Source organism: Amphiura filiformis, chromosome 1 (assembly GCF_039555335.1).
Source record: "Amphiura filiformis chromosome 1, Afil_fr2py, whole genome shotgun sequence".
Classification (NCBI taxonomy): domain Eukaryota; kingdom Metazoa; phylum Echinodermata; class Ophiuroidea; order Amphilepidida; family Amphiuridae; genus Amphiura; species Amphiura filiformis.
Window position 1 is genome coordinate 9,672,326 of NC_092628.1, and position 144,179 is coordinate 9,816,504.

The 144,179-nt window shown below is 36.6% G+C and overlaps 4 protein-coding genes and 3 long non-coding RNA genes across 9 annotated transcripts in view; 5 read left to right on the forward strand and 2 right to left on the reverse strand.

The window, feature by feature from the left end:
• LOC140148666 (spastin-like) overlaps positions 1–39,506 on the forward strand; it is an 80,445-nt gene extending 40,939 nt beyond the window's left edge. For both annotated transcript variants that reach the window (XM_072170738.1, XM_072170813.1), the window contains 9 exons: positions 7,648–7,835; positions 18,082–18,265; positions 19,715–19,854; positions 24,524–24,671; positions 25,071–25,162; positions 27,196–27,318; positions 32,182–32,332; positions 33,618–33,658; positions 35,451–39,506. In XM_072170738.1, coding sequence (XP_072026839.1) covers positions 7,648–7,835; positions 18,082–18,265; positions 19,715–19,854; positions 24,524–24,671; positions 25,071–25,162; positions 27,196–27,318; positions 32,182–32,332; positions 33,618–33,658; positions 35,451–35,576 — 1,193 coding nt within the window. In that variant the 3' untranslated portion in view covers positions 35,577–39,506. The remainder of the gene's footprint in view (positions 1–7,647; positions 7,836–18,081; positions 18,266–19,714; positions 19,855–24,523; positions 24,672–25,070; positions 25,163–27,195; positions 27,319–32,181; positions 32,333–33,617; positions 33,659–35,450) is intronic.
• A 6,532-nt stretch (positions 39,507–46,038) lies between these two features.
• Positions 46,039–107,952, forward strand: LOC140148874 (tyrosine-protein kinase receptor Tie-1-like). 2 transcript variants are annotated; one of them, XM_072171077.1, is made up of 15 exons: positions 46,039–46,153; positions 48,584–48,913; positions 49,653–49,967; positions 50,141–50,246; positions 50,456–50,654; positions 51,221–51,360; positions 52,604–52,829; positions 53,342–53,452; positions 55,703–55,893; positions 56,215–56,337; positions 56,608–56,678; positions 56,861–56,901; positions 105,730–105,832; positions 106,086–106,185; positions 107,325–107,952. In XM_072171077.1, the coding sequence occupies exons 5-15, from the start codon at positions 50,540–50,542 to the stop codon at positions 107,394–107,396; spliced, it is 1,293 nt and encodes a 430-aa protein (XP_072027178.1). In that variant the 5' UTR covers positions 46,039–46,153; positions 48,584–48,913; positions 49,653–49,967; positions 50,141–50,246; positions 50,456–50,539; the 3' UTR covers positions 107,397–107,952. The 2 variants fall into 2 exon arrangements, with proteins under 2 accessions (XP_072027178.1, XP_072027105.1); XM_072171004.1 differs by lacking the exons at positions 105,730–105,832; positions 106,086–106,185; positions 107,325–107,952 and adding exons at positions 57,737–57,839; positions 58,339–58,438; positions 58,831–59,744.
• Positions 69,453–81,438, forward strand: LOC140165502 (uncharacterized). The gene is made up of 3 exons (XR_011860736.1): positions 69,453–69,587; positions 80,302–80,486; positions 81,109–81,438. It is a non-coding gene; the product is annotated as an uncharacterized lncRNA (long non-coding RNA).
• Positions 71,899–75,592, forward strand: LOC140148816 (uncharacterized). The gene is made up of 3 exons (XR_011858530.1): positions 71,899–72,271; positions 74,880–75,040; positions 75,542–75,592. It is a non-coding gene; the product is annotated as an uncharacterized lncRNA (long non-coding RNA).
• Positions 93,285–98,244, reverse strand: LOC140167880 (uncharacterized). Its single transcript, XM_072191170.1, has 2 exons — positions 93,634–98,244; positions 93,285–93,578 (listed from the first exon to the last, which is right to left on the reverse strand). Exons 1-2 carry the CDS (start codon positions 98,242–98,244, stop codon positions 93,285–93,287), a joined length of 4,905 nt encoding a protein of 1,634 aa, XP_072047271.1.
• Positions 107,953–116,980: 9,028 nt separating the features above from the next.
• Positions 116,981–136,611, forward strand: LOC140149020 (uncharacterized). The gene is made up of 13 exons (XM_072171198.1): positions 116,981–117,183; positions 118,918–119,295; positions 119,658–120,137; positions 123,034–123,137; positions 127,509–127,725; positions 128,769–128,879; positions 129,123–129,304; positions 129,448–129,570; positions 129,813–129,883; positions 130,001–130,041; positions 130,498–130,600; positions 132,531–132,630; positions 136,057–136,611. Exons 1-13 carry the CDS (start codon positions 117,114–117,116, stop codon positions 136,126–136,128), a joined length of 2,052 nt encoding a protein of 683 aa, XP_072027299.1. The 5' UTR covers positions 116,981–117,113; the 3' UTR covers positions 136,129–136,611.
• A 5,518-nt stretch (positions 136,612–142,129) lies between these two features.
• LOC140165509 (uncharacterized) overlaps positions 142,130–144,179 on the reverse strand; it is a 15,783-nt gene continuing 13,733 nt past the window's right edge. Inside the window, exon 3 of the long non-coding RNA XR_011860737.1 lies at positions 142,130–142,544. This is a non-coding gene — a long non-coding RNA (uncharacterized lncRNA). The remainder of the gene's footprint in view (positions 142,545–144,179) is intronic.

Below are 144,179 nucleotides of genomic sequence, written 5' to 3' on the forward strand. Positions count from 1 at the left end.
GCATCATATCTAGTGTATGAACTGCAACAGACATAGCTAACCATGTCACCTCTTTAGATTCTTCTGTAGCTTTCTCAATTGTTTCAAAATAACTGAAAATGTTACTAGCAACACAGGTGTTGAAATCACAGTGAGCAAAGTAAGGTATACTACACTTAATTTAAACAGTAAATTTAACCTCAATAATACAAAAGTGAGTTTTCTGGCAATACTGTTGTTGACATGTTAATAATAGCAGTCCAGGACCCGCTATACTTCACGATTTGAAAAATTGTGTATACTATGTATACCAGTGCTGTTAAAACCTCCTTTTCTGTAAGTTTGTCAGTAAGAGTGTCATTATCCTGTAAACTGACTTGAATAGACAATGTTACTAGCAACACTGGTTTCGCTGTTTCTTTATAACAGCACCTGAAAAGGCAAAGCTACTGGCAACACTGGTGTTGAAACCAATGCAAATCATGTCACACCATGCACTTAATCCAAATCACAATACTGGAGTGTTGCATAAAATTAACAAGAGAGTTGTCTGTTAAAGTCAGTATTTTCCATCATCAATATAATTTCAAACGTCAAGAAAGTGAGGTTTCTGGCAACACTTAGGCAGAACTACTTGATACTCATGCACTACAGTTTTTAATGTCTTCATACTAATATCATAAAAATGCATCATCATCCCCTAGGTGGATAAAAGCCTTATTTTTCATAATATATTAAATAAAAAACCTGAAAATTGTGCAATTTTCCTGGCAACACTGCTCCCACGTATGAAAATTACTTTATAACAGCACCTGAAAAGGCAACGCTACTGGCAACACTGGTGTTGAAACCAATGCAAATCATGTCACACCATGCACTTAATCCAAATAACAATACTAGAGTGTTGCATAAAATTAACAAGAGAGTTGTCTGTTAAAATCAGCATTTTCCATTGTAAATACAATCTCAAACGTCAAATAAGTGAGGTTTCTGGCAACACTTAGGCAGAAATACTTGTACTCATGCACTACAGTTGGTGATGTCTTCATACTAATATCATAAAAATGCATCATCATCCCCTAGGTGGATAAAAGCCCTTATTTTTCATAATATATTAAATTAAAAAACTGAAAATTGTGCAATTTTCCTGGCAACACTGCTCCCACGTATGAAATTTACCAAAACTTTTTTTTCATGATATTACTAGACCAACATCTTATCAACCTACCCTGAACAGATAATTGTGAGAAAAGTGTTACTTTGGGGGTTACATCAATTTTCCCAACACAAGTTTTGTCATTGCGAAAATAATGAAAAACACCCTATTTTACATAATAGTTTCACCCATTTCTGAAAAAGATTTGTTTGTGTTTACATGATTTTTATAGAGAGGAAGGATGTCTTATTCACTGTATAAAAGAAGGGTACTGAACATGATTTCCTTCATCCTCAAATCTGACCTGATATTTCTACATTTTGCTACATGGGAAAATGCTAAAAATGCTGAAAATTGGGCAAATTGACATTTTCGCTGTTGCCATGGCAACCAAGGGTTTAGAGGCGATATGACTGTCACTCCTGTAGACTCTGACCCAAGGTGCATCCACACACAAAGTATTAAGAAAAATCATTTTTTGAAGTCTGCCAACATTTTTTGAAAATATCTGATTTTTACTGCATAGTGTTCTTAATGATTTGCCATAAAATGTGTATTTATGAATTTCAAAAACCAAAATTATTTGATATCAGAATGACATTCTTCAGTATTCAGAATGCAATTCGATATGTCTGATGTGCTCTAATGTCCCAAAATAAATACTGTCCAAGCGTTCATACCCCAGCCCTTAAGCTCGCATAAACTTAAAGAAAAATCTAAAAAATCCAAAATTTTGGACTAAAAATTGGCCAAGGTTACTGCTGTCCCATTCAAAAGCACAGGAAGACCACCCACAGCGTTGAGGTCACCTTTTTAGACATTCTGTCTACAGGCATTAATGGATGCCACCAGTGCTGGAATCAATGAATTGTTTAAAACAAATTAATAAATTCGGTATTATATACTGTTAGGGTTTACTGTGTGAGACACTGGGCGCTCTACTACTGTGCGAGATACTGGGTGCTCTACACAGGCACTCAATCCACACCCAGTGTCTACTTCTTAGATCTGTAGTGAGGACTATTTGTGAATCACTTTATGTATGACTGTGCAGCCGCGGATCCAGAGGATGGTCGTAATAAATGGCATATGCTGATTATGCGCATGATTGTTGTAACATTTGAAAAACAATAGCAGCACATAAGTGTATGTCATGCAGCACATATCACAGTATCGCAAGCACACTTTAAGCATGAAAGCCATTTGGATCAGTTGCGTAGCGTCATAGGGGCACGGGGGGGGGCAACTGCCCTCCAATCGATTGCTAATTTAGAAAATCCCATAGGAAAATTGACAAAAATGGCTTGTGCCCCCCCAATCAGACCCGGTTCCCCCCAATCATGGTCGGTGCCCCCTACGCCACTGGTTTGGATAGCGTTTTTATGTTCTCAACATGCAGTATAGGTCCGAGATATGCTTGTTATACACTAAGTCAAATCACATCTCGGTTTGTTTTTATCAGCTGTTTATGTGGACGACTTCTTCCTTGTGAATGCAATAATTAAAATCAATAATAATTTTATAGTAATAAACGAATCACTGCAATACTAAATGTACACTTCTGTAAAAATTTGAAGCAAGCTAAATCCATATAAAACTGATGAATTCCTCAGCATCATCCCGTAAAGACATAGATGGATTTTCATTTAGCCTACAGCTAATACAATATACATAAATTACTAGCGGGCTAGAAAGGTGAGCCTCAGTTATTACTCCGGCTTCCTTTTTCAGAATTCTTGAGTTTATATTAAATTATTGGTAGGGAATTGTGTGGAAATCTCTGCTAGCTACAGGGAGCGCTTTCAATTTTGGAATGAATTGATTGGAGCTCAAGATGAGTAGACTTAGGGCATTTATCAGGATGAGGAGAATTGTGGACTGATAGCAGGCAAAGTGCATTTGAAACGAAAAAATGTAACAGAGAAAGATATGACATAAGCAGTTTGAACTAGGAATGGTCCACCTCATATGTTACTGGTAACATTGGTACTGGTAACATTGTTACTAGTAAAAGTGGTATTAGAGACATTTTATTACCATTTTCCATTTTTCTTTAAGGGCGATGGGCAGGTCCGTAGCCAGGATTGAATGCAGGATGGAGATGGAAAATGAACACAACCATCATAAAAATATTGGGCTAATTTAAAAGGCTTGACATGAAAAAGTGGTCCCTTTGTTATTTTATTTTGTCTTTTTATTGTGAACTTTCTTGTGTTCATTTAAAAAAATTTCACCTGAAGAGTGAATTGGTCAATTTTGTGGATTGGGTATAAACATGTTTTGGAATTGTATTAAATAACAGCAATATATTTTAGTCTATTTAGGTGAAAAGTGTTATAAATTCCCAGGTTGAAGATAAAAGGACCAGATTTTCTTTTAAAATATATCAACCCTATCAAGCAATGATCTACACAAACGCAGACCTGGTCAACCTATTCATAGATAATTTGTTTGGCATATTTGTTGGAATCAAACTCAGGGAATTTTATCTTGGAAGAAAGTTTGTGAGGGAAGCGTGATTCAGTTTGCATTAGGTGTATTTGTATTGCCTTTTAATTTACACCATGGTTTTAATAGTTCACAAAACACCAAAAAAGACAGAATAAAAAATCTATTACCTCATTGCTTCATATTTTTTTACCAACTTAGACATGTTAGACGAAAAAAGAAGAAAACTTTCCAAATTATCCATAACATATTACACACTCATTCCTTTAAAAATGATAAATTTTACTCTCTGTTATTTGGTTTACAAATTTGTCAATTCCAGTGAGTGTTTCGGTAATAGAATAAAGAGCAAGTAAACAAGCCTACTACCATGACTACCTGCTTGCACTGGTGCCAAATTTGTCTCATAATCTAATCAAGTGCTCCTCTTGCAGAATACAAAACAGTGTGTTAGCAGATTGTTTTCTACCTGATTTATCAATCCTGTGCTTGAATTCGTGAAATTTAATTGAATGAAGAAGATATCACTTTCATGTTTGCGGGTGAGAGTATGTTTCCCTAAGAACAGTTTTTGTTCCTGTTCTGTCTCAGTTGTTTTCAACCAAATGTTGTGTTATTAATAGCATAATGAGGAGATATTAACTACAAATGAAATGCTATAACACTTTTTTATTGAAGCTTGAAAACAATATGTTACTTTTAACTAGTGGATTAAATTTTAGTACTTGCCATGCCTGATGTACCAAAGTTACCAATCATATCATATCATACATACTAGTATATACATCAGGTTCTCATTAGGCAGCCCACAGACCAGATCCGGTTGGCCCTTGAATAGCTCTGAAATGTACCAGGTTAACCCTAACTGAACTGAAACTCACTAAAGCTCACTATGGAAAGTGCTGCACATGCATGGATTCCATGTGATGTGATGACGCAATCAGCCTAAGCCATATCTACCCATATCACTGGCCGTTCCATCGAAACCTGTGTGGCTACGTCCAGGTCGGTGATCTTCTGCGTGGCATGCAAGGGTTCAAGGGTCAAATTCTGGGGGCACCAAGTGACTTTGTTCATCTTTTTCTTTCCCTTCCAATAGCAAAATAACAGTGGGTTTGGTTCGGTTAGGGTTAGCATAGCAAAAACAGTGCATTTGGCTCTCAAACATAATAATAATAATAATAAAGACAGATTTAATATAGCGCCTAATGCAAATGCCTCTAGGCGCTTTACACAACCAGAAACATATTAAATATCTTAAGCTACAAACAAAAGAAAATTTAAGGGCCTAACAAATACAATTTTTTTTTCATTTTAAATAATAAACAAAATTTTAAACACAACAATATAAACAAAAAGAAAAGTCATAATCCACGCCGCTCCCCATGAGCCAAAAAAAAAGCAAGGAGGCACGACAAAAGGCACATATGAAGCGACGAGGAGAATGACTTTAGAACATATTTCATAATATCAATAAGCACATAATAAGCAAATAAAAATGTAAATATACACAGAGTTTAAAATAGAATTGCACTACAACCCAAAAACAGCATTTCGAGCACACCACCGCATAAAAACAATCAAAAAGCTGTGACCGGCACAGACGAAAAAAAAAAAAACATGGTAAAAGCCCTGGAGAGGAGAGGTTGCCAGCACATCACTCTCAGCAATATTTCAAATGTCTTGCTCCCTAAATAGAAATAACAAATGGGCAGGGTTTGACTAAATATACACAGAGCAATTATTATCACAAAATACAACATAGCAATATAAATTAAATATACAGATAATTATAACAATCAGAATAATACAATCAATCAAACAGCGTATCGAGCATATCACACCTTTCGCGAAAACCCGCACAGGAGAGAAAATGCGACAAAATTGAGAAAGCCCAGGAGAGGAGAGGTTGCCAGCACATCACTCTCGACGAGATAAATATCACGCCCCATAAACATAAAAATTGGCTGGGTAAAAATTGGTATTGCACGGAACATAGTACAATAGAACTAACATGATTATATACGAAGCAACATATTTAAAACAGTGGATGGAACATCAAACCGTGGCATGGCTGGCACAGCAATGGCATAAATAAACCCTGGAGAGGAGAGGTTACCAGCACATCACTCTCAGCAAGAATAATATCTTGCTCCCTAGATGGCAAAATTAATGGGCAGGGTTACTCGGAATAAACACACATGAAGAATAAATTATTGCGCACACAATAATTGATGAAAAATGAAATTACGATGCATCACCATTGAAGTACTGTCTAAAGAGATGTGTCTTCAGTCGAGACTGGAAAATGCCGAGAGTAGTAGCGTGGCGAATTTCACTGGGAAGATCGTTCCATAATTTCGAGGCTGCGAAGGCAAATGACCTGTCACCATAGAACTTTGTAGATGACTTAATGACTTTCAGTCGACATTCAGCAGATGATCTCAGCGATCTTGTTGGTACATAGACGTGAATGATGTCAGATATAAAAACTGGTGACATGCCATGAAGAGCTTTATATGTAACAAGCATGATCTTATATGCCACTCTTTGTTTTATTGGCAGCCAGTGAAGCTCTTCCAGAGCGGGTGTGATATGCTCATGTCGCGAGATACGCAGAACAAGCCTTGCGGCCACGTTCTGAACTTTCTGAACTTTTGCGATCTCGCGATCCGGCAATCCATACAACAGCGAATTACATGTATCAAGTTTAGATGTTACGAAGGCATGAACCAACTTAGTGGTTGATTCGCGAGTCAGATACTGCCGAATGCGTCCAATCTTCCTGATGCCGAGAAGAGCACTCTTGCACAGATTGTCGACGTGACTACTCATGCTGAGGTCTTTGAAATGAATTTAGCCCTCTTTGGCCCACGAGCAAATATATTGAGAACTTCTGTTATACATGTAAAATATCAGGTATACAGGAATTCTTAAAATCTGTAATTATAAAACAAGTGTTGACATGACAACATATTTTTTTGATATCAACTATTTATCTCTTTATCTTATCCATGTGCACTCTCTCTCCATCTTTGCAATGGTTATGTTGGCTAATGTGTATTTCATATTCTGTTAATTGCATTTGGATGAATACAATTATTCTATGAAATATATTTGTGTTATTAGATAACTGAAACCATTAGTCATATTATCTGTTGTATCAGATGCAGTTAACGAGATTGTCCTGGTAAATTCAAGTACATTTTATTTGATGCAATAATAACATTTTGTAAAATTTCATAGAGGTGATAAAAACTTAACTGGGATCATTCCTAAAATAAAAACATGTGCCAAGATTAATGCATACTACTTGTATGAAATACATTCATTTCATTTATCAAATTATTGCAAATGTTTCAATCCTCATTTGTGTTATGCTTGATGCTTATTTAATGCAATTTCATGCAATCAATAGCACTTTGTAGCACCCAGGGTCTAGAGATACTGCATAAATAAAACTATGATATTAGAACAAAGTGAATTGAATTATTTAAATCGACCCACTGCACAGACTTGCAGTGTAAACAGTGAATTATGTTTGGGGAACAATTTAGAATTTAGAATTACCAAGAGCTGCCTGGTACTTATTCAAGTTTATCACAGATTTTCATCTATTTTCAATGTATTGTAAAGTTCTCTGTGTTGACAATACGCTTAAACATGTATGCTCATCTTTTGCTGGCTGTGTGGACTTTAGTTTTTTAAATACAAATTACATCGGATTTTCTCATTTTGATATTGTTTGCTAAAATTGTTTAAAAGAATTATTTGATGATGCCACAATAATTATCTTTGATTGGAGAGAGCGAGAAGGGCAGACATACTAGTGAGTGAAAGAAAGACGAAGAAACAGACATGCGGAGGAAGAGAAAGAAGCAGACAGACAGAGAGGAAGAATACATTTTTGTTCTCTCTCTTTAAGTCATCCTTCAATTCTGACATCTATTATTTAGGATACTGTGTAAAAATAACAAAAAACATTATGAGTACGCATGTACATAATCCCTAATATTTTTTCTTTTGTTTTGCTTCAAATTCATTGCTATAATTGTTTAATACAGGGGCTGCTAAGATGATGACATCCTCTCCCAAACTCATCCACAAGAGTCACAGTTTACCACGCTCCAGAGGCACATGCAGAAGCCGTAGTCCTGTCACACCAAGAAGTCACAGTCCTGCAACACCTGAAAGAAGACCTTCAACAAGACCTCTCTCCAGAAATAACTCGGAAACAAACTTAAATGCTAGGGTAAGTTAAAGCACAGTAAAATAGTGCAAGCTTTCACAGGATTGTTCATACATAGAAGCTAAAAGCTGACACCAGAAATTATGCACAGGCTATAACATCAGCTAACCTCTGCGAGAAGGCTTTTCAGGGCAACAACCTGGTCATATTTAGAGTTAACCACTATTTCAAATTCCAGGGCAGTTGTAGAAGTTGAAGTCCAGCTGATACCATATTTTACCCTGATATGGCAGTGACGTCAGTGCACATTTCCTTGAGTGCAGCGTCAAATAGTTAAAGAGTTCACTCAAAGCACTGGCGTTTGCATGCATAGATGCGCCGTGCAAACAGCTCCCTCAACGCGTTGACTTTACTGCCATGTCAGGTTGAAAAATGGTATAGTAATACTCTCATGTTAACAGATTAATACACAGGTACATTAGAATAGCTTGTTTCACAAGAAAGGCATGTTATTCAACCTGAGTTGACAGATATTCTCTATCATACACTACATACTTTTTTGTAGCCAATGTAGCGATATATTGAGATCTCTGTCAAAAGGCCATACTTACTGTCATGCTGCTGGTAAAATCAACTGTAGTTATGAGCCAAATTGACTTATAATCTTTAAAGTACTTCTGGAATTACAACTCTATTTCAACCTCCAATTCCAGTCGATAGGATTCCCAGTTGAACCACCAATTTAGGCTCATGCATTATGAAATAGACTCATTTAATATTGAATACTTAAGCGTGAGTCAGAGCCTCCCACTTAGTCGCACAAAATTGGACCAAAATGACAAAATTAAAAAACATACACATAGTATATTGTGGGTTTTCAATTTTGTCTTTTTCCAATGGGACCCAAGCCAGCTTGGCTGCATAGAATTTAAACCCATTTATATTTTATGTGGATTTCATCAGAGTTCATGGAACTTTTATACCTGGTGTCAAATGATTTTGGAACCACCTCTTTTTTGATAGGTATAGCAGCAGAGATAGCTTAAATTTCTATATTACCAAATTGCTTTCACACCTGCCTGTATTCTCTGTATGATTATCAGAATACATGACATCACATAGCTTTACTTCTCAGAGAATTTAGTAGGAGTGTGGTTCCATGGAATTGTAAAACCAGTCAAATCTTATGCGAATTCATAAAACTTGAATTACATCATAATCCCATGGAACGTATAAAGTGCCATTTTACACCATGTGGAAATTTAAGACGTTCTCTTATAAAAGGAACACACACAACATAGAAAATGCCATTATGTTTAAATTTATTTCATCCAGTTAGGCTTATGGAAATTTTAAAGTCACTCTTGAGCATTTATTGTGACAAGAGTTTTTACCTTATTTTGTATTTTCATGCTTTTAGTCTGAAAAGCTAATTTTGTGACGGTTATATCAAAATTTGTGCTTTCATTGAAGGGGATATTTATTATTGGTATGTTTTCTTCGGTGTGAAATGCTAATTATATATTGTGACAGTGCTTTGATTTTGTTCATTATTTATTTGTTGTCATGTTTTCTTCAGTTGCTTATAGTAGGTATGTCACAGTGGCTGCACAATAATTCTGTCATACTGTGCACGCATACATAACAGTGAATCAAAAAGCGCGCGGATCAAAGTTGGCCAATTTTTGAAAACTACATGTCAAAAAACGATTTCCTCGTTATGTTTCATTGATCACAATAATTTGTCTTTTTAATATATGGTAGGTGAAACATTTCCTAAATCACTATCAACTCCGCCGAAATTAAACACTGCCTAGTTTAAGAGTTAAGACCTGTTTTATGAATTTTTTAGATCGTCCATAAATCAATAAATATAGGTCTCTCGAAATAGAGGACCTAGTACCACCGGTCTGAAATACCAGTGTTTGTTATCATGTATTTTATTTCCTTGGACAATGAGTGAAACACTTCCCTATACCAATTGAAAACTCGGTGCACTTAGGCAATTAACTGCAGTTTCTTTATTCAACATCACTGCAGGTTCATATTTGACAAAATCATGCTGTATGAATAAAACATAAATAAAACATTGAAAGAAGTAAAAATTACATATGCCTAATTAACATAAGAATGGCATAAATATATAATTAGATGTAATTAGCTAATTTGCATAATTAATGACTTTTTGTGTATTTTTTGTTACCAAATGAAAGAACTTTGGGTACTTATGTGTGCAAAAAAAACCGCATCCTCATATCATGTACGGTTCTCTGTTGGCATTATTTTTTGCATATTAATTAGCTGGACTTAGTCATTTTTTAAGCTTTTATTTGTCTGCAGATTGGTCAAAATGGCTAAAATTGTATTTTTGGTGGATTTATTACATTTATTCGAGGAGAGATTTTTAATTTTGTTTTCTTTTAACGAAGTCCGGAAAGATATGCAATTAATCTGTGATACTTAAATCAATGCTACCTTTTCAAGTAAGTGTCCGAATAAGCATTACAGATCCCAAAAATTACCATTTTGCCATTTATAGCAATTTGTGGCAGGTTTTCACCCGATTTCCGGGTATCTTCAAGTTGACGTTACATCACTTTGCATTATCCGATTTCAATTCTGTTTTTTTGTTTTTTGAAGCATTCATAACGATGATTCAATTAAAAGCGTCAAATAACATGTTTCTGCTGCGCTTATTTTTGGGGTGATATACCTACTTATAGGGACAGAGTTTTGATTAAGTTTTATTATTTATTTATTGTCATGATGAATGCTTTCTTCAGTCCGACATGCTAATTTTGTGCCAGTTATTATCAATATTTGAAGGAGATATTTATTTTTGTCATCTTTTCTTCAGTCTGAAATGCTAATACAGGAGATTTTATTTTATTTATTATTTATTTGTTGTCATGTTTTTTCGTCAGTCTGAAATACTTAAATTGTGAAAGACATACCAAAATATGTGCTTTGATTGCAGGGAATTTGTAATACTTATACTGCAGGGAAGCTACTATGCCATATAGTAAGCATCTGATCAATGACACTTTCCACAATTAGAAGCGCATATTTTGATCTATGCTGGATCATATCATGTATTAGTAGTGATTTCACTGCACGTAGGTAAAAACAAACCAGTTTAGTAGAGGCTCAGTGGACTGGACCATAGGGATATCTATCTATATTGATGGTTACAGTGGACGTGATCTGAATTACAATTGTAGTGAGGGCAGGTGGAATGACAGGAACTGGTGTGCAGGTGGGAGAGGTGGATTTAATTGTGATTTGAAGACTAGAAATTAATAGATATGCTGAATTTGCATGGTAACCTTCACCTTATATTATGAACAAATCTAGCAGTTCATATTTGGCTTGCATTTAAACAGGTATAATATTAATATGATCTTTTTTTGTGTGTTATGTAATTGATTGGATAAGCAATAATATTATTTGTCAGTTTGATGAATCATTGGGCTATTCCAATTAAAAGTCACACTACCCCTGTGGAAGTTTTTTTAATATCTTCCACAGTGGGTTGAAGACATTAGCAGCTCCATTTTAATTTCATACACCCTCTGAGAAAGAGTCATAATGAATATTTAACAGGGGGAGTGTGTTTTTCAAATGGAGCTGCAAATGTGTTCATTCCATCTGAAATTCATACTCCCCCTGTGGAAGATATTTAAAAAATCTTCCACAGGGGTAGTGTGTCTTTTAAATTTAAAAGCCCATTGCCCCTGTCAGGTAGATAACAAAATTGGTATTATATTGATAAATTATATTTTCATACATGTGATGCACCAACAATGATTAGAACAAGGTGACAAACAAAAAAACCTTGTTCAGTCATTTTTGCCCTAAAAACATCTCAGGAAGCTAATATTTTGAATTTTTTTGAAAATACCCACAATTGATCTGGTCCATAGAACAGGTTTTTTTTACCACCTCAGCAAAATTTGTATTTTTGAAACAATTAGTGGAGTTCCGTGAATTCAAATATGACTTGTGTTCTGGTCGTGATCCAAGCTAGATCTGTAACATTGACACAAACATGTGTATGTACATATTTTGTTTTCAAATAGAAAACCCCTTTAGGAAATATATTATAGTTGAAACATGATCAGCATTGCATGAGTTCCATGCAGACATAATCATCTCTCCTCATACATAATCGGAGAGATTTGTTCAATACATGTGCAGATTTGCATACCTGCACGGTTAGATGAATTGAGAGTGCACAGGGTTCTCTGCACTTATCTCAGGGTACCAATATTTAGAGAAAAAATGATGGGAATTTTTGATTTTACTCTCCGCTACTGTGTGATAGATGACAGGTAGGTCCAATAGTTTGAATAGTGGATGTTGGCGCAAGTGTGTGCGAGTATCACTCACTAGGTCTACACATGCAACGCATTACATACGCACGCCTCTACAAGCATGTTGCGTGTTATCAATACTTGTGATGAGGTGGGTCATCTACGGCCTTAATAGATGACCCCCAAAATTGTGCAATTGTCCCACTTCCACTGAATAAGAATATAATTATTATTATATGCAGGACATTTAAAACATCCTACATTGCATACAAACACAAACATTTAAAACAAGCTCTTCAGAATATGAAATATATATTGCTTGCTGTATTGCTTTTTCTATTTAGTTCAACACCAAAATCCAATATTAAGAAATTAATTGTCCTCATTTTATAACACTACGTATGAATCTACAATTCTATAGAATTAATTAGTTGAAATATTGATGAATTCTGTTGTTTAAAGCTTTCTAATCAAAGTACCTTTCCCATGCAGGTGCAAAGGCCTTCCTGCCTGTCTTAACTTACTCACATTATCTGGTAATTTCCTTCTCATTTGCATTAATTAGTTGATCCCTTTGATTATTAGTTTATTATTCTATTTAATAACATAATTGATCCTGTAATTTTGATTTATTTGGTTGTCACATGACGTTGTTGACAACAACTCATCATGTGACACTCATCAAGATCAATAACATCAGTTTCAAAAAGGCTTAGCGACCGCATAAATCCATCAATATGGTTGTTTATTATTAGGCGTCTTCTTGTTTATCCCTCTCATTCTTACCATAATGACTGGTTGATTCAAGTAGGAAGGGGAAGCAATAAAGAAACCATACTTGTTTGTGAAACACAAACATTGACCATTGAAACTTGTTTGAGTCATATTTCAGGTGTTTTTTTATTACATAATTGTATATAGAAGGCATTTTATTGCAGTTTTATTGTACTAAATAAAATAAACTCTAATATCTTGAGTTCATAAATAGTGCAAAGATTATCAGACATCAGTATAACACATTTCATTTTATTTTCAATGCTTAAAATATGTGTTTGATGGCTGTCTTTGCCTTCATTTTTCTAAAGTCAATGAAAATCATTTTAAAGAAAGCAACATAATATTTTTTTGAGTTCATAAATAACACACATTTTTTTGAGTTCATAAATAATGCAAAGCTATTAAAATAAGAGTATTAGACATCAGTATAACACATTTCATATTATTTTCAATGCTTATAATACATGTTTGATGGCTGTCTTTGCCTTCATATTTCTAAAGTCAATGAAAATCATTTTAAAGAAAGCAAAATAATGTTTTTTTTAATACTGTGCACCAAAATTCCTCAGGTTTATTCCTAATGCAGAATCATTCAATTGGCTTCCTGGTGAAGCTTTTGGGAAACAAAATATAATCTCACTACTCTACTCAAGAATAAAGACATCATACACCATCACAGCATCTTCATCTTTCATCCTCTTTCCTCCCACCTGAGCATGGCTTTCAGTCCAGGTGGGCAATGCCCTGATAAGATTGTGCATATATTAAGTGATGCTCTGAGGTGATGATACTTGGGTCTTTTATACTTACAGACTTGGCTGTGATTAGTGAGTTGAACATAATATATGTGATGCGATCAAACAAAATCAGTCGGAACTCGGAAATATTAAATTTTCCAATTTCTTATAGGGTAGTAAAAAGTATTTACAAAGCTGCATTTTGCCAAAACCTCATTGAAATTGAACAACCAGTTCCAAAGATATGAACAATTAAAGAGTTTCCAAAACAACAGGAAACAAAAGAAAATATTTCCGAGTTCCAACTGATTTTGCTTAATCGCATCACATATTGCACACAAAAAGTATCTGTACACAAAACAGTGATTTCTTTAAAAAGACACTAAAACAAAATTACAAGATTGCGAATTTATTTACCCAACTTATACCAATAAAAAAAATGAATGAAAAAAGAGAACATTTTAAATAAAATTTACATATAGATTTTTCCTTCAAAAGGTGCAAATTATCAACTTATGACCACAAGGTACACATGGAGTGTTAATCTGTTGTGCTGTAATGAGCTTGTTACAGTGAAGGTGGCAGAAATTACCCAGAAATAGGAAATATTCCAATTTGTAAGTTTTGTACATTCAGTTCTGATACAAAATGGGAAAGTATTTTTCCCCAGTTTGCATTTTTCTCCCCAGTTGTCCCCATGTAAGAACAAAAAATCACTGCAAATTCAATTATTTAGGACAAAAATGGCAGAATTGTGGATAAATCTGCAGATACATGTATTTGCCCCTCCAGATAGTAACTTTTCCCTCTAATGCCCCCCAAAAAAGAGACACGGCGCAACTACTGACCATATAAAATTGTGCCAAACCTAAGATTACTTTCTATTCATAAGATACTTTGCAGATTGATTTTGAATTGAAAAACCTCATTCATTGATAAATTTATTGTGAGAATCTTAAATTCCATTTTTACACGCTTACCTGGACATTTTCATCTTGACTTAATCATATGTTCATAATAAATGCATCCTGGGAAATGCATGCCCTCGGTTCTTGTGTTAACAACACTGAGGAGTTCAAAGAAAACAGGCTGAAGTAAGACAAATTTGCTCAATATTATGAACTAGGCTATAATATTACCATTTTGACACTGTATGTGCAGGCATACGCATATGATTGACGTAAGAATAATGCTACTGTATCATTTATATGCATGCGTTGCCATGGTATTCCCAAAAGGTTTTTGCAAATTTTAACTCAAATTATAGAAGGTGAGATTTATCACTTTGTGTACCGCGCAGGGCTGCGTATTTGTGCCATATTGGGCACATGGTATATAAAATTGAGAACAGGTACGCTTATTTACTGTTTAATAAATTACATCTTTTTTTCTTGTCAAATAATGACACATCTAGTGATCGCACCTAGAATTTTTGGCTTGGGGGGCATGGCGGCGGGGAAGTGATTATTTTGGAGGAGGGCAAAATCAACAAAATGGAAATTTGATTTAAAAATCATTATTTTACTCTTTTCAACTCTAAAAAGTCACATGGCTCAAGACGGCTTAGTAAATTGATGGACAATAATGAATTACGATGATGCGCAAATGCGAAATATTGTGATTTCGCATGTCCAACACAGTCAAGTGGCATTTGGTGTTGTTAACGCCAGCAAATGTGTGTAAACAAAACAAAGATTTGCAGTCAAAATCATACACATTATGCAATATGCTGCGACAACTAACTGTGGTCAGTATTTGAATGCACAATAAGAGTACGCATCTCTAAAAGGCAATAATTGATGCAACCTATTGCAGAGTGCACACCGTTGCAAACTGAGGATGGTGCTTGTTTGCATTTTGGTCCACAGTTTAAATTTGATTAAGTTATGTGTGTGTCCTTGTTTGCAGGCAAATACCCCTATCCACACATATTTTTGCTGGCCACAAGCTGTGGACATTAGGCATACACCCTTCGACCGAGGACTGCCACAGTCTGAGTGCAGAGTCCTGCGGATACACCTTATCAAACTGAAGCTTACCCTTGATGTTTTATATTACCCATCTAATGCATCTCTATATTATTATCATCCACCCTTGCAGCTATAAAAATGATTGGCCCCCAATATAGGGAGGAGGGAATATCCTCATTTGCTACTGAACTGTGTGTTCCCCTCTGCATGTACACAGCCAACTCCCCCCACCTCCACTCACACAAATGTTTGATAAATTGAGACAATGGCGATGAGTCAATCTGGGACCTCTGCATTTTGTGTCCTTAGAAGCACTGACATCTATTTAAACATGATTTGTCATGTTTTTTCCCCTTTTTACCAGTGAGCAACCTAATTTTAGCATAAAACACTTGGTCAGATGTCTTACTGTCATGAGGTTTATCACTGTCAGAGGATTACATAATATTAGGCCTAGTCATCATGTCTAGTGGTCATGTGTATGATGGTCAATAAGTACATATCGATTATCTTTTTTTAACAATAGCTTTCAAAGTATTGGGTTAACTTTTCTAAATCAAAACAGAAACACTAACTTAAGAAACAGTAATTGATGACTTACAGTACACCTTTCAAGAACTTTTGGATATGAGCTATGGATGTGATGAAAAATCATGAAATTGCTTTGAAACTTGGAAAAGGTAATTGTCATATCCATTAATTATGCTAGACGTTCAAGGAAAATTAAAACAAATGTGTGAGTATTTGTTTCTTGCTTCATGTTTTATTTCAATATTATACAAATATTGACTGCTATGAGGGGCATGGTTAAAATTATAGGCCCAAGGTGATCTCAAAACCATGACTATGCCCGAGGCGTAACCACGCCCGAATAAAAAGCAGTCAATTTTGTTTTATATACCAAATCTTAAGATTCTTGTCATCTGTTTGGTTAAAAGCATCGATTTTGGGAAGAGAAATTAATAGTTTCAATGCGAACGGCACACAGATTACAATCTGCGATGTCTGCGTAATTATAGCGTGAAAACATTAACGCGTGCGTAATATCATTTTACACTGGGAAAAGCGCGCAGTTTGATCGTGACGCACGGGACCGGTCCATAGCTCATTTCCATGGACCGGTCCATAGTTCATTTTGCGGGCATAGTTAATTCAATGACTGCACTTTCAACCAATCAGATGACAGGAATCTATATATGAGGTATATAAAATCAAATAATGTGAGTATGTGACATATAACATTATCATTTTACTCAGCCTCACATGCACATTGTGATATTCCAATTTTATTTAGCAAATTATAGCTCAAATGAAAAAAAAATTATTTAGCCAATCATTCGTAATGAATTTCAATATTAATATTACAAATTGGGGAAGAAATCTCTCACAACTGCCATTGTATGGTATCATCTTTGACAAATTAGGTTAAATTTAGGAAATTGGTTTTGAAATAGTGTAAGCTAAATTGATTATAAGTGCTCTAAATTCAGTACTCTGTCACAGTAGTTGGGAAGGAATCATATTTTGAATTTCAGTAAAGTCAATATTGTAAGATGAAAAAGTATGTCATATATTTGACTTGAAGATTGATGAATAAATGAACAGATAAATAAATGAAAGAATGAAATGAAAAGAAACGTAGCTCACCATTCAGTTTAAATTTTATGCCAAATATTCTCTACTACATGTATAGTGGTGAGTTTGATGGAAATATGGCATAGAATTTGTGGAAGATGAAGATGTGCCAGTATGCGTAGATATATTTTAGTGTCGCCAAGTTGCCCCAAGCAATATCAGATTTCACACCTGCGTAATTGTCCATAAATGCCCTAACTGATACATGGTGGATTCATTGAATAATGTAAAATGTCTGCATTAAGTTGTTTTATCAGACATATTTTGTAGATCAGTGAACATAATATAAAAGCAGATTGTTTCAAAATGTTAAAATCAGTTACTCATCAGTTATGACAGTCAGTGTTGTATTCATTTATTTTGTAAAATTTTTCATCTAAATTTCTTTTATAAGGCCATCTTAATTTAATAGTTTGTCTCAAAGCCCCAGGCGTATTAGTAAAATTGCCCATTTTTGGCGCGTTATTTCAATTGGATTTAGTAAATTTCAATTTTTTCGGCTCTTTTATTTTTTTATCAAATCCACCACACAAAAATCTCACATCCGTCAGATGTCAAAATAGCCTGAATCTTAAATCTCAATAAAATTCTTCATCTTGACCACAGTGAAACCTCATTAGGAGAATGAAAGGTGGTCTTGTCAAAAAGCTCGTCTCACAGATAAAAATAATAATAAAGTAAAAAAACCCTTAAAAATCGCATTTGGCATTAGGTTTTTAAATTTGAAAGGGCTTTAAATTAAGATAGCCTATTAATTTGTTGGTAAGTCAGATATGCCAAGAAGAATGGAATGAACATCAAATAAGAGAAAGAAAGGCAAATAAAAAGTAATGTATTGTATCATATATTTTGACTGTCTTTATTTTTTCTGTTGCAGGGGAGGGGCACATCACGGAAGAACAGCAATGGCAATATAAGCAGTACCAATACAAACACCGCAGAAAAAGTGACTACTTTAAAGAAGAAAGTATCCCGGTTAAAGAATGTGGACAGTAAATTAGCCAACAAGATATTGGATGAAATAGTTGATAGTGGGCCACCTGTTACATTTGATGACATAGGTAAGGATTAAGTTTCAGAATAAAAATACCATCTTCATTTAACACTAACCCTATGCCCAAACCCTAACCTTAATCGTAAACCCTAAACCTCTAAACACTGACCCTAATAGTATTCTGTAATTATGCTGAAGTTTCTTTTTACATTGTTTACAATGTTCATTATGATATGACCAACACTGAGCCTCTTTTCACCTTTGTAAGGAATCACCAGCAGAGATTCACAAGGTACATCCTTTGTCTGCCTGAGGAAGAGCATGCAAGAAGGTGTGCCCTCTACATACCATGGCAAAAGGTGACCTTGATGCCTACGCACCTCCTAATTAACCTCATTCAACATGGTGCGATGAAGGCATGATTCAAGCAGAACTGATATCCGCACTTGCCAAAGATTGCTGCCCCCTGTCCTTACTACCCCTTAGGCTATGCCACTGTGTCTTAAACAATATTTTTACTGCAATCCCCCCCCAGCATGTTTAAAATCGGAGCCTTCCCATATTCTTGTCCCATCTTCCTATTGTCTCATTTCTCGTCGTTATGTGTCATTCACAGCACCTTGAGATGGATGATAAGTTGCATGTTATAAATCTCACTATTTAAAATTAAGCTTCCTTGGCTGAATGTCCCATATTTCTTCAGTCTAGTTGACATCATATAGGTTGGTCTCATGCCAAGTTGTTGACAAGCCATTTCATACAAAAATAGCACTATCACTTACATCTGCCTCAGGATGCAGGTCTACAACACACTTTGTAGTCTACAAAGGATAAATTATTTTTATACAAATGCCTGAATATGTTTAAACACAGTGGTTTCAATATTAATAGTACCCCAAAAGATGCCGAGTAGTATGATTTTGTGACCCAAGCTCCCTGAATGCAACATTTAGAGAATAAGCGATAGGAATTTTTATTTTGCCTATCCTCTACCGTGTGATAGAGCGACAGGCAGGTCCAATATTTTGAGTAGTGGATGCCGGCGCAGCCAGTATCCACTACAATAAAAATATTGGACCTGCCTGTCGTCTATCATAGGTAGAGGATAGGCAAAATAAAAATTCCTATTGTTTATTCTCATTCTTAGTCAGTTAAATATTATTTTAATAACTGTAAACAATTTTTAAAGCAAAAACTAAGTTACCGTCATAAAAACTCCCTCATTATAAAATGAACGAAACTTGTTTACAACTTCACGTATTCTGTTGCGCGTACTGCTAAGCGGAGTCGCGTATTCCGCACTAGTCTCACATTACAGCGCAATACATACGCGCACCTCTACAAGCGTGTAAGGCATTATCAAGACGCATGATGACGTGGGGTCGTCTACGGCCTGATAAACGGCACCGAAATCTTGCGATTGTCCAATCAAAAATGTGTCTACGAACTAGACCACTCCCACTGACTAAGAATGCAACATAACCATACAACAACTAATATTTTGTCATTGATACAGCTGGTCAATGCACTGCCAAACAAGCCTTAGAAGAAATAGTCATCCTACCAGCACTAAGACCAGAATTATTCACAGGGCTCAGGGCTCCTGCAAGGGGACTGCTACTGTTTGGACCTCCTGGCAATGGTAAAACTATGCTGGTAAGTTACTTGGCTATAGTACTTCACATTGGTGCAGAAGTAACTAAAAATGTAGGTATCCAGTGGTGTCATGGGCAAAATTTCCCAGAATGCTCTCAAAATGACTTGACAGGGACAAATGCATGGGAAGCATGCAACCATTTGTAGTTTGCTGATATGGTCAGAATAAGTCATGCCAAGATGAAGATACACATCACACATTTTTGGTCAATTTTGTCTTTAGTATGGGTGAGAACTAGTAATGGTCAGTTTTGTCCTAGTATGCAAGTCAGGGTGAGAGAACTAGTAATAGTAACTACAGCAACGAAGGTGCATCAAGACTGACTCTGTTCTACAAGATTCATAACCAGGAAGTCTCTGTCCAAATACCATGTCACTACATACCACAAGACACACCCTCCATCAAAACCAGAAGGACGCATGAGGAGCAGTACAACATCATCAGAGCAAGAACAGAAGTATACAAGAACAGCTACTTCCCAGCAACCATACCAGTATGGAACAAACTCCCTGCTTCTATAGTGAATTCAACATCAAGCCAAAGGTTCAAAACCAAGATCCAGCAGCTGGTTTCCAGTGATAAATCTGAGCTGTACATGGGCTCAGTTGTTCCAGCAGCTGCGTCACTCAACTAGTCCTGCACCAAGTCTTCACTGTATATAATTTTGCACCCTTCGTCGTGAGTTTTGTGATTTTTATCATCGTCATCGGTGGTGGGAGTGCTTTTTTGATTTTGTCTGTTCTGCACCGGATGTGAAGTTGCACCGCTGGGCGTGATACCATGTATGGTCTACCCAGAATTCACATAGAAGTAGATTGGTCACTGATAGCATTTCCAATATACCTGTATCTTTTCTGTAAGAGTTTTGCAAAGATAAAAACTATTCAATATTTTATAATTTGGCAATTACCGTCACATGTCGGTATGTAATACCCTAAATCAACCAAATACATTGCAGAAGTTATAAATATTGACATACGCAAGGGTATCCTGTGATTTTCAACCTACCACTGCCATGACTAATTTCAATGGTAGTTTACCCTTCTTCCCCTCCAAGAATATACATTGTAATGTGATCGACATATTGCACTAAACACAACAATAGAAAGGTGTATACTATACCTATAATTTTAACAATATTCTTCCTTCAAAATCCATGTTCTCAAAAGTGTTTGTTTCATAACATAAGATCAAAATTTGATAATAAGAAAATTGAGATTCAAAATAAAGTGTCATTGTCATTGAAAATAACTGGATTAAAAATGCATTTGCTTCATCAATTCATGGAGACAACTTGTCAGATGTATTTAAGTCACCAATCACCTAATTATTTGTATACCATGAGGAAAAAATGAAATCCATCAGCAGAGAAGAACATGATATATTATGATATATTTTGATGACATATCCTCTTGCCTATCAATTGGGGTTTGAAATTGAGTATCAGTTCATAGAAACATGAATTTACCCTTTTTAGTTGTGGCTGTGGTTTAGCTTGGAAGCGCTGAATGTCATTGGTTCCTGCATGTCATCTATCACACGGTAGACGGCAGCGGTAGCGTCGTAGCGAAACACACTTGTCAAGGCGCGCATACGTTGCAAGTTGTAGAGCGTAATATATGAACAAGATTGCAAAATGTGCAACTAAAGCAGTAAATAGTGTTTAGTTATTAAGATAATATTTAACCATCTAAGAATGAGAATAAACAATATAATTGTTTGATTTTATTATCCTCTACTGTGTGATAGACGGCATATGCAGGTCCAATGTGTTATCATAGTTGATATACGGGTGCGCAATATGATAAAAGGTTTTCTCAATTTGTAACAGACCGGAAAGTCAAGTCTATATGATATTTGCAGTCATCTTGCAAGTTTGTTGACTGAACCAGCTGATGATACTCAACTTACATGTCTTGCTCAAAACATCAGATATTTACTTTACAAACATTTGAAATAAGATACAGCACTTACACACTTCCAATAATTGTACCAACCTTACATAGCACAATATTATGATGCGCAGTGTGCTATTGCAGTTGAAATTCACATAGCCCGTTTGAAGAGGACCTGAATCTTCTACACAGTATGAATTTCAAATAGGTCTACCTGAATGGGTGACTCCTTTTGAATTGTTTTCCATAGGGGGTGTATGGATTTCAACTGGAATAGCCGAAATGGTGCTCATTGTTGTAAGCGACTTAGGTGTAGTTGAAATCCATACACCCCCTATGGAAGACATGACCTTAATCTCCCACATAGGGAGTGTGAATTTCAAATGGTGCTACCTGAATGGGTGACTCCATTTGAAATTTACACTGCCTGTGTGAAAGATTAAGGTCATGTCTTCCATAGGGATGTATGGATTTCAAATTGAATAGTCCATTATTGTAAGACTTTGTTGGATGTTAGAGTTATAAAGATTGTACGCTCATGTAGTGTCAATTGCAGATTTTTTATGCAAAACATACCCCAGTAATAATAATTATGTTACTACATGCATATCACTTAAAATGATGTGAAATCTAGTATGCATGTTATTTACAGGCACATTTTGAAAGACTTAGTTGACTGAATGTGATCAAGACCTGTTGCGTCTACTCCATTTGAAATTTTCTGCTTTTGACTCAAATATTGTAAGGCAGGTAGAACTGTCACTGCAAATCAATTACTGTAAAAATGGTTATTTTCGCATGTGTAAAAATGTTTGCGCTTTGCTGATTTTTAACCATTTCACTTGTTTTTAAATTTGCGATTTTGAGTTTTCTTACATAGACCTATACATAAAAGAACATATTCATGTGTTTTTATTTTCGCGGTAGCTGCATTGAGCATTGAAATTTAATATTGTACCGTGAAAATGTCCACTTTTACATTATATAAGTATCATAATAATTCTCTCTATACACCAAGGCAATAAATAGCTATACTCAGACACATGAGCCCATTTTAGGAGGTAGTAAAGAAAAAATAAAATGGTAGAGAAATAAGAAAAGGAATAAGAAGATGAAATCCCTTTTGGCCTCATCATTTTCAAAATCCTGTATACAGCCCTGCAAATAATACGCTGTAGGAATGTTGACTAAACATGACCAATATGGCTAACTGTACTACATTTACCTGTCTAAATGTTCACACTATTTGTTGTATATAACTCACTCAATGTGGGGGTCGACTGCAGACGACAAGTTTCATTTTGTTTTTAATTCAAAAATTTCCAAATTGTAAATTTTCATGACCATATTTAGAATCAGCATGAAAAATGCATTAAAATGAGTACAAACAAGTCTACTATTTGTTGGATATATAACTCTCTTCACATGGGTGTTGAAGTTTCAATTATTTTTTTTATTTTAAATTCCAAAAATTTCAGAATTATAAATTTTCATGATCATATTTGGAATCAGCATGAAAAATGCATTAAGATAAGTACAATCAAGCCTAGTATTGGTCAGTGGTTCTTGAGAAAGCTCTTGATATTTTGAGAAAATATCTCAAAACTTAGGACTTTTTATATTGAAGCCTAGTCCTTGCACAAACACTGTCATGGATTAGGTTTGTGAATGACTAATGATGGTGTGATGAATGTTGATTTGCTCATCATGATAGTGCTGGCAGAGATACATTTATGTGACATTCCCTACATATAGTCAGTATTTTGTGTATTACGGTGGCACTGACTTCTTGTTTTGTCAAAATAGTTGCTTCATGTCAATTTTAGTGCAGCTGTAAAAAAAAAATTTGAATAAAATTTATTATCAGACAAAGTCATTAGTGCACTGCACTTATTGAATGTAGTGGTTCTTGAGATAGAGACTTATAGGACAAACATAGTGGAATCCTTTATGCACATGTATAATAGTTAATTCCATATAATTTTTATTTGTAACTTTTCGGCAGAGGACACTGCATTTCACAATCAGCATTTAGCAGGGTCTACATCCGTCATCTCGTCTATCGTATGTTATTTTCTCATGTAGACTTTTAACTGAGTACTTTTCATATCTGTTAATTATTTATTACATGTATTGCATATTAGTGTCATTGTATTTTATGATGATTGGATCAAACATAACTGAGCTGAACTTAATCATTTTTTACCTCAGCTCCGTAACTAATGCCCTGATGCACTATTGAGTATCATTTTTATGTGAAGGGAAAATCTTAATTTCATAGAATAATATCATAAAACTAATTTGAGATCAAAAGAGCGGAGAAGCCAGGTTTGCCTTAGTACTATAAATCATTGAATTATCGAGAATCATATAGAGGAAAGGTATCTGTACTTACTCATAATGGGTTCAATGTGATTCTCAAATGCTACATAGATAACAATTTATATATAAAATGAGCTTGTTAATTGTTATGGGATTCTATGATAATATTATGAGTACAGCTAGCAATTTGCTCCATAAATTTGCAGTAATTTTTTCAATTTGTTTTAATGCGTTTTAAATAATATGTTTTATCTTTCATCAAGGGAAAAAGGGAAACATAGCCAACAGACCATGGGCATTTTGTTTGACCATGATATTTTACATATATCATTTATTTTAATATTTCAAATAAAAAAGTGACCGATTATTTCTTCATGTTCTTGGATTTTCAATGTGATATAAAATGTAACATTAATGTATGTATTCCCCTTATATTTTTACATTTGTACAGGCCAAGGCAGTAGCTAATGAGTCCAGTGCAACATTTTTCAACATCAGTGCTGCCGCTCTTACATCAAAATATGTTGGTGAAGGAGAGAAATTAGTGAGGGCACTATTTGCTGTTGCTAGGGAACACCAACCTGCAGTTATATTTATAGGTAAGAAAAAAAAAAAAAAAATGTAACATTCCAGTGTACAATGTTAAGGTCATTATTTGCAGAATTGTTTTGTTTTTTTTAATTTATTTCTTGTTTTGATTTCATAACATGATAGCCAAAGTCAACTGTTTGCTTGAGGTGAGAGTCTTTGTCAAAATTAATTAAATTATGCTGAAAAAACGACCTGCTTTTGCTATGTTGTGGCAACCTCAAAGTCTCTCAGTATAAAAGACTGGAACTTGTTTTTACTGGACTAAACGATACCATGACTGTATTATGTCACATGAAAATGGACCATATTAACATTTCACAAACTGTGTATTTCAGAAATGCTTTAATTTATGCCATGAACAGATATTACTAATCGCACCATTCCCATTCCACTCTTGTTCATTACAGATGAAATCGACTCCTTATTGACAGAAAGAAGGGAGGGTGAGCATGAAGCGAGTAGGAGATTGAAGACAGAATTCCTGGTGGAATTTGATGGGGTAAGTTTACTTTGTGTCAAAAAGTCTACTGTATAGTTGGATATTTTCACTGATCTAATTTTTCATGATTTTATCAATTATGGACAGTTTAGTATAGTAGATGTTTAATTTGTGTTTCAAATATATTCACATTAAATAGGCCTACTACTTGTAATAAATATTTTTGTGGGGTTAAAAATTAGTGGATGCCTGTTCGACCATGAAAATCAAACCCCTGTGAAAACTTCTCGCTATACAGTAACTATCAGTAGAAACAAAAATGAAATTTTTCAAAAACAAATTTTTAGGAGTGGGGTCTAGCTGTCCTTTTTCAAAATACTGTATTTAACTTTAATAGAAGAAGTAACAATAAAGAAGCTGTGAATTGAAGTGTTTGACTATTGTGTCATTTCAGTCATATTTTAAAACCGTTTTCAAGTGTGAAATACACTTTTAGCAAACTTGTTATCATAATTCTGAAAATAAAAACCTTTTCTGGAATTTCACAAATTAGTGGTCTAAATCCTATTCTGCATAAAAACTAGAGCGATAACCGCACCATAGCTGAACCATGTGGCTTTGGCAGTATATTGTGGTAGGCCCATACCATTGTCACCCGGAGTCTGTAATGGACATAATCTCGAAATGCTACGAAGGTATGACCACCCGAGTGGTGTTAATGAAAGAGGAAAAGTAAGAATATAAAATAAACTAGAGCAACTGTGCCCTTTGCAAGGGCACGAGGTGTTAGGCGGATGACTGTGATGATCTGATCAAGCAGCAATACTGTGCAGGATAGTATTAATTTTAATAAGACTGTTTCATTAATTGCCATTTTATACCTTGATTGTGAGAAGCTGGCATTCTGAAAACTTGATTTTTGACCTCTGTATGACCCCCTTAATGACCTTAAATGAATTTTAAAAAAACATGTTAAGAATGTCATAAGGATCATTGCATTTAAATTTCAGGTCAATTGAAGCATTTTGAAAACTTGACCTTTGACCCCTTTATTTCCCCTTAATGACCTTAAATGAATTTTAAAATATTTTCAACATGTTTAGAATGTCATAAGGATCATTGCGTTTAAATTTCAGCTCAATCGGAGCATTTTGGAAAACTTGACCTTTGACCCCTTTATGACCCCTTAATGACCTTAAATGAATCTTAAAATATTTTTTAAATGTTTAGAATGTCATAAGGATCATTGCATTTAAATTTCAGCTCAATTGGAGCATTTTGAGAACCTCGACCTTTGACCCCTTTATGACCCCTTAATGACCTTAAATAAATTTTTAAATGTTTAAAACATGTTTAGAATGTCACAAGGATCATTGCATTTCAATTTAAGCTCAATCGGAGCATTTTCAGTTAAAATGACCTTTTTTGACCCCTGTGACCCCTGAATGACCTCCGGCGTTTGGAAATATTTTTATTATATTCTTTATGTTTTACTCTTTCATATGACACCACTCATGGGATCATACCTTCGTGGCATTTAGAGATATGTCCATTTCAGACCAAATGGTTAGTCAGTTAGTAAGCTAGTAACTTAGTAAGTAAGCTAGTAAGTAAGCTAGTAACATTCACTCGTATAGGCTGATACCATTTCATGGTTCAGCAAAAATAATCATCCCATTTTTGAAAAAGTGATGCATTATTATTTACTGTTGACAAAGCATTTTGCAAAAATGTTTGCCCAAAATATTTTACAATAACGTTTCAAAATGATTCATGATCTTTATATAACCCGACATTTAAATGTTGTTGAAACATTTTGAATAAATATTTTAAGAACATTTTTGTATTTGCTGGGTATAACCTATTGGTGGTGTTAGCATAGTACCAAGCAGAAGCTGTGTGCGATTCAAAACCAGTGAAAATGTTGATAGCAAATATGAAGTCTATAACTTTCCAAATAATTGTTTTAAGTGTCAATGGTGAATGAAGATTTTTTCTGGAATTAATGTACTTATACTCTGTTGCTAATCTATTTTCACCTGTTTATATTGTACTGATTGAAATGTGTAATCATTTGTATTTTCCCTCTTCAGGTTACAGGAGACAGTGGCGATAGAGTGCTCATCATGGGAGCAACTAACAGACCTCAGGAACTTGATGAAGCTGTACTCAGGAGATTTGTGAAGAGAGTGTATGTCACTATGCCAGATGCAGAGGTAAGAGTCAGACAGACCCGTGACGTAAGAGCATGTCCCAGCACTAGAGAGCACTTAATATCATGCCTGGTACAAATGTGTAATCTGCTAAGCTCCAATTTTGAGATATGTTGCAATTTTGTGGGAAATTTGACTTATCTTCCCAGGAAATGTACATTGGAAGAGTTCAGATGCGGAAACAAATAAATGCCTGTGTCAAAATTTTGTGTTAAGGCCACCAACATCTGCCCTATAATAATGCTACTTTGGCCTGAGTAACATCTAATTTGAATAGAAACACAAAGGATTGAGAATAAAGGTATTGATATTAGCGTCTGCCAATCATTTGTTGTCTCATACACTGTTATGTTTTGCATAGAAAATTCAACTTTTAGCCTCTTTTTATATAAAATACTGATAGCGCTTGTAATGTATGAGACAAAATGTGACTGGACACTACGAATCAGCCATTTTATTTCGTGTTTAGAAAATATATATCATAAGCTTTAAAATGGTATGTCATGGACTTCAAATGATATCCAGAAGCGGGGTTATGGTTTGTTGAACTCTGCTCCTTCAACTTTTTTCGGTTCTACATGTGTCTGTTTTTCCACATTGCTGGTAATAAAGTCATTTCAAATCATCCCCAAGTTAGCGAGGTTCAGGAATGTCCTCTCATTGTTAATTGTTGGTTATACATACACCTAGACAAAATACAATGCAATTGTAACCCACCAGTTGAACAGGATTTAGTCAAAGCAAACAAAGACTAGAGCTATTTAATGATTCTATAGAAATAGGTAGAAGATTATTATCCTCTTCAACAATAGGATTATTGATTGGTTTAAACACTATCAAATGAGAAATATGTCGTGCTTAATTGAGGTACCTATGAATACAACCTTCACGCACATTTTACACAGGGTTGCCAAACCCGCGATTTGGGCGCCCAATTGGGCGATTTTCAACTTCCGTCCGCGACAAAGAAAGTGCTCCTTGATTTCGCAACATTTGGGCTACTTTGAAAATCTCACCCGCGAAATGTATTAAATGTTGGGCGATTTGTGACAAAGCCGACTTCAAAACTTATTTTTTGATCATGATTGCCAATTCTTTCAATGGTCATTCAACAAAAGCACCAAACAAGTAATTCAATAAGCAACTACAATGCTGGCCATAAATGTTGGGACGGTTTGATAGGGTAATGTAAATAAGCCCCCCACTCCCCGATCAATGTTGAATCCGACTTTTTTTTGGTCACACGCGCTTTGTGGCACCCAACATTGATTGGTGGGGAAGGGGAGGGTTGGGGTGTTAGGAAAGGGTTTAGGCTTGACACCAAAGAAACCTCCATTTTATCACGTTAATAATAACGGAAATAAGGCCATAATATAGTGTACGTTTTCCATTAGTGTCCCAACACATTTTGGCCATGGTTGTATTTGAAAAGTTGAAAAAAAATCATCTAATTTCAGTTTTTTGCTTATAACTCAAAAAGTAAATATGATATTGACACCAAATATGGAGCAGTTAGAGATCTTATCATTTGGCTAGTTACCCAACATTTTTTTGGATGGCTACATTTTAAATTTAGGGACTGGTCACTTAAAATGTCTTAAAGCGATATTTTGGCCCTGTCTAAGTTCACTATTCGTCACTTTAACTGTCAAAAACTTAGGTTTTAAAATGGAAAAATTATTGTTTCCACCAATTAAAATCTTACATTACAGCTATAGAAGAAAATAAAAGTTATCACAACATCTCGTGATCAAAAAAGAAATAAAGGAATCGAACCCATGCACACTTGTTTTCCCAATTTACAGCAGTCTACCACAAATGAAGCAACGGAGTAAATCAACTTGTTAGCATTAATTTCGATTACATACAATGATGGATGAAAAAGTACTGTGTGTTAGCTCAGTTACACTAGTGGAAGTTTTGGATGAGAAAACGGACATTTTGATGAGAAACGGCCAAAATGGTCAGAATTTAATTTTCTCATTCTTTTGGATGAGAAAATAATAATGTTTATTTCAGGGATTAGCAATTCTCACCAGTTTTAATAAGACAATAATGATTGACAGACACACCAGGAAGTTTCTCATCCAAAAGAATGAGAAAATTAAATTCTCACCATTTTGGCCGAATCTCATCAAAATGTCCGTTTTCTCATCCAAAACTTCCACTAGTGTTACTGGTTTGAAAAAAAAAAATGAAAAACTTGCTGTAATTTTTTACTTTTGCCTGGAATAAATTGTTCAGGGGTAAGAAACCAGGAAACCCACACACACAAAAAAATGCACAAAACTCTCTTCGAGATTCGAACACGGCCCTACCGATATAAAGACCTGTTCTAAACCACAAGACCACAACACACGTTATTAAAACGATTACAAAATACGTATACATACGTATGAAACTCGGGCTTCTATCATAATAAGAAATTAAAACAAAGATTTGAGATAGCCCTTATGATAAATACTGTAATTTACCACGGTCTCCTATTATTATATTGAGCTAAATGTATATATTGAACCATTTGAAGCGGTCTTCCACAGTCATCCACGGGATATGAATAAAGAGTATACCAATCAAGACTTTATACAGTTTTCATGGCAGATCGTCACACTCAATAGGGGCTGTGGTGAATTGTGGAAGATCGATAAACAATAACTGTTATTGTGTGTATTGTTTCAATTGAATTACATGTCTTCCTCGGTAGCTTAGTGGTTAGCATCAGACGCTGTCAATACGAGATCCCGGGTTCAATTCCTGATAGCAGCATTTATTTATTTTTTATTTTTTTCTTCGATAGGTCTAGGGTAAGATTTTTTTATAATGAAAATAAACTTTTATTATTATTTCAGATGAGCAAAAAGGATAATTTATTTTATTGTTTTATGTTATTAATTAGTTTTAATATGTTTTTGTAGGTGATCTGACCTTATATAAAAGGCTAATGGTATACGCGAGTTATAAATATGTTTAATAAGGAAATAAATATAATTATTAGGTCTTGATGATGCTGAAGCTGATGATGATGATGATGAAGATAATGATGATGATGATGATGATGATGATCATCATCATCATCATCATCATCATCATCATCATAATCATCATCATTGGATCCAAAAGGTGTGCCTATGCCTGTAATAGACTAGTCGAATTTCTTGGAAAGGGGCATAAGCCATCAAGGTGCATTTTTTGTTTAAAGTGGTATCTATGACTTTTAAGTCAATTTGCGTATGCTGAGTTCATGAATCACGGATACCAAAAATAATTTATATGCGTTGCCATGCTAATTTGCATCAAACAAAATGACTACCAAAGTTATCAGAGTTTTAAATACTAATTTTACGATTTTGGCGGTTATTTTGTTTTTATGCAAATTAGAATCCGACTTTTTTGGTCACACGCGCCTTGTGGCACCCAACATTGATTGGTGGGGAAGGGGGAGGGTTGGGGTGTTAGGAAAGGGTTTAGGCTTGACACCAAAGAAACCTCCATTTTATCACGTTAATAATAACGGAAATAAGGCCATAATATAGTGTACGTTTTCCATTAGTGTCCCAACACATTTTGGCCATGGTTGTAGTTACAAAACACTCTGTGGTCAGTGTGCTTCCCATGACAATCTGATGACAATGGCACGCACAGGGAGGGGGCTGGTTAATCGCATCACATGTTGTTGCTAAAGACCACTTGAGCTGGAGGATTATCCTTAGAATATTCCCATCTAAATACTCACAAGTGGTTTAAGACGACTTAAGTTGCTTCTTAGTGTCAGCGGGGTGCCAAGTTTCTACTTCAACATAAGTTTTTTTCCGTTGGCGGTTCTTTTGAAATAAAATGTGTAAACACCTAGTACCGATACCGCACATTTTCTTTTGAAACGGCATGATGATCAAAAGTACCAGCCGTTTTGAATTTGATTAAAAATAGTAGGCCCCTACATGCACATGTTGTTATCACTCAGCTGAAGGGAAATTTTGTAGGCCTATCCCCCCCCCCCCCTATATTGCAATGAATGGCATGTCTATTAATAAATGTGTTCGCTTTTCCTGGTATTTTTTAAAATAATTTTTGTTCGTTTGTTTATAATTTGTTTCAGCATTTCCCCAAAATTAAAAAGATAGTGCAGAACCCCGTCAAAAATCAACATTTTATTTTCCTTGCAGTTTATTTTTTTCTTAAATTTTTGAAAATGTTTGTTAATTTTTCATTATTTCAATTTGCAGTTTAAACATTTTTTTTCTTCAATTTTGTTACTTTTTTGTAATTTATTTCAATAATTATTTCCACAAAAATTCACAAATAAATTTTCATTACAGTAGGCCTAAGCCTATAACAAAAAATCAGTTTTTGTTATAATTTTTATAATTTATTTCAGCATTAAAAAATAGAAAGAAAGGGTGTAGAACCCCCCGAGCCGTCTTTTAATTTTTTTTCTTTTCTTTTTTTAACTTTTTCAGTTTTTGTTGTTTTTTAGAATTTATTTCAGTATTTTCCAAAATTTCAATAAAACGGGGTGTAGAACCCCCTAAATCGACTTTTTAAAATTTTGGGCGATTTTTTGGCTATTTGGGCGACATTTCACGGCTAATACCCGCGACTTGGGCTGAAAAGTTTTGGCAACCCTGATTTTACACTGTATCTCAGAATATAATTTGCCGACTTTACAGGTCATTCATAGTGTACACTCACAAATATGAGCGATAGAGGCTAGAAACAATACCTATATTCACTAACTACACTCAAGTTCAAAATAATTGTATTCATTGGGAAAAGAGCTAATCAATTGTGATACATTAGAAGATTGAACTGATACTAACATGTAATCATTCTTAGTTATATTTGTTATTTTCTTTCATATTATTGTAGACAAGAAGACACCTGTTAAATAGACTTCTAGCTAAACATCATAACCCCCTTACAGAAGCGGAACTTGATAGACTAGCAGACTTGACATCAGGGTACTCAGGAAGTGATCTAACTGCCCTGGCTAAAGATGCTGCATTGGGTCCCATCAGAGGTGAGTGTATTAGATGGCTGTTCTTGTCAACATAATTTCACACATATGCAACCAAAATAAACAATTTAGAGTTGGAGTAAGTAGTTATGATAACTAAGAAAAATTGTGTGACAAAAATCAACCTATGAGATTAGACTTATGCTGGTTTCGTAGTGTGATGCAGCTTTGTGTCAAACGCTTTGTGATTGCTGCTTGCAAAAAAATGCAAGTGCCAGTCACCAAGTGGTACGCCGCATGGTGGCAGCGGCCCAACTCTGAAAAATAGCGCGCGGTGCCACATGTTACAAGCGGCACAGCTCCCAAGTTAACTTCTTGCGAATTGTTGCTGTGGTGATCGAATGATCAGCAAGACGCTGCTTGCCGCTTGGTCACCACTAGCGTTCCTAGTAGAAAAGCGGGATGACACTATGCAACCATATTGGTTTGTCACAATGGAGGCCAAAGTAGAAATGAAGGATAATTTCTATCTTAAGCTTAAAAGTGTTACTAAGGATTGCAAACAAAAGCACACTTTAAATTAAAGTTTGCTGGGTATGTGATGACTTTTTCCTCCATGAGCGGAATCTGGATTCCGAGTTTATTCTCTCAAGAATCAACACTAAACTTGGATATCAAATCAACACAACTTAAATATGTTATAGGTTTTAATGTGCAAGCTGCTGATCATGTGTTAATCTCATGTCATGTGACTTATGAGCTAAACTGCCTTTGTATCATCTGGACAGAATGTTGTGTGTACTCCACTCTTCCAGTATAACCAGTGTTCGAAATTTTGGTTATCCGTTCGCCCGGGACAACCAAAACATGCACCGGACAACCAAAAATAATGCTTTAGTTGTCCAGCGGACAACCAAAGATCTACAGCCAAAAGTCAAGGATGTTAGTTTGCTCAAACCTGACACAACTGATGAATTATTAAATATTTAAGAGTAATTGTTCACTACACTAACTCCACTTTAGTGGTCACATGTAGTTGTTACAGATTGTGGCAGCTTACGGACAAACAAAAACTTTGGTGGACAACCAGAAATTACAACCGTGTTGTCCGTGGGACAACCCCTTTTATTTTCTTAATTCGGACACTGAGTATAACTAAAAGACCTTCCAGTAAGGTGCTTATTGCTTTTTGTGTTTTATAGTTTAGACCTCTGCTCATGTGTATGAGCTCTGCTCAAGTGTATGCACGATTCTTATAATATAAGTCAATTGTCATCATAACTGGACATGTATTCCAGCAGTGTTATCGTTTTAAATTTTTTTTTGTATTTGCTTGTTCTTTCAACAGAACTTGGACCAGCACTTCTGAAATCAGCTGCTGCCAATGAGGTTAGTGTGAGTTGTTGCCTTTCACTGTCTGTGCTTTATAGTGTACATACTATATGCATTCCTGATTACAGAAAAATACAGCACTAATTATTTTGCATTAAAAAAAAATCTTATTTTGGCAAATGAAGCAGATAAATCATGATCTTTTAAGGCCAGAGTAATGGAAGACACATTCGTTCACGCCCGAATTTGAGATTTCTTGATATTTATCAACACTAAGATGTATTCTTTCACTTGAAACTGATAAAATACAACTTGCTAATATTTACTCGTATTTTTGCTTGATTTGTTTCACTCTTTTAACTCTAAAAAGTCACATGGCTCAAGACAGCTTAGTAAATTGGCGGAAATAATGAGTCAGAAATGCTTTGAATGCTAAATATTTTGATTACGTGAGCGATTCGCTTAGCGTGACGTGGCTAACTCTGCGCATATGTCCAACGCAGTTTAGGCGCATTCGGTTTGTTGTTCACGCCCGTAAATGTGGGTAAAAAAAACAAAAATTTGCAGTCAAAATGCCACTTAGATTTTTTAATTATTTTGAATTTTTGGGCACTGAAAGCAGACATTATAGATTTATTGGTGCAAAAAGATGCATATTTAGACCATGCACCAGATACAGCTTTTACAAGCGTGAAAGTCTTACCGTTTTAAAATATAAGGACGCTTTTGTGCATAATTTTGACATTTTTTACTAAAACGTCGATTTCTCAGAGTTCACTTTTGACAATATTGCACGATTTTTGTGACAAGATAACTCGAAAAATATTTAAGCAAAAGGTAAACTTTTTGCACTATTGTTTAGAGTACATCAAAGCCTATAGGGAAGGTTTTCTCATTTTTTCAAAATATTTGTTTTAAACAAAAATATACACCTTTCTGTGCCATTTTTAGCTTAATAGAGTGACAAAATTGCTTTTTTCACATGTTTTTTTCAATATTTCGAAAAAAGAGACGAATTTCAAAAAAACAAAAAAACCTTCCCTAAGTTCATGTCTCATTTTTATGAAAAGCTAACAGAATTTTTTTTACTCCAAACGGATTTTTTTCTAAGTTGTCACAAAAAAATTGGGGTAAAAAAGTGAATTTTTGTGATTTTTTCAAAAACTCGAGATTTTTGAACAAATCTGACGTCACCATGGGATTCCTTGACTCATTTCCTTTCCAAAAATGTATAGTTGTATATACTTTTGACATACAATTCAGAAATAATGATGCTCGAAAAGGACCATGTTCTCTCCCATTACACTGGCCTTAAGTTAATACTAACTGGATCAACAATGGGCCAAAAGCATTAAATTTTGTTTCTTTTCTTACAATTCAAAATCTTGAGCATAGGCCAAAAGTTTACTCATAATTTTAATATTTTGTGTTGAATTTTATAATATTATTGGTTATAGAAGATAATTAGAAAATGCCTTTTCCAAAAATTAGAATGCATAACCCGAAATTAGTCATTGGAGTGAACATACAAAAACACCCTATAAAAAATAATGCACATTTTTGGCTGTTGTGTCCAAAAAAAGGATTATGATATAGCTATATTTGGCCGCACAGGATTTTTTTTTTTATAATCTGGAGTAGTCGCATTTCAGGCATTTCAAATTTACATAATTGTTTTTTCTTCTGGAAAGACCACTAAGATGTAGGGAATGTGTATTTAAATGAAAAAAGTGAATTAGATTCTGTTTCTAGGAGCACAATGGTGAATGAATGCTGAAGATGTTACTTAAACCATTGGGAAACTTCTTTATTTGGTACGACTAGATTTGACCTATTTTGTTTTGTCCAGGTACGTAACATCATGCTGATAGATTTTGAAGATTCCATCAAGAGAATACGCCGTAGTGTGCCTGCTACCTCACTGCAAACTTATGTCAGATGGAACAATGAATTTGGTGATGTGGCTTCAGTGTAAATTTGAACAGAGCAGTAAGATCTCCTTCTTCTCTTCAAGCTTATGTTAGACTGAACATAATTTAACGATGAGGATACAGTGTATACCTATGTAGATGGACATACTCACTTTTTGCTATTATGGTATACGATATTTTCCTTGTGGCATTAAGTAGAAATGCCAACAATGACGAAATCTTTAATCTTTCCCCAGAGCAGCCAGCGCACATAAACATTGAAAAAACAAAAAACGGTGCATCTGGCCGGATTCTCGAACCTTTGTAAATACTAGCATGACACCCTAGCCAACTGAGAAACAGAGGCATGTTGGAGAAGAGCCTATTTTGTATTGGTATTGTTTCGAATGTGCACTGGCTGGTCTGGGGAAAGATTAAAAAATTCTTCATCCTATATAACAACCCAGAGAACTAAGTGAAATAACTCTCAAATGCCAACATTGTATTCTGAAATGAGTTCTGATTGTTATCAGCACAAAAGGTATCAACAGAATATCCATATGTTTATACCTGCTGCTGTATTAATATAGATATAGAGCAGTGCGTACAGACAAAATTAAAATGCTTGTGTAATATGGGTGGGCAAATGGGTTACAAGCTGGTGATAATTCAAGTTTCAACAACTCTTCCTATACCTTTGTACAGGAGCCAACCGTTGTTTATCCGTGATGAATCCACAGTCCAGTAGCGTAAATGCGAACGCAAGGTTACGCGTAAAAAAAGTGAGCACGTAAAATTCGTCATGCTTGGAACGTAAACACTCTCTTATGTCGGTGGTAGTAGCTAAACATTACCGCTATAGTTTATATCAACAGAGAAATCACCGACCTTGGTGTAAGGTTGAGTGGCAATGACGAACGGATATTCCGAATGAAAAACATCATGTGAATTAAAAGATCTTACATCATCTTTAGCTTGTTTTCGTTGTTGAAAGGGATTCAATCATGTTTCACTGTTATTCATCTCCGATTAACAACTCGCGTCCGGCGCGTCTGCGTGGTTTACTTCGCTCGTGTGGTTTACTTCGCTCGGAACTTCGCTCGCGAAGTAAACCGCGCAGACGACGCGGCACATCGTTGTTAATCGGTCATGAACAACGGTGAAACATGATTGAATCCCTAAATTATGCATATGACAAAGAACTGATCAAAATGTTAATAATTAACATGTTGCACAGTTGCATTTAAGATTCAATATTAAGTATACAAAATCTCCCAAAATTAGTTTATACAACATGCCCCTGAGCCAATAGTGAAAACTTGTTGTTTCTTCCAAAATCCAATGAAATTGGAAACATTTTTTACAAGTGTGTGCTTTAAGTCCCCTTTTTTTACACTTAAAAACTCAAAGAAACCCTTAATTGAGATATCATAAATATGTAATGTGACACGATCAAGGGAAATGAGTCGGATGTCGCTAATATTGCTTTTGAGATTTTGGCAAAGAAAGTGTTAAAATTGTTTTGTTTTATATTGTTTTTGGCAATTGATAAATTGACGTAACTTCACACAGGAAAGTCGTATCAACATCAGTTTCTGAAAGCTCTAAATGTCCTCTTAGAAACATACGTAAAACTCATTTTCGACCAGGGTCGACATGTGACTTATTCCCCTTGTTCATGTCACATATTGTGTCAATTTTATTAAACTAAGACACAATTATGTTTGCTTGTTTATCACATCAGCATTGCTGTGAAAAAAAACGTATAAAAAGGAGCAAATGTAATTTTGTATATAAGTGTCAAATACAACTAGTATTGTAAATAATTTTGTACAGATTATATATTAAAAACACTGGAAAAAATGTGTGAAATACTTGATAAATAATGTTGAGGCCGTGTAATTTGTATTATATTTTGTAAATTCAGTGAAAACTACAAGATGTAATTTATATCAGGGAAAATTTGCTTTTCAGAACATTCAGGAAGGTCATTAAGTTTGCAAAATTATGGTATAATTTCTGCAATGATTTGTATATTTTAAGATACTGAAACCAGAAAATTTTCTTTGTAAGTGGGTAACAATTTTTGACATAACGGAACTAGACCATGTTCTAAGAATGTTTTCTGCATAACCTTTCATGTACTGTATTGTAGGATATTTTAAATGTTCTAAACAGTTTGCAGTGGGTGCAGCGGTCCAATAATTCAACTCATAATCGCTTTCATCATGAGAGACAAAATATTTCTGATCCAATTTTGGAGATGAATCCGATTCTTTACTGATATCAAAGAAAAATTTTATGATAAAAAAGAGAAAGATGAAAAAACATGGAAACAGATTACAATAATTGGAATCAATCATACAGCTGCTGGCAATGATTATGCTGCTCTTCCCAAAGCATGCTGCTTTCTTTCAAATTCACCTTTCACATTACAAGAACACACTGGTACACCACAAGATTCCTATTGCGGCCGCCCTGCACAGGTGCACCATCACCAAGGTACTTGGCTGTTACTGTGCAGTATACCAACGGAGTACCAGTGAATTATCTGTGCAGAACTGGTGGGTCATGTGCAGTAGCAGCACGGAGTAGGAACTCTTGTGTGACTGAAGAGGTTCATCAGGTCTGATTAAACAGCTAATAAAAGTTCTTTGTCAAGAACAAAGGAAAAACTTACGTTTTTTCTGCAGACAGTTTCGCAAGAAACCTTCTGGCTTTCTCAAAGTAATTGATGTTGTTATTGATCCATCTGCTTGGAGCGGGAATCCAGGCCGGATGTTATTGTTTTACCGGAAGTACTCCTGTCTCCAACGTTGGTCTTGAGCAGAGGATCAAAGATGTGGCTTAGAAAAAATGTCCCCTCATCAAGAGACAAGTGTTTCTGTCAAATAAGGTGAAATTGCCCCAGCATTTACCACTGATCTCAGTCTGTATTACAGTAGGTCATTGCAGTGGGCTATTGCAGTTGAAATCCATACACCCCCTATGAAAAACATGACCTTAACCTTCCACACAGTGTTCGAAATAAACGCCAGCCATTGGCCTGTAACTTTTTGGCAGGGCCTGTAACTTTCCTGACTAGCAGTCTAGTTGCCAGCCAGGCTGACCAGTAACTTTTTGAAGCTCAAAGTAACTTTTTAAATATTCATGGATGCATTGTCATTCTGTCATTTTTTATTAAATCACTTACAAAGCATGGTATAACATAAGTTTTGATCAGAAAAGAATCCTTATCTTGCAAGAAATAATTCAACGGTTCAACTGCCGCTTTGACCAGCCTAAGTTCTATTCTGTGCATTATATTTAGTACCAGTAACGAGATACCCATTTTCATCATGCTTTTGTCAATTGTTCTCTGTAACTCAAGACCATGTAGAAGAGTAGCAAGACAAGTCATGATATGAACTCTTTCGTGATCACGCTGTAGAAAAATAAAAAGCACCACATCTTGCAGTATACTATTTCATTATTTTAATCCCTATAATTAAAGACAGAGATAAAAAGAATTTATCGCGTCTGACGTCATCTGTCAATCAAATTCGAGCACGGTTTGTTTACAAGTGTCGTGATGATGACTTCCTGAACGCGGCGGTATAACCGGGCGCCTTATTGTTAATTTTGCACTTTCAAACATGCAAACCATCTCAAAAGTTAGGTCTTTATAGTAGGAAAGTTTCTTTGGCGAAGGCACCATGTCAACAATGCCTAGAAAGGCTGCTTTTTGCCTTGTAAAAGTACGTAATTTTTCGCCATTTGCTGCTGTTCCTTTTCTCCGATCAGCACCAGATAGATCGGTCTTCCTGACATCAGATGCGATAAATTCTTTTTATCTCTGTCTTTAATTATAATCATACTCCCGGCTTAATTTCCCTTTTAAAAGTTCTAAAAAGTTTGGGCCGGTACCTTTTCACCCGGGCCTTTTCAGGATTTTGATTTTTCAGGGCTTTTTGAGGCATATTTCTAACACTGCTTACACACAGGGAATGTGAATTTCAAATTTGAAATATACACCCCCTGTGCTTAGATGCTTAGATGCCATAAAGCTGCCCGAGCGAAGTAAACCACGCAGACTATAGGGATGTATGGATTTTAACTGGGATAGCCCATTTTGGATTATTTTCTGAAGAAGTTTTGATGTGTTCTAGACTAGCATGTGTTTTGATGGTATAAGATTTTAGTGTCAAATATTTTGTACTGAATTGCCATATTTTGATAATTAAAAAAGAAGCATACTGTTGCTGCCCAATAATTTAATGCAAAAAATCCCTGCCATAAAGCTATGCATATTTTGTATTGTATGTGATTGAAATTGAAGGTTTAAAGTAATGTATTAAAAGGAAAAAAAAAAATTCCCAAGACTTAAAAGGAAAAAGAAAAAAAAAATTCCCAAGACAAAAAATGTAAACATTTATCTCAAGTTGACCTATTCTTCCAACATTTTGAGATAATTGTTTTTATTGTTTTGAGGTACCATATTTGTTCCATTAACCGCCCAGGGCGCTTAACAAAATCATGTTGGGTGGGCGCTTATCTTTCACATTGTTTAGGTCAACAAGACGTAAAAAACGTAAAAAACGCCCAAAACATTCATCTATCATCATCAGTATGTCATATCGTCAGCCTGCTACGCTAATTGCCTAAGTCATTTTTTTTGTAATTTTGAGAACAACAAACAAAATGTGGTTCAAGTATGCATCAGTTACGTAATCACCCTAATTATTTCGGATTATTCTCTTTCATTCGTATCATTATCATTTGTTTTCATGAAAAGATTGGTGAATAAATATGTTTAAATTGATGCTTGAACCATTTTTTTGTACTTTGTTCTAAAAATTACAAAAAATGACTTGGGCAAAAAGCGTAGCAGGCTGACGATATGCTTCAAACCATGATTCAGATTTGCATGGGCAAATAATATAATATCATTTTCCTTGTTGTAAAGTCACTGGGTGGGCATTTATAGGGGCATGGCCGATTAATGGAACAAATACGGTAGTATCAGACTGATAGTTACCAAAATGTTGGTTACTTTTTTTCTTGACAGAGGGTGATCTCATTGTATTACCTTGTGTTGCTTCAAGTTTGGTAGTGACGTCAAACCTTGGAGCTATCGGCCATTTCACAATGTATAGTGAAATGGCTGCTAGCTCCAAGGTTCCCTCCAGGATCCAAATGAGGAAAGCACTAAATCCAAGATAGTCCAAGTGATGTCAAAATGCATCTCACCCCTGGGCCTCATGGAATAACAGAGGATACCTTAAACACCCACTGAAATGAGTAACCCAGGCAAATGAAGAAATAAAACAAAACAATACAAAACTCTGAATGAGGGAGAGCTTAACGTGTCAACTTAACATGCAAGCGTATTATGCTGTGATTCCAAGAACAGCACACATGTTTATGGCTACGCAACATAAGACATATAGTGACATCACTACCAAACTCAAAGTGACACAATGTATACTAGTGGTTGTTCAAGGTGTATCAAAATGATTGGTAGCCATCAGTTTTCATTGATAATAGATGAGTTTGACACATCACAATTCAACCTACAGTCCAAATAATTTGTAGGTAAGTTATATAACAAGTCATAAATTATACATTCTGAAAATTACAAGAGAATCTGTAGTTCCATTTGGAAGAGGCAGGTTTTTCAATTAACACCAAAATTGATGGGTACCAGTCATTTTGATACAGCCTGTATTTATCCAGACATGTTGCTGGTGCTTAATAGTGCTTTTGTAATTTTTTTAATAGAATATAATCTCCCTGTAAAATTGGTGCATTATTATTATAAAAATCAAAGGCTTCCAGTTTTTAAGCATTAATGAATCAAATTGTCCTGCATTTGTATACCAGTCCCAATATGGTAGAATCCTTTCCATCATGTTTATGTTTCATTAAATTTGTTAAGTGTAAATCCTTCATAGTTAAAAATGGTACATTTGAAGTTTCTAATATTATTCAATGACACCAAACTATACACTACAAGATTCCTATTATGGCTGCCTGCACAGGTATACCGTCGCCAAGGTACCGGACTGTTACATACAGAGTACCTACACAGTACCAATGCTGCTATTGCACAGGATCCACCAGCAGTGGTACTGCACTGGTACTCCCCTGGCACTGCACAGTACCAGCCAACTTAGCGACGGTGTACCTGTGCAGGCAGCCCCAATAGGAATCTTGTATTGTGCATCTTGGCTACAAGAGTGCACATAGCAATTATGGGGTTCCACGCATGTACATTGAAAAGAGCTATCTTTGTATCCACTAGGCAAGATCATGTCACATTTTAAAGTATCTGGTGGGGAACCATTGTAGTGAGAGTAACCCATATATTGGATGGTTTTAAAATTACCTTCCCATGTGGATTGTATCATAAAAAGTCAAGGTTTCTAACACTTTTCTGAGCAAAGTTAGTTGAAAATGTGTAATATGTAAAAATCTGATTATTTCTGTAGATTATGACCGATTTATGTGTGTAGATTTATGTACAAAATACTGTCACTATAGAGTTCTGTAAATGTGTATGAGGTATTCTTAAAGAGCTTTTATCATTGTCTGCCATGTTGTATTGCAGTGCATTACTTCAAAGGCTGTTTTATGTAGTGGCACATGTAAAAATCAAAATGGAGTTGTTAAAATTCAATAACACATAAAAATGGTAAGCCGATACAAGAATGAGAATGAAAGTATTGTTTTAAACCGTACTGTTTCTCAATAATCTGGTATCAAATGGCAAGCTATTCATTACCTGTGTATGAGAAAGCACCTGTAGTTGGGCTCATTAATGGTTGACACGTAAGCAGGCAAGTCTGTGTGAAACAATATGTTTATTTCTGACCAAGATGATTTATATCATTTAAATCCCATTATATGTATGTTGCATTGTTTACATATTTGAATATTAAAATTTTGAAAATGATCTCTGATATGGTGAATATGGTCTTTGTTATGAGAATATAGGGATGCGAAGGACAGATTTTGTTGTTGTTGTTTTGTGGGTTTTTGTTTCGTTTTTTGACCCAATTGTTTGAGTTGTGGCTCTTATTATACTATGACTTTTTTTTTTTTGCAAGGTGAACAATAGCCCAATAGAGGCCAGCATGAAATTATCGATTGGCTCCAAACATAGGATTTGAGCCGGTATCCTTCACCGTAGTTATGGCGGAGTGCAGTCCATTCAATCAAATGTTGTCATCAACCTATTTGATCATAGTGCAGGGTTATGTGTGTGAGACGAACTGTCACGGTAGATTGCAATCATGCTTTTGTTGAATGCATTTGAGTACTCCGCCATATTTACGGGATGATACGTCACATGCAAGGCCTCTATAGGAATGACCATGTCAAGCACTTATATAGCCAACAGGGCACTGTATTAGTAAACCTTATGGGCTAATCAATGGTTCACAGCAGCTTAGGAGAGTGACAAGAACCCTCTGCTAAATCATAATCCCAAAAGATGTTGATGTACATGGCTCTTGAAGGATTGAGCTCCATAATCAGTGATCTCTCCAACTACACAGTCCGGGATTTAATTCCAAACATGTACTGCAACATGGACGAAAGTTCTGCCGGTTGACAAGGTTCTTGATACTGGCTCAGTCAGTGCATGACTTGGCATTGAGAGACTGGTGCGAGTGGCTCGTCTAATCACATAAGGCTTGGGCAGCAATGCTTTCAAATCTGGCGGGCACAAGCTGGTATGCATCTTGTAGAGCACAGATGCAGCAGCCACCTGTCGTCTGTGAGTCTATATGACTGAGGCAAGTGTGATAGTAGGAGCCATATTGTCCAGTTTTAGCCATTTAACTAAAAAATCTGCAGTGTAATATTAAGACATTGACCTTAAGTGAGTCAAGAAAACCAATAATGGCATTTATATTTGCATAGGTCTTGCAAGTTTTGAGTTAAGGTCAATAATATATCAAAATAAAAGTTGGGACATTTTCTCCGTCCAAGGAAACATGCACATTGGGTGAAAATCACATCACTTACATCAAGTTTTGATTTCCTTTGCAGAACCCATACCATTCCTTTTGTGTGTCAGCTTTATTTTTTATGTACATTAAAATACAAGCTGCTTGCTAAAGACCAGCTTGTCAGCTTGAATATCCCTTCAGTCTGGACCCTTTTCCCCATTCCCCACATGTGTCTATGGCTAAGGTCTTCACTGTCAGTGGTGAAATGAAGACCGTAGCGGATTTTGAACAGTTTAACGTGATTGGTAATTCTCCCGGTAATTCTCTCTTTCTAATTTGAACCTTTTTGGGTATTTCAACATTTCACCCTTGAAAAGCGGACATTTTTGTTGGGAGGGTGTTGCATCTCTATGAGCCTGCGTGGCAGAAGCATTCGAATTTAAGGAGAAGCACCATTTTGGTCGCTGTTTACTGAGACAATTCTCAACTAAAGTATTTATATTGGGATGTGTTTCATTTGGTAAAACAGGATAATATGTTTTTAATCCCGAGAATTGTGCTCTATTTTGCTGGAATGAAAGCGCGCTGGCATGCTGACGTGACGGGAAGTGTCATTTTAAAGAGGGAAATGTAAAACATTGTCTTGTATTGTATTTCTTAAAGTAATGATGATAAGTACATAAAAGTAAAGGAAATGATGCAAGGAATCCAACTTGCACAACAGATTCCTCAAAATGAGTTTTTGAGAAAAGGACCAATTTTGATTTTCCATAGTAATTTTGTTTTTTCGTCCACCATGCATAATTTATTCTAAATTCCAAATATGACATTAAAGAAAATATGTGTAAAAAAGGATCAAAATTTAGCTTATTTTAAATTCTGACCAAAATGTTGGATATTTTAAAGTATAAAAAATAATTTAAAAAATTTGAGAAAACAGTAACATAAATGTATTTTTCATCGATTTGGAAATTTAAGGTAAGTTTACGTTTTATGGTGGACAAAAAAATTGGCATGGAAAATCAAATTTGGCACTTTTTTTCAAAAACTGCTCATTTTATAAGGAATCTGCTGTGGTAATTGGATTCCTTGCACCATTTTCACTCTGAAAATGTATAATTTATGTACTTCTCATTATTACTTTTCAAAATTCAATTCAAAACTGTCTAAATGACCCTTCCTTTGAATTCCAGAAAAATACAGCACTAATTTTTGGAATAAAACATTATTGAGGCGGAGGCGCAGTGTTTAGAGTTACTTTTGGATATTTAATTATTTTCTTTATTTTCCACCCGGCTAAAAATAAATAAAATAATTAAATATCCAAACCTAACACTAAATACGGCGCCTAATGCAATAATCCTGTCTAATCCTTTCGTTGGACCTAACTGGCAATAAAAGTGCAATTTTGATATTTGGCATCTTTTTGGGAAAATTCTCACAATTACAAAATTCAAAGACTTGGTACAAGTCTAAGCATTCACAATCTTGCCATTTTATTTTAATTGTTTTTGCTTAAAATTAAGAGTACATGACTGATATGGGACAAGTCTTTAGGTTTGATTGTCACAAAATACAAAAACACCCTAAAAATGCACGTTTTAGGTCCAAAAATTTACAAATAGGCCTATTAAAATTTGACTTTTATTGCCCCTGTTAGGTCCAACTAAAGGACCCGCTAAAGAATTGGGATTGAACTATTTTTCATTTGGGAAAACCCCGTCGGAACCGCTGCGGCAGGCACCACTTTATTCAGCCTTAAAAAATAAAAAATGAAAAATTTGACACAAACAAAATCCGATTTTAATGTCATAGTTTTGCAGTTCTATTAATTTGCCGTTAAAATTGTACCTTCGTTTTCAAACGTGCTCGGGCTTTAAGTGCGCTTCAACCCAACCCCCATGAGGGGCTCAGCCCATTCAAACCCTGCTGGGGGTTCCACCACCAGAACCCCACTTTCGGCCGCACCACTTTCAAATTCGTTCCGACGAGCCTGGGCAATCTTATAGTATACGCATATGGTGGTGTACTTCCATCAAAAAGCAAAAACTTGAGTAACGCAGTTATACCACTTCCCGCGATGACAATTTATAAGAATCCCATTTCGAATCATATGCTACGAATGTAACGTTTTTCTTTGGTTATGTTGCTCATATTGGGCTATTCCATTTGAAATCCACACTACATCTGTGGAAGATTTTGGAAATATGTTCCATAGAGGGGATGTTATTCAAATGTAGGCCTATTGGTCAGGTTTAATCATTTTGAAACTCATACTCCCCATGTATTATATCTTTACCTTTATTTTCCACGTCCAACTGGAGTGAGTATTTCCAATGGAAGCTTCCACTCCCTCCGTGGAAGACTTTAGCTAATTCTTCCACAGGGGTAGTGTGGATTTTAAATGGAATAGCCCATTGACATCAGCCTGGCATGTTTTCATGATTGTGCAGATTACTGCAAACATTTGTGACGGAACTTGACACTGATAATAGTACGTATTTAAAAGGCTCGGTCAAGCATGTCAATTAAGCGTGAACTTGAATTCAAGCTATTTATATCCTTATTGTATCACCCCAAATAAATACTCTAGTAAATATACAAGTTTCATTAATATGACGAGTGCAGTGTGACGATGGCGGACAAGGTATTTAGCAACTACTTCCTCGTCGGAATATTGTTGTTAATTTGTGTAATTTTTTCAGCAGGTAAGATAGGCCTATATATGTTTTTTTGTCTTTTGATAAAAAAAATAGTGTTATAACTATTATTAATGACTCCGTGATTTTCTTTCAGAAGCAATAATGCCTGAATTATGCGAATATAGTAGACCTGCTTAGCACAATCTGTCTTGACTAAATTTGGCAAACTGAATAGTGATACAGGGTGAGCCAAAAAAGTGCAATAGAGCAAAGAATCCCATTATTGAAAGATTCTATAAATGCCACACTCAATAGTCACCTTCTGTGAAAATATTAAGTAAATTACGACTACCGTTTAATTTTTATGAGTCCTTTTGCTGCGATACCAAATTTCGGTATTTGTCCTCGAGGTGCCATGTATTTTGAATGAGAGCACGGTAAAGACACCAGCTCTGAAACTGACTTTAACTTAAATAAGGTTGATTTTTGCGTTATTTCAATTTCTTTTTTTCTGTTCAAACAAACTTTCTAACATTAAGTCCTTCATACCTCACGCGACTATAACTCCGAATTTTTAATCCCAATATGTCCAACTTACTGGATATTTTGTAATTCATTCCACTTCAATTTGTGCGCATTTCATTTTGATATTTGAAAACCCCGCCTACGAATTTGCATGTTTTTGATAGAGAATAAACATCTTTAAAGTAAAGGTAAAATGAAAATAACAACAAATAATGTTTCTTCTCCTTAAACAAGACCAAGGGCAATAACACTTTGGGTGTTCCATTTTATTTCAATGCCAATGAGTTTAAGAAAATGGCAGTTGTTCCAAATCTACCCTACACAGAGTGGGCTGAAATTCAAATTTTAGATGTATCTTGGACAAACATTAAAATTGGGTATCGCTATAAAATGTGTCATAAAAACAAAACGGTAAATGCTAATTCCTTGATTTTTTCACACAAGCTCACTGATGGATATATCATATATAAAATGTTTTAAAACCTAAATGGTTCAACACGGTTCTTAAACAAAAATTGATTCTTTTCTCTATTGCACTTTTTTTTACTCACCCTGTATATCCTCACAATACGAGCCAAACGCATTGCTAAAATACAATACCGGTAACTGTTTCCGCGTTCTACATTCGCATAATTATGCTGTTCATGATTGTATAGCAACATGTTCTTTATCATAGGTAAATGATAATAGGAAATGGGTGTAATTTTCATTGATATAATAATAGTTACTATTATTATCCATATACAATGATTGCTATATATTTGCTGATCAAACGCTCGGTATCCCAGATTTTTGTGTCGCATTTTAATATGGTAATAGGCCTAATACTTTGAACGTATGTACATGCGCGTATTTTTTTTGGGGGGACGGGGGTGTCATATGCAGGGGCGGCAAAGGGCGGCGGAAGAAGAAGAGGCGTCTATAACAATTATTAAAGAAAAAGAGCAGGTTTTTACATTCTTGACGAGCTCCCTGTAAAAATATTAGTGTCAACCTTTTCGGGCTGTTGATGAAGGGGCGGCAAAATTTACCTCTTCTGCAGCCCTCCGGGTAGGAGCGGCCACGGTACGCCACTGTATGCATGACTTACCGTTATATTTCTCCGATATTTTATTCACTTGATAATAATTATATCCCTTACTTGAATTCCTCCTCATGCGCCATCATAATTGTGCCATATTTGTTACCCTTCTTTATAACAAACCATAACTTTAACTGATGCTGTCACCCGCCTCACAACAACATATCTTAAATGTTTAGTTGTTTACACAAAGCAAAAACGATAGTAACGTACATTTTCCATTTTTTGCCATTCCGTTGTAGATAATTCGTCTCCAATAAGCCAAATCGGCATTAGAAGTTTGCAATGCATTGTGGAACAGGTTTTGCAATTTGGGGACACTAAAAACCAATTTTTTTTTTTTTGGTTTCTGTGGGTACAAAATATGATCTCAAATGTTTTACAAGAATGAAAACAAACCCAAAAAACATTATTATAGAATAAATTAATTAGTTAAATATATTTAATGATAACATTATGACAATAATAGATTAATTGATAATAATTACGGTAATTTCCCCGATATGTCAGAGGTCAACCGTCAAAGTGTCCCAAAACTGCTCTCAAAAACCGGAAGTTACAATGGCGATTGGGCTTATTATAACAGATCAGTAACTCTCAAGTTCTATATATTGCTTCTCTCATGAATAAGTATGAGAATAATTTTGGAATACCCCGCGAACTATAACCCTAACCCTAAACCTATAAGTATGTCTATTTGTGTAACATCAAACAATATAAATAGATATAAGATAATGGACTGTTATTGGTAATGACATAAAGAACGTTTTCACCCTTTGAATGGGGATTGTACATGTCATAGTTAAGCACGTCTCCAAACATCACACTGCTAGCTCCTCATTGATTAAAGGCAATTGATATTGTATATTTTAAATGTTTTAACTTTATAGGTCAACAAGCATGTTTCGAAGATCCAACAGTCACATATTATAGAGACCCATCAACTTCATTCCGCATTGCTTGGAAATGGGATTCTATAGCACCACCAGATTGTAACATTTATGCTGACGCAGTGATAGTACGATATGCTTTAACAAATAGGGATCATTGTGAAAACATATCGCCCCAGCAATTAATCACAGCTTTCGACGAGGATGGTAGTGTAAGAGCAACTTCAATAGAAGGATTGCAGCCTTATTCTACATATACTATTTACATTGGTTACCGGTTTGCGGGAGTCGAGCGTCAGTTTACTCAGACTGTGAATCAGACGGCAGAAGGTAAATATTGGTATTACGTGCTTTATCTTTCTTAGTAGAGAGGTTGCGATTTACAAACGTCGTATCGTACGCACGTATATCTATTCAACGTCACTCCCCTGTGACGAGATTTTGAATAGATATACGGGCGTACGATACGTACGTTTGGAAATCGAATCCTCTGATCTTGCTTGCTTTTCCTCCACACGATAAAGCTGCAAATATACATGCTTTAGTTGACCTACGATCATGACGATATTCATCTGTGGATTCAAAAGAATATGGTCCTGATGATATGAAAAACGTAGTAAGTAAACGTCCCGGAGGGTACTCACATGTAAATGTGGTATGGGTATGTGCGGCTGTCAATGGTCCCTTTTTCAGGCTCTCCAGCAGTTCCTCAAGACCCACATTTGGATCATGCTCCAGTTCTTTGAGCCTCAAACTGTAGCTCTTTAGCTGAAATGGAAAAGATTTGAAATTTGTTAGCTCCAAAGCCTATAATTTGGCCCAATTTCAGTTCACTTTTAGTTCACAAGACCCATCAAAAATGTTGAAATTTCAGTTCATCTAGCTTGTCTAGCCCCTATTTCGCCCAAAATCAGTTCTTAGTCCCCAAAGTTCGGCCGCACACCCATCTGTAATCGTGCGATCATCCATAAAAAAACAAAAAAAATGCATAAACATAAACAGTGCAGATATTCACTTGACATTTATAAATTGACGTCAATGTTAATTTCGTGTTATTTATTTAATAAAGCTAAACCTGGAGCTCCACGAAATGTCCTCGCCACTTTCAAAAGCACGACAAACCTAGTGTTCCAGTGGGATGGTCCGCCATGTGGCCAACGAGGAGCTAATATTATGACTTACATACTCATATTAAGTACACTTGACAGACCAGACTTACCTTTTCACACAAGAACTCCGGCAGATAATCGAACTTACAACTTTCTAAGTCTATCACCCGATACAGAATACATATTTACTGTACTTTCACAAGCAACTATACCAAGTGATCCTGTTGAAGTTATCGTGAGAACATTAAAATCAGAGGACGGAGATAGCGAACTAGGTATGGTGTTATTAAAAAATGAAACACAGTATAGTAAGACTCGGCCATAAATTTTAATTAATGGACATTACATGTACTTCTCAGTCATTTATTTTGTATTGGTGTAAAGAGGGAGATATAGTCGATAGAGTATTATGATTAACAAAGTTCTTTTCGACACCTTTGCTTCTCAGTATCCAGCGAGCGCGCAATTTGACAGTTACTCAAGTTACTTCGAATAGTGTAACCTTAGAGTGGACTAGACCTCTTAACCCAAACGGTGTTATACAGTACTACGAGGTATGTCATTTAATTCTTCGCTGCTGCTGTGTGAGTGGTGGTGTTGGTGATGGGGATTGATTGGTATGTGTAGTGTAGAGAGTAGGTCTTAGCTTTGTTGTTGCTATTGATAATGTTTTTGTTTTGTTTGTCAATTTTAAAGTTTGGTTACAAAAACCGTTCACAAGACTCACAATAACCACAGAAATATAATTTGATTTGAACTACAGATTGTTTACACTGAACAAAGCGATGATGACGATGACGATTCGACACAAACAACATCGATAAACCATAACGACATCGATAATTTGATGATCACTTTGAAAAACTTGGAACCAGCTACCACATATCAAATTACCATTAGGGCTAATAAGGAATCAGATGAATTAAATGGAATGCAGGCGACAATTTCCGTAACTACAAAAGGTGTGCATTTTTCTGATTCTTAATACGACCAAGAATCCCTCAGCCCGGTCCCTCACAAAAATGACATTTTTAAGCTTTTCATATTACTGTTGAGATACTCAAGAACTTAAGAATGTAAGATTTAAAAGCCAACAAAAAATGTAACATCTTTATGTCCAGTTCGTCCAGTAGCATTACTTTTATGAGGATAGATAGTGACATTCACCAGGTATATACAAGGGTTTTATTGCACCATCCATGCAAATTGATTCAGGTGACTTTCAGCTGTAGGTAATGTTTGGCTCACTGATAACATAAACAGTTACTGATATACGATATCTACAAAAACACTTGAAATTGATTCAATGTTCTCCAAAAAACACCCCATTTTTGGTAATGGTTTATCAGCATGAAAATTTACTAACGTGTTAAAAACTTATCTTAGAATATGAACAGATCAAACAAAAAGAAAACACGGGGACGATAACCGAATTATATACGTCCTTAATATAGTAATCCCGATCAAATTCATCTGTTTGTCAAATCCCTATCATGCATTGCTAGCTTTATTTTATTCCATAATACAGGTAGTTCTAGTTCAACACCTATCTGGGCCGGGACAGTAGGAGGAGTCGTTGCTCTCATTATTATCATAGTTCTTGTCATTATTTTATGCAAAGTCACAAGACAACGCAGTGAAACACCAAACAGCCCAATATTTTATGTGGTAAGTAAACCCGGGGGTACTCAGTACAAATCACCATATAATGCATACATGTGGTAATCTTCCACGACACTAACACAAATATCTACCACGACAGCAATCCATCCAACATTTAAATAACAAACATGCCATATATTCATATCTACGCATCTACGACCACACAAGGTTCTGTACAGAAACTGGTAGAAACAAGCAACACCTGGCAACGAATAGGGTTCTAACCAAAACCATAAGCATTATGAAGTTGGCCGGAGATGGGAGATTGGACATTCGTTATTTAGGGGAATTTAGACCTGAAAACTTTTTTGCATCGATCTCATAATTTTTGGACGTTCAAAGATTTTGGTCAAAAATTGTTAACTTTTTGGACCATCGTTATTAGGTCGAATTTCGCAGTGTTTCTGCATCGGTGTGTTCTGGAGTAATTTGAAACCATTTTTGGACATTCAAACATTTTCGGGTCAAAATTGTCCAACAATGTCCAACAATGGTGTCAAATTACTCCAGAACACGTGAACTGATCTGAAAAGAAACGAAATTCGTCGGGCGAAATTCGTCGGATAATGAAGGTTAAAAAATATTTTGACAACATTTTTAAATGTCCAAAAATTGTATCAAATGACTATATTTCATGAGATTGATGCAGAAAATAATTTTAGAATGAAATTCCCTAAATAACGAATGTCAATCTCAATCTCGATTAACTTCACAATGCTAAACCACACTGTCTCTCAACCGCAGCCTCCTTGCCATTTTTTAATAATGTTTAATAATTATTTTTAATAATTACCAATCATGTCGCCCACACCGAGCTGTATACCCAAACCACTTTCTTATTTCATTGACCCTGCAAACATGGCAAACGCACCCTACCAATTCCATAACTGTTATTCACAAACAGTGTATGCCGAGAACCGTGTTTGTTTTGTATTTGAAGAACTTGGTTTCACCCAACCCCCTTTTTGTGCAATCCACTCTCGGTCAAAATGAAATACCCATCTTCCTGATCCCCATACTTGATTGATTTTTGAAACGTGCATGTTTTTAAGTAGTGTAATGCAACTCTTCTTTATAATGCTTAGAATGCAAAATTATTTGAAATTCACCAAATAATCAGTTAATTGAATTAGAAAATGGGTATATTTAATTTTGATCGAGAGTGGATGTAATGGTTTTGAAACCAAGCTCTTTATTTGTTCTTGTGTTCTTGTTCTTCCATATTACACTTTATGCTTTGATATTTTAGAACAAAACCGAGGAATGCTCACCGTCAAATACTATTGACACATTACCACCTGGTGAATACGAAAACCTACGCGATGGAGCAACAGACCCATTAGCTTGGGAGATCCAACGGGAAAACATTCAAATTCTTGACAAGATTCTGGGGGAAGGGAGCTTTGGGGTTGTTCAAGAAGGCGAAGTCAGGATAGGGAATAGTTGGATCACTGTCGCAGTTAAAAGTCTCCCTGGTAAGTTGTTTTAAATACATGCAATCGTATTTTGGTAAAGGTTAACTTTATATAAATGGCGGATGAAAATAATTGGGACATAAAATTAAAAAACCGCACTTTTAGCAGATTACAGCCGCCATTATAAGAAATAAAAGACCCAAGTGTATCTCCATACAATTAAGTGCAACAAATAAACAAAAAGAGTAGGTAATGATGAATTGTTGTTGTTTGACACCTTGAAATTATCATTTTTGGCTATCGAACTTGACTTGTTAATATATCTTTATACATTTGATTTGTTTTGTTTTTGTTGTTCCCCTTTGCATTTAGTCATCACAATCTAGTCTATAAGCTTCTGTAATGTTCTAATTTCCCCAATCAAGTTGTATATACCTTGCTCTTTTTCTTTTCAGTTGGTTCTTAAACTTTTTCTTAAAACTTATGTAAATGACTGTATTTGGGACTTTGCGACAGTGAGATTGTTTCAGAGTTAACTTTGTTTTCTTTTTTGTTTGTATTTTCTACATCAGACGGCGCTGGGGAGAGAGAGGTTAAGAATTTTGAAAACGAATTGGCAATCATGAAGAAAATTGGACGTCACATAAACATTGTATCTCTAGTGGGAGCATGTAGATTGGGAGGTAGGACATTCAGTTTTAACTGGCCAATCATAAAAAGCACGATTGTTTAGTTAATTCCCTCCGTCTACGTCTGCCAGTGGCGGTCAACTTTCTGTCAGTGGCGGTTAACTTTTCCCTTCCTTTCCCTTCTCTTTCTTTCCCTTCCCTTCCCTTCCCTTCTCTTCCCTTCCCTTCCCTTCTCTTCTCTTCTCACCTCTTCTCTTCTCTTCTCTTCTCTTCTCTTCTCTTCTCTTCTCTTCTCTTCTCTTCTCTTCTCTTCTCTTCTCTTCTCCTCTCTTCTCCTCTCTTCTCCTCTCTTCTCCGCTCTTCTCCGCTCTTCTCCTCTCTTCTCCTCTCTTCTCCCTTCTCCTCTCTTCTCTTCTCTTCTCTTCTCTTCTCTTCTCTTCTCTTCTCTTCTCTTCTCTTCTCTTCTCTTCTCTTCTCTTCTCTTCTCTTCTCTTCTCTTCTCTTCTCTTCTCTTCTCTTCTCTTCTCTTCTCTTCTCTTCTCTTCTCTTCTCTTCTCTTTCTCTTCTCTTTTTTTCTCTTCTCTTCTCTCTTCTCTTTCTCTTCTCTTTCTCTTCTCTTTCTCTTCTCTTTCTCTTCTCTTTCCCTTCTCTTTCCCTTCTCTTTCCCTTCTCCTCTCTTCTCCTCTCTTCTCCTCTCTTCTCCTCTCTTCTCCGCTCTTCTCCTCTCTTCTCCTCTCTTCTCCTCTCTTCTCCTCTCCTCTCCTCTCTCCTCTCCTCTCTTCTCCTCTCTTCTCCTCTCTTCTCCTCTCTTCTCCTCTCTTCTCCTCTCTTCTCCTCTCTCTCTCTCCTCTCTCTTCTCTTCTCTTCTCTTCTCTTCTCTTCTCTTCTCTTCTCTTCTCTTCTCTTCTCTTCTCTTCTCTTCTCTTCTCTTCTCTTCTCTTCTCTTCTCTTCTCTTTTTCTCTTCTCTTTCTCTTCTCTTTCTCTTCTCTTTCTCTTCTCTTTCTCTTCTCTTTCTCTTCTCTTTCTCTTCTCTTCTCTTCTCTTCTCTTCTCTTCTCTTCTCTTCTCTTCTCTTCTCTTCTCTTCTCTTCTCTTCTCTTCTCTTCTCTTCTCTTCTCTTCTCTTCTCTTTCTCTTCTCTTTCTCTTCTCTTTCTCTTCTCTTCTCTTCTCTTCTCTTCTCTTCTCTTCTCTTCTCCTCTCTTCTCCTCTCTTCTCCTCTCTTCTCCTCTCTTCTCCGCTCTTCTCCGCTCTTCTCCTCTCTTCTCCTCTCTTCTCCTCTCTTCTCCTCTCCTCTCTTCTCTTCTCTTCTCTTCTCTTCTCTTCTCTTCTCTTCTCTTCTCTTCTCTTCTCTTCTCTTCTCTTCTCTTCTCTTCTCTTCTCTTCTCTTCTCTTCTCTTCTCTTCTCTTTCTCTTCTCTTTCTCTTCTCTTTCTCTTCTCTTTCTCTTCTCTTTCTCTTCTCTTTCTCTTCTCTTTCCCTTCTCTTTCCCTTCTCTTTCTCTTCTCCTCTCTTCTCCTCTCTTCTCCTCTCTTCTCCGCTCTTCTCCTCTCTTCTCCTCTCTTCTCCTCTCTTCTCCTCTCCTCTCTTCTCCTCTCTTCTCTTCTCTTCTCCTCTCTTCTCCTCTCTTCTCCTCTCTTCTCCTCTCTTCTCCTCTCTTCTCCTCTCTTCTCCTCTCTTCTCCTCTCTTCTCTTCTCTTCTCTTCTCTTCTCTTCTCTTCTCTTCTCTTCTCTTCTCCTCTCCTTCTCTTCTCTCCTCTCCTCTCCTCTCCTCTCCTCTCTCCTCTCCTCTCCTCCTCTCCTCTCCTCTCCTCTCCTCTCCTCTCTTCTCCTCTCTTCTCCTCTCTTCTCCTCTCTTCTCCTCTCTTCTCTTCTCCTCTCTTCTCTTCTCTTCTCTTCTCTTCTCTTCTCGTCTCGTCTCTTCTCTTCTCTTCTCTTCTCTTCTCTTCTCTTCTCTTCTCTCTCTTCTCTTCTCTTCTCTTCTCTTCTCTTCTCTCTCTTCTCTTCTCTTCTCTTCTCTTTCTCTTCTCTTTCTCTTCTCTTTCTCTTCTCTTTCTCTTCTCTTTCTCTTCTCTTTCTCTTCTCTTTCTCTTCTCTTTCTCTTCTCTTTCTTCTCTTCTCTTTCCCTTCTCTTTCTCTTCTCTTTCTCTTCTCTTCTCATATCTCATTCCTTTGTCCTTCTTCCTCTCCGTCTCCTTTCATTTTTTACAAACATCCCCTCCTTTTCCTTTCATACTTTTCACATTCAATATTTCTTCACCTCGGTTGTTGTCTGACGAATTCCATTCATATTTGTATTCTTATTAGATATGCTGTACGTAGCCTTAGAACATGTCAGTCTGGGAAATTTAAAGAACTTTCTAAAGGAGAGCCGGACAAGCATTAGTAGTGATTATGCTGATGAGGCTGTGAACATGTTGACTAATTTATCGCATGCTCAACTTATCAGCTTGGCTTTAGATGTGGCAAAAGGCATGCAACATCTAGCGGATCGAGGGGTAAGCAATTCCATACTATCACGTCGAACTATGTGGATGATTTCTTTGAAAGGGATATTCGAACATTTTGTCAGAAGTTCAACTGGATCCTCACAACATGTTATGTCTATTCCATAAAATATTGCAAATAATTCATTCGAAACTGTAAATTGCTTTCCATGGCTTGATCATTAGTTTTCCTACCACTCATTCCTGAAAAAGATGCTCAGAACTCAGACCTTTATTTAATATAAATTCGGTTGGAATATTTACTGTACTACATGTATCAAATGCACTCGTAATGATATTAACCAATATTTGTATAAAATTGTACTTTTCCAGATAATACATCGAGATTTAGCAGCTCGCAACATTCTGGTCGGACAAAGCTTCGATGGTCTCGTTGCTAAGGTGTGTGACTTTGGGATGTCACGTGGTGATAGTATCTACAGACAATCCTCAAATGTAAGCTTCCACGTACCTCTACATAAACTTGACGGTATAATAAAAAATAATGATAATATTAATAATATTAATAATAATAATAATAATAATAATAATAATAATAATAATAATAATAATAATAATAAATAATAATAAACAAAATAATAATAGTAATATTATTTATCTTTATTGTTGGTACTTTTTATTTTGATCTTTTAAATCCATGAAACCCATTTTATCAAATCAATTGCATTGTAAACATTTAATCATAATATCTTACATTTCTTTCAGGCACGAGTTCCTGTCAAGTGGACTGCGATAGAGGCATTAACCAGACAAATATTTACTACCAAAAGTGATGTGTACGTATAGTTGCTTTTATTAACCCTTTGATAATTATGTAAAAACGTTTAAGATTGGCCTCTTATCTCCATTTGGTTCATCAATCGAAATGTATCTGTTATTTTTATTTGGTTTATGTTTCATGTATTGATTAATATTATTGAATTCGAGTTAAAATGTTACAATATGTTTTTAATCGTAGGTGGTCGTTTGGTATTTTATTATGGGAAATCGTCACCCTAGGTGAGTGTCATTGTCTTATTCATTCTTCCTTAGAGCATATTTCCTTTAGATACTAAGGCAATTTATACAACAGACGGAAGGCTTAGACAGGCTTAGTCTAAACAAAGTCACACTCAAAACTACCGTCCTTTTTGCTCTTATATCACCGTATGCAATTCCAAGAAATGGCCAGGTTTGAGTGATTCCGATAAATCCCACTTGAAGTACTGATTGATCGATATCGCCTTATTCACCCAAGCCGGTAGAGGTACCTCTTGTAGAAAATTCTATAGAATTTTCCCATCATGCTGATCACTAGCACCTCATATTAGGGTCTTTGAAAAGAGCGGTATCGTAGGCAATCTATCATTGCACACATGCCTGGGTGATGAGTGCATCCTGCTTGTAGTGCGGGGCAAAACATTCAAATATAGTTTAAACCCGTTACTATGGTAATTGATCCTGTTAATGTTATATCACTACTTCTACGGCCAATTGGATCTATGCCGATTTAATGATTCTTAATGTTTTGCTCCTCATGCGGAAGTTTGCTTGCATCAGTATTATACTTAAGGATTGCGATGACAGTTTCGTTTATAACTCATACTAAAGAATTTCAACACTCATCCTCAAGATAAAGATTAAAATCATTGCGTCTGCTCCGTATCTGAAGGGGAATTGTACCAGTCATGTAACAACAAAAAGTGCAAAAGTACAAAAAGTGCTGAATGCAAATTGCTAACCATGGCTATGGCCTCGGTCTCCCATCTTTTCAACATAATTATAACAATAACGGACAGTTGATATTCCTTAATTCAAAGCGGTGTTCCAACTTATTGTGTCTTTCTTTATTCAGGGGGAACTCCATACACCAATCCCAAGATTGAAAATAGAGATCTACCTTTGTATCTACAGAATAGTTACCGTCTAGATAAACCACAGAATTGCGACGAAACAATGTAAGATAATAGACGTATTACAATAATATTTAAAACAACGTTCTAAAATGTAACTGTATACATACTACTTTGAAGTAAATTTACTACTACTTTAAGATAAATTTATTTCCTATAAACTAATTGTTCTATATATTGTAGTTGTAAGAACAGCTTCTCCAATTGTACAATGCTAAGGCTCAAGAAATGAAGAACCGGAAGTCGGCGATGCCATGCTCATGATGCACGTCTAATTATAGTGTTCTTATGCAATGCTGCTACTCGCGCTGCGCTGTCCATTTAATATATCTATTTATTTATTTATTTATTTATTTATTTATTTATTTATTTATTTATTTATTTATTTATTTATTTATTTATTTATTTATTTATTTATTTATTTATTTATTTATTTATTTATTTATTTATTTATTCATTTTCCTATTTATTTTCCTCTTAATTGAATCACATTTAACATTAAAAAGCAATATCTAGCAGGCTCTATAATAATTATTATTTCTAGGTATAACTTGATGTTTCGATGCTGGGCAGGAAGGCCAGCAGATCGACCAACATTCCCTCAACTTGTTAGAGAATTGACGTATATATTGGATGATGAAAGCGTAAGTCTGATATAATCACTTTCTGTAAGCCCTACATTATCCTTTAGGCATCCTAAAATATGAAAGACGGGCTATGTCGTATTGAAAATGATGATGGAGTTTGCCCCAATAATATGATTTTTTTTTAGAATAACAAAATTCTAATTCACAGAAATGGTGAAATTATTTCAAGGTGTTTATATGAAAAGTTGTTAACATTCATCCAAATCAAGTAAAATATTTCCGCCTTCATATGGATGAGAAAAAATCAATCTACAGAAATCCTCCAGTAATATTTTGCTAATATTAAAAAAACACAAATTGATAAATGTATTGTTAAAGTAAAACTTTATGATGAGAAGGCGTCCAATTATGTATTATTTTATTGTTTCTTATGCGTTGTTTTCTTATAGGTGTATGTTATTACCTCAATAGATGAATCTGACAACTTCCGGTTTGTGATGATCGAACCAGACGACGATTAGGAGTACTCAAAGTATGGGTTGAACTGAATTGTACTCAGACAGAGTATTACTCAGAGTAAGCCCACTGAGTTGAACTGAGTTGTACTCAGAGTATTACTTAGAGTAGGATTACTGAGTTGTACTCATACAGAGTACTGATTAGAGGGTATACGAGGTCACTCATGACAGTCAGCCCTATAAAATTATGGCCTTCGTAAGGCTGAGTTCACATAGAAGTATACGGTATACGGTATTCGCTATACGAAATACGCTCATTCGATCAGGCTGAGTTCATATAGGAGTATACTATGTGAACTCAGCCTGATCGAATGAGCGTATTTCGTATAGCGATTAGCGAGACTAGGTATGATAGGTCAGTTTACCAATTTTCTTCGTCTAATCAAATGCTTGTAAGTTTACTTCTTGAGGTCACATTGCATTCAATGAGGTGTCATAATGTGCAGAATTAGATAGTGCATCTATTTAAAAAAAAATGAATTTACCCACATATGGTTTAGTTTTAAAATTGGGACGGTATACGCTGCACTAAAATCGAACACGCACGATTCCCACTTATTCCCACTATACTACTTTACGCAGGTATACGGCCTTTTCGAATAGTGCCCTCTTATGTGACCCGGTATTATGAAATTACCGTGCTCGGTTTAAGCTATACGCGTACACCTGCAAAACGTGCACCGTATACCCGAATAGTATACTTCTATGTGATCGTAGCCTTATGTGACCCGGTACTATGAAATTGTCTTGCTCGATTTCAACTATACGCGTGCACCTGCAAAACGTGCACCGTATACCCAAATAGTATATACTTCTATGTGAACGCAGCCTAAGGTACCACGGGGCAATTCATACTGCAGTTACTGTCCGTTTTCCTATACACAATACACAGTGCTCTTTCCCATTGACACGTGACCTCTACAAATAGCCCTACGTTAAAAGTATGGGGATATGACTAGTTAACGTCGCTGTGTGAAAATAACCGGCCAATATTAAAAGTACTCTTCTAAAGTTTTAGAAAATATAGTTTTTTAACATGTCCTAAATTTTTAGCTAATTTAGATGTTTGGAAATATTCGTACTTTGGTGTTTTAGTTAATGTTATAGGTAATGGTACATTGCCTAGTTAACGTCGCTGTGTGAAAAATAACCGGCCAATATTCAATGTCCTAAATTTTTAGCTAATTTAGGTGTTTGGAGAGGGTCGCACTTTTGTGTTTTAGGAAGGATATGTAAACGACAGATATATGAAGAAATTATTTCCAAACCGTGTTAAGTCAACAATCATTATGTTGCTCATTTTCAAGAAAGCTGGTTTACAAAAAGCAGGCCATTGTCTCATTTCGTGAACAAAGGTACACATACCATTTTTTCCTTTCGTTTCCTTTATAATCGGTTACCCAACTGAAGCTATAATACCAGCTTTATTGCGATATCCCACATGAAAACAGACACATGTGCACAACCAGAGAAGATCCGATTTAATCAGTTGAGCTGTTTCAATGAGTGTTATCTTGGTTTAATAGCTTTTAATGGGGTTAAGTCCTGCAAAGGTCGAGATGAATTCTACTGTAGACATGACTGCATCATGTCGCATGATAAAACAATAAAACAGGTGATGGATGGTTATGGAATCGAAGTAAGGACCTGTCCCTCTGTCATCTCTGTCCCCCATCATGGCTGCCATTTCAATTGTTATATCGCTCCGGTTGGTTTATTGCATACAATCTATACTGAGTTGAAATATTTTGTTTGCAGCAGTACTCAGTGTTTATAAATGCATATAAAATACTCTGAATTGTAGTTTGGTGGTTCCGCCTGCACATTACTGGTGGACACACGATAATTCACCAATAAAGACTTAAGGGGTACTACACCCTGTCCAATTTATGCCTATTTTTGCATTTTTCTCAAAATTATAGCGCATTGGTGATAAATAAGATATGTATATTATAGGGGCAAGGACTACAACTACTGTACTTATAATTTTATTTCAGCACAGACAACAGTTGTGGAGTTACAGTCCAAAATGTGGGAAAACCAGTATTTGATCAATAAATCAAGAACTACTTGCCTTGAGTTGCTGAATTTTCAGTACAGTAGTTGTAGTCCTTGCCCCTATAATATACATATCTTACTTGTCACCTATGTGCTAAAGTTTTGAGAAAAATGCAAAAATAGGCATAAAATTGGCCAGGGGTGTAGTACCCCCTTAAATAAAGACAACCAATTATTTTGCTGTCCATTCACCTATATAATAATAGCAATCAGATTTTGGGATGGATGTACAGTAGCATAGCCAGCAGGGGGGGCAGGGGGGGGCAGAGTGCCCTCTGACAAAAAAAAAAGGGAAAAACAGGAGGGCAAAGGAAAAGAAAAGGGGCAAGGAGCCCTTTTCTACCGAAATTCAGCCCGAAAAAACACAATTTTTCCGCGCTACGCGCGCATATTGCAAAGATTAAGCCCTTTCCATCCTGATAATGGGCAAAATAGTGTAAAATACAATTTGTTTGCGCGCTACGCGCGCACACCGTCCCAATAAAGCCCTTTGTCTCTATGCATTGTATGATGCAACTGTAATTTTTTTCGTCTGTGCCCCAAACATTTTATTTTGCCCCCCCCCCCCCCGACCAAAAAAAGCTGGCTACGCCCCTGTGGATGTATACTAGGGTGATTCACAAAAAATGAAATTGGTATTTTTCAACGGGACACCCCCTCATTTTGTTCATTTTGGTAATAAAATTATACCTGCAAAATATGAAAAAAATTCAAAAAGTTGAGGGGTGCTACCGGTCAATGAACTTTTGTACACAAAGTCAATGGGATTTTTTGTCAAAATTTCAAGCGCTTATTTCAGGGCCTAAAAAGTCTACCAGGCTTGCAAAACTGAAGTAAATGTTCAATGATATACCTAACTTTGTGAAAACATGGGTTTTACCAAATTAAAGTTCATAGTTGACTGTAATAATAAAAATGTTTCAAAAGTGACAGAGGGAGTGTAGCTCAAGAAAAGAATACCCTGGGATATCCCCTGGAATCCCACCAGGCACCCCAAATTTATACCTTATTGAACTGAACTGTTGAAAAAAAAAAAAGATTACAATTCTTCACATATTAGTTTACCCCAATGGTGATACCAGCTTTTGAAATCTTATGTAATAGTAACTATCAAAATCCATACATCTGTATCAGGGGTGGTCATTATGGCCATACCTGATGAAGATTTGTATTGTTTGAATTGAATGACCACAGGAAGGATTAGATTCACCATGGTTGAAAAGAAATGTATATAAATTGGGGTCACAACATTGGATAGTGGCCAGTTCAAAACTACACCTTGTGCAAGGTACTTGTGACAAGAGCTAAAGTGGCTAAGACACATTTACTACTGGATTACACATTAAACATTACACTACACTTACATAAAATTACAAAAACAAAACAAAACAACACATAATCATGATCAAGTCAAAACAAAACAAAGCAAAAACAAACAAAGAAACAACAAAAAAAAAAAATTAAAAAAAAAAAAGAAAGAACTAGAGCCCCATAAACACAACTTTATATTAGCCAAGTACCATAATATTTTGGCTGTTCCAGCAACTGCCTTGCCCCAAATGTAACAGTTTTCACAAAAATGCAATTTTCTGGAAAGCGGGTTAACATTTTTACAATTTTCTTTAGCATTTATTTTAAGGACGTTACTCACACTATGATCAAATATTTTTGGCACAATCAGGGAAAATTAACATGGCTTTTTTTTGTGTTGTAAAGAAAATGGCTCATAAATCCCATTGACTTTGTGTACAAAAGTTCATTGACCGGTAGCACCCCCTAAACTTTTTTGAATTTTTTTCATATTTTGCAGGAATGATTTTATTACCAAAATGAACAAAATGAGGGGGTGGCCCGTTGAAAAATACCAATTTCATTTTTTGTGAATCACCCTAATGTATACACAGTGATTTGGAGAAGCTATGTAAATAATCAAAAATACATGGCTACAAATTGACAAGGACAACTCCTTTTGTCAACAATATTGATTATACAATGTACTCCATGGGCCTCCTCAATAGAATAGCTTCTGGTATTTATTTATCTTCTTAACTCCTCAACAATGGTCACCTTAGTCATGGAATAATTGATAGGAAGAGGCACTCCCTAATTAGCATGAGGCCGCATTCTTATTTAAATTAGCCATTGTGTTATAAATTCATATTCATGTTTACCGGTAGCACTTTACACCACCGCGTAGGGTAAGTCATGAAAAATTAAGTGGTCTAAAGTCAAATAAGCTTCATTCTTTCCAGTTTCCAGTCTTGAACAAAATAGTAGGCAGAGGCGGGAATCGATCTCGGTACCTCTCGGTTGAAAGGCACAGCGTACGACCGCTAAGCCAAGTAACTACCTGATGTGAGACGTGTGATTTTAATCCTTGATATTGCTCAAGGGAATAAATCGTGAAATTAAATCAATAATAAAAGAAGCATAGTTTTATTTAGGGCTCAAATTGGAGAAAGCTCTACTAGAGAAAAGGGAAAATATTTGTCTTTGCTCTAAAGAAAATATTTAAGTTAGAAAATAATCAAATAAATTTAAATAAATATTTTGAAACAGAATGTTACGCCTCTATTGGAAAAAAAATATATTACAATAACTTGTCTATACTATAATTTATTATTTATTTATTTATTTATTTATTTATTTATTTATTTATTTATTTATTTATTTATTTATTTATTTTATTTATTTATTTATTTATTTATTTATTTATTTATTTATTTATTTATTTATTTATTATTTTATTTATTATTTAATCACTAACATTTATACTCACTTCATCACTCGCTCACTTAAAATTAATCTCATTCTGATGACAAAACAACCCAATTAATTATATCATGAACAATATTATTTAAATTATTTCAATTTTGTAAATTTGACCAAATAGTTTATAAATGTCCCAGATAGATCAATTTGATTGTAGGTGCATGCAGTAGAAAATAGTCTAAAGACAATATATGCAAAGTTTAAGGCCTATTATGGTGGGTATACTTTTGGAGGCTACATTTTATCTCAGGTCGAAATATGGTAAAAAATGAAATGTGTAAAAACGCGTTTGAAAATTTTAAAAAACGTTGTTTTAAATCTTTTTATCCGATATGCATAACTTTTAAAATTTTGTTTAATGTATTATCAAAAGTGCATTATGTTAATGTGTCTAATAATGAAACACACATTGATATAATGATGATTTTTTGATTTCTCTTGACACCTGTCTCACTTTAACTTCAAAATGGCAATTTATTGCTAGCATTTATTTCAGAAAAATTAATTCACCCACCAATGCCAAGAAATCTACCGTCAGTCCGTCACCACTGTCTATTTTACCATAATGACAGATTCAGTGATCATCCATCTTACAAAATAATATTGTGTGAAATAATATGTGGTCAGTAAATCAATCAACCACTCAATTCCCTTCTCTTAATGTTTTTGTTTTGTTTTCATAAAATTGTTGTAGGCCTATTTCTCTTTTGAAATCATTAGGGCTGTGCAATAATTATAGGGTAAAATTGGGGGGCAAGAATTTTTGGCGAGCCACAAGGGGGGCAAGCAATTTTGGCCACCTGAGAGGGGGGCGCGATTTTGGCACACATCCTTGGGGTGCGTTTTAAATAAAACGCTCTAAAAGGCTTCGGAAAACAGTACGGAAACGCTTTAATATGCAAAGTTTCTTGCTCGCTGCGCTCGCAACACAACAAGCCATACCGCATGATACCGGTATAATGTTTGCAAATGGATCCCAAAAATTTGGCATGTGCAAGGGGGTCGCTAAGAATTTTGGCGGACCGAGAGGGGGTGCAAGCGATTTTGGCAGGCTGAGGGGAGCGATTTTTGGCGGGCCGTTCGGAAATTTTACCCCCGGGGGCTCATTATGGGTCCCCGGTGATAAAATTTCCAAACGGCGTGTCAAAAAATGCCCCCCCCCCCCCCACCGGCCTGCCAAAAATCGCTTATCTGCAAATAAAATTGTGACACCCCCATCCCTCCTTGTACATCCAAATTATTGGGATCCCGCAAACCTTAAATTAAATAGATTCATGAGATTGGTGGATAGGCCCTCCTATGAAGAAATATATTATTTTGAACAAACTTGACCGATTATTGACCATAGGCCTATTAAACAGGCGAAGAATTTGGTTTTGTTCAAAAGACAATTTGCATATTTAAGCGTTTCCGGACGCGTACTGTTATCCTAAGCCTTTTCGGAGCGTTTTTAATAGGCGTAGGCCTACCATAAATGTGTGCAAAAAAATCCCCCTTCTCCTCCCCCCCGGCTCAGAATTATTACATGCAGCCCTTGATAAACTCCAAAATCATTCAATCATTCTTTTGATAGACCTAAATTCTTCTAGTAGGCCTATACACGTAATTCAGCAAGTGACATATCAGTGCAATGTAGCCTACAAGTGCTATAAACGCCGTGCATCAGTGTGTCACTTCATTAATATTACTAACCGGCTCACACGCGGTAGTGTATAAATCAAAATTAAAACACTCGGGTGATTATATAATCAGTGGCCTCAGCTCAGTTGAGGGCGTTTCAATTTATTACGTGATTTGGGAAATGCACAAGATCAAATAGAATGGCGAGTAATGATTATTTACTTGTTTTTAAAAACAAACTGCTTAGGGCGGTAATAAACAACGTGTACGTCCGATAACTATAGATTGAATGATATTTATCATCACACGAAAAAAAAAAACAAACGAGGTCAGGGAGGTCAGTGGTCTCAGCTCTCATAGAGGACGCACTTTCAAGCTTGGTACTCGCATTGAACAGACAAAGTTCGCAAAACTGAATGGCGGTTTTTTTTGTCAACCGTAATTAACATGATCAAGGGGTCGAACATAATATATTCATAACCGATCGATAACTGGACTCATTTTCTACCAAGCAAACCAGCGGGATTTGTCATAGGTTTGCGTGCTTGATAGAATAACCGTGAATTTAGTGTCACCCCCGTGCCTTAGTCCAATGGACTAAATCTACAGAACCTATCCATGGCAAATCATGGCAAACTCTTTTGAGCTGTGTGAAGGATCAAACATAAGTTATTGTTGGGCCAACTATCGATTGACTACCGAGTAATGAATATCATATTTTTCTAGTGACAGAAAAAGTATGCAACTCCATACAAAATGCGCATTGTAAATTAAGCTTTCAAAAGTTAACTATATATCAATTCCGTTGGATCTAGTGGACAAAGTTTGTGCGAGGATAGGAATGCGGAACTTCCATTCGACTAGTATACACGATCGCCAGTGTTGTTTCACTCGAAGATCTTCCACGTGTCGAATACTGTCATACGTGTAGGACTCTGGCCTGTCGTTGCGCCGGAAAACTAAATCGTCTTGCTTCGGTTAGTGGAAATAATGTTCTTTGGCATATCATTAAAGTTACACCTCATATGATAAATCTAGAAGTGGTTTCATTTTGCTAATCTTATCTATGGCACCTGTGCTTCCCAACTTAAAATGTGTTCTACCGTATGCCTTGTCTCCCGTCAGTGGCGTTCACAAAGGTGGCCCCCACTTTAGTTGGTCATTCGGGGGAAATCAGTCATTCGGGGGGAATTGGAAGGTCCCGTGGAAGGAAAAATCTCTGAGAAATTCAGGAAACGTCAAATTTGCCCCCTCAAAATAGGATCCATTGGCCTTTTAAAACGCTAAAACCCCAGAGCTTCCAGGGGCGCTGCCCCATGGACCCCACCATGTGCCCTAAGGCGGGCCCCTGGACCCCATCCGTGAGGGGCTTCGCGGCAAGCCACTCGAAGAGCGGGCTACGCCCGTACCTTACACTCCTAATCAGACTCCCTTCGGGGGAACTGGACAACCTGCCCCCCCCACTTTCATTGTGCTGCGCACTCCACTGTCTCCCGTATTGAATATGACAAACAATATTGTAATGCGCAAATGGACAAAGTGGACTATAAGCGCCAATAAATCCAAGGACCCAAGCCCAACCCATTTCTAGCGGTACCACACTTCTAGTACCCGTACCAGTACCAATACCAGTACCAGTACCCGTACTAATACCCGTACAAGTACCCATACTAGTACCCGTACCAGTACAATACCTGATCTTCGGAGGTTTTGACCCATAAAATGGTAGAAGCAAGCAAATGTTGGTATCATTAGTAACGGTTTCATGGCAGAATGTATCCACTCAAATCAGCCTTGGGAAAACACATTTATTAGGGCTCATAATGGTATTGGATGATACACAAACAGGCAGGTCTGTGTGAAACAATACTTTTATTTCTAACCAAGATTATATTATTTAACACTATTTATACATGTATGTATGTTTGATCGTTTACATTATTTGAATATTAAAATTTTGAAAATGAGCTCTGATATGGTGAATGTATTCTTTGTTATGATTGGAGAATAATACTTAATAGCGATGGGAAGGACAAAGTTTTTTTAAATTTTTTTTTATTGATTTGTTTGTTTTGTTTTTTGACATTACAAGAAGACCCAATTGTTGGCGTTGTTGCTCTTATTATACTATGACTTGTAAAACAAGTTCAACTGGAGACTAAAGGCGTGTGGGATGGCAGGAACCGTATTTTTCCAGTTTAACCATTTGACCAAATAGAACTATAGTGTAGTATTAATACATTGATCTTAAATGAGTCAAGAAAGCAAATAGCATTCTATATTTCCATATATCGTGCAATTATTGAGTTATACCAGTGTCTATCCCTTGTAATGATGAAAACGTGATTTAAGATAAATAGCGCCATCATTGTTCACCTTTTCTTTAACATGACGTAGTTTTCATGGTTTTACATGCCATCAAACAACCGTGTTTTTTGACATTGCAAGACCCAATTTTGTTGGAGTTGTTATATTATACTATCGTGAAACAAGTTAAACTGTACACTACAAGCGTTTGGGATTGCAGGAACCCTTTAAACGAATGATATTCAAACGGATTCTAACAATAATAAACGTACAAAAATAATGTAAAGCTATACCCAACGCACCAACATTTCTCTCACTGGGATATCTAATTGCTGAGAAATCCTGGTTTTAGAGAACAAGTTTATACGTCTTGTGTACGTTTCTTGTAATAACCTTCATGTTTTCTCCAATTTTAGATTTTTCTTTTCGTTTTAAAAATATGGGTCAAAAAGGATCAAGATTAAGCTTATTTGAAATTTTAAGCAAAGTTTTTGATATTTAAAGACATGAAAATAGTATACGGTCCTAATTCTAAAAAAATGAGAAAACGGCAACTAGTTTTATGTCTTTAGAACATAAAGTATATGCGTATATTCATCGATTTCGAAATACAAAAAATATAATAAGGTAAATTGTGTGTTGTGGTGGACGAAAATAAATTGGCATAGAAAATCAAATTTGGCGCTTTTCTTAAAAATTGTTCATTTGGTAAGGAATCGGGTATGCTAGTTGGAATACCTGCATCAGTTTTACTCTGAAAATATATAATTTTATTTACCTGCATCATTAACTCTGAAAATACAATGCAAAATAATGTCTAAATTTTTCCACTTAAAGTGACCCTCTAAGTGTCAATTATAAACGTCATAAACCGTTATATTTGCTACCAATTTAAAGCTATGGGTCTCCTCTATCCAGTGATACCAAAATAAGTATAAACATATAATGTAGCTATGACGTCATAGTATGAGGGCGCCCATGTAGATTTGGGAAATTCTGGCTAGGTACAAAAGTATAGGCAAAATTGATTTTCCGAGCAAAAAGAACAAAAATTCTACGAAAAAAAGTTTTTTCTGAATATAAAAAGAAATGACTATTTCAACTGATTAATAAGTAAAAAGTCAATAGCTCTTGGAGTAATTTTACAAGAGCGAAATGAAAATCATTGCCTAGAAAGCAATGGTGCCGGCTTCACCAACCACTCCCCTCTATGGTCATTTTTGATGGCCGGTCCTACCCCCGGGTAAGGTGCTGTGGTAAACATTTTATCACTCAAATGAACGCAAGGGATGGATCTATGATTAGTTTAAGTCGTTTGGGCGTAAACGCGCGCGTTTTTGTTTTTATGACGGATAAAATATCTTAGTGCGGTTGAGGGTTGAAGTATTTAGGCTTGATTGACACAACGTACGTACGGAGCCATTGGTCTTTGTTTGGAAAAACAGGATAATATTTTGTTTTTGATTTTAACTACACATACAAACAGTACAGAAACAGGCAATCTTATATGCATATGACGGTGTAACAAAAAACAAAAACTTGGGTAACACAGTTTTACTACTTCTCACGATTCCAATGTGCAAGAACTCACTTTTGAATCATTCGATATGATAGGACAATTTATAACAGGATCCTTAATGTTGCTCAGTATAATGACAGCCAGTTTGCGTTCATGATTGTGCAGATTTTGATGCAGAAATTGTGCTGGAACTTGGCACTGATATATAGTATGTATAATAGGCTCGGTCAAGCATGTTAATTAAGCGCGAACTTGAGTCAAGCTATTTATATGCTTATTGTATCACACCAAATAAATACTCAAACAAGTTTCATAGATATAACATGACGAATGCAGCGTGATAATGGTGGCCCATTTGGTAACTACTTCCTCGTCGGAATATTGTTGTTAATTTGTGTTATTCTTTCAGCAGGTAAGATATGTCTTTAAAGCCATAATGTACGATTTTTGTCCAATTTTGATTTTGTTATTCCTTACCCAAAATGCTGAAATAATATTAGTAATACCCACCAGGAATGATTTCTGTCAATTTTGAGCTGAAATAGCAAAGTACAGTGAAAGAAACCTCACTGGCTATTTTGACCATTTAACAAATTTGCCTGATTCCATTTAGGGATTTAGACATGTGTAAGCGTTACAGATATGTCAAAAAATCAGGCTTAAAAAAAAACCCACTAGTTTCATAAGATCATACATTATGGATTTAAAGACGTAGTGTCTGATTAATATACTTAGTGTTACACTTAAGGGGCCGGTCACACACCTTTGCCGAGTATTCTTTGTGGGGCCTGAGAACACAAACCAAATCGCATTCTGAATACGAGGAATGTCAATCTGATAGCAAATAATGTTTTGAAATTTGCGATATAATTATGGCAAATTACTCAAAATTGAGATTTTTTTATATTTTATATATTTAACAGTCCTCGAAGTAAACTTTATAAATATAATGATATGTACTTAAAGTGTATGTAGCTGGGAGGAAAAGCCATCATATGAAAAATGTTACTTTACTTATTGCAGATATATGTTTTTTCTCAAAAACACCAAAAAAGCTAAAGGTTTTTGTGAATAAGAAAGCTCAAAATGTTCATAATGATGGACATGTATTATGAACCTTATTTTGTGATGGTGGTACAACTAAACAATGTCGTTTTCCCAAGTAATATTTATTAATCCTTCTTGTAATAGGTATGTTTCAACTTCGTATCTTAAAAGCGCAAGATGACAGGTGTCAAGAGCGACTAACCATCAAAATATTCCCCGGATAGTCTGTCGCTAGTCTAAGAGCACCTTTGACCATGCACAAAGATGGTCTGTTTCTTACCCTTTATCATGTTTATCTAAAACATGTACGTCTCTAAACATCATGTTGCTAGCTGCTCATTGAGGAAAGGTAATTTACATTCTGTATTTTTAATATTTTAAATTAATAAAGATCCAACAATCACATATTACACAGACCCAGCAACGTCATTCCGCATTGCTTGGAAATGTGATCCTACCCCAGCAAACACAAAACGTTTAGAAAACGTTTTCTCTAGGTTCTAGTTTGGTCTTTTACGTCTTCGTCTTCCAAAACGTTTTAAAAACGTTTTAAAAACGTTTTGACTTGGGTAAAATATTGTTCGTTTTACCATGACGTTCAGAAAACGTTTTTAAAACGTGACAAAATATTTCGATTTTTTTCGTTATTTTGCCACGTTTGTAATACGTTATTTCCAGAACGTTTTCCGAACGTTTTGTACAACGTCAATTAAATGTCTTTCTAAAGCGTTTAATTATTATTTCATATTATCAAAATGTTTTAACACGTAGCCTTCTCTGGTTTAAGGCACTGTATGGTCGTAAATCCTGGGGACAGGGGGACACGTCCGCATACACTTTGGGATATCAAATGTCACCCCCCCCCGTTTTCGGCAAACACTTCCCTGGTGTAAGTATATTTACTCTAAAAATACAGGCAATAGGCCTATTCGGTATTATACCTTGATTTTTGGATGAAATAGTTTAGAATTGAAATTTTCTCGCGCTCCGCGTACTTCATCGAATTCAAATTCACCTTCATATTCACATCCAATTCACCGTGATTGGGGGCTAAAATAGTATAACAAGTTTTGTGTGAATAATACGCGCATCTCCCCGTAAACTTGACCGGTAAAAAGCAATTTATCTATGTCATACCCTGATATCTGGTACGTCAGCAATTAACAGAAAGGAAAAAGAGGAGCTATCATGTCAGAAGACTGAGGAAAAGGACGGAATCGAAGGATTGAAGAAAGTAAAAAAAAAGACAAGATACACATGACAAAGCCGACTAAATATTAAATCAACAGGGATTAAATAATTCCTTGAATTCTTATGACAACCCCCCCACATATCAAAGAAAAAAAAGTGAAAGAAAAATTCCTTGTTGTTTATAGATAGCCCTAAACGCCTTGATTTGGTATAAAATAGTGTAAAATTGCATATTTTTGCGCGCTTCGTGGGAAATGAACCCAAATGTGTATCAACTTTCACTTCAAAATATGAAACTTAATGTTCGCTATGCTGTGCGCGCATAAATCCCAGCAATTGTGAAGTCAATGATGTCTGTATATTGTTGATGAATACAAGTTTAACTGTTTAATTCTTTTATATATGTGCATCAATCAGGAAACATGTACCTAATTTGGCAAGTGTTTCACGCAATCCTTTTTATTATATCTCATCATCACAGCACGGTTCAATTATATGCATTCGACAACATCACTTCTCGGACGTTGACCTCAATTTGTAGAGTTAAGCTTTTGCAACCAACATTTTAAAGTCAGCCTAAGCCTAGCATAAGCTGCTGGTTAGTGAGGAACTGTGTCTTAGAGATTGTGATGTATGACCCGGGTGTTTGACTTGCTTGACATCTTTAAGTGTGACCTATATAAAAGTTTTATGGTTTTGTGAATCGTCTGGCAACCCAAAATTCAAACCTGGAATGTGACAAATTATACGTTTCACACGATCGTTTATGCTGGCATGCTGTTCTAAGGAATATATACATCAAGTTGCTCATCAAAAGGAACTATTTGCATCTGTTTCGTTCAGTTCTACCAAACAAAGGTAAGATTGTATTTTATTATTACTATATTTCCATTAAACATGATAAAGCGTGTATGTTTTTAGTCCAGTGAGTCAATTTAATCAGTGAAGTACAATGAGTAACATATGCATTGTATGCATGGCATCCACAATATAATGACGGTTGATGTAATTTGAATTCGAGGAAAGTCTTTAAAAGCTGAGGACTTAAACTTAATAAGATGTTTTTAATAGGATATTGTTTTTCTAATTATTATTTACCATTCTTGACTTAAAAGTATGTTGTAAGGTTTGATGATATTCATGGTTTAATTCCGTATTGGTACTACTAAATAAAATACTTGTATGTTCGTGATGCATTCGTATAGCTGGCCTATTCGTCGTGATTGAGCGCTTTATAAAATTGCAATCTCGAAATTGAAAAAGATCGCCGATGTTGTCAGAATTGAAAGGCCGTGCCTACAATTAATTTGATTGAAATTCAAGGTGGTTTATTGACTTGAGTTTTGTCATGTTTGTCAAATTGTTATACCTATTTCATAAGTCTATCTGACATAATGTGTTAGATGAGTATTAGATTAGCATGACACTCATGACACTCGATCATCAGATCGTCGGACAACTTAGTACCTGATTTAATTACAAGTAGGCTATATTATTATTCTCATCTATATCATATTATATTTACACAGACAAATTCCTGAAAGTAGTAAGAGAAGTCATCAAGTATAAAAACAGAACACGTGAGAAGTAACATTAATAATTACAAGTGCAAAAAAGAGTGGCCGTTGTTACCCAATATGTAAGCAATATGTGATTAATAGGGAGTATTTAGCATGTTTAGCGCCCAAAAAATCACAATTTGAATAATTGCTTTAAAGTCAGGCAGAAGGGAGCTCTAAGGGTTTACAGGAAATCCATTGAAATGATTATCATGTTGCCGGTTATTGCACCCAGAGGTGTATTTTGTGCACCCAGAACTTCACCTGTACCACCTCAGTCTTGACCTATGTTCTGGGTTAGTCACAAACTCCAAGTCCATGGTTAAAGACAACAGATGGTATGACCTATAAATCATATATTACCCATGAAGTTCAAGTACGCTTATTTTTGCCCTAAACAATGGAATGTTGCAATATTTATGAAATGATTGCAAATGAATAATGATGTATATTGATTGCTTGGAAGTGGAACACATTTGTTTTAATTTTTAGTGTAATTATTATTAGGTTTGTGTTGCCTGAAAGCACTGAATTAAAATGGGACGTCTGAATTGCGCTTCTGTCTGAAAAAAATCAAAGAGATCGATGACCAGGACGATTCTTTAGCCCTAGGTATGCATGCATAAGAGTTCAAAATGATTAAAAACAACCAGTAGAATTTTTAGCTGTAAATTAAGACCAAAATCAAGTTCATGTAGCCCCTGTAGTCATTAATTTATTCAAGTTACACATGCGAAACGCCCTGTTCCCATAGACTTTATGTGCTCCTCTTCCCATCCTTCCTCACAACTTCGATCAACCACACATCTCCAGTAGTTGAAAAGCTATATTGTTCATATATACAGGGTTGTTACTAATGTTAGTGGTTTTTTAGCTTTCAAATGACACCAACACAAAATATGACATTTTATCAATTAAACAGATCACAATTTAAAAATACATAACCCACCACCCTGTTTGGGTGGCGACTGGGAAAACGCATATCCATTAGTATTAGATTACCATCTCTTGTTCTCCTTCGTATAAAGTTTTAAAAGCAAGACAATTTTGTAACTTATTTTGTACATGTAACATGTCATAAAATCATATAGGCCTTAAGGCCTGGTAACTGCTGGTTCAGAAGTTCAAGATATTGTCCTTCGTTCTGTTGAAACATTTTACGATGTGCTAAGAACATTGTCGAAAAATATCCATATTCCATATTTTGCAACATTGAAGTTTATCATTTGTTTAAAGAGTGATAGCTAGAGTTACGCAATCTGCTGTTTAGTTAGTTATCAATTAGAACTTTGTAGAGAAACATGACAAGATAGCTTTTTATTGTACCTGATTGAAATACAAAAAAAAAAAAACTATGTCAATATTTTGGTGCACTCTTAACTATAAGTTTTGCTTTTTGCAAAACATGCACATGAGGGCCGCATATGTGGTTTTATATTAAAATTCCACTCAGCCAAAATTATTCCTAAAATATATAGGAATATCGAATAGACACGAGAGGTTCTTTAAATATTTTAATATTTCTCAGGAACTGGCATTTTATACCAAACAATCATAACCTGTGCAAAATATTCCCTTGCCTCCACCCCTATACTAGCTTTAAAAACAAAATTATGAATTAAGATGCCATTTTCGTGTGTTCAAAAGTACACAATATGAAATTGTGGTTGATTTACACAATTGAAGTACTAATAATCATGATCATTTATAAATAGGCCATAATTCAAAATATGTTTGACATTTTGCACTTGCGATGAAAATCACAATAACTTTATTCAGTTGTGGGTCAAAGTATCACAAGATACTGAACCATCAACAACGGCAACATCATAAACGATATTGACTTCCAAATTCCATGCGATAATGCATTAAAATATTTAGCTTTGATTCATATGTCTTTATTCCAGATACGACACCTTAGTCTTGTTGGAGGACATGATCTCAACGAAACCATCAGGAGGATGATGAGGAAGCTGGGAACGAACAATTTGTGGTCCTCCTGCAGTGTATAGGGAGAAAAGGCAAGCTGAGCATTAAAGATAGCCCTTTTTCTACAAAGTTATCGTCAGTAAGTTTCATAGGCCCAAGATACAATCTATGATTAACATAATATGTCAAATCACGTAGGCCTTTCCTTTTATTTCACAGTATGTTTCCAAACATTGGGTGAGAAAACAGATCCATAAGCTTCCATAGAGCTAAGATCGGCTAAGCCTAAACAGAATGCATATAATTTGTCATGCTGTCTGAACCAATCATAGTGGGTGTAATATATACTCATCTAATATTCTGTGATTATAAAATTAAAATATGGATATTTAAATCTGACCCCTAAATCGGACGTCTGTTTCCAACTTGTTTTTTGTTGTTGTAATTTTAGATTATATGTGTATACTTTATTCATAAACTTATCAAATAAAAAATATTTCCCTAAGACCACAGACCGCACGTATGGTAACACGTCGACATGTAGGCTTTTGGAAAATCCTAATATTGAGATACAGACCGTTTATTTTGATAAAGGAGTTTAATTTAATACTGAACTCATATCATTTCCACCTTTCTATAGAAGCTTGCATGAAGAATCATCCTCAAGCTAAGGAGGTTGAGATAGAGAAGGACTTGGAGATTATCTGAAAAGAACACCAAATCTTCCAGGTGGAAAAAAAGTATAAAGTAAGTTCAAATATCATTGCTGAAATGCCAAATTCATTTATTTAATTCATGTAGGCCTAAAACAATGTCTAGGGATTATAATATTAGCACCCATTCTAGACACCACCTTGTCCTCTATTTGTAAACACGTTTAAATGCTAAACATGTTTAGGAATTAAATATGTCTTGTGTTCAGATATTAAACATATGATGTTTTGAAATTTGACATTGGTGTTTAGGTTTTAAACGTATTTACAAATTGAGGACAAAAAAAAAAGTGTTCAATCTCTAGACACTGTTTTTGCAGTGTATTACTATGTTTCTGTATCTGAATATCAAAAAGTGCATAAAATTGTTCGTTGAATGTAAAATGAAAAAAATATCGCATATCGCACAGCTCATTTTCTTTTAAAAATAAGGTTTTAAAAAAATAATAAAGCATAGCACAAAGCTATTTTACCAAATGTATCTGAGACATACTTTTTTGGACTTACATTTCACACACCTACGTGATGTTTCTTTCTCTATGGAGCATTTTGTTTATTTTCACTTCTCTTAGGTTTTAGGGCACCATGCCCCTCCCCACACACCCCCCACGCGCGCATTATGATTTCGTTATGGTTTATACAGACCTTGAAAGTTACTCAGAATTAATGATACTGATAATATAAATAAGTTGTCTGGATATCTAAGGGTGACCATAACCGGATAGAATTTTTTTATTCATAGAATTTCTTATGCCTATTTATATATATTTTGTCAAGGCTGCTATTTTAGTGAGCTGATAGATTTAAGGGTTTCAGTTCAATTTAAAAATGATGTTTCCCAAAATGATGATCATGCTTATAAATAGATTGTTTTCCATTTTATTATCTATAGAAAGCTGGGAATGTGGATGCAGCGGTACCTGTAGGGGAATTGGAGGATGATGAGCGCGGCGAAAATGAACGTGGCCCCCAACAGGAAGAGGAAGAACAAGACTAGGGACACATTGAAACTGAAGAGTGAAGACCACAGACACTGTACTGGTAAACATGCTAGTTTTACAACATTGTCGGACAAGGTGCTCACTGTCTATTGAAATTTGGGTAATCTTTTGTATGCTGAAAGAAAGCATACACAAGATTACCCAAATAAAAGTACACCATCTCCATTTGTGCCCGTCATACTTCAAAAAGCCTTATTGTTGCAGCGTCGAGGTCCGTTCAAACTACGCCGCAATGCAGTGCGATGCGGTACCGATATATCGATTACTTTTTGCCTCAACTCAACGCTACTCGTCGCATTTCCAAGTTAAAATGTATTGAACTTCATTGCAATATCGTAAGTATTCTGCAGTGTGGCACCGCACATGTACCTACGGGCCTTTGGTCAAAGTTGCATTAAAGGCCATGTATGGCTTGCAACTTGACGCTCGAGGGCATGCTATAATCTGAGCCCGAATTAAAAAGACTACTTTGCGTCTGACATCCTGCCAACCAGACCGAAAATGTCGTACCGGTACTCTGACTTTTAAATTCTGCCTCAGATTATAGCGACTTATCGATTATAGTAACTATACCGTGATTTTAATTTGCTATAAAACTTTTGACGAGAGCATACTTCCGCGATGTTCACAATGCGCCTCCGATCCGAAGCGTAGGCCTACTATGTGTGCTTTACACGCCGTACGTGTTGTTATTTCTGTCGCCATACTCGCAAGTTGCGCCTTGTCAACATCGCGCAAGTACGCTCTTGTCAACGGTTTACAGTTAATCGCTCTGCCCATCAGCAACGGAAGTGATGATATTATTTGTATGTTGCGTAAACAATGTAAATTAGTGGTTTTTACGTTGTATTTGGGGACACTAGTAAAGAGGTAATAATTCAATTTGAGGAGTTTTCACACAGCACTTCAATTGAACTTTATTTTATCTTTGAGACTAGACTGTGCGTATTCAAATTATTTGACGTGTTTAATGACATTAAGGGATCTGGAATGAGCGTTTTGAGCGTTTCGACAGTATTTTTGTGGACATGAGAGCACATCAGACATATCGAATTGCATTCTGAATACGAAGAATGTCTTTCTGATATCAAATAATTTTCTTTTTTTTAAATTAACGGTATAATACACATTTTATGACAAATTATTATAATTTGATATTTTTCACATTGTTGATATTAACAGTCCTCCAAGTAAATGTTATAAATCTAATGACATATTCTTAAAGTGTATGTAGCTGGGAGGAAAAGCCGACGATCAATTGAATATTTTGACTTTCCATATTGAAGATATGGAATTTTTCCCCAAAAGACCTATTTTTTGGGTGTTTGGGAGAAAAATCCATACCTCCAATACGAAAGGTCAAAATTTTCTAAATTGATCGTCGGCTTTTTATCCTAAATAAATACACTTTAAGTATAAAACATCAAATTTATCAAGTTAACTGCAAGTACTGTTAAATTCAAAAATATCAATTTTTAATCATTTCACATAAAATGTGTATTACATTGCGAATTTAAAAAAAAATCAAAATTATTTGATATCAGAAGGACATTCTTCGTATTCAGAATGCAATTCGATATGTCTGATGTGCTCTCATGTCCCACAATAAATTTTGTCCAAACGTTCATACCCCATCCCTTAAAGGAACAACCAAAAAAGATCGAGGTTTGTGGGAGTGGGTTTCAAATCTCAATGACGTTTGTAAAAATATTTCTTTTAAGAAGATAATTTTCAACATTTGTGGATTTACGTTTCTGGCAGGGAGGAGATGATGGCCGAAAACGAAAGTAGTTTCGTTTAAAGGACTAATTTGCTCGTTAATGCTTTGGGTACCGGTAGTTCCTAGCACTCTGTACTCTGATACCTGTATGATGATTTTCCACTGCGCTCGCTGCTCGCTCCGCTCGCTTTTCGAGAGGCGTCGCGGTTTGAGAACGGGGCTAGTTCCATAAGGGAAATGCAGACTTATCACCTTTATAGGCCTACATTTAATCAATTTAGGTAATGAGCCGTGAAAAGGCTCATGAACTGTACATTTGCCAATATTATGCCAAAAATAAATGCATACATGTTCATGGTACTTTTATTTTACAGAATTCTGCCTTAAAACTTGGTCAATCAAAATACGTGTTGTTAATTCCGTCGCCATATATTCGTTGCGAGTTGCGACTTAGAATTAGAGAGGGCTAGACATTATAACTCATTACGAACACAGTAGGCCTATGGCAAAATTCTACAAAATTAAAGTAAACCATGAACAATAATTATGACTTAATTTTAGCAAAGTGTTGGCAAAAGTTACGAGCACTTTCAAGTCTAGTCATCATTAACTCTCTAAGAAATAATTGTCCTCTCAGGAGAACCTGCCCTCTTAGATCTTGAACCTCTAAAAGGTTCTTTAGTTTGGGGGCCATTTTCGATAGTCTTGGAACCATATTTGGTTCTTTAGAAAACCTCTAAGGGTTCTCCTGAGAGGACAACATTAGAATCGTTTTAGAACCTTTATTTCTTAGAGTGTTAACTGCGCTTTGTACGTGAGAGTAATCAATTAAGTTTGTCGAATTTAACTGAAGACCGAATTGAAAACATTAGTTTGCGTCTGACGTCAGGGCAAAGGCGCGGTGTGATTGGTTGCTGACCTGCGCAGAACGGCATTTTTGGTCTGGTTGACAGGACATTATACGCAAACTAGTCTTTTGAATATTATTCTGTCTTCAATTATAAATAGTAACTTATATTTGAGAGTTTTCATGTATATAAATCATGTTTTAAAACTTTTTATCCTATAAATGTACAATAATCGGGTTTCATAAGTATTCCATCCATGCATATGTATTAAACAATAATTATTATAAATCGAGTAATAGAGTGTATAAACAGTCATCAATGGTCATGACAATAGTTGACTCGATACATGGTAACACAAGTTCCACATGTTCCATGGGGTGATTTTGCATAGCATGTTTGTATAAAATTAATTTATGTTTCAGCAGTATTTTCAACGAAAATGAATGAAGAATAATATTCATACACAGGAATAAAGTTTAATGAATCACACATCAAATCAACATTAATTGTCTTGTGTGATTTATTATGTGTCGTGTAAGTCGTAAGTATCACTAATTTGCCAAACTAACTTGTTTCATGAATTTTGTATTGGCCTAATTTGATAATATTTGATATTTGTTTTGGACTTTTAACTAATAAAACATAGCACGTTTTCTAAACGTCACTAAAACGTCAAGAAAACGTTCTAAAACGTAGTAGAAACGTAACATACGTTTTCTGGTGGTGAGTAATGCATCCTCCAATACGTTTTTTACGTTGCTATAACGTTTTCAGGACGTTTTGGACGTTTCTGCAACGTTCTTAGTACGTTAGTTGCGTGCTAGAACGTCCAATACGTTTTCTCTAGGTCCTGGATACGTCTTGGGTAACGGAAAGATAGGCCTTAAAAACGTCTTTTACGTTGTGAAAACGTTTTAGAACGTCTTTAATAACGTTTTAAAACGTCAAAAACCCTCCACAAAATTACGTTTTAAAAACGTTTTATCAAAACGTCTAGAAAACGTCAACGGTACGTTCTCACAACGTTCAGAAAACGTTTTTTGGTTAGCTGGGACAGCACCACCAACTTGTAACACTTATGCCCACGGTGTAATAGTATTATATGTTTTAACAAATAGGGATAATTGTGAAGAAATACATGTAGAATCCCAGCAACTAGTAACAGTTTTTGATGGAGATGGGAGTGTTGGGGCAGCTACAGAAGAAGGATTGCAGCCTTATTCTACATAACATTTACATCGGTGTCAGCTTGATGGAAACGAACCATACTTTATACCGGAGAGTGTGAATCATACGGCAGAAGGCAAGTAGGCCTATTGGTATTACTTGCTTTGTCTTTTTCGATATTAATTTGTTTTGTTTTTTCTTGAGTTTCTTCCGCACGATAAAACTGCAAACATACTTGCTTAATATAGTTCTAACCCAGCAAACATTACTTAACTGGGCCAATACTGGATCCCGTAATTGGACAATTCATGTTTGCACACCGGCGTCGGACTAGACCAGTATTGGTTGTAAACTGGACAAATTTTGAAGCTTGCTCTCTCTCTTTTCCCTTTCTCTCTTACTCTTTCATGACTCCCACTCTCTTACCCACAGCCAGAAAATATAAATTTGTCCAGCTTAGCACCAGTACTGGACCATTTCAACGCCGGTGTGCAAACATTTATCGGCCCAATACCGGAGTACAGTATTGGACTTTATTGGCCTAGTATTGGCCCAGTACTACAATGTTTGCTGGGAAGTTGGCCTAAGATAATGACGATATTCATCTGTGGATACGAAAGAATGGTCCAGATGATAAGAAGACGTAAAAAGAATAAGTACCAAGTTCATGTACACAAATTAGCATAAACAAAAACAGTGCTGATATTCACTTAACACTTTTACCTAAATATTAATTTCGAGTTATTTATTTAATAAAGGTAAACCTGGGACTCCACGAAATCTCCGCGCCACTTTCAATAGCACAACAAACCTAGAGTTCCAGTATGATGGTCCGCCATGTGGCCAACGAGGAGCTAATATTACGACTTACATACTCACACGTAGTACACCCAGACTTACCTTTCCACGCAAGAACTCCGGCGGATGATAGAACTTACAACTTTCAAGATCTATCACCCGATACAGAATACAAAGTTACTGTACAATCACAAGCAACTCTATCTAGTGATCCAGTTGTAATAATGGCGAGAACATTAAAATCAGAGGAAGGAGATAGAGAACTAGGTAGGCATATAGTTTTATATTTAAAAAAATTATGCCCAGTTCGTCCACTTTTATGAGGACATATATCGTGACCAATGAGGTGGAAAGGATAGAGTGCCCTGCTCGCCGAATCTGTGAAGCCGGTTTGGGTGCTGTATAAATACACAAAGTTGAACAAATCATGTATTAAAACGTATTAAATTTCCCAGTATACCATTGTTTTTATCAAAAAATTGCTGAATTATAAAGGCAAGCACGCCTGAATCCCCGGGCCTGAATCTGGTATATCACCAGTGTTGTCACGCTAAACAACTCTACCACTTTTCGAAATTTCGCCTTCAGTCGCCGTTCCTGTAGAGCCCTCATGGCAACGGGCGAATGAACTAGATTTAGGAGCGTGCTTGCCTTTGTTATTCAGCAATAAAAAATAAAAAAAAAATGGTACACAGTAAAGTTGAATATGCTAAAACAAGTAATTTATTTAATTTTATTAATCCATACATGCTAGAGTAAATTCAGTTCCCATTTTAGTTGCATTTACCTACATGACCTACACTACCATCTACGTTTTCATCCTTCTACCTGTCTACTACCTTCTCTACTTTGAAACGTCCTTTCGCAACACTGCTGGTTAGGAAAGGTGAGCCAACTTAGTTGGCTTGGTAGCTCGTTTTTTTGTTTGGTGTTGTTTTTGGATTGGAAATTTCGTAGAAGATGAGAGTTCTTATTCCACATACTAGGGTAAAAGCCCTGAAATACAGAACAGATGGGCACATAACCCATTTCACAATGGTGGTACAGGACACAGATCCCCAGTGTGAAGGTGACGACGCAAGTGTGAAGGTGACATCAGGAAATCGGCGATGCTGTCAAATTAAATCAAGACTGTGGACTAAAAGGTTGTCCACAGACGGACAACATTGTCCTTTTCCTTTGTCGGGTAAGAGCTTGTGTTGTGACTATTCTTACCTCTTCCTTTTCATCTTTTCTTTCTTGCTGTCCCAATCATAGTGTTTAGTGTAGGAATGTGATTAGGACATTAGGGCAGTAACTTTTGCCATGTTTGCACAGAGGCCAACGGCTGGATCAGGCCCAGTAAGGCAGAGTACCCTCAAGCTTGGGTAAATGGCTTACTGGATGGGATCCGGGAGGTCAGTAAAATTTTATGTCGAAAGTCCAACCAACTGCGGAGCAGACCAAAATGGAGTATCCACTACTCTATACTCGTACTATAATCCAAGATTGCAGAGCAGTTGCCGGGAAGCAGAGAATAACCCCCGGGAATAACCTTTGCCAATTTCTGGACACCAAGTCCTCCATGCAGTGAGGTTTGTCTATATCCTCGTGCTGCATGGATGCTTTTTGGATTTCCCGTTGGGTGCTTCCTCAACCGCCGAAATGGGGCTGACTCCCCCGTTCTGCATACATGTCGCGAAAAATTATAATGCGAAGAAATGGACTGACCAAACGAGAACGACCAAATGTGCTCCCTGTAAACGACTACCGAATACGAATATAAGCATCTGGCTAACGAATATAGAGGCTTGAGAACCAACAAAGGACAACTGGAAGCAAGGATCCAGAATACTCCATCAGACTCTAAACCGGACATTATTCTCATTGAATATTGATGAATCCAAGCTGGATTCTTCAGTGCCTGATGATAGTCACTTCATCTCACTAAATGGCTATTCCTGTATACGAAGAGACAGAACTGATGACAGTGGTTGGGGTGGCTTATATACCATCGAAATGGCCTCCCTCTATTCAGGGAAACCCACCTAGAGTCCAAGAAGCATGAGCTGATGGTCTTTACTATCCTTACCAAGAGTGGCACCCTGCTTCTTTCGCTTGTTTACTGTCCTCCAAAGAATGCTATCGGACCCACTGGTATGACAAACATCTAGATAACCTCATCTCCAAGACCAAAGCTAACATCTGTGTTCTAGCTGGAGACTTTAACTGTCATCATCGTGAATGGCTGGCCAGTAGGTCTCCCACTGATGCCGAAGAAAAATCAGCCTTCAACCTATGCTGTGCTCATGACCTTACCCAAATTGTTGACAAGCCAACCCACAAACTTGGAAACCGCCTGGATCTCATAATCACTGATGCTCCAAATATGTTATCTTCAATTATATACCATCGACCACGACATTGACTCTTCAGACCTTACCTTTTCCAGACCATGTTGAAAGTTTCTCCACTCTCTGAAAATCCTCCTCCACGGCGTGTCTGGCTCTACAAGAAAGCTAACTGGGATGCCTTGAGAAATGAGGTAGCTGGTGCGCCCTGGGACCGTCTTCTCACCAAAGATGACCCTGAAGGGGCTTGCAGTAACGTCACCAACACAATCACTGATGCCATGCACCGATTCATACCACCGAAATCTGCACCCTCATTTGTCGACCATCCTGCGTGGTGGAATGAGTGTTGTGAAAGGCTCTGGTGAGAAAGAACAAAACATCTCCTGAAGCTCGCCTTGATTATAACAGAGCAAGGAATGAGTATACCACAATATCCAGGAAGGCCTGCTCTCTTCACAAAGCTAGGGTCAGAGGAAAGATGACAAACGAGCTCCAAACTCGTTCGAAATCTTGGTGGTGGACAGCACGGCGGCGACTGATGGACAAGGGTGGAAAATCTGAAATCCCAGTCCTGAAATCTGAAGGCCAGACTTTTATCACTGCCAAAGAAAAGGCAGAGTGCTTCGCCTCCTTCAGTGACAAGTCAACCATTCCTGAAACTGAAAATGGCAAGCAATTCCCTCACCTTCCTCCGAGGACGACCACCAAATGCTCCAGTGTGATTTTCTGGCCTAAGAAAGTAAGAAAACAACTAACCAAACGGGATATCAACAAAGCGTCTGGGTCTGATGGAATTCCCGCTCTAGTTCTGAGAACTGCAGCTGCTGAACTAGCCACTCCTCTTGCACGGATCTTCCAGCTCTGTTTCAACAGAGGACACATGCCAGCCCAATGGAAAGTTGCCGATGTGGTCCCATGTTTCAAGAAAAGGGACAAACACTCTCCGAGTAACTACCGGTCCATCTCTCTCCTCCCTGTACTCTCCAAGATTATGGAGAAGTTGGTCAACAAGGCTATGTGGAAACATCTCAACGATCAGAAGCTGATCTCCAAACAGCAGTTTGGTTTCAGAGCTGGCCACTCAACATCGGATGCCCTCACTTATGTATCCCATCGTCTCACCAACACCTTGTCTGCCTGGACTTTAGCAAAGCATTCGACCGAGTTTGGCACCCTGGTCTCCAGGAGAAACTCTCTGCTATTGGCTTCTCTGTAAAGCTGTTAGCATGGTTAGCTGACTACCTCTCGAACCGCTCCATGAAGGTTATACTGAATGGCAAATCGTCCAGTCTGAAGTGGATCAATGCTGGTGTACCACAAGGATTCATCCTTGGTCCCCTCTTGTTTATAATATTCATTGATGACATCTTTCAGAGACTGACAACTACTTCCATCTTGTATGTTGACGATGTTACCCTGATGACCTTTATCGAGTCTAGAGAGGACAGACAAGCTGCTGCTGCATCTCTCAACAAAGACCTACTAGAGATAGAAACATGGGTCTCTACATGGAACGTACTTTTCGGAGCAGCTAAATGCCAATTCATCACAGTTTCTAACCGCAGATTCTATCGGCAGTCATTCTAGCCTCCAATTCTTTGGTATAAAGCTCTCAGAGGCAGATAGTGTGGAGCTCCTTGGTCTCACCCTCAGCAGAGATTTACCTTGGAACCCTATTATAACCAAGATGGCAAAAACAGCGGCCCAGCGCACTGGTCTCCTCCGCCCTGCTGCTTGGTGCCAGACCAGAGAGCCATAATTTATAAGAGTATGGTCAGATCTAAGATGGAGTATGCTAGCACAGCTTGGCATGGAGCAACTCCTACATCACTATCAAAGCTAGATGCAGTCCAGATGCGTGTTGTTCGCATCATCGATCTCCCTGGAGAAGAACTTTCCTCTCTTCAAATCCAGCCTTTGGCTCACCGTAGAGCAGTAGGTGCCACTACTATGTTCCACCGAATGTTCAATGGGAATGACCCTGAGTTACTATGCCAACTACTTCCTGACCAGCTCCAGACTGACCCTCGTCTTCGCCGCTCAGTTAGATCTCACCTTGTTAGCCACGTCACTTTTCAGAAATTCCGGTCGAGATCAGGGTGTGTAGATAAAATTTTAACATCATTTAGCTTTGTTCAAAAATGTTGCACGAAGACCTCAAAATCACTATGTAGCCTCTCTAAATATTATATCATTATCATAAAACATGTTATTGCGACCTCCCTGCTGAAAGCCTATGTATTTGCAATAAAAGTGGAAAACCCCAAATCATATGTATTTCATGCTGAAATGGCCTTTGGTTTTCGAGAGGTCATAGGTCAAAAACTATGGTTCACAGGAATATGTCAAATAATGTGTCCTCGGCAGTAAAAAGGTTAAATAACAGGGTCGGCTGCGCCTCACCCATTATTTACATTTTTACTGCCTCGGACAAATTATTTGTGTGTAAAGGACACTGCAATACCTTTCATTTCTTATTAATAAATCATGAAAAATCAGAAAGTTGCGCTGGACTTTTGGCAGTCTACTGCATTGTCGTTAATGCTTGTTGATATTTTTTCTCGATGCATTAAAAACCTTAACTTAATGAATATATTGTGACTTTTGTAACAGTGAGATTGTTTCAGAGTCAACTTTTTGGTTTGTATTTTCCACAACAGACGGGGCTGGGGAGACAGAGGATAAAAAGAGTTTTGAAAACGAACTGGCAATCATGACGAAAATTGGACGTCACATAAACATTGTATCTTTAGTGGGAGCTTGTAGATTTGAAGGTAAGCTGGTATGTCTCCCACCCTTCTCCCCTCTCCCCTTTTGTCTTTTATGCTCCCCTTTCTTCTCCTCTCGATATTTTCCCTTCCGCTCCGTCCCCACTCCTCTACTCTACTCTACTCTACTCTACTCTACTCTACTCTACTCTACTCTACCCTACACTAACATGTCTAATTCGTTACCTCTCCTATCTTGGTCATATTTGTATTTCCCTTTAGGAATGATGTACGTAGCCTTAGAACATGTCAGCTTGGGAAATTTAAAACAATTCCTGAAAGAGAGCCGTGCAAGCATTAGCAATCGTAATTATGAGACTGTGTACTTTATGACTAATTTATCACATGCTCAACTTATCAGCTTGGCTTTAGATGTGGCAAATGGTATGCAGCATCTAGCAGATCGAGAGGTAAGCATGACTGACTAGATCGTAGTAGATGGTTCTTCAGCAACAAAATCAATTTGGCAAAAGTGGGAAAACATAGCACCTTGTATTGGTGAAGAGCTTAAACAGTTAATATTATACCCGCATGCGAAGCATGAACGGGTATATTGCCATCCTATTGTTTCTTCTCCTTCTCTCCTCCTCCTCCTCCTCCTCCTCCTCCTCCTCCTCCTCCTCCTCCATCAAACACATCATTCTGTCAAGCCTAGCGCTAAAACTACAAGGGCCCCAGGGCCCATAAGTGGTACACTTATGGGCCCTACCCCGTCGATTTATCATTAGCACATCTTAGCCCCAGAGGTTAAAGGTCACGGGCCCCAGGGGCCCAAATGTGAAAATACAAAGCATGCTGTTTCTCATCAAATGAAGCAGCCTCAGGGCCCTGAGTTGGTACACTGATAGCTCCAGGGGTACTCTATATATACAAGTATACATGAGCCCCATATGTCATATATTATGGGCCCCAGGGCCCCAAATGTTAAAATAAGGGGCAACAGATTGACAAGGCTAGTGCTAAAACTACAAAGACCCCAGGGCCCATATATGGTACACTTATGGGCCCTACCCCGTCGATTTATCATTTGCACATCTTAGCCCCAGAGGTTAAAGGTCACGGGCCCCAGGGGCCCAAATGTGAAAATACAAAGCATGCTGTTTCTCATCAAATGAAGCAGCCTCAGGGCCCTGAGTTGGTACACTGAGAGCTCCAGGGGAACTCTATATATACAAGTATACATGAGCCCCATATGTCATATATTATGGGCCCCAGGGCCCCAAATGTTAAAATAAGGGGCAACAGATTGACAAGGCTAGTGCTAAAACTACAAAGACCCCAGGGCCCATATATGGTACACTTATGGGCCCTACCCTGTAGATTTATCCTTTGTACATCTTGGCCCCAGAAGTCAAAGGTCACGGGCCCCAGGGGCCCCAATGTAAAAATACAAAGCATGCTGTTTCTCATCAAATGAAGCAGCCTCGGGGCCCTGAGTTGGTACACTGATAGCTCCAGGGGTACTCTATATATACAAGTTTACATGAGTCCCATATGTCGTATATTATGGGCTCCAGGGCCCCAAATGTTAAAATAAGGGGCAACAGATTAACAAGGCTAGCTATAAAACTACAAGGGCACTAGGGCTCATATGTGGCACATGTATGGGCCCTAAGTTATAATGTGTCTTCTACCCATTTTGGCCCCACATGTTTAAGGCTAGGGGCCCCAGAGGCCCAAATGTTACAACAAAGGGCCGGTCGTTTCTCAGCAAATAAAGTAGCTACAGGGTTTAGATTTGGTACACTAATAGGTCTTGTATTGTTATATGTATAATATACACATGGGGTTCATATATACATTGTATATATGAACCCCGGTGTCACATAATATGGGCCCCAGGGCCCCAAATGTTAAAGCAAAGGGCCGGCCGTTTTTCACCAAATAAAGCTGCTTCAGAGCTCAGAGTTTGTACACAGACTGCACCTGAGAATTATATTGTTATATGTACATACATGTATGAGCCCCATATGTCACATAATATGGGCCCAGGGCCCCAAACGCTAAAACATAGGGCCAGCCGTAATTCAGTAAATAAAGTAGCTACAGTGCCCAGCTTGAGTCTACTGATAGGACTTGAGAATTATACTTCAACATGTGTACATGAGCCTCATAAGTCAAATATTATGGGCCAGGGCCCCAAAGGTTAAAAAGGGCCGTCCGTTTATCATCAAATAAAGCAGCTTCATGTCTCGGAGTTTGTACACAGATTGCACCTGCGAATTATATTGTTAATAACACCCACCCCACCCCATTCACAGACAATAGCGTATGTATAATAATATAGATGACAGAAACGTTAAGGCTGTTCTATTTAATTTACATACTCCCTCTGAAATAGCCACAAAATAGGCTGTTCCATTTAATTTACATACTCCCTTTGAAATGGCTGTTCCATTTAATTTACATACTCCCTCTGGAATAGCTTTCCCCTAATCAAATTGCATATTGTGAATTTCAATAGCGTATCAGGCCTATAATAATTATAGATGATGATAATTGGAAATACCATGTGTGAAGCGTTAAGGCGGTTCCATTCAAATTACATACCTTTGGCTGTTCCATTTAATTTACATATTCCCTCTGAAATGATCCAAAAATAGCTGTTCCATTTTATTTACATACTCCCTCTGAAATGGCTGTTCGATTTAATTTACATACTCCCTCTGGAATAGCTTTCCCCTAATCAAATTGCATATTGTGAATTTCAATCTATCAAATTGCATAGCTTCACTGTGAATTAGAAAGACTGACAACAGCAACCTAAGTCCTCAGCAAATAAGGACTGTAAGTTTGTGTAAACCGATAACATGTGGGTATAGCCGTATTTGTGTACAAATATATAGCCTTCTAGTTGTTATTGTGTTCTTCTTCAGTTAAAGGCCCATTCAGTGATTTGCTCATCCAGACGATCGAAAAAATCATCAAAGTTCAAATTTTGGTACCTTCATCTTTGCCATAGATGTACTAACATAGCCAGGCGAAAGCTGTGTATTTAAAACAAAATAAGGCATTATACATGAAACTGTAATTTATATACTGACAGTATAAAAATTAGCTACATGTATTTGAATGGGCCTCCAACTTCGTCAATACTACTGTTTTCTTCATTTTTTGCTAAACTTTTACATTTCAAAAATACCAAATGACAATTTGAATGACATATCCTTCACTTTTAAGTAATTTATAAACAACTTTATTTTTTGACAATTTTAGTGGGATCACTGAATGGGTGTTTAAGCATTATGTAATAAAGTCACACCTAGACAAAATACAGGGTTCAAAAGAAATAACTCCCCCTAAATTTACAAAATATTTCTTTGCATAACTTGACATACATTTGGTTGATTTGAAAAATTTAAAAACCTGTGAATAGAGGAATCGTTTTGATACCCTCCCAATTTTCTTCTTTTTGAAAATCATTTTTTGTTGGTCAAAAATTATCACATTTTCCAAAAATGATGCTTTCAGAAAAAGTTGCACTTTTCAACATCCTATACATGTAATGTACAAAAACGTTCTCGATATCAGCGTGATCAATGTAAAGAGTTAGTTAATTTGTCTTAAATTTTATGTATCCGATTACTCAGTCACCCATGCAACCATCTTTCAGTATAAAACAATGATTAATTGACATGAATTTTGACATAAATGGGGTTTTCAGTCGGTGTTTCAAAAATGGTAAAATCACTATAGGAGTAAAGATAAGGTTTGCAGTGTGATGCTTATTTCTTTCTCTGGGTTGAAGAGATGAAAAATTTACTTGCAAATTGTAGACTGAAACAGTTGCAAAGATCTATAGCAACGGCTCTCTTGAATAAAGGCGTACATGACAAAGACGAAATGGCCAACAAAGATTGGAGGTTGGAAGTCGGTATTCAGCCAATTAATTGCATGCAGCAAATCTCTTGTGGCCACATCATGAGTGTTACATCTTTATCCAAGAAAGCCATCATTTTAAATCAAAATGCAAGATGCTTCAACTGACCCAATACAGGTAAATGTTCACCCTTTTGGTCAAATTTATGCGTGGAGAGCTCATTTCTCCTCTCTGGTGATTTGATCATTTTGAAACAACTGCTGATTAAAAACTTCAAAGAAAATCTCATTTTACGCCGAAATTAAGTTCAACAAATCTTTGTTTTGCACTGAATGATGGTTGCATGGGTGTCTGACGGATCAGAGACAGAAAGGTAAAGGAAAAAAACAAAGAATTAAATCAACCTTAACATTAATATCGATAATGTTTTGTACATAATGTGGTAAAATACAACTTTTTCTGAAAGCATCATTTTTGGAAAATGTGATTAATTTTGACCAAAAATATTGTTTTAACAAATGAAACAACTTTGGGAGGGTTGAAAAGCGATCCTTCTTTTCATAGCTTTTTTCAAATCAACAAAATGTATGTCAAGTTATGCAAAGAAATGTTTTGTAATTTTAAGGGGGGAGTTATTTCTTTGGAACCCTGTAGTTCCAAGTTATTTCTAATAGCAACAAAAAAAAGATATAAGAACACTAGTCCAGCATTGCAAGTACCTTGTTACATGCCATTCAGACAATGTAGTGTTTATGCTTAGCTTGAAAAAATTGTAAAAAAAAAATCATGATTTCGTATCCTGCTTTATTTGGTTTCATTTTTTACTCATTAAGACTTAGGGAAGTAACTATTATGATTATTAGAACATGGGTGTTGGGGATAAAACTACGATGTCCCATACCATGGCTGTCGAATTCCTGGCTACCGAAGCTTGTTACGATCACCACTCGTCACTGATATCGATGAATTACCTTCCTGATTTGAGCCTTAATTATGAGTAATACACTCACCACAGACGCCAATAACACTCTCAGATGAAACTTGGATCTATGTTCTTGCTCCTTTATATAAAAGTAACTCAAACGACGACTTTAAACTTGATTTAACGATATGATGATGTACAAAAAACTTTAGGCTTCCGAGGGAATCCGCAACCCCATTGCACACAAAAATATCACTCCATGTCACTCCAAAACATGTATGCTCACCACCACTGAGGGCGTACATCACAGATTGCAGTGGGAAGGCTGACTAAATGCCATCGGATTCCTAAAAATATCAATTAATCTACTCAATCCAATAATTATGAAACACTTGAGGAAATGGCACTAACATTCCGGCGCCTTAATTTATGCTGCCTGCATACAATTACCTGACAATAAACCTAAAGTGCCATTTACTCGGGCATTTACTATCTATCACATGAAACTCAATAATGAACTCAATTTTTAGATAACAACTCTACTTTTGAAAACTCTAAAAAACTAAAGCAAATCTGACATTTCACCTGGAAGTGTCCATGAATCAACTTGAAATTTGACAAAAATATGTTAATTACTACAAAATTAGCCTGAACAATAATATTGAATCAATCAAGTTTGGAAAATTATCCACAAGCTTTGTACCAATTGGCTTATTTGGCTTCAAATAAAGTATATTGATCATGACTGAACATGTAACTTAACGTACATGTAATTATCTCAGAACTGTCTGTGAAATAAAAACAAAACTAAGTGATAAATCTCACTGACCTTTCTTTTGTGTGTGAGACTACAAGTGTGTTTCTGAAATAATGAGCAACATCTCAAATTTTGAATTTCAAAACAACTTTGATGACTGAAAAGGCTAATAAAAGCACAATATGACTGTTTGAATGAAACAAACTTGACTTTTACAGCTTGAACTAAAATTCCTTTAAATGTGAACTTGTGAAGAAAGCACACACTAATGTTGTTTATCAATTTAGCTCCTGATCAATACTGCAAATTATACTTGAAATTAAACAAATTTACACATGTATAGAACTGCCTGGGTACAGCCATAGCAGCCTTATGGTCTCAAATACTAGTAACTATGGTCATTTATCCACTTGGAAAGTTGGCATGTGCAAATTGTGTTGGAATTTATCCAATAATGGCCCAAAACTGCAAAACATTAATTTTGGATTCCATGTGAAAGTGGTTGCTCACTCCAAATTGTAAAATTTCAAATCCTAAGGCAGGTCACGTGGTAAATGTGGCACTTGATGTTCCTTCGTGGTGATGCAGGTACTAATAGATTGCAGCGCTTCCATGTTGGTCACATCCTGAACAGCACATTATCTGGGCACAACCATGATAATATATTTTGAAACTATTTTGGAGCGTATACATGTAAAATGCTTAGTGTATCACCTGTGCACAACCATAGTGACACCTTTTCACAATGAAGCATACAATGCTAACAAAATTACCTGTGCACAACCATGGTAACTTTGAATTATCACCTGTGCACAACCATGATGATAAATTATTGCATTTAATTTCCAACTTTGCACATTTTGCCAACAAAAATGGGCCTTTTTCATTTCACTTAAAATAATAATAGCTGATCCTTTTTTACACATTTAGTTTCATGCCGTCACTTCTGCAAATATAAATCAGCTATGTCCTTGTGTTGAAAATCTTGGTTCGAATCCAGTTGTAACTACCAACGCTGAAAATTTCAGTTCCTGACACAATCTAGCCATGCTGGTCACTGCTACCCTCGATGTCGATCACACATGCTATCTGTTGAGCTACAGTTGAAATCTCTGGATTTCTCTTGGGGCTTCTGCACACGAGTGATTGATGCCTGTTGAACCTCGATGACTGCTGGTTAACTGGAATCCAAACTGCTGGATGATAACTTCAGAATTTGAGAATTTCATTTCTCCTTCCTGTGAGTCGGCCTTTTGCCAAGTGTGAAGTACTGCAAGTGTTTATGGGACATTTGCTTCCCAAAGGACATCCCGTCCAGGAGGTTACCAGGCGCCTCAGCTCGCCTTATCTAAACAATCTAGAGCAGAAACTTCACAACTTAACATTTGGCTCCACTCACATAATTGGTAATTGTCATATAGTGTTCACTTCATTTGTGCATGAGTTTTGTCACAGTTGAGATTGTAACAATAAAATTGTCACATAGACTTTCTTTCAGTTCATCATCTCAACTTCATCTCAAACATGCTGTGACACTTATTTGCTTTCATTCGCTGTTTGCAGCGTCTTTGTTTCTGGGTACTCTGCTTCAAGTAACAGGCACAATTTAGCCACTGGTCTGACTAATGTTGTAGATCTTGTCTTAATTTCCACCTGTCTAACAAATCCATTCTTGTCTGGTCTGGTTGCTGTCACCTTTCCCATTGGCCACATATTCCTAGGTTTGGATCCATCTACTACTAGTACGATGTCACCGACCTTAAGATTGCTCTTTGGAAAGAGCCACTTCTGGCGCTCTTGCTGCTGTACAAGGTATTCTGATGTCCAACGCTTCCAAAACAAATCAGACATGTATTGTACTTGTCGCCATCTTTTTTTGGCATACTGATCTGTTTTTTTCTGTCAAAGTTGGTGGAAGTGTCGGTTTGCCTTTAAGCAAAAGCAGGTGATTGGGGGTAAGTGCTTCAAGATCTCCCGCATCACTTGAGACTTTAGTAATGGGTCTGCTGTTTACTACTGCTTCAGCTTCACAAAAGAGTGTTTGCAGAGCTTCATCAGTCAACATCTGCTCCTTGGACACAGACATCATCACCTTTCTGATGGTCCTGATCATTCTCTCCCAAACACCTCCAAAGTGAGACCCTGCGGGTGGATTAAATCTCCAATCTACATGATCTTGTAGAAGCTCACTGTGAATCTGTGCTTGATTCCACTTGCGTATTTGTTCTTGTAGCTCCCTTTTAGCACCTACTAAATTTGTGCCGTTGTCTGACCATACTTCCTTGACTTGGCCTCTCCTTGCAATAAAGCGGCGTATTGCACAGATACAAGAATCTGTTTCAAGTGTGTCAGCCTTTTCAATGTGGATAGCTCTAACAGCTAGGCAGGTGAAGACCATGCCGTATCTCTTGACTACACTTCGTCCTCTCTTTACTTCTACTGGTCCGAAATAATCAACACCAACTCTAGTAAATGGTGCTTCTTCTGGGTTCACTCTGGATCTTGGAAGATCTGCCATTTGTTGCTCAGTGACCTTTGCTCTCTGTTTCCTGCAAGTAACACAACTTCCAATTATCCTTCTGGCAGTTGAATTTGCGCTCACTATCCAGAACCTCCTTTGTAAGCGTGACAGCATATGATTACGTCCTCCATGTCCTGTAACTTCATGGATCTCACGCATTACCAGATCAGTTATGCAGCTCTCCTTTGGCAAAATCACAGGGAATTTCTCATCTTCTGGCATAGCAGCTCTGGCAAGACGACCACCGACTCTTAGTAAGCCATCTTTCACAAAAGGGTTCAACTTGGATATTGAACTTATCTTCTTCAACTTCACACCGTCTTTACCTCTTCTGCTACCAGGACTACTAGTCTTGCTTTCCAAGATTGCTATCTCTTGTGGGAATGCTTTTCTCTGTGCAATTCCAATAGCTGCCTTTTCAGCGTCTTGCATGTCAGACACTGTGAGTGGCTGGATACCACCTTTTTGAGTTTTCTTCTCCTGATCTTTGTCTGATGGTTGGTCCTTTATGCTCAAATGAGCTTTCTTTCTTTCTCTGCTCCTCTGAATGAGTTGTTTCTTCACCTTCAGGATCCAAGCGATTGCTTTCTTCAGGCGGTACCATGATGAAAAGTGTTTCATCAGCATTTCCACTCCATTCATTTCATCTTCAACTCTATCCTTCACCTTCTTACCTTTCACTTCATCATCATCCTTCACGTTCACAACAGTCTCTTCCTTCTGACTCTTTGTCTCTTTGCCATCTTGTACCATCATCACATTCACCTTCTTCACTTCCATATCATCTTCCTGAACACCCTGGCCAATATCTTGACATGCTGGCCATTCTTCTTCTCCACTCCAGAGAAACTTAGGACCTTTCAACCAACGATCAGTTGTGAGGAGTTGGTCAATTGAGAGTCCTCTTGAACTATCATCAGCAGGGTTGTCTTTAGTCGGGACATACCTCCACTGCGATGCATGTGAGCCATCATGGATCACTCCAAGTCTATTGGCTACAAATGTCTTGAAGCGTGCAGCCTCATTGTTGATGTATCTCAAAACTGTCATACTGTCAGTCCAGAAGACTGTCTTGTTGATTGGAATATCAAGTTCATGCTGGATCATAGTGTTCACTCTCACTGCAACTGTTGAAGCATTGAGTTCTAGCCTGGGTACTGTTACTTGTTTCACCGGTGCAACTCTTGCTTTGGCAATAACTAAAGCACAGTGAATATCGCCATCTTCATTCTCAGTTCTCAAATAACTCACAGTACCATAGCCCTTCAAGCTGGCATCCGCGAAGTGATGCAATTGTGTTAACTTCACCTTGCCAAAATGTGGTGGCTTATAACATCTGTCAACTGTTAGATGTTCCAACTTTGGTAACTCTGCTATCCACTGTTGCCACATTCTGAGGTGTGCTCCAGGAATTTCTTCATCCCATCCAATCTTGAGCTTGCATAATTCTTGCATCAGTTGCTTTGCTGGTAAGATTGCTGGACTGATGAATCCCAGCGGGTCGTACACAGAACTGACCACTGATAGTATTCCTCTTCGAGTAGGTGGGCGGTCTTTCACTGTTATTTGATATCCAAATTTGTCTGCTTCAGGGGACCACAACATTCCTAGCACTCTTTCTGTGGGTAGATTTTCAGTGTCCAAATCTACGAGTGCCATGTCCTTGGATCTATCTTCCTCAGGTATAGACTGAAGCACTGTGCGGCTGTTGCTTGTCCACTTAGTCAAGTTGAACCCGCCGTCTTTACAAGCCTTCTTTAGATCACTCACAAGATCAACAGCTTTCTCTTCAGATTTAACTGATCTGAGCATGTCATCTACATAGAAATTATGTAGCATAGAACTTGTAACTACTTTGTCGTACTTGACTCCAGCTTCTTCTGCTGTTCTTCTGAGAGCATAGTTCGCACAAGATGGCGACGAGGTGGCTCCAAATAAATGGACCTTCATGCGATAAGTCTGCAAGGGTTTATCTACTTCTCCTTCCGGCCACCAAAGGAAACGCAGTAAGTTGCGATCACTTTCCGGTACCTGAACCTGGTGAAACATACTTTCAATGTCTGCTTTCACCGCAATGCATTCTTGTCTAAATCGCAGCATCACTCCTACTAATGAACTAGTAAGATCGGGGCCCTGTAACAACTCCTTGTTGAGTGAATGTCCCATATAGTTGACTGCACAATCATAAACAACACGCAATTTGTTCTTTCTGGGGTGGTACACCCCATGATGTGGAATGTACCACGTTCTGCCAGATTCACCTATTTCTTCTTCTTCAGGCACCTTCTGGGCGTATTCCTTGTTTATCATGTCATTTACTACAGACTTGTAATCCGCATGAAACTCAGGGTTCTTGGAAAACCTCTTCTTCAGATGCGCTGCTCTCACTTCTGCTTGCTGTCTATTGTTGGGAAATTTCTTGTTGTGATCTTTGAGGGGTAATCCTATCTGGTAGTGACCTTCAATGAGTCTAGTTGTGTTGTTTACATCAGCTAGAAACTGTTGGTCATTCAAACTCTTCTCTGGTAGGTCTTCAGTGATGCGCTCTGTGAAATCATGGTTGAATAACTTCACCAGCTGGTGGTCGAGCGTTTCTTCCACTCTTGTTCTTGTTATGGTAAGCGGTGACGATGATTTATTGTTCATCCCATACACCGTCCAGCCAAGCAAAGTTCTGCAGGCATATGGACCATCATTGCTGCTATGTATCACTTCCCAGGGTTCGAAGACTTGTGGCACATTATTCCCGATGAGCAGACCTATGTGTGCATTTGCTTCATCTTCCAATCTGGTTAGACACACTTTCTCTAAATATGGCCAGCTTGAAATCTGCTCCTGAGTGACAACATGATCCATACGTGCAGGAATTTCCTCCTTGGTGTATACCTTTGGCAGCATCACACTGTTTTTCGTGTCCATGTCATAAATTTCTAGTCCCTGTAGGATTCTACTATTGACCTTCCTGCTTCCAGTCATGGTCTGAATATCTAACGTAGTAGACCTTCCTTTAAGATTGAGTTGCTGGCTTAAATTCTTAGTACAAAATGTAGCATCGCTACCCGAGTCTAAGTATGCATAAGTTTCCACAGTGATTCCTGTAGAACTTGATCTGATTTTTACAGGAATGATGCACGGCGATGAATTATCTCCGGCGCCTGTATGATGACAATGACATACACCAGCATTTGTCACCTTTTCTTCTTTATCCTTGGGTGCTGTGTCTTGCTTCTTGGATGCTGTGTCTAGCCTTTCTAAGTGAAGCACTGTGGGGTGACTTTTATTACACTTGTTGCATGATAATTTATTCGTGCACGCTTTACTGATGTGCTTTGCCTTTTTAAGGCAGCCAAAGCACATGCCTTGCTCTTTCAGATACTTCAGCTTTTGCTCCGCTGGTAACTTCATTAATTTGAAGCAGTTGTCCAAATTATGGTTCTCTTTCTCACAGTAGTTGCAGGATTTTTTATCTGCCTTCTGGTCTGCAGCAGTATTTGCAGCAAAACTTTCATCTGTACTTGTAGCAAAGTTCCTCTTCACTTTAGGCCTGCTATTTGCACCTTTATAATTATTATTACCTTCTCTGTCACTTATTTTCCCAAATGCAGCATTGTTCTGGATTCTTGCTTGTTTCTCAACAAAGAGGGAAAAATCCTCAAACCTAACCGGACGACCCACATCTTCTTCAATATAGTCTACTCTTTGACGCCATCTGTCCTTCATCTTGTAAGGAAGTTTGCCAACAAGCAGTCTAATATTTGCAGTGCTGTGCAGCTCACTAGTATAGCCAAGAGACTCCATGGTATTTTTACATTCCATCAAAAACAAGGACATCTCTTGTAAGCCTGATGAGTCTTCATTGGTGATATTAGGCCACGCCCTCATTTTGGAGAGATATGCTTCCGCAATGCGATGTACATTACCAAATCTCTTCTGAAGCAGCTTCTTAGCCTCTTGATATCCGGTATCATCTTTCATCTGCAAGCAACTTTTTACCAAACTGTTGGCTTCTCCTCTGGTAAACTGCTCCAGAAATAGTAAACAATCTTGACTGTTGGTTCCTCTGTTTTCAATAGTGTACTCAAAGTTCCTTATGAAGGAAGTGAACTGCAGGGGTCGTTTGTAAACGGCTGCAATGTTCGTTTTGGAAGGCTAGATCTCACATGTTGTTCTAGCAGCATCTTGGTAACCACATTGTTGTCAACTTGACTGTCTATTGTCCAATCTTGCTTGCCAGAAATAGGCCTCAATTGCAATGGTGTTGAAGTAGCAATCGGTGGTGCTGGAATTTCTTGTTGTTGACCTCTTGTCAGATCCGGCCTGCTTGGTGCTGGATTTATATGTTGTTTGCTTTTACTATACTGATTGCCAGTAAAGGGCCTCGCTTGCAATGATGTTGAGGTAGCAATCGGTGGTGCTGGAATTTCTTGTTGCTTGCTTTCACTATGCTGATTGCCAGTAAAAGGCCTCGCTTGCAATGGTTTTGTTGTTAAATTGTCATGATGATTTCCATTGTCTGTTATTGAACCGTCAGTTATTTGCCTAGTGTTGGGTGGTGCTGACCGTACTGGATTTTCAAGTTGTTGACCTGGCTGGGGTGGTTGGTGTATTTCAACTTTTACCTCTTTCTTCGTGAGCGTAGGGCTAGGTGCTGTATTGTTTTCACTGCGGTTACAATCCAACCATTCTTGTACCAAGTCCTTGGATTTCTTACCCTCATCCAGTGATTCTTCTAGAGAACTACTACGTTTGTCCTCAGTTTCATATTTCTCCAACGCAAATAATTTGGCGTTTTCAACGTTTATTTCTGTACGCAACTCCAATACCTGACGTTGCTGTTCTAATTCTTTCATCTTGAGTCTTATACCCTCTTCATTTCTTTGAATTTTCTCCTGCAGCTTGTATTCTTCCATCTCAAGTGCTAACCTTTTTTGCAATGCTTCTTCTCTAGCTTCCATTTCTGCTTTCCTGGTAGCTGCGGCAATAATAGCACTTTCCATACTTATTGCTCTGCTTTTTATTGATCTGGAAAATGTGCTCTTTGAGCCTTTTGAGCTCCTATTTGTTGCCATTTTGACTCTTGCTTTTTGTTGACGAGTCCTTTATTTTGTAAATTCAGATGATGTTACCACAGCAAATCGTGTCTGGTACCGTCTGGCTTGCGTACTACATGACCTGTGACCTTACTCACAACGTGGGCAGCTGTAGGCTGCGTGACACATACGTGACAAAATGACACGAAGTTCTAAAATTGTTCTAATTTCACTTGGTGTGCTTCAAAGTTAAATCTAATCTGATACTCAGTTGCCTTATAGCTTATAGCTTCCTGTTGAATATCTTCGAGCATCCTATAACAGTTTTTTGTACTAAAATGTTGGGGATAAAACTACGATGTCCCATACCATGGCTGTCGAATTCCTGGCTACCGAAGCTTGTTACGATCACCACTCGTCACTGATATCGATGAATTACCTTCCTGATTTGAGCCTTAATTATGAGTAATACACTCACCACAGACGCCAATAACACTCTCAGATGAAACTTGGATCTATGTTCTTGCTCCTTTATATAAAAGTAACTCAAACGACGACTTTAAACTTGATTTAACGATATGATGATGTACAAAAAACTTTAGGCTTCCGAGGGAATCCGCAACCCCATTGCACACAAAAATATCACTCCATGTCACTCCAAAACATGTATGCTCACCACCACTGAGGGCGTACATCACAGATTGCAGTGGGAAGGCTGACTAAATGCCATCGGATTCCTAAAAATATCAATTAATCTACTCAATCCAATAATTATGAAACACTTGAGGAAATGGCACTAACAATGGGTCTTGCATGATGTAATGTGCATAATTATGCAAAGAAAGATAAAAAAAAGTCAAAAAAGGATGAAGTTTGAGCCAATTCAGCTTTATATTTCTGCAGTCCTTATTTTTTTCTCCTCCTTTTAGGATACGGGCATGAAATAGATGTACACCAATACTTACTTTTTTGTTTTTTTCCCACAGATAATACATCGAGATTTAGCAGCTCGCAACATCCTGGTTGGACAAGGATTCGATGGTCTCGTTGCTAAGGTGTGTGACTTTGGGATGTCACGTGGCGATGGCGTCTACAGACAACACTCAAATGTAAGCTCGTATAATTCCACAGAATGACAAAAATACATAATGTAAACACCATGAAAACGCAGCATATGGAAAGGTTTGGCTATAAAACGATTCTTATAAACGCATCTATGCACAGTTTCCACCTCGTACCTTCGTAATTTCGTTCCCTTGAGAGCACAGTCTGTGTTTACAGTGCACGGTTGAGTGCACAGCATCATAAGAGCTGTGTGAGCTTCTAGCTGGTGTCTAGTGGAAAAAGGGCACTTTGATTGGTTTTTGTCAAAAAGTGTTCCCTTCATCCAATCAGATTTTTTTTATATCGAACGAAAGCTAACGCTTCCCGCTAAAAACCCTTTTTTTCATTACGTCAACAGATGACGCAATTCAATGTTTATAGCAGGGCGAATGTGGTAAATCTGTTGAAAACAACCTATTCACGAAAATTTTTGACCGCGTGGGCGTGTGCGTTGCCATAACGCTTAGAGTATACACGCATGATTGCGAGTACACGCACGAGTCTCGGTATATTCCAGGAGTCATTGTCACTGTTATTCATAACCTCATTAATATACGCGGTACATGCGATCCAATCATTTTTATTTATTTGCCAAAACGCAAACGCTGAACGCGGTTACTAATATTCGATATTGCACCTCCGCGCCGTTAACGTAAATATTAGTAACCTCCGCGCTCGCCGTGTTGTACGTCGGACAAATTGCGAGAGCGCTGGCCGCCGTATTTGGATTGCGCGCTACCATATTTGCACACATTGTGAATCACAATTATGTTATTGGTCGTCCTGTTTTAGCCTGATCGATTTTTGGTAAGGCTAAACGTAAAGATTGTTTTAGGAAAATTGTGTGTTATTTCGTAAAGTGAAAAGATGAAAGTGACAGTTATGAATGAGGTTAATAATCGGCAATATGTAGGGCATTTGTTTGTATGTCCAGATTATTTATTTATTTATTTATTTATTTATTTATTTATTTATTTATTTATTTATTTATTTATTTATTTATTTATTTACTTATTTATTTACATATTTATTTATTAATTAATTAAATTATTTATTTATTTATTTATTTATTTGTTTGTGTTTTTTATTGGTTTTTCAATAAACTAATTTTTAATTTACATTATATACATGAAACCCATGCAACCAATTAATTGAACCCAACTTATTATATCTTTGTATTTTGTTAGGCACGAGTTCCTGTCAAGTGGACTGCAATAGAGGCATTAACCAAACAAATATTTACTACCAAAAGTGATGTGTACGTATGTTTTTAACATAAACAGTGTTATTTTGATTTAAAAGTATTAAAGTACTTGTGTTGGTGTCCTCTGGACACAGGGTGTTGTGATGCGTCTAGTGCTTTAGCGAGGTAAATTAGTTTAACATGTAGTTTAGTGCTTGCCAATTCTGCTTTCAGCTTCTGCCGCTGGCTAGCCGTTAGGTGAAAAGGGAAGCACGGAAACAGATTGCGTAAGCCTTCTCCTGAGTACATAGCCTCTCCTACATCAAGACTTTTACAGTGCCTCCCAGCGACAACACACGGTAACTGGGTACCCCACGGACCCAGGCAAAACTGTACGGGATCTCGTAGCAACATTGCGCCCCACAGATGCGACGTGCAGGCCCACCGGCGTGTGGACACGCCCTGGCGCCCTTCAACCAAGCCCCATCTATGGGTAAAATAGCTCCACCTATGGGTAAATAGGCGGAAAGACTGATTTCGTAGCCCAGTAAAGCCATCAGCCTAGGAGATGGAGCTCTGATATAAAGTCCCCCTTCCAACACACATTGGGCCAGTGTGGAAGGGTATGCCCAACTAACCAGCATGACAGACACAAGAAGACAAAGGCCCCAGTCCCCAGCAGCTCATTTGCTCCGGACCAAGGTGGCGTTTCGTCAAAGCAAGGAGTAGGGGTGCGAAGAATCCCTGGGTAAGGACAGGCCACCAATGAAACTTGACCATCGCAACATATAATGTGAAACACTGTTGCAGGAAGAAAGACTATTGGAGTTGGAAGAAGAACTTGAATGGGTGAAATGGGACATCATCGGACCGGGTGAAGTTCGAAGACGAAGAGAACAATTTACAGAGTTAAAGAGTGGTCATCATTTCTACCACATTGGAACCAAGGACAAGAGCGAAGCAGGGGTCGGCTTCTTGATATATAAGAGCGTCGCTGGAAATATAACTGTGAAAGGTGTAAACGAACGCCTAGCTCTGCTGACAGTAAATATAAACAAGATATACAACACACGACGATGAAGAGGTGGATATACTCTACGAAGAAACAACTCAATTGCTAAAGAACAACAAGACTCAAGTTACAATAGTCATGGGTGACTTTAATGCCAAAGTTGGGAAAAGAGAGGACGGAGAAGATTCCACAATTGGAAAATTTGGGAGCAGAGAACGAAATGATAGGGGTGACCGACTCATCGAATTCTCAATCAGCAACAAACTGAAAATAATGAACACCTTTTTCAACAAGGCAGCAAGTAGGAAATGGACCTGGAGAATCGGAGATGGAAACACAAAGAATGAAATTGATTTCATTCTCACAGACAGCCCACACATCATTCAAGATGTAAAGACAGTCAACAAAGTGAAATTAGGTAGTGACCATAGGATGGTAATTAGCAAGTTAAAAATCAACACCAGACTAGAGAAGCAAAAACTGCTAAGACCAATGCAAAGCAGCATCAACCTAGAAAAGTTGAAAGAAAAGAGAACAGAATTTCAACTGCAGCTGCAAAACCAGTTCCAACTTTTGGCAGATGAATGTCTAGAAGAGAGGACTTTAGAATCATGGAATGACCAGATAGTAGAAACAACACAAGAACTGGTCATGAATATTGCAGGAAAGAAACCAAAAACTTAACAGACCAAGATATCAGATTCTACCAGAACACTCATGGAGAAGAGAAGATCAATGAAAGCAGAGGGAACAAACATACAGCGTGTTGAATACACAGAAACCTGCAAAACAATCAAGAAAAAGCTACGTGAAGATTATACGAAGTTACAATACCAAGATGATCAAGTCCACAATTGAGGAAACCAAAAACCTATAAGAAACCAGCGCAGGGGAAACAGCCTCCTCGATAGTAATGGTCGAGAAATCACAGACCAAGATCAAATTTTGAATAGAATAGAAGAGTTCTATGAACACTTATATGCCAGTGACAAAGACACAGATGAACCCGGAGAACCACAAGAAGAGATACCCAACGTTACTAATTGGGAGGTACAGCATGCCGTAAACCAAATGAAGAGAGGGAGTCTCCTGGACCTGACAATGTGCTCATTGACACAATTAAAGAAGGAGGGGACGTCATAACCAAAGAATTAGCAAAGCTATATACAACATGTATGCAAAAGGGGAGAGTACCAACACAGTGGAAAGAAGCCACTATGATTATTCTGCACAAGAAGGGGGACAGGCGAGACCTAAAGAATTATAGACCCATCAGTCTTCTCTCAAACTTGTACAAGCTGTACACAAGGATACTAACAAGCCGACTAGAACACATACTAGACGGCAATCAACCAAGGGAACAGGCAGGATTCAGGAAAGGCTTTCAACCATGGATCACATCCACACCATCAACCAATTAAAGGAGAAATGTCAGGAGTACAACATTCCACTATGCGTAGCTTTTATAGATTACGAGAAGGCATTTGATTCTGTTGAAACCAACTCGGTCCTGAATGCACTTAAAGAACAAGGAATTAGCAACGTATACCTAACGATCTTCAAAGACATCTACTCAGATTGCTACAACACAGTCAAAATACACAAAAAAATCATGATAAAGAAGGGAGTGCGCCAGGGAGACACTATTTCACCAAAACTCTTTACAGCCACCCCAGAAGGAATTTTCAAAACACTCGAGTGGAGCCAAAAAGGAATCAACATTAACGGAGAACACATGAGTCACCTACGCTTTGCAGATGACATTGTCACTATATCAAGCAACCTCAAGGAACTTGAAACAGTGCTACAAGAATTGGATGAGGCAAGCAGGGCAACCGGACTAAAATTGAATATGAAGAAAACAAAGGTTATGACAGGAACAAAAACAAACCCAAAGATAGTGCATGTAAAAGGGGTTGAAATTGAGCAGAACGAGGAATATGTATACCTTGGACAACGCTTCTCTCTTCAAGACAAAAACCAAGATTCTGAAATTCGAAGGAGAATTAAAGCCGGGTGGCAAGCCTTTGGAAGATTCAGCACCATCATGAAAGGCAATCTTCCAATATGCCTTAAAAGAAAGGTCTACAACCAATGCACCCTCCCAGCTATTTCATATGGAGCAGAATCATGGACACTAACCTCAAAAATGGAAAGAAAACTGGCAGCAGCCCAACACAATTGTCACAGTCGAAGACAAGACAATCGTGGGAGCTCAACACTCACACATTGGACACCATATGGAAAGAAGCGAAATAGAGGACGTCAACGGAAGCGATGGAGGGACGAGCTGCAACATTACTGGGGAGAAGTGAACTGGTATCAACAAGCACAAAACAGAGACACATGGAGACATGATGCTGAGGCCTTCATCCTGCAGTGGATTGATAATGGCTGAAAAAGTAAAGTAAAGAAACTTTAAAAATTTGAAATTTGGACTTTTTTACATTATTAAAAACTAGTGTTTTGTTTGTTTTGTTTTTTGCTGTTGGAATCTTTTGGAATTCTACTATGGGAAATCGTCACATTAGGTAAATGCATAGTCTTAATCTGTTCTATTTCCAAATTGTCCTATGGGTTTTGTTTGTTTTTGTTTGTTTGTAGCATAGCATTGTAGCATAACACTGCATTGCATTACATTACATTTCCTAACATAAAACAACATAACATAATATTACATAAGATAACATAACATAACATAACATAACATAACATAACATAACATAACATAACGTATCCCAGCAAACACAAAAACGTTTTAAAAACATTAAAATGTCAGGTAGCTTCAGGTTATACAAAGTTCATGAAAACGTTTTAAAATGTTTTGTATGAAAACACACTACAACAATATTTTTAAAATGTTTTCAAAAAATGCTATTGTAAACTATTTTTGCAAACATTTTTTGCCAAATATTTTGTCAACACAAAAATAACATTATGTTTTATACCCTTAATATACCCTTTATATAACCCGACATTTAAACTTTTTCTGACAACCTTTCATGACCTTTTGCGAATGATGTCGAAAATGTGTTTGCTGGGATTGTACTATTTCTTTAAAAGCATTTATAATATAATATTAATGACAAGTAAATACGGAACTTTCCATCATTATTTTATTCCGTTTTCAGGAGGAACTCCATACACCAATCCCAAGATTGGAAATAGGGATCTACCTTTGTATCTCCAAAATAATCACCGTCTAGCTAAACCACAGAATTGCGACGAAACGATGTAAGATAATTTAACCAAAAAGCAAAAGTTATCATAGCCTAATTCCGTAAATAATTATCATACTCGTACATGTTAAGAGCAGCATATTAATAACTGCATCTCATGATCTCAACTCTGCTCATTGTATTTGATCATTATCTTTCTACGGCCGTTAGGACCGGGTGGATCGGTTAGGCTATGCCATGCTCGAGTAGTGTTATTATATCATTTATTTATCTTGCTGTTTTGCACTTTCTCTAACTATTATTTCTAGGTATGACTTGATGTGTCGATGTTGGGCAGGAAGGCCAGCAGATCGACCAACATTCGCTCAACTTGTTAGAGAATTAACTTATATACTGGATGACGAAAAGGTAAGTCTGATTACCACTCACCAGTGTATATACATTCTGTGGTGTCAAAATCATGACAAACCTAGCCATTCCAGCACAGTCTCTACTCCCAAAGTAGTCGAAAGTGCTTTTATAAATGCGCACGTGACCAGATGGCCAGTGTCATATTTGCATTACGTCATTGAAACTCACTGTCAATCACTGAAATGACGACCATTGACGGAGTGGCTACTGTTGTGACCTTGTTTCGTGGCTAGCACTGGCAAGGAACATTGACTGGAGGTTCGATGCTAATTTGCAAGGATAATTGATATCGAGGGAGAAGCAATATATTACTTAACGCATTGTTCCTTTGATGCCGATTTCATTTGCCAACAGGCTAATATTCATAAAAGTGGTACAATGGTTTTAAACAAAGGGGTCTCTTTGACATGAATCCAACTATAAAGTGCATTAATTTGGGTGTAAAGCTTTTTTATACTCGATCGTTTTTGCAGAATATCGATTGTCATGCATGCTCTTTGTTTATACTTCCGGCATTTTAGAGCATCGAGCGCGAGCCGTTCAATTGATACAAATCGCTGCAGCAAATACGAAGTCGCTGTTTGCGAGTTGAAGAAATCTCAACCCTCAACTTTTGATTTGAACAGATTTAATACAATAATGTCGTCTGCAATCGCTGCGATTTGCGTCATAGTATAAATGCAAAAACGACGGGCGATGCATCGCAAAATCTTGCGATTACCCATCGCTTTTCAAAAGCGATGCATCGCAATCGCACGAAGATCAAGTATAAATCCAGCATGACATTGTGATATTTTTAAAGATTGTCGCACTTTCTTTGCCTATTTCTAAAGGCAATTCCAGCAAACTTCAACTTGGAATTCAATTTTGAGACGCAAGTAAAACATTTGATTCAAGGTCTTTGTACTTTTAACAATGAAAAGTAAAATGTTGATAGTACGAACTGTATCCAAATCAAGCAATTATATTTCAGTCTTTCACAAAAAGGAGACAATTGGCGAAAACGTTATAAATACAATAGTGAATAAAAATACCAATAGCTAACATGCTAAAAAATTGCTAAAGAAAACAATAATGACATAGATACATTATGTATCATTAATTTGATTTATTTGTTGTGGATTGTTTTCTTATAGGTGTATGTTATAACCTCAATACGTGGAGTTGACAACTTCCGGTTTGTGAACATCGATCCAGATGACGATTAAGCTTAGCTTGGACCCTACGTAGAGTGACTTAGTATCGGCCTACATACTTGTGGCTCAGTTGATATGAGTTGTACTCAGAGTACTGAGAACTGAGGTCATACCAATCAATTACACTCAGCATTTATTTCCAGGCGTGGATTCTGTTGTGGCGATATATTATTTTGTATCCCGTGCCTTCTATTTGCATTTATTTATTTAATCCAAATTATGGTGTCATTCACCCCGAGTGAGAAATCACGCTCTCGTATCATTTCGATTAGACTATCGTAAAACGTCACAATGGTCTTTTGTAAACAGAGATCTTGTGGACGACGCAAACGGAGGTTTAGTTGTAGCTTGTAGCAGTCACTCAGAGAGATAACACCTCTCTATAAAATCTCCGTGTGTGTCAAGATTTGGACACAACTTGTTAGTTTAGAGCGAGAACAATTCTCGCTAATTATTACTTTGATAATGGAGTTTGTTCTACTCCCAGTTCACTTGTTAGTTTTTATATAACGTTTCATACGGAATGAAGAAGATGTAGTAAGTAATAAATAACTTAAATATCAGTAAATTGTGGTTTATATTGTCTTGTTGTTTGAGTGATAATATTCGTGCTTGGCTGAGTCTGAAAGCCTAAATAAGACCCTGGTTGAACCCCTAGTTCTATGGAGAGCTTTTTATTAGCGCCCATACCAATGCCAAATCTACGATGAAGAGCCGATGAACAGAACTACCAATCTGAGGGACTAGCCGAGACGAGTGAACCAAGACGCATCTACCAAGCCGTGTGATTTATCCTGGTACCTACCTCGCCGCCTAAAAGATTTAGCGAGTCCTAATCCCAAAGTTCTTTATTAGAATTCATATTTTTGAAAGGGGGTCCCGCTCAGTGGCGTATCCGTATCCAAGGGAGCCGGGGGAGTGCAAACTGCACCACACAGACATTTTCAGGGATGAAAATGGGGACGGTAAAGACTAACGTGTCATTTTAATGATTTAAAAAATGATTGAAAATGGGACAAAAAATTGTCAAATGGGGACGAAAACTTAGCTTTGCTTCGCTCACCCAAAGTGCAATATTTTTGCATGGTGGCCATTGTGTGAGGGGGGACCATTTTCACCGTATCTGAACAGTGTTTCTAATTCTATATGGGCCCCATTCATTCGACCTGTTTTTTTTCCTCCCCTTTTCTTCTCCCCCTCCCCTTTTTCCTCTTTTTAGAGGCCGGGCACCCGAAATCCGCACTGCTTAGTACTCTAAAGTGTTCCAAGTATGCAATTTCATATTCTTCCTAGGGACAGACAAAGCGTGCAACTCCATAAAAACTGTACCGCATTGCACATTACACTCGTCAGAAATAAATTTAGATTTTGTGGGCGAATGTTTGTGCGATGAAAGAAATGTGGAACTTCGACAATGTAGCCAAAACGCAAATTGACTCAAATATTCAGTGCCACATGTCTACTCTCACCGGCTCTATAAGATTCGATCCTTCACCTTTATTTGTTTTAAATCAAGATTTCGCGTCTCGAAAAATTGAGGCCATCTTGCATAACGTTTCTTGACCCACAAGGAGTATAGGGGCTTTGCCATTTGGTTTAATGCCATTTGGTCTAATATCCATTTCGTCTACATCCATTTCGTCTAAACCCATTTGGTGTATATCCACTATGTCCAATAATCATTTGGTCCTTTAACCATTTGGTCCGATAACCATTTGGTCCGATAACCATTTAGTCTAATAACCAATAAGTCTAAAACTATTTAGTCTAACAACCATGTAGTCTAATACCCATTTGGTCTATAACCAATAGGTCTAATAGCTATTTGGTCTAATACCCATTTGGTCTACAAACCATTTAGTCTTACAAGCATTTAGTTTTTTAATAAATAGACGAAATGGTATTAGACTAACTGGTTATTAGACCATACGAGTATTAGACCTAACGGTTATTAGACCAAATGGGTATTAGACCAAATGGTTATTAAAGAAATATTAGATCAAATGGTTATTAGACTATATGGTTAGTAGACATACCGGTTATTAGACCAAACAATATTAGACTAAATGGACATTAGACAATATGATTATTAGACTACGTGGCAATTAGCCTTTCTGGTAATAGACCAATTGAATATAGACTAAACGGGAATTAGACGAAATGGTATTAGACCAAGTGGCAATAGACCGGAGTATATAATGTACCCATCCTATTGCTTTTATCACCTTGGACTCAATTGGGTCTCTAATCTACAGTACTATTTCGTGAAATTATATTTAAGCATATGATTGCTCAGGTATTATATGCTTGATAGAATAATAAACTGTCTGACCAGCTAGTATTCTCCTCCGCCGTCAGTGTGATTCCAGTCACTCCACGTACCGTGTTGCGAAGGTGGAGGAGAATATAATAAAGCTGTATTGACGAACACGCATGCGTTAAAATGATGTAGCCTAGGTCGAACAATAGCGTGACCTTGGTTCCCGACATTGCCCCTATGAACTCTAACCCTCTTGATTGAATACAATATCGCTCTTTTAAAAGACACTAATGGAAGAGGTGCGAGTGGAATGTACATTGACAATTATATGAAATTTCTTTAGAATTTCGATCCTTTGAAATCTATGGTGTGATGCAGAGGTACCACGTATGTCTCGTGCATGGCAATACATTTCAAAAATTGTTTTTACCTATTGCTATGGTAATTTGCAGCGAAGTTACGTAATGTTACTAAATCAACGGGACATCGCGCTTGAGTAATGAACCACGATCGAAACAATCACCGCACAAATTATGTGGCACTCGAAGGCATACCAAAATAGCGTGATCCAGTAACCAAGAGAATTGCGCTGTTACATCACTACTTCCGCGGCGAATAGATTATATTTCAACGCTCATCACATTCAGACATTTCATGCACTCATTTGGAGCTATATTGACATTTTTATTATCATTTTATTTTGTTAATGTGATGTATAAGAAACCAATGTGCTCTAACTATATACCGTAATCCACTGACAAATACAATCAAGCCAAAAAGATACTTCAAACAAGTATATTCTATTTTGGAAAAATCGCGTTCCTAGCGGCAAATTTGCGTAAAAGTTGGCAACTAGCTTATTTTTGTAAATTTGGGTATGCTGAACTTGAATCTGTTGTCTGCCAAGCAATATTTTGTCTGCCAAGCAATACCCTCAAAACGATCCCCAAATGACCCCATAGGATCGCAGAGGGGAAAAATTTATTTTATTCCAATAGCACTTTCAAACATGTCAAAGTATGTATCTTGCCCCACGGATCCCAGAAATGTAATGTTTGTGCGTGTACGACCTACCGTTAAGAGGTTATGAGACACAAAAGGTCACAGGTCGATTTGCTTGCTGTGCATAGGCCAGAAGTCAAAGTTGTTCAAATTGTCGTTAAAGTTGAGGCAAATTGTTCTCCTAGCTAAGAGGTTTCAGAAAAAATAGTTTGCACTATCTGCGATGTCTAGTTAGCATGATACACAGCAAAGAGTCAAAATATATGTAGGATTGCACATGATTCCATGGAATTTGTGTTCATTTATCATCTATCTTCTGAACGTGACATCGCAGATGGTAAATAACTATTCTTTTTCTGAATCCCTTGAACTTGAAGAACAGTTTGCATCCATTTTTACGGAGATTGGAGCAACTTTAACTTTTCACCCCTGTATAACATACAAATTTACCTTAGACTGTTGAGCCGCATAACTTGGTAACTATGTGTCCTACACGCAAATATGTTACATTTTTGTAATCTTTAGACCCAGACAAATAATTTGTAGTGAATTTGGAGCATTTTTTATTTTTGCCCCCTATATGAGCATGTAGGGGTTTGGGGTCTTTTTGTAGGGTCACGGGGTTCCAATATAGCTTGGCAGAAAATTTTTTTGAATTCAGCATACCCGAATTAACCAAAACAAACTTGCCGTTTGATACTTTTAAGCATATTTAAAAATATAAAGCACATTTATTTCCCAAATAGAACCAGCGTGTTTTATTACAACAGAAAACAAGAACATGAGTAACACAGTTCTACCACTTCCCGCGATGATAATTTGAAAGAAGGTAATCTCGAATCATGATACAAGTTGTCACCATGAGCTGTGCACTGTGTTCAGTCTTCAAGCTGAAAAGTAGAGTTATTTTAATCTTAAATATATTTTTTATGCTTGACATACCTTATGAAGTGTTTAATGCATACACGGTAAACAGAATATCGTGGGTTTTTTAATGTTTGTATCAGAAATTGGTGTTTTCAGTATTGTTAACTATTATCTTACAACTTTCAATTTTTGTACTCTCATAACAACATTTCCAGAGAAGAAACTTGCATTATTTATGCCTTTAATTAGTGCTTGCAAATGGATCCCAAAGTAAGGTAATGTTGTCATTAAAAACATAAATCTATATAATTCAATGTTCCTAAACATGCTGAAACTAAGATATTTTGGCCATTTTTATACCTTTCATACTGAATTTGCCATTGTTGTATATATTAATATTTGCAAAGATAAAACTGATTTTCTGTTTTTGGTTATGTCTGAACACGATATCGTGGAATAGCCCAAATGCATCAGAATATTTATAGTTTACTCATACAAAATATTTTTCTTTGTGCTTTGTCTTTTAGGAAAGTACATTTACCCCACAAAATCAAACGCACAATGTGATAATTGGATAATTGCTGAAGAAGTTGATTAACTTTCGTCCTACATGAATAATTGTTTTATCGTCTGTAGACGTTAATTATTACCGACCTACAGGAAGTTAAATAATAGTATGACTCAGTCAAAAATTGATGTGATACATAATCACAAAAAAATACCCAATTGTAATAAAGATAGAAATATCTACTGATCCTTTTAACTTTGAATTCGAGCTTCAAATACATGAATTTTTATTAAATCAGATTGGCTCGCTCCTGCCCGCTCGGGCGTGTGGATGTAGTTGGGGTCGGTGTTCATAGTGTAGGGGTGGATGTGGATGTGTTGGTGTGCTTGTTAGGCTGACTAGGGTACTGTGCCTATATAGAACAGCGTCCCTGAATTTGATGATTCCGTACACAGTGGATAAGAGGCTCAGTGTTGAATGGTCACTGATACCACATTCGCCAAATTAACAACACATCAGTATTTTTAAAGCCTCTGTTGGCGCTACATGGGACGGATTCGTCGGTTATTTGCCGGACATTGAAGGAGCAGGCATACATAAGACGCCTGCATGATTATACAGAAATCGGACCCCAAATCGGACCCCAAATCCCACCCAAATCTGTGGTTTTTGAGTGGGAGGAGGCAGAATACGAAGTGTTCTGAACATTCTTAAACTCAAAACATCCCTCGAACCATTTATATGCTTATAATATTGTTATATAAGGCGGTTTTCGTTATTTTTTGAATCTCCAAAAACTTCTTCTTAGTAGTCCTGGACTCTTGTATTTCAGCAGTTTCTTCTGCTTCTTCTTTCTTCTCGCAACCTTTAAAGGTCATGATATAATTTTTTTCAAGCTCCATCATTTTTTGACTGATTATGACCATTATTATGTTTTAATGTATCCAAGTGTGTGAAAATATTGGATCCAAAACATAATAATGATAAAATTGGATGCTTTGCCCCCAATATTTTTTGATCTTGTTATGAGTTTAAAATATTGGACTCGACTACGTCTCGTCCAATATTTTAAAACTCATAACTCGACCAATAAATATGGGACACACCCCAACCCCTTTATCAGATTGGGCTCAATCGATCCAATGTTATATCAAACTTGGGCAAAAGCTCCATTACCCCGGCCTTCGCATTTGACATGATCCATTTGGGGTCAAACGTCACGGATGAGTAATTTTGGCTAAAATGTGATTTTTATCAAAAATGCCTCTTCTCCAACATATTACATCGTACAGTCATTAGATTTGGCTATAGCCGGGGCCTATAGGGTATGCATCGATTTGGGGTCAATTGTCATTAAGGGGGCATAACCAAAAACCTTCCAAATGCTTCTTTTCCTACAGATTACATGATACAGGGATGCAACATAATATGCATTGACATAGGCTGGTGTCCGTGGGATGTACACATATTTTGAGTTCAAGGTTATGCAGGGGTCAAATTGGGTTGATTACTGTAAATCACCTGCATATTAAGTGCTATGATTATCAGAATAATGCCAAAAAGGTCTAGCATTAGGTGCATATTGGGTTATAATCAGATTTGGCTCAAACAATGGGATTCTTCATAGCCTATTTCATTCAACTTTATCAGATTTGATTTTGTGACTTACTATAGAGCAAGTTTAAGGTTCAGATCGATCAATTGAATTCATAAGAAAAAACATAATGTGGCTAGATATGTGGTGAGTTTATTAGAGTGGTTGCGATGTTTCATACACCAATGAGTATATTTGTCTCCCTTGTCCCTTGCATGATAAATTAAGGTGGTACTACACCCCTTGATAAATTTGTGACTGTTTTATTTTTTCTCAAAAAATAATAACACACTGGTAACAAAAGTTATGTTTATTTAGGGGCAAGGAATTCAGTTACTACACTGGAATTTAAGTGACTCAAGACAAGCGGTGCGTTATTTATGATAAGAAAAGAGGTACCGCTAGAATATACCATATTTCTTAACATATATTATAATGAATCACTTGCCTTGAATCACTGAAATTTCAGTGAAGTAATTGGATTTCTTGCCCCTAGTATAATATACATACTTTTGTTACCAGTGTGTATTTATTTTTTGAGAAAAAATGCAAAATTAGTCACAAAATTTATCAGGGGGTGTAGTACCATCTTAAGGTATTGGAACAATGGCGCAGATGAGTCCACGCACCCAACAGAACCCTTTTTGTGATTTTTATTTATTTAAGGCTGTACCAGTACCCATACCAGTACCTGATAGTTTTGACCCGCTTGTATGTTGCTACATTTATACTTTGCCAGCAGAATTATTTACAATATTAAAACGCAGTCGTCATGACATACATACTATATATCTGCTATTTTGTTTATGCGCTTCTGTAAGTTAAGCATGCTGAAAGACCATTCAACTGAAACGAATTATATGTTAACCCTTTTTATATACCTTTGATACTGAATTTGGCATTGTTGTATACAGATGAAGATAAGACCGATTTTTTTTAAATCACTGAACACGATATCGTGGAATTACCCGCCAAATGCATCAGAATACTGTACTCATAGAAAATATATTTGTATATTATGTATTGCTATTAAATCGTGTTTTAGTCTCTTTGTAATGCTTTTGTACTTCGGAAAGTCCTTTAAATCAAAAACACAATGGATAATTAATTGGTAAAGCAGTTTACTAACTTCCGCCCTAACATAATCATAAGTGATTATTTTCTCGTCTTTGGAGGTGTACAGTATTACAGCCCTACAACAAGTACAAGGAAGTTAAATAATAGTTTGACTCAGTCAACAATTGATGTGATACATCAGTGAAAATACCCAATTCGTGAATTGTAAATTTTATTAAAGCAGCCTGCACCCGCCCCTGCTTCCTGTTGATGCGGATAGGGTGAGCGTACATGGCGGACGTGGATGTGCGGGGTGGGGGGGTGCACATCAAATATTTTTGGTTGGTATGTTCCCCGGAATTTTGAGGTGGTGGGTTTTTGGGAGCTGATGGCGCACCGGTAAAAGGGGGTCGCTTAGAGCTGCGAACCGGGCTGGGAACAAGTAAAACGGGGACTTTTGGAGCTGCTGCGAACAGTCAAAATCTTTCTTGGCTTTTGGGTTGAAAATCGCCTGAAAAAAACCCCAGAAATATGAGGAATGAACAATTTTGGGTTTTTTTAGAGCTGAAATTTCAAAATCAAGGGTCTTTCGGATCTCTATTATGTTAGGTCAAATATAGGGGGTCTTTTGGAGCAGCGAGATTCAAAAAGTGGGTCTTTCCGGGGGAGCATACCCGTATGGTCATTTGTGTTAATTGCCCCCCCCCGGTGGATATGTTGGTGTGCTTGTTAGTCTGGCTGTAGGATACTGCACATTACAGAGTTGCGTCCCTGAATGATGATATCCTAAATGGTTATAAATGGTATGTCTTGGCCATTGCTCAGCAATAGATATAAATGTATGCGGAGGCTTGTGGGCTTAATTGCCTAGTCTGTGCGTATCGCACTTTAAATCTATTTTATGTATATTGGGATATTATAATAGGGGTGTGTTTGTGAGTGGTGTTGTGAGGGAGTGTTGGCCGAGCGGTTTTCCTGAAAAGACGGGTCTCAGCCGGAAAAGTACGGTCTGCAAGCTCAAGTCGGGTTAATTGCCTTTAGGTGAGATTTCTCTTCCTCTCGCAAAATGTTCCTACTTATAATATCGGGAATCCTGTTATTAAATTCAGTTAATTTGCAGAATATAATTTCCTCTCATTCCAATACACTGGTTATATTGAAAGACAGAGATAAAAAGACCAAATCGCGTCTGATGTCAGGGCAAAGGCACACCGTGATTGGTTGCCGACCTGCGCAGTACGGCATTTTTTGCAGAATTTCAGACGCGAACTAGTCTTTTTATCTCTGTTTTCATTATCATACGTGCAGATATACTGTTCGACGCACTGCGCCATCATCCCTATATCTTCGTGTCAAAAATTGCCGTGATAGTACGTCGAATCTTCTCGTTTTTCAAAAGCTACGCATGGCGATTTTGTTCGAGATAGGCCGAGCGACTCAGGCTAAGCATACCATTTACATGATATGAGATACCATAGCCCTGCCATAGAGCCTGCCGTTTAGTTTCTATTCTACGCTTTGCGCATGATCAGTACCTCATACGGTGTTACTATTATAGAAAATTCGATTTGTTTTCAGGATAAAACGCAGGTTTTGTTTCCAGTACACTAACTCGAAAAGCAATACACTAATTAGCGGGGCCTTGCTGTTTGCTGTGGATATCTTTAACTGCATTTTATAAGTAAAGATTTTGAAATCCAAAGTAAAAATTGTGATATTTTCAACTGTTTGAGAAATGAATTATACAAAGGAACCCGTGTAAAACCCAGGTGCTGTATCTATAATACAATGTACATTTATCGACTTTCTTTATCTGCGTCAATAATAGAATATCGATCCCGGGATATCGATTCAATCGAATTGAAGACATGTCTCCATTTTGAGTTTGTACTACACCTCTGAGCGACAAAGCGATTTCTAGCCAATCAGATACGGTAGGCCTCCTTTTCTTGCGTTCGGTGAAATACCAATCGCCCGTCGCGTCGCTCACCAACGGAGTATTAAGTTTATATTTATAACACTGGCTGTTGACACTGTGCGACGTCTCGTGGTTCGGAGTCACGTAAAGCTGTTGTTCAACGTCTGATTTTTGACATGATTTCTTATGACAATCAACAGTTTTTCTGTAGAATTTATTTTTCAAAACATGACACTGATTTTCAGGCTCGGTCAAACGTGAATCCATACAGATCTATTTCTATCGTTATTGTATTACCCCGATAGACATATGTATATAGGCCTATTTGGGATATAATTATTATGATATTTATTAAGATAAGACGAACATGACGAATACAGCGTAAGCTCGGTCAAACGTGAATCCATGCTAGGTCTATTTATACCATTATTGTATTTCCCCGAATGAATACTCCAGTAAATGCATAATAGATATAGTCATATGTAGGCTATATGTTTCAAAGATAAGATGAGTGTAGCGTGATTATGGCGGACCGAGTACTTAGCAACTACTTTCTCGTCGGAATATTATCAATTTGTGTAATTCTTTCAGCAGGTAAGAAATATGATGTTTTCATTTCACACATTGTAACTAATAAATTATAGTATACAGCCTGTCTCAAAAATTGTGCAAGTGAAAAGCGCCCTATGGCAATTAGAAAATACCGTTGTGACATGATGCTTATATCAACGTCACGGGCGTAGTCTTAGCTCTCAAATGCTCTTTGTTCTGTTCAATTTGCTGGGTTTAATCTCGAGATATGTTTAGTTAAGGGGGTACTACACCCATGTGGTAAATTTGTGACTATTTTTGCATTTTTCTCAAAAAATAATAACACACTGGTAACAAAAGTTATGTATATTATTGGGGCAAGGAATCCAATTACTACACTGTGATTCAAGACAAGCGGTTCATTTTTTATGATAAGAAATGAGGTACATCCTAATTGTACCTTATTTCTTATCATAAATAACGAACCGCTTGTCTTAGGTCACTGAAATTCCAGTGTAGTAATTGGATTCCTTGCCCCTATAATATACATATCTTTTGTTACCACTGTGTTATTAGTTTTTGCGAAATATGCAAAAATAGACACAAATTTATCAAGGGGTGTAGTACCCCCTTAATAACGAAAGGGTAAAATAACAATTGTGCCACTTTTACTAGGGAAGATCAAGAGGACTGTACATGTAAATCAATGATAGCATCACGTGGTTCAAGATTTCCTTCGTGAAATCAAAAGAAAGCATCAATTACACAACAATAAAAATAGTTTTTACTGTTTTTACTGTTTTATCATGATACATGTATTATATGATTCTCTTTATCCACTTAAAACAGATTAAAAGAGAAATAGATATTTCACATTCTGCTGTAAAATTAAATACATGTGCATGTCAATGATTTTATCATGGTAAATACTGTTTTCTTTGTCACTCAAGACATGTTAAAAGACAAACAAATATTGCAAACTTATGCAAGGTAAATGAACGCGTATTATTTGTTGGGAGAGAAATTTAAAAAAAATAATGCATACACGCTGATGTTGATGCGTCTTATGCACGAAGGGGAGTGCATTAGAGTCATCAACATCATTGACATGTGAAGCTCTCTTCCCTAAGAAAAGTGGCACAATTGTGATTTTACCCTTTCGTTGTTAACTAAACATATCTCGAGATTAAAACAAGTAAATTGAACAGACCAAACCGCATTTGAGAGCTAAGACTGGGCCCTTGACCTTGATGTAAGCATCATGGCACAACGATATTTTCTAATTGCCATAGAGGGTGCTTTTCAATTGCACAATTGTGTAGACTGTATTGTAACGATAGGTTGTGTGAAATGTTGATGTTTTAATGTTAACCATACCGTACCAAGAATCCGAAAAACGTACTGTTCCCACTTTTCGCAATTCAATGGAGAATTCGACTCCAAATATCATGATATAAACAGCTCATCGTAATTCCATTACCTTCATTGTATATTTTGTATCCTGTGTTGATCTGTTGAAGAAAAAACATAAAAAAGCTAATATGTACTACATATTATGTACTACATATTATGTACTACATATTATGTAGACCGAGATATTAGACAAGGGGCTGTTATTTAAAAACGACATGCTTTAAAACAAAAAAGAAGCGCAGAAGTTTACAGAGCACTATACGTACAGTCATAAACCGACAAGCTTCAGCATACGTTTAAAACGCTTCGAAAAGCGTTTCAACAATTTGACACAGCGATCGATGAAATGTAATTAATATTCCATATTTCAAATACTATCTATAGGTCAGAAAGAAATCCAAGCATGTTTTAAAGATCCTACAATGGTCAGAGACATCCGCAACCCAGCAACGGCTTTCTACATTACATGGATATGGAAGCCCATAACAACTTCACAAGCAACGTGTGAAATGTATGGACCCGACTATCAGTATGCTTCCAATGTGACAGTAAAATATGCTTTAACAAATAGGGATAATTGTGAAGAAATACGACACGAGAATATGACAGTTTTCGACAAGGAAGGGAGTGCAGAGAGCGTTACAGTAGAATTGGATGAATTGGATCCTTATCATGCTTATTCTACATACACAATTTATTTTGATATATCGTCTGAAGGAAAAGTTCGGCATATTACACAGTGGGAGATTGAGACGGACGAAGGTATTAGTGCTATTACGTAATTGATCTTCTTTTTTTATTTAGCGGGCATTTCTTTCACGACATACAGATGATTTTTGCTAATCATTAACTGTAATAATTATATACTGGCTTACATATTTTAACTTAACTTATTTACACAAGCAAAGACATTTCAACTACAATAGAATTTTTGTGACCTCCAATGTGCTCACAGTTTTGATCCGCATGTGAAAGAATTATTCGGATGATGTGATGATATGAAAAGGTAGTAAAAAATCGTAACATATTCATACTAAAAAACATGAATAGTGTTGATCTCATCGCTTCAATTTTTCCATTTCCGTTGACTACGATGATAATTTCGTATTATTTATTTAATAAAGGTAAACCTGGGAAACCGCAAAATGTCAATGCCACTTTCAAAAACGAAACGATAGTGTTTGAGTGGGACGGTCCGCCATGTGGCCAACGAAGAGCTAATATTACGTCTTACGGAATCACACTATACAAATCAGACTCACCTGACAAGAAAATTGAAAATCAGACAGACGATAGAACTTACAAATTTCAAGATCTTTCACCTGATACAGCATACACGTTTACTGTACAATCAGAAGCAAGTCTGTCAAGTGATCCGGTTTCATTTAACGTGACAACAGATCCAGTAAGACCAGTCCAGGTAACAACTCAGACATACACTTCTTTAACTGTACAATCAGAAGCAGATCTGTCAAGAAGTGATCCAGTTAAAGTTGACGCGACAACAATTTGGGGAACAGATCTAGTAAGATCAACGTTCCAGGCAACAGCTCAGGCAGGCGATCAATCACAAGCAACTCTGCTAAGTGATCCAGATGAAAATGGTAATAATAATAATAATAATAATAATAATAATAATAATAACAACAACAACAACAACAACAACAACAACAACAATAATAATAATAATATTAATAATAATAATAATAATAATAATAATAATAATAATAATAATAATAATAATAATAATAATAATAACATATTCACAGCCTAAAACGTGTAATTTTGTTTTTGAAACACATACATGATTCTTATATAAAAATGAGTACACTTAGCATTTTGATAAAATGCGCACATGCTGCATTTTATATATTCAGCAGCGCCCTCTGTTGTTTGTTAGTAGAGCGGTTTCCGAAAAAATAAAACAACAATATTTGAAACCATAGAATAATTATGGAAACTATTATTTTTATTAGTTAAAAATCGTGATGTATGGGGGTGGCTGGTGGTGGCTACGGGGCGTTAAAAAAAGAACCAACAGCGATATCCAACTAGTTTGGCCCGCAGGGCTACAAAGAAAAAAGAACCACTAAACCTCGAAATGTGGATATCCAACTAGTTTGCACCGCAGGGCTACAAAGAAGCACTAACCGCGAAATATGGATATCCAACAAGCTTTAACTATAAATTAGCCCCGATAGATGGCAGGGCTTGAAGAATGAGGGAAATTATGGGGTAAAAGTATAAAAAAGTAGGGTTAGGGTTTAGGGTTTAGGGTTAGGGTTTAGGGTTTAGGGTTAGTAGGGTTTAGGGTTAGGGTTAGGGTCAGGGTTAGGGTTAGGGTTAGGGTTTGGGGTTAGGGTTAGGGTTTAGAGTTAGGGTTTATTTAAAGTTTCTTAAAAGATTGCACATTAGGAGCCTCACGCAAATTGGTAGACAAATTGTTCCATAACCTAGCATACTGCAGTTACTGTCCGTTTTCCTATACACAATACACAGTGCTCTTTCCCATTGACGCGTGACCTCTACAAATAGCCTACGTTAAAAGTATGGGGATATGACTAGTTAACGTCGCTGTTTGAAAAATAACCGGCCAATATTAAAAGTACTCTTCTAAAGTTTTAGAAAATATAGTTTTGTTACATGTCCTAAATTTTTAGCTAATTTAGATGTTTGGAAATATGCGTACTTTGGTGTTTTAGTTAATGTTATAGGTAATCGTACATTGCCTAGTTAACGTCGCTGTGTGAAAAATAACCGGCCAATATTAAAAGTACTCTTCTAAAATTCTAGACAATATAGGTTTGTAACATGTCCTAAATTTTAGCTAATTTAGATGTTTGGAAATATGCGTACTTTGGTGTTTTAGGAAGGATATGTAAATGACAGATAACACCAAACCATGTTAAGTCTGCAAACCACCATGTTTCTCATTTTCAAGAACGCTGGTTAACAATAAGCACGTATTGTCTCATTTCGTAAACAAAGACCACACAGAATTGTTCTCTAGCGCTCGCTTTATAATCGTTCACCCAACTGAAAGTATAATCCCAGCTCATTGCTCCATTGTACGTGTGAAGCAGAAACATATGTTGTGTGTATTTAACCAGAGAAGATATGATTTTATCAGTTGAGCTGTTTTCAATGAGTGTTATCTTGGTTTAAAAGCTTTTAATGGGGTTTAAGTCCTGCAAAGGTCGAGTTGAATTCTACTGTAGACATGACTGCATCATGGGTCCTTGAACAGAAAAAGGTTTATCCCCATAAGATATAAAATACGTAGTATAACTGATCATTATTAGCATTCCTCAGTATTGAAGCCCACGATAATGATCAGGCAGGACTAAAGATGAGAGTTTTGCAGTGATTTTTGGTGCAAAAACATTTGAAAGTGGTCCGTGTTCTATAATAGATTATTTATTGTGTTTATCAGTATCAATCTAAGTTTTACCAACCCATTGTTAACTTCAAAATTATGTGAAAATTGAACAAACAAAATATATGGATCAATTCAAAAAATAAAAAATAGGCCTAAAGTTGACTCCAGAGAACCAAATTATCTTTACAGCCTAGTAGCAGTCCTTCGTTGAAGTCACCTTTTCATACTGCAGTTACTGTCCACTTTCCTATACACAATACACAGTGCTCTCGCCATTGACGCGCGACCTTTACAATAGTGTATGTTAGAAGTATAGGCATTTGACTAGTTAACATTACTGTGTGAAAAATAACCTGCCAATATTTAAAGTATTCTCCAAACTTCTAGCAAATATATTTCTCTAACATGTCCTAAAATTACAGCTAGGTTAGATGTTCAGAAATATTCGCACTTTGTAAAATATGAGTGAGGGCAAGGCATAGCTAGCCAACTCCCCGTGTTAATTGAATGGAGATTTGACCGAAAATATTGGTAACGGACCGTTCACTTCTGAAGGATGCCACAAAAAAACGGTACAAACTACATTTAAAGTATTCTCTGAAATTCTAGAAAATATAGTTTTGTAACATGTCCTAATTTTTTAGCTAATTTATGTGTTTGGAAGTATTCGCACTTTTGTGTTTTAGGAAGGATATGTAAACGACAGATAACACCAAAAAATATGAAGAAATTATTTCCAATCCGTGTTAGGTCAACAATCATTATGTTGCTCATTTTCAAGAATGCTGGTTAACAATAAGCAGACTATTGTCTCATTTCGTGAACAAAGGCCCACATACCATAGTTACCTTGCGTTTCCTTTATAATCGATTACCAAACTGAAACTATAATACCAGCTCATTGCGATACCGCACAGGTAAAACAGAAACATGTGTACAACCAGAGAAGATCTGATTTAATCAGTTGAGCTGTTTTAAATGAGTGTTATCTTGATTTAATAGCTTTTAATGGGGTTTAAGTCCTGCAAAGGTCATGGTGAATTCTACTGTAGACATGACTGCATCATGTTGTAGATTCCTATAGCATTTCTAGGTAATTTTGTTACTATTTCCATAATACAGGGCGACCAACAACCATATGGTTCATCATGGCTGGGACAGCTGGAGGAGTAGTTGTTATCAGTATGATCATTATTATCATAGTTCATGTGATCATGTTATGTAAAGTAAGTAGAAAACAGTGTACCACCAAGCATCCCACTATTATTATGTGAGTATAAATAGTGCAGACAAATGTAACTATTGTCTGTCCAAATAACTTAGACACCCGGTTTTTAGGATATATTTCGAAAAGTTTTCACTTTGGAAAAATTGATGAAAGAAAAGTTGCTAAACACGGTTAGACCTAACAGAAATTATTAGTAAAGCGATGAAAAAATATTCTTCCTTGTCTACTTTTATTCAATTTTGACCGATTTACAGCAAGATATCTGGGTCCAGCCGAATATTCCTAATGACTTGAAACTTTTGATGGGATAATCTATTTACAGTAAGGGGTGTTTGAACATTGTAATCATGCATATTGATCATTGATTCCACTCTTTTTTCTTTAATCCTTTTACAGTCTAAACGCAGGACAACCGATTCTTTTGTTCTGCTTAGTCGCGCTAAAAGTCGATCGATACATGTTAAAATCAGCACAATTCCGAGATGCACCTTTTTGCTATGAAATTTATTTTCTCGGTCAAATATAAAGCAAAATTTTTTTTTTCTTCAGTAATGTCAAATAAAAACATAGTGCTTGGATGAACATTTTTTATAAAAATCCTGGTGTTAAAATTAAGTATCAAATTGTGTCTTTTAGTGTGATATTTTTGATTTTTATAGGCCTTTAGTTCGCCCGTGAGCTTTTTACAGAATTCATTTTTTAGCGTCTCAAACTAATATAGTTTGCTAAAGAAAGATATTTCCCACCTCTGTAAAGCACATCGTGTGGGTCTATATATTACAGTTTTGTCAGAATTTCCGTTTTTATTTTACCCTTTTTCCCTTCATCCTCCGAAAATGTCAAAATCAGTACTTTATCTCGAGAGCAACCAGCTGAATTAATCGATATTTCAATTGTTGTCAACCAGGTCCCTTTTCCATTGAAAACCAGGATTGCCTGACCAGCGATTTGGTAGCCCAAATCCCCAATTCTGGTACATGAGGTGAATTTTGGAAATTTGCTCCCGTGATAGCCTGCAATTTCAATTTATAGGGGCTATGGATTCCATGATTATGAAAACCATTTTGTCTGTTTGTTTGTTTGTTTGTTTATTTACCTAGGATGAGGTGCATGGGAAAATCCACTGTCCAAACCTAGAAAAATTCGCGTGTTATTAGAGGGGATTTTAATTTTCTGTCCCTCCTATCGCCAGGTGAATTTTGAATGACCCCCCCCCCCCCACCGGGCATCGCGGGTTGGCATTTTCATTACACCCTTCAGACTTGCGTTCGGGTTTGTGTAGGCCTATTTGTCATAATTTAGCGCTATAGGACCTACTTTATAAATGTATAGCTATAGCCGTGCTATATAAATATTATAAGGTACCGGTATGTAATATTATGTAGGCCTATGGGGGTGGGGTGGGTACTCAACACATTTTAACCATGACTTACAATGCAAGGCTCATTGTTGCCATAAATGATTTTACCTTTAGGTCATTATAATAGGTTGTTATAAACTTCCATGTTTAACCTTGTATTGTTTTGGCTGCTTCATTATGACTTTCGGTGGGTTTAAGCAATTTCAAACAAACACAAACTAAAGGCACTATACCCAGTCACCTTCATGACAATTGAAACACCAGGTAATTTCTTTGCTATATTGAAGTTCTGGCAACACTCTATCCAGGCCGGGCACCCAGAGATATCGATCCACAATGCTAGTATTAGCCGAAGATTTCACGCGTGGATTTGAAAATATTTTAGCTGGTAGTCAAAAATTATGGAATCAAAACGGAAATTCTGACAAAACTATAATATATAGACCCACACGATGTGCTTTACAGAGGTGGGAAATATCTTTCTTTAGCAAACTATATTAGTTTGAGACGCTAAAAATGAATTCTGTAAAAAGCTCACGGGCGAACTAAAGGCCTATAAAAATCAAAAATATCACACTAAAAGACACAATTTGATGCTTAATTTTAACACCAGGATTTTAAAAAAATGTTCATCCAAGCACTATGTTTTTATTTGACATTACTGAAGAAAAAAAAAAAATTTTGCTTTATATTTGACCGAGAAAATAAATTTCATAGCAAAAAGGTGTATCTCGGAATTGTGCTGATTTTAACATGTATCGATCGACTTTTAGCGCGACTAAGCAGAACAAAAGAATCGGTTGTCCTGCGTTTAGACTGTTTACTAATTCACAATAATGGCGGTCTACTCAAATGCATTCAACAAAAGCATGTTTGCAATCTACCGCGAGAGGTCGTCTCACACGCATAACAAATACACTACGATCAAATAGGTTGATGACAATATTTGATTGAATGGACTGCACTGTGCCATGATTTCGGTGAAGGACACCGGTTCAAATCCTTTGTTTGGAGCCAATCAATAATTTCATGCACAACCTCTATAACTCAAAAGATGTCACAGTTGGTGCATTATAACAAATGATAGGGCAAGTTACATTGAGCGTGTTTATAGTGGTGTACGGTATTTATACGGTATCATTATACGCATATGGGATTAGAATGGAATGTGACTTATCCGTTATCTCGGCTGTTTATAGTGGCAATCAATAGCGCTATTCTGAATCCAAGGTGGTTGAACTCAGCGTGTTCGAGGTCACCGCAATGCAATGTGGGAGACACAAATATGGTGCCAGTTTCAAATAGTTTGCCGTCGAAACGATACCGACCATTTATAAAAACATTATTGCTACAGTGCCGTACCATATCTGTAGGTGATGTGTTATTACAGTGACAAATTTGAGCTCGGAGAGTTATATTACCCTGCTCAACTTCCTTTAATAACGGTATCGTTAATCCCTGTCTGTTTATAGTGGCCGTATACGGCAAGAATATACTGCAATATCCATCGATATCGAAGGATATCAGTTCCGTATAATATGTGCGGCAAATAGCGCTATTGGTCTGTTTATAGTGGCGACCAATACCGTATAAGATGTACTTATACGCTAAATACCGGATAATCTGGCTCACTATAAACACGCTCTATGTGTCTGGAGTGTATTGTGAATTATACTCCTCACCAATAACATCAGAACATTCATAGGGCATACAATTTGTATTTTCTTAGAATTGGACCAAGCCAAAAGCATGCACAGAAGAAGATTCAAATACAGCGCTGAATTGTTGTAATTGGTTGAGGGACAGCTGGGATCACTGAGTTAATACACTAAGAATAAATATGCCAATCAGAAACACTGTCTGCATTTTATGAACTGAATTATATTTTTCATTTTTATCAAATGATTTTGGTGAGGAGTATAATTGATTTACTATTCATCCATTCACTATCCAAAATCACCATACCTACAAATCTGTATAATGAGACCTTCCAAAATAATGGTACCCAACTTCTACCGGATTATTTTTAAAGTGTTGAGAAAAACCTTCCAATTTCAATAGAATTTCTGGTAAACTCTCACTCAATGCTTTGGAAACACAAAAATCCCGTTAGGTCTCGGCGAATGTTAACACTTTTCTTTCATGACTTTCTTTGTAAGTGGATATTTTTTCAAATAAGTAATAAAAACTGGGTGTCTAAATTAATTGGACAGACAATAGTATGTATACGTACTTGTACGTACTGACGTCATGAAAATTGTATGTGTCGAAATTATAAAATCATATACATCAAATTTGACATGTTTATCGTTAAAAGAATGGGGTGTTACGTAATCAATACAAATTTCGCCATATCTTTATTCAGACTAGACACATGCTATAAAAAATCCACACATACAATTTTTTTTAGCACTCCAGCTCCATTGTCTGAAAATGTAAGCCTCGCACCTGTGAAGATAAACTGTCCCGGACAATGATTCTAAAATCTAATGTACTTCTTTATAATGTTGCAATGAATTGTGGGAAAATCATGACGTTTAGTACGTACAAGTACGTATACGTACTAGTACGCCTTTGTCTGCACTGATAAATGATGCCAAAGGTCCATTTTAGGGACCACCAAAGCCAACGTTTTACATCGAAGGTACCCAAGCTACCTTTATTGCGCAAGAAGTTGAAATTACTGAGTATCTGGTATATATAACATTTTTTCAGACCAAACTATAAAGTAGTAGTGCTCACACTAGCAAATAACAAAGGTGTTCTATCTGTACATATATGTTTTTGTCAAACGAAGTTCATAAACCCAGTATCTGTGTCTTGACAAAATAATTAGATATTGTTCTGGTTGAAGCCAACGAGATTTATAGGCTACTTATATATCAACAATGTCAATATTTTCAAAGGAATATTTTCTGTTGTTTATTTGCTTGAGCTCTATTTGTTTGGTTTTTATTCATGTTAATGTTCTTTTGTAATATTCCTTTGCTTCATTGTTTTCATATTCAGACAAAAAAACGACCGTCAAATGATATTGACACGTTACCACTTCATGAATACGGAAACATTCGCGCTGGATCAACGGGGCCATTAGGTTGGGAAATTCAACGGGAAAACTTTAAAATTCTTGACAAGATTCTGGGGGAAGGCAGCTTTGGGGTTGTTCAAGAAGGCGAAGTGAGGATAGGGAATAGTTGGATTACTGTCGCAGTTAAAAGTCTCCCTGGTAAGTTATTTTAAATGAATCCCAGCAAACACAAAAACGTTTTTAAAACGTTTTAAATAAGTTATATTTTGGGTTTTGGTTTAGGTAAAAACGTTTTAATAACATTAATATGTCGGGTTATATCAAGGTCATGAAATCGTTTTAAAACGTTTTGTATGAAAAACATACTGCAACAATATTTTAAAATGTTTTCGAAATGTCATTGTAAACTATTTTTGCAAACATTTTTGGCCAAATATTTTGTCAACATTTAAATAACATTATGTTAAAATATTTGCACCCAGCAATCACAGAAATGTTCTTAAAATGTTTTTTACAAAACGTTTTAATAACATTTAAATGTCGGGTTATATAAAGGTCGTGAAAACATTTTAAAAACATTATTGTAAATATTTTGGGGAAACATTTTTTGCAAAATATTTTTTCAACCCCAAAATAACATTCTGTTTAGAATGATTTTTACCAAGTTTTTAAAAATGTTTTTGGAATGTTATTAAAACGTTTTTATACCCTTTATATAACCCGACATTTAAATGTTTTCTGTAAAATTTGTGTTTGCTGTGCAGTAAATTACCAACAAATGTTATTTAATGTTATGAAAACGTTTTATACCATTAATGTACCCTTTATATAACCCGACATTTATACGTTTTCTGACAACCTTTAATAACCTTTTGCGAATGATGTCGAAAACGTTTTGTGTTTGCTGGGATATTACCATATTCGGGAAAGGTAAATCTTATATAAATAATTTAATTAGTTTTCGTCTGACGTCAGGATATTAAAAGGTGCGACGTGATTAGTTGTTGACATGCGCAGTCTGGTCTGGTTGACAGGACGTCACGCAAATACGGTCTTCAATTATAGCAGCCTAATACATCATCATGTATTTTATCATTATAAGAATGCTATTTGTTGTTTTGTTTTTACCCGATGTACTGAAACCTTTATCTAACTGAATCTATTATGACTTTTATAACATAACAGTGACATTGTTTCAGAGTCAACTTTAATTCCATTTTTATTTGTATTTTTCATAACAGACGGCGCTGGGGAGACAGAGGTCAAGGGTTTTGAAAATGAATTGGCAATCATGAAGAAAATCGGACGTCACATAAACATTGTATCTTTAGTTGGAGCTTGTAGATTTGAAGGTAGGACATTCAGTTTCCTCTCGTATGGCTGATATATCCCCGGGATATATCTCCTCATCCCCATTTGTCTTTTCCTCTACTTTCTTCTCCCCTTTCTTCTCCTCTCGATCTCCTCTCATCTTGATCTCCTCCCTCCCCAGTCCTCCCCACGAACCTCTCCCTCCCCTCTCCTCTCCTCTACTCTACTATTCTATTTCGTTGCCTCTCATAATTTCTATCTTGATCATAATCTTATTCCTTTAGGAATGTTGTACGTAGCCTTAGAACATGTCACCTTGGGAAATTTAAAAAAATTCTTGAAGGAGAGCCGTATTAGCAATCGTAATTATGAGAATGTGGACTTCGTGACTAATTTATCTCATGCTCAACTTATCAGCTTGGCTTTAGATGTGGCAAAGGGTATGCAGCATCTAGCAGATCGAGAGGTAAGCATATGACTACATCGAAGTGGACGGTTGATTTATGAACAACAAAATCGATTTGGCAAAAGTCTTCTTCTTATTTTACTGTACGGGTACCAAATAGATACACAGCCGGCAACCAATATTATTTTTTTGTACTTTTCTAGATAATACATCGAGATTTAGCAGCTCGCAACATCCTGGTCGGACAAAGTTTCGATGGGCTCGTTGCTAAGGTGTGTGACTTTGGCATGTCACGTGGTGATAGTATCTACAGACAATCCTCAAATGTAAGCGTCCACGTACCTCTACATAAAGATAGACGATATAATAACAAAAAGTAATTATAATAATAATAATAATAATAATAATAATAATAATAATAATAATAATAATAATAATAATAATAACAATAATGATAATAATAAAATTAAGGAGCATTTTGTTGGTTTTATCTTTTGAACCATGAAACCAGTTAAATGAAATCAATTGAATTGTAAACATTTAATAATATATCTTGTATTTTTTGTAGGCACGAGTTCCTGTTAAGTGGACTGCGATAGAGTCATTAACCAGACAAATATTTACCACCAAAAGTGACGTGTACGTATTATAGTAACGTAATTTTGATATTAAAAGTAATAAACTTTGAAACTTTGAAATTTGGACTTATTCTATTTTACATCTTAAAAGCTGTTTTTTTTAAATTTTAAATCATAGGTGGTCTTTCGGAATACTACTATGGGAAATCGTCACACTGGGTAAGTGTATGTCTTAATCTGTTCTTCTTCTAAGTCTCCTATGGGTTTTGTTTACTTTTGTTTGTTTGTTTGTTTGTTTGTTTTTGTTCATATTTACATGTAAGGAGTATGCCGGAATTGAAAAAAGAAGAGTTATGCATAGATCATTTTCCTAATTGTGATAGGTTCAACATAACATAACATAGCATAACATCATATTACATTAAATTACATTACATTACATAATATAGCATTACATTACATTACATTACATTACATTACATTATATTATATAACACAACATAACATAATAATTAATATTACATACCATAACGTATAACATAACATAATATTACATAACATAACATAACATAACATAACATAACATAACATATCGTACTATTTCTTAAAAGTATTTATGATATAGTTATTAAAGTATATACGTAAGTTTCCATCATTATTTCATTCCTTATTCAGGAGGAACTCCATATACCAATCCCAAGATTGAAAATAGGGATCTACCTTTGTATCTCCAAAATAATCACCGTCTAGCTAAACCACAGAATTGCGACGAAATGATGTAAGATATATTTTTCCCCTTCGGACACGAAGGAAGATAGCTCGATCAAAAAAAAAAATTTTATGCTTATTGTAACTATTTTGGATGTGTGAAAAACTATAAAAAAATACCTCATCAAGTATGCAAATTAGGGCATGTGTACAATTGAATACATGAATACAAAACCCACCCAAGTCCATGGGAAGTGATTTTGAGAGAAAAACCTGTGTATCATTTTTTCCTTCAGTTAGATTTACCTGGTCAATATGGTAAGTTTTACGTGCAAATGAGTGGATTAACCTGTATTAGGTATGACACTTAGCATTTCAGGGACTTCGTGGGATTCATTTTAAATTTTGGACTTGGGTGGTTTTTTAATCATATACAAGACAACAATGTTAGAATGAGATTACCACTAGTAAGATAATACAAAATAAAGCACACAGGTATGTATAATGTTGATAAGCATTCTGCCATGTAATATAAACCACACACTTTCTTTTACTAAACCAGTTTTTTTTCTTCAAAAGTCGCTCTCTAGCAATGAATGTGTTACAAGTGAACTTTCATACATACTGGATTTCAATCAATGTGTTACAAGACTCAAATCATGGAATTGGGTGATTCTTTCATACATGCTATTTTTCACATGCTCAATAGCCACAGAGAATGAATTTGAGTTGTTCTTTCATACATATGACAGGCCTATGTATAGCAACAATTTCCCATGCTTAACTCAATTTGGTCAAAGTATGGACTTGGGTGGGTTTTGTATTCATATATTCAATTGTACACATTGTGACTAAGTGACGACGTTTACAATGATTTTTTGGATACAATTGTACACATTATGACTAACTTATGGCAGTAAAACTTGGTAACATGTGTGAAGCAACAAACTTTAACCCTTTGTTTCTTTTTTCTGTTGTCTTCATACGTCCGTATCTGTAGGCTCTTAACTGTCATTAATTTGGTATAAAATGCTAATACACATTTCTTGTCTTTGGAGAGACCGAGAAAGACATCACACTTAATAAACTTGATTTCTGAGACTAATTTGGTTAATCCACCTTACACGATCCATTTTCGGGCACATCACCGACAAATTACTCCTAACTACCTCTGTAATAATAGGCCTACAGAGTGGTTTTGCCAAAAAATGTATCCAGAGCAATTTATAAACTGAAAGGGAGAATTAACAAAAGAGTTAAAAACTACTTATAATGATGTACAAAGTATACTAAATAACTCCTATAATATTATATTGATAAGATTAGTCACACTGTGTACAAATGAACACAATATATTAGTCTTATATTTACAAGGTGAGACACACTGTGTACAATTGTACACACCATTTAAAAAAAAATTCTACACCACATATGTTTGAAGCATTTGATCAAAAATAGTGTTCCATGTTTTCTACAGGTCTTACACTAATCCCCTGACTAGAATTTAGCTTGTCCACAATGCTATTTCATATAAAATCAAAAAGGGAAAGTACCTGTCTTCTGCAACGTGCTGTAGTGGGTGATGCCCTCTTAGATTATGCAAAGTGACATTCAGTTAGGCGAGGGCGCTCTGCACTGGAGGATAGCATATGAATACACAATTGTGCACATGGTGTTTGATTGCAGTAATATGCTTCCCCTGGTATGCATGGAGCAATAGAAGTCCATGTGTACAATTGTACACAGTATGTACGAAGGGGTTAACCAAAAGCAAAAGTTATAATAACCTAACACCGTAAATGATACAGTAAATGACTATCATACATGTACAAGAGCCGCATATCAGTAACTGCATCTGCTGATCATTATCTTTCTCAAGCCGTTGGCCCGGGTGGGTTGGATAGGCTATGCTATGCTCGACTAGTGTTCTTATATCATTTATTTATCTTGCTTTTTTCCTATTAGAAATAATTTGCATTTTCTCTAACTGTTGTTTCTAGGTATGACTTGATGTTTCGATGCTGGGCAGGAAGGCCAGCAGATCGACCAACATTCGCTCAACTTGTTAGAGAATTGACTAATATATTGGATGATGAAGGGGTAAGTCGTCCTTTCGTCCTTATTGCGATGGGTTTTGGCCTACTTATTTCCTCACAGCGTTGCAGAATAAAAAATAAAATAATCGTGCTGTCTATATAATCAGGAAACTACAGAGTGTACATTTAAATTTGTCATTACAACTTCATGTTGATATTCAAACAGTGCTATAAAGTTGTCTTACCAAGGAATGTGTTTGTATTAAAAGAAATGATTGTTTTACAACTTGGATGAACTAGAATTACTTTTATGCAAATCCGAAAATTGCAACAGATATTTTTCATTTCTTTAAGATTTAGCGGTATTACCAGATTGTACGTACAGTTGGGCTACATTAATAGCCTCATTATAGTTTTATTGATACTGGCAAAATACTTGCCTGTATGTGCTTGTTGTTCTGCTATAGCGTTATGAATCTGTTAATGATACTATAACCACACAGTCAATTAATTTATGTCAACATGTCCTTTTCACGAGGCTGTGTTTATATAACTGAATTCATTTATACAAGCACAACCTTGAGTAAATTAAAGAGAGTACTTAAGGGATCTGGAATGGGCATTTCGATAGTATTTTTTGTGGGACATGAGAGCACATCAGACATATCGAATTGCATTCCTAATACGAAGAATGTCTTTCTGATATCAAATAATTTTCATTTTTTGAAAATCACGATGTAATACAAATTTTATGACAAATTATTAAAATTTGATATTTTTCATATTTTTGATATATAACAGTCCTCGAAGTAAATTTTATAAATCTAATGACATATTCTTAAAGTGTATGTAGCTGGGAGGAAAAGTCGATCAATTGAAAAATTTTGACCTTTCATGTTGAAAATATGGATTTTTCCCCCAAAATGACCTATTTTTTTGTGTTTTGGGAAAAAGATCCATATCTTCAATACGAAGGTCAAAATTTTCAATTGATCGTCGGCTTTTTTTCATCCCACCTACATACACTTTAAGTAAAAATCATCATTTGCGAATTTCAAAAAATCAAAATTATTTTATATCAAATATCTTCGTATTCAGAATGCAATTCAACATGTCTGATGTGCTCTAATGTCCCACAATAAATACTGTCCAAACGTTCATACCCCATCCCTTAAATGGGGAAACTTAGGCAAGCGATAAAGAGAAACTATATTTACTTTAGCACTTATGTATTCTGCCAATTGAGACTTAATGTCTGTTAAGTGAGGGCTGTATTTGAACAGTTATGGGATTAGTTAATAATATTATTTTGATAGGTTTCAGGTGGTGGTCGCAGTGCATTCTCTAAATTCAGTAAATTTCCACCGTCAACCGTATAATTGAATGGGATTATTTTGAAATTTTAAAACGCTTGAAATATCACAAACAAATAGGCCTATGTTAATAAATAATATAAATACAAGCTAAAACCGTTGGGCTTCCACAAAATTAACCGAGTATATTGGAAAATTGCATACGGCCGGGCGGTGTCACAAGTTGCCGGCTCTATCATGCCACTCGCCGCCTGATAGGTTTCTACCTCTTACAAATGTTATTCGGGTCAAATTTATTGTCAGAACACGGAGATAAAATAGCATTGAAATAGAAATAGATGTATCAAGGACGTTTATGAACATTAATAAATAGATGTATCGAGGATGTTACGTTTATGAGCATTAAGACATAGATGTAACAAATTGTTATACGTTTATGAACATTAATAAATAGATGTATAGAGGATATTACGCTTATGAACATGATTTTCAACATTGTTAACAATATTGCTAGTATGTCAACAAATGAAAGTTCTGTAATTTGTTGAAATTCTTCAATACTAAATTATTTTGAATGTCATCAAATTGTAAATCTCTAGTCACATTTTCGATGTACTAGCTATGTCGCAAAGACGTTAACTTCATGTACAAAACATGCATTAACGCCCTTATTTTGTAAACATTGTATACCGATAGCTACTTTAATCAACAATAAATGTTCTGTAATTGTTCATTATCCTTCATTTCTATTAGACTTTTAGTGTATTAGCAAGTAGATGTATATGTATAACAGATGTTATTAGTTTGTAAACACTTTTTTTCATAAACATAGGATACCCAAAGCTACTTATTATGCTAACAATGAACGTTCATTGACTGTTAGGTTAAGTAAACGTTACAGGATAATATGTATTCAAATTCTGCCTCAAGGTTCCTGCTTAAATTGTGTTCAAGAATCAACTAAGATTTATTTGGCCCACCTTTTGCCAGTAAATAGGCTGTCATGAATTATCCAGTGTATTTTTATTATACGTGCCCGGTCTTATCACTTGGTACACAATAGCTCACCAATCTGAAAGCCTGTTTTAATCACAATGGTCAGAATTAAATAGTCAAAATGATTAGACAAATAGGCTACATACACTGAGTACAGTCTCATTGCAAGATCATGGGCTAAGTACCGTAGTCCTTGTCATTTGAGGTACGTAAAAACATACTCATTATGATCGATGCGAATTATAGAAACAGTTCAAATAATAAAATAACTACACCTTTATCTTGACACTTCCTCATTTGCTCGCCCTGTTCCTTTTTAATGGATTTTTTTCCATAAGAATGGCAATGTAAAACATTGTGTCAACATGAATGGTCAATATCGAATGAAGAGTTTATACTCGATCGATTTTGCAGAAAGCGATTCTTACGCATGCTCTTTGTTTACTTCCGGCATTTTAGAGCGTCGAGAGCGAGCCGATCAATCGATATAGATCGCTGAAGCAAAAACGAAGTTGCTGTTTACGAGTTTAATTAATGTCAACTTTCGAGCGATGTCGCTAGTCACATGAACTACATTGACGGCTATTGACAAATCATTGCGTACCACCGGGTTTAATTGCTGTTTTTTTTCTAATTAATTAAATGTTGGAAGTGAATTTCAAGATAATTATAACCGATGCATGTTTTTAGAAGGTACTTTTTATTTGAACAGATTTAATACAATAATGTCGTCTTCAATCACCGCGATTTGCGTGATAGTATAAATGCAAAAACGACGGGCGATGCAACGCAAAATTGCCCATCGCTTTTCAAAAGCGATTCATCGCAATCGCTCGGCGATCAAGTATAAATTCAGCATGACGTTGCGATATTTTAAAAGAGGGTTGCCTATACTTCTAAACGCAGTTCCAGCCAACTTTAACTTGGAATTCAATTTGTACTTTTAACAATGAAAAGTAGAATGTTGATAGCATGAACTGTATCCAAATCAAACAATTACAATCAGTCTTTCACATCAAAGAAGACAATTGCGGAAATGTTATAAATAAAGTAGTGAATAAAAACACAAATTGCTAATATAAGCTGCTAAAGAAAACAATTATAAGACAGTGTTAAGGATTGAGGAAGTCGTCCAACTATGCATTATTTTATTGTTTGTTTGTTATGTATTGTTTTTATAGGTGTATGTTTTAACCTCAATACGTGGAGTTGACAACTTCCGGTTTGTGAACATCTATCCAGATGACGACTAAGCTTAGACCCTACGTAGAGTGATCGGCCTACATACTTGTGGCTCAGTTGATATGAGTTGTACTCAGAGTACTGAGAACTGATGTCATACCAATCAATTACACTCAGCATTTATTTCGTTTTTTATTCATATTTTTGAAAGGGGGTTCCGCTCAGTGGCGTATCCGTATCCAGGGGAGCCGGACAATGCCGGGGGAGTGTAAACTCTAAAGTTTAAAGACTAAAGTGTCATTAAAATGATTGAAAATGGGAACTTAGCTTTGCTTTGCCCACCCAAATTGCAATAATTTTGTAGTCCATTATGTGAGGGGAGAAGGGGCCCCAGGAGTCAACATTGTCCATTTTCACCGTATCTGAACGGGGTTTCTATGTGCCCCATTCATTCGACCTCTCTTTCGAGTCCCGGCACCCTAAATCCGCCCTGCTCAGTATTTCTAAAAGCATGTAAAATACTCCGGGAAAATACTATATATTATATAGAATTATATATACCCGGGGGGATCACTCACATAAATGGTCTGTACGCATGCGTGACCAAAAAACAAGTAAAAGGGGTGTTTTTTAGGCAAGGCAAGTTACACGCGTGACGCGTTTAGGGTCTAAAAAACAGTGATTTTCAAGAATAAGGGTAGTTTTCTGAAACTGGACAACTTGTTTAGGGTACCTTTTCAAATTTTTGGTAAATTATGAGTCCAAAAGGGTACATTTGTTGCATTTTCACCAGCCAAAAACTCATTAGGGGGTAAATTCTACACTAAATTACCTTATTAAGGGGCTAAATTTGCTGGTAGGGTAAAACTCGTTTAGGGGGTGTTTGAAAAAAATTTGGTCACGCATGCGTACACTGTCATATTTGAGTGGCCCCCCCGGGTATATATATCATGCAACTCAATAAAAATTGTATTGCCTTGTACATTACACTTGTCAGAAATACACTTATTCAATTAGATTTTGTGGGCGAATGGGATGTAGTCATAATGCAAATATTAATATATACGACCGTCAAAACTCTATTAACATTTAAATAAAACCTTGTTAGACTCGAAGATTCAATGCCACATGTCTGCCCTCACTGGCTCTATGACATTCGATACTTCACCAGTTTAATCTTTTTTAAATCGAGATTTCGCGTCTCGAAAAATTGCGGCCATCTTGCATTTAATTTGGGTCACGTTTCTTGACCCACAAGGAGTATATAATGTACCCATCCTATTGCTTTTATCACCTTGGACTCAATTGGGTCTCTAATCTACAGCACTATTTCGTGAAATTATATTTAAGCATATTATTTAATCATTATAGCAACTACCGTATTTTGCTTTTGTTCACTTTTGTACCGCGTGTCGGGTGTGTGTCTGTCATAATTGACTTGTATATAATACTTCAACGATAGTCCTAAAATTACACATAATGGAAATTTGCTTTTATCTATCTATTAGTTAGGGGAAAAAGTTCACTTTGGTGACCACTCTCTGGCTAGTAAGGTTTGACGATTGATTCGACTTCTATGGACCATTTAGAAAAAAAATAGCCACCATGTCCCTCGCGAAAATCCCGGCATTTTTCGCTAGAGGCCAAAATCCAAAATGGCCGCCACCGCCATTTTGAAAATTTAAGTTTTGAACCAGAGCACCTATAATCATGCACAAAGACACTTTTTCGGATATGTCGAGTACAAAGATTCCGATTCTGACATTAGTTTGACATTACGGCATCATTTTCACCCAGAAATCCAAGATGGTGGCCGGCACCATCTTGAAAACTTTAGTTTTGAACAAGAGGACCTTAAATCGTGTACAAAGACACTTTTTTGGATAAGTCGACCACAAGGATTTCAAATTTGACAATACTTTGACATTACGAACTCATATTTACCCAGAAATCCAAGATGGCGGCCGCCGGCGTCATCTTGAAAAAAATAAGTTTTGAACCAGATTACCTAAAATCGTGTACAAAGACACTTTTTCCGGTAAGTCGACCCCAAGAAATCCGAATCCGACATTAAGTTGACGTTACAAAATAATTTTTGCCCAGAAATCCAAGATGGCCCCCATTTGGTAGAGCGTAAATGTGATTTTTGAATGAGAGCAGAAGCATAAGTGTGTCATTTCCGCCTTATCTGGGGTTCATGTCTCTTATATGGGGTGTCAACTGCCTTATCTTGGGTTTACATCCCTTATCTATGGATAAGGCGCCTTATCTGTGGTTTAGACGGCCTTATCATGGGTTTACGTTCCTTACCTGTGGCTTAGATGCCTTAACCTTAGCATATCGCAGTCTAAACCCAGATAAGGCATATAAACCCCAGATAATGCGCCGTAACCCCAGATAAGCGACGTAGACCCCAGATAAAGCAGTCTAAACCCCAAATAAGGCGCCTTAACCCTAAATAAGGAACATAAACCCCAGAAAAGACATCTAAACCCCACATAAGGTGCCTTAACTCTAGATAAGGGTTGTTAACCCCAGATAAGGGTCGTAAACCTCAGATAAGGCATCTAAACCCAAGATAAGGCGCCTTAACCCCAGATAAGAGACGTAAACTCAGATATGGCAGTTTAAACCCCAGATAAGGCGCCGTCTGGGTTTTATTTCTCTTATATTAGGTTTATGTTCCTTATTTATGGTTAAGGCGCCTTATTTGGGGTTGGGACTGGTTTATCTGAGGTGTACGTCCATTATCTGGGGTTACGGCGCCTTATCGGGGGTTTAAACTGTCATATCTGAGTTTACGTCTCTTATCTGGGGTTAAGGCGCCTTATCTTGGGTTTAGATGTCTTATCTGAGGTTTACGACCCTTATCTGGGGTTAACGACCCGTATCTAGAGTTTGGGCACCTTATGTGGGGTTTAGATGCCTTATCTTAGGTTTATGTTCCTCATTTAGGGTTAAAGCGCCTTGTTTGGGGGTTGGACTGCTTTATCGGCGGTCTACGTCCCTTATCTGGGGTTACGGCGCATTATCTGGGGTTTAGATGCCTTATCTGGGTTTAGACTGCGATATGCTAAGGTTAAGGCATCTTAGCCACAGGTAAGGAACGTAAACCCAGGATAAGGCCGTCTAAACCACAGGTAAGGCGCCTTATCCCTAGATAAGGGATGTAAACCCAAGATAAGGCAGTTTAAACCCCATATAAGGGACATGAACCCCAGATAAGGCGGAAATGACACATTTATGCTTCTGCTTTCATTCAAAAAATCACATTTACGCTCTACCAAATGGGGCCATCTTGGATTTCTGGGCAAAAATTATTTTGTAACGTCAAATTAATGTCAGATTCGGATTTCTTGGGGTCGACTTACCGGAAAAAGTGTCTTTGTACACGATTTTAGGTAATCGGGTTCAAAACTTATTTTTTTCAAGATGGCGCCGGCGGCCACCATCTTGGATTTCTTGGTAAATATGAGTTCGTAATGTCAAAGTAATGTCAAATTTGAAATCCTCGTGGTCGACTTATCCAAAAAAGTGTCTTTGTACACGATTTAAGGTCCTCTTGTTCTAAACTAAATTTTTCAAGATGGTGCCGGCCACCATCTTGGATTTCTGGGTGAAAATGATGCCGTAATGTCAAACTAATGTCAGAATCGGAATCTTTGTACTCGACATATCCGAAAAAGTGTCTTTGTGCATGATTATAGGTGCTCTGGTTCAAAACTTAAATTTTCAAAATGGCGGTGGCGGCCATTTTGATTTTGGCCTCTAGCGAAAAATGCCGGGATTTTCGCGAGGGACATGGTGGCTATTTTTTTCTAAATGGTCCATAGAAGTCGAATCAATCGTCAAACTTTACTAGCCTGAGAGTGGTCACCAAAGTGAACTTTTTCCTCTAACTATATTTATCATGTTAACCGTCAAATCGCCGCAGAAGTAGTAACAAGATTAATAGCCATAGCGATAGGTAAAATCAATTTTTGAATGTATTGCCTTGCACTATATAAAGCAGGCTGCACTCATCACCTGCCATGCCTATGTATGTGTAATCATAGATTGAATACGATACCGCTCTTTTCAAAGACACTAATGGAACAGGTGCGAGTGAAACGTTCATGGACTATTATGTTAAATTTATTTAGAATTCCGATCCTCTGAAATCTATGGTGCGATGCAAAGGTACAGCGTACCTCTCGTGCAGGGCAATACATTCAAAACATGTTTTCACATATTGCTATGGTAATTCGCCAGTGAAGTTACGTAATGTTACTATGTCCACGGGATCACGCGCTTGAGTATAATGAACCACTATCGAAACAATCACTGCAAAAAGTATATGGCACTCGAAGGCGTACCAAAATAGCGTGATCCGAGAAGCAAGAGAATTATGTAACCACTTCGATGCTGAATTAATCCTGTTACATCACTACCGGTACTTCTGTGGCTTCTGTCAACGCTTATCACATTCAGACAGTTGTATGCACTCATTTGGAGTTATATTGACATTTTTATTATCATTTTATTTTGTTAATGTGATGTATAGGAAAAAACTATGAAGCCTATATTATTAACATTTATATTGTATTACACAGAATGGGAATATTTCATGTCTTTTATTGCATAGTTTGGATGATAAGCATGATAAATAAATAAATAAATAAATAAATAAATAAATAAATAAATAAATAAATAAATAAATAAATAAATAAATAAATAAATAAAGAGAGACAGGGAGATAGTGAGGGATGGAGATTTTGTATATATATGTAAAATATTTTTGTATAAAAGGCTTTTATATTTTGGTGCTCAATAAAATTGTCTGAATGAATTTAAAGAAAAGAAAACATCTCATGAGTTGTTAAATTTGTTCAATTATTGAAGTCAGTGTCGCAGTTTGCGATAAAATGAAAAATATCCAAAATGGTACTGCACTCCCCTGCTCGTCCTGACGTTTTTCACACGAGTGACAGAAAAATTGGAGAGAAAAGGTGTTGCCAGACGCTTGATTGAAATGAATATTTGACTGATTACCACAAACTATACCTTTTTTGCATTTTCCTACTCCATTAGGGGCTGTGCAATAATTATGAGTCTTCGGGGAGGCTAAAATTGGGGGGGGAAGCAATTTTTGGCAAGCCGAGAGGGGGGCAAGCGATTTTTGGCACACATTCATGGGGCGCCTTTTAATAAAACGCTCTAAAAGGCGTAGGAAAACAGTATACGGAAATGCTTAAATATGCAAATTTTCCTGCTCGCTGCGCTCGCAACATACATCTAGACCATTTAAAGGCCCATTCAGTGATTTGCTCATCCGGACGATCGTAAAAATCATCAAAATTCAGATTTTGGTACCTTTGTAATTGGCATAGATGTGCTAACATAGCCTGCTAGTGGTTCGGTCGAAAGCCGTGTATTTTAGACAAAATAAAGCATTTGCATGATTCTGGACTTTTGATACTGACAGTACAAAAGTCCGACTCGAGATCGAAAGAAGCTCACTCTCCACGTACCAACACGCGTTGCGTATTGTTTCTACTACTTATTACATCAGTAGCTACTATTTTAAACAAAATACACAATTTTAACTGTTTTTCATATTTGAATTGACCGTTAGTTTGCCTCGGTGACCTTTAATTGCTTATTTTGTTTTCTACTACAAAATTGTAGCTTAAAAGCGTCTGTTTTAAATCAATTTAGACTCTACTTCCCCGTGTTAGAAACACTGGACTAGGAAGTTTTTCCAGTCGATTGGTGGCGCACTGTACGAAAATCTCGATTTTCTCAGAGTTGAAGTAGAAAACCTTTCTAAAACTTCTGTTTTTTGACTAATTTGTCGATGTACTCAGGGGAAAAGTGGTTTAATGAAATTCTGTAGACTTATTCTTTATTTCTAAGCAACTCTGACAAATTTCCATTTTTTTAATGTTCCTGTGAAATCACTGAAAGGGCCTTTAAGGTTTGCAAATTGGGATCCAAAAAATTAGGCATGTTCAAGGGGGGGGGCAAAGAATTTTTGGCGGTCCGAGAGGGGGGGCAAGCGATTTTTGGCGAGCCGTTTGAAATTCCCCAGGGGCTCATAATTATTGCACAGCCCCTTAGTCTTACTTTGTGAAGGAACTTCTTTAATTTCCTGATAATTAGTCGAGTTGGAATTTGAATGGAATTTTATTCTCACTCCATGAACGTTAGCCCCTGGTTTATACAAGGTCATTCCATCTGCGCATTTATACAGAGTATAACATTACGTCATATATAATGGACTACCAAAACCTCTAAAATAACCAAAACACATATATTTTAGCTTTTTAGGTGCGCTTGATTGCACATATATTGTGAGGAAACGGCGATAATATCCCCGATAGCTTAGGCTGGATGTTTACACTTTCCATCTCCACAGATTTCTTGAAGGTATATTGATGCATGAGATGAGTGTAAACGATGAAGAGTTCCATTCTGGCAAGTTGCTCTCCAAGGTAAACACGTTTACCTGGAATTTTAAGACAAAAAAAGCACCTAAAATTGGTATCCAACAATAATGTCGGGCTTATTTGTCAACTCCTGACTGCTGGTACCGCTTGCAACTGATTAAAGGAGTGCACCATTTGATTCCAGGGGAAACGAAATAAAAAATTCGTCCACTAGTGAGAAAAAAAAATCGCCTCACTGATGAGTTAAAACAATTCTTCCGCCCATCTCTGTATAAAAGTATGTATTAAAAAAATATATTGACCGCCTTCGGGGGGTAAAAAAAAATCAGCCGCCTTCGGCAGCGAAAATAAAATTCTGCCTGACCCAAACTCCCATGCCCCATGAGAATCAAATGGTGCATCCCTAAAGAGAGTTTGCACTGTGCTCATGCCACCACTATTTACCAATATTTAATACCATGCTATTACAACGAACTCAAAAACATTCCCATCTCAACATTTCCATGTTATCACTACGTGCAGAGTACATTTCTTTTACCTAACATGCTTGAATGTGAACATTCATTGAAAGACATTTTAGATCAATCAGCCGATGGTTTTTAGTTATTTTTTCTGTTTTGGATAAATTATGTCATTGTCAGTAACACAACTCTTCCATTTTAATCTAAGCATATTTAAATTACTATCAGTTATATGTTGGTTATTGTAAAAAACTAACCTCGGAATATTCCAAAGGGCCTGCCACGGGCCGAATGCCAAATCGAGGGTTCAGAACCAGAAAGTGAACATGAAGTTGCTCCTTGTTTGGCCTTCAAAAATCAATTCTTCTTTCACAATGTCTTTTGTTTTCTATTCAATTTTGTCTTGTACTCTATCTTCTATAGTGCCATGGCGACTTTATGCTTAATTTGTGGGAGCAGGAGATTGAGAGTTGGTATCCAAAATTATGCAAATGAGTGGAAGAGGTTACGTGAACATTGAACAAACAGTTCCAAGATCTTTGGGTGTGATACGTAGATGTTGAATGTGCACCATACAAAGTGCTCGTTATATGTTTTACGTACATATTGATATCCATCAATAACTTCGCGCCGCGTGACGTAGTTGCGGATTGTGCGAAACAATGACTTCCCAGCGCAACAATCATCCGAGCCGGAACACTTCGCGCACGCGCAATTAGTGTTTTTTCACATGACATGATTCGCAATGTTAGTTTTTTAGGCTGTTTGACTTTTAGAATCGCGAAATATTAGTTAGGATAGAGGTTCTGATTAATTATTTATTTCAACAAATTTCAGAGAATAAAATCTTGGTTTCTGGTTAAGTGAGGAATTAAACAATAACGGTGATGAATTAGTTATTAGCTTTATATATATTTAAAAAGAACATTTTGCCCTGGACAGTGGCGTAGCGTGGGTCTTCGGATGGGGGTGGGGGTGGGTGGCACCGGGTCTGATTGGGGGCACAAGCCGTTTATTGGCAATTTTCTAAATTTTGCAACCGATCGGGGGCGCGTGCTCACCCCCGTGCCCCTATGACGTTACGCCACTGGCCTTGGACATCATAATATCCCAAGGTTAAGATTTTTCACAATGGCCTTCAAATAGCTGACGCGCCTATAATTGGTGGAATGTGTCTGTAATAAAAGATAAAAATAAAACCAACTTTTCTCGTATCGGTGTCGATCACAAGGC

Excerpts from the sequence above, each read along its gene's own strand:
- LOC140167880 (XM_072191170.1), bottom strand. The coding sequence starts at position 98,244 with ATGAAAGATGATACCGGATATCAAGAGGCTAAGAAGCTGCTTCAGAAG. Across the intron at positions 93,579-93,633 it reads TGACAGAAAAAAACAGATCA|CGTTGGACATCAGAATACCT; the intron begins GTATGCCAAAAA and ends TTGTTTTGGAAG.
- LOC140149020 (XM_072171198.1), top strand. The coding sequence starts at position 117,114 with ATGGCGGACCGAGTACTTAGCAACTACTTTCTCGTCGGAATATTATCA. Across the intron at positions 128,880-129,122 it reads TGGAGCTTGTAGATTTGAAG|GAATGTTGTACGTAGCCTTA; the intron begins GTAGGACATTCA and ends TTATTCCTTTAG. Across the intron at positions 129,305-129,447 it reads AGCATCTAGCAGATCGAGAG|ATAATACATCGAGATTTAGC; the intron begins GTAAGCATATGA and ends GTACTTTTCTAG.
- LOC140148874 (XM_072171077.1), top strand. The coding sequence starts at position 50,540 with ATGATCACTTTGAAAAACTTGGAACCAGCTACCACATATCAAATTACC. Across the intron at positions 51,361-52,603 it reads ACAGCCCAATATTTTATGTG|AACAAAACCGAGGAATGCTC; the intron begins GTAAGTAAACCC and ends TTGATATTTTAG. Across the intron at positions 55,894-56,214 it reads AACATCTAGCGGATCGAGGG|ATAATACATCGAGATTTAGC; the intron begins GTAAGCAATTCC and ends GTACTTTTCCAG.